We start from the raw sequence: 144,179 nt of genomic DNA, 5'->3' as shown, positions 1-144,179 counted from the left end.
ATACTTATTTCTAAAAAAAAACTATATATATATATATATATTTTATTAATTGACACTGTGCAGAAGCAATACTGTTTGAGAACCACACCTAGGTAATGCTATCATAATGTATATTACGAACTTTATACTAATTAAATAGTGCCAAATGTAAAATATTACCGAGGGCAGTTCCCCGTCATATTTCAATTTTTACTGCTTTTATTTATGAATTACAGGTTGAAAACAGCAAGGAAAATTATCTGTTTTAACGTTTTAATTTTATTTGGTATTAAAATAATGATAAAATAGCCATGAGTGCTAGTTTCTAACATGGGAAAATACTGTTTAGAGATTTTTAACCCAGTTAAGTTACTTTGTTGTGGAAAACAGCAGATAGCCAATTGAATATTTTGTCTCAGTAACATTAAAAAATAGATACTCAGGTGTAGCGGTTGTATAAAAGACTAGTATAGTGTTATAGGCCCAATTAAAACATATCCTAGTATTTAGGGAAAAAGAAAGGAGTTAGATCACCCTAATATTCCTTACGTAATAGAAATTATTAATGTAAAGGTAGTGACGAGATTTGGAACAAAACCTTTAAGATATCTAAGTATATATGAAGTCCTTATATAATTAAACATTAAGTTTTAACTTATTAAAGGATAAATTATGAAGGTACAGCAAAGAAGGCAACATGAAATAGTAAAATAGCGTTTTTTACATAAGTTCAACAAAAATTGCTATAAAATGCAAGGTAATAATGTTACGACTTTATTGAAAAAATACAAAAGTACTAAACTATTAATGGGAGAAGTAGTGGTTAAGCATTAACAGTATTTCGTTATTATATATTAACTTCAAATATATAGTTCAGTTTAAAAAAATTTTAGTTTTCCCTGTAGTAAACCGATTAGGTTTATACGATGTTTTACTACAGTTTATAATGAAAGTTTGTATTCTGAAACGATTTATGAGTTTATATATTTATACTTTAGGATGACAATTCATATAGTTTTTACCGATTTCCGTATTTATTAGCCTTTCAGTCTGTATTTATTTTGGTGGTCAATCTATTCAATGAATACCGGAATATTAGGAATTGCCAATGGTTTCGAGGCTGAAACCTGCATTTTGATACGAAATATTATTGTAACAAACACACACATACACACAGAATTTGTAAGCACTGAATGTATTATATGCCGATTCTAAAATATAAATGTAATCATGTATTCGCCACACCGATAATGGACGAGCTCGGTACCGGCTCGCAGCGTCAATAATTCAGTTATTGTTTATTCATATGTATTTGTTTACGAAACAGAGTAAATATAAATCTAATAATCAAGTACTGCTTTTACAAATGCGCGCAGTTTACAAAATATACTTAGGTAAGCCACATATTTATTTAGTTGAATGGTCTGCTTGTCTGCACATTGTGGCAACGCGTACTATTTTAATAATCAATACAGTAATATATGCAACACTTTTTAAACTCAATACAAGTCTGTATCTACATATCTTACAAATGGGTTACATATCCTTGTATTATTTGCAGGGAGTTAGTTGCACATATTACTTACGTAATAGTTATGATGCTAATTTGCTAATCATTAATCGCGTTTCATATAATTTTACATATGTTTATTTGTTTGGATAATATAATCATCAGAATTTTAAAACGTTTATTTGAAATGAAATGTTTAATGGACGAACCAAATATCTTTTGTATACCCATCTAAATACTAAATAATGATAATAAATTAAGAGATAATATTAAATAAACTTGCTATCTCTTGTGTAATTGAACTTATCCATTCCATAAAATATAAAACATGTAAACAAGTTAACAAGTAAGGTCTCAACATAATTTTAATGGCACATTATTAAACGCAAAACAAGATAAAAGTTTGTACAGTAGCGAAGACACGTTTTGGTTATATGGAATTTCTGTCCTAAATGGCATGGGCGTACTTATAAATGATTTAGTAATTTTAAGCAATTTTCTAATGTCATCTTAACAGAACAAAATATAAGCGCAATATAGTAGCCTTTTTAAATCATCAATGCCTAGCAAATGGTCATAGTAACTACAAAACTCAAGATGCCAAGATGTCTAAAACATTCTTAAAAACGACTTCCTCGGAGATTCAAATCGTGATAAAGAACTACAAAGTGAAAGTTTCAGTTGCCTGGAAGTTTTCACAGGCTTGGAGCTTCCAATCATCTAAATATTTCACAGCCTCTTTGAGTTTACTGACCAATAATCCAATAATCATAACATCTTAATAACTGAAATCTGCTAGATAGTGGGATTCACAAGATATTAGAAGATTTAGTAGTTTAGAATTGTCTAGAGCATTGTGTGCTTCTACAGGCCAGTAGCTTAGAAAAGCACTTTGTAAAATCTTTTCAAATTTTAATTATCAGTGTATAAAAGAATCCTGAAATACCTTTGTAACATAATTTGTAAGTCACTATAATTACATAAAAATAGGGTTTGCTATATATATAATATTATACTGACATTTCAGTAAAGTTGAATGGTTTGAAACTAAAAATAAAACGAAGATTAACACCATGCTTTTAAATTTATTAGACCAATAAATAATTTGAGAGTTAAGAATTTGGTTAGCAAGGCAAAAAATTATGTACGGACTAAATATATTATTTTAACTTAAATAAAAATAAATACTATAACAAATGAAACAGTATTATATGAGATTGGGAATTATTCAGCGAGAGAAAAAGACTAATAGCTAGTTAATAGAGGATTGATGCCACTCACAGAACTCGTCTTTGACTGTCAAACATTCAGCATAGCATTTATAATACTTCTAAAAGACTCCCTCAGTGTCGAAGTACTGCTATAAGCACATTTTAGGTTAATTCAGAGGAGTATAAAACGCATTTGACACCAATAGTTAATGGCATCGAGATGGGACAAGGAGTTATATGACAATCTACATATGATCTGTTCTCAGCAAAAGACTAACTCCAGTTGTAACTATGGAGTCTGGACAAAATCTAAAGCGGGTCAAGGGGGTTCTCAGGAATATACTTACCTTGAGAGACACAGTGTAACAGGAGACTATTAAAAAGGGTTCAAAAGAAATGTACCCGGCACTCACGAGCGGGATATAGATGCAACCCACATAGAATCAGATACAATTACATTTGAAATGACTACTTGGACTTCATGTTTATAAATTTACTGCTAGGAAGCAGTAAATTTATAAACATGATTCTTAATATAATATCTACCTATCTTCGAACTTAAAATAAATGTATATAGCTTAAAATAATGTTGAAATATAAAAATTATTTAATACATTCTGACAGAGTTCTTTAAGTGCGGATCGTAAATGGCGAAGCAGAGCAAATTTTTAGCCACTTTATTGCAATAAATTGAACCAACTTTCTGAACCGTGCAAGTGGGAAGTTGCAAGAAAACTTGCTAATGTGCTTATTCTGTGTTTACTGAAAGTTAACGGCTAAACGCTGTCTGCCAACATCCCTACTAAGGACTTAAAGCTGGTGTTTTAGGAGTTTTAAGATGCTGTGGATTTGTTTCTCTAATTGCATTTGGATTTCTAAGAATATGACAGATATTAAGATCACTAATTTCATAAGTACTTCCAATATAATACTACTCTTATAAAGTATAACAGATATTAAGATCACTAATTTCATAAGTAATTCCAATACAATACTACTCTTATAAATGTATAAACCTTACAAAATTTTCAATATGTTATATTATTAGTAAATAAGGCCCTTTAATCCAGTTGTTATTAAAATCTCAAGAGTGTTCGAAACAAGTTATTACTTAAAAAAATATACATGTATACATGTTTAGGGAATTCGTACTAAAATTCTAATAAATTCGATAAATATTAGAAATTATTGGTTGAACTTTAGTGTGTATTTTTGAGAGGCTGGTAATAAAATTGCACCAGGCCCTTGCAATTTATTTTGTCTGTGGCCTGGTCAGACTGTCAGGCTCTTCGCTCGCTACATTTAAAATGAACTGACCTGTAGACTTGAGATTTTTTGAATGAAGCTTTGCTACATAGGCCACTTAGAGTTCTTGATGGTACATGTTATCGGTGGGGTTCAGCTGAAAGTAAACGGAGAAATTTTACGTTGGTCTAACCGTTTAATGTATAACCTAGTTATAGTAAATCTTTTTTGATCAATAGGACTTTGCGGACATTAAAACATGACATTCAGAAATATTACTATAAAATACTCGACGGAATACATAAAAAAAATTCGGAAATAAATACGTTCAAAATTAACCCTTTATTAGACCCTAGATTAGACCACTAAATACTCTGTGACAGTGACAAATTTCAGATCTTTCAGAAAAGTGCAAAGAAGCTGAACTGTACATTGGTACTAAAGTAATACAAATTGCAGTACAATGTTCATGTTAGTCTTGTCATCAGATTATTAGCATATCGTTCAGTAATTGTAACGTTATATTTGGGCTCAATCATTGAATATGGTCAATTGCTCTCACAGTGTGAAGGTAGTTTATCAAATTCACATATACCTTGATAAAGTTTCTTTTTTGTGTACTGTCGTAAAAACTATTTAAGCTATGTGTTTTGAACTCACTTATTATATAATTAGTTGACAATTTGAGATTGGTATTGGTTTAAATAATAAGTAATCACAGCATGATCCTAGCAAAATATTCTTTCATTACAGGGTATTGTAACAAAATATTATTAAAAGATATTTACATTCTATCTAACTATAATTTACTGATATATTTGTTTGGAAACATAAGGTAGAATGAAATGACAAGCGAACACAATTATACCATTCTTTGTTTGAAGGTTTATTTTTGACGATGGAAGGATTGTGAAGGAAACAGGATTTTTACCGGACATTTGCCATCGTTCAGTGAAACAATAAATCAGTAACACTACGTTTCGAGATCTGCAATCTGATCTCTTCTTCAGGTAAAGAAATAACCTAATACATAATATTACAAACTAGGTTAAATAGACGAATGAAGACGTATTGTGACCTGTATTCCGTAGTTCAGTTTTAATGATTAGTGTTTTGTATAGTTTTTTATTAAGTGCATGTTTATAGAGTTAGTGAAGTTGACAAACAACATGTAGGTCAATTTGTGATTCCTGACTTAGAGGCGTGCCACAACGCTTTGGTAAGATTTGTTTATTTTAACCTAGTTTGTAATATTATGTATTAGGTTAGTTCTGTAACCTGAGGAATAGATCAGATTGCAGATCTCGAAACGTAGTGTTACTGATTTATTGTTTCACAGAACGAAGGCAAATGTCCGGAAAAATCCTGTTTTCCTTCACAATTATACATCTGTGCCAATATATTAATAGAAACCTAAATTAAGTTTTTCAATTTTATCAGCTACACATCTAACATTACGAAGTACATATTATTCTTAACTATCAAATCATGCAAGCGAATATCCGTTCATAAATAATGCATCTCACTTATAGAGCACAAGGGCAAGTAAAAATATTTATTCAATAAATGGCAAAGGGCATTTTCTAAGTAACAGAACTTTTGATAACCATACAGATGATAGTGACATTTCGAATGAATAATATATTTTTCTATCAAGATCATAGTCGCTATAAAAATGAGATTATGTCCTAAGATATATTTCATTAACCAAACACTCTTTAGAAGACCAAATCAAACTATACTTTAGTAGATTTATAAATTTGGATTTATAGAAAATGTTCTTTTCTTCAAAGTGATATACAGAATGCAATTAGATTCATAAAAATAGCTTTAATACTTATGCATTAAGTCTTAACAAAGTATAATGTGTATTAATATAAAAAGCTTTAATTGCAAACATAGACTGCAGGTTAATTTAGAAAGTTAGGCTACTATAATTCCCATTTGGATCCAAGTACAATGGGAAGATAACAGTACTACAAGTTTTTGATCAGTATCAAGCTCCGCGACATGCACAATGGCTTACTTAAGCCTGTGTTACGGGCTTAACTTAAGTAGTTGGGGGGGGGGTGGGGGGGGGGGGGGGTGGGGGGGGGGGGGGGTGGGGGGGGGGGGGGGTGGGGGGGGGGGGGGGTGGGGGGGGGGGGGGGTGGGGGGGGAATATTAAAAACTAAGCTATTATAAATAATTACACTAAACTTTCTACATATTTTTTTCTTTATTGGCATGTTTAAAATAGCCATCCTTGTTACTCAATATTAAAAATCAATATATTACGACTACTAAAAAACCTCATTTAGGATTGAAATTCATAGTTAAGGAAATATCTTTGGTATCATACTTTGATACAACGTGAAATGGCATAGTGGTCACATTAATAGTTAAATAAGTCGTTGGAGCTTCTAGAGAACACAATGTTTCCTTATCCTATATAATGTCAGCATTACAATATAATTATTCACAAATAGATATTGTAGAATAATCTTTTACAAATTGCACATTACATTAAATAATCGTCATCAATATTTGGGTTTATAAGCAGAAGCCACTATTGGACAAGATGAAAATGGATTCTGTCAAACGGCTTCGTGACCTGTCACTCTTACCGCACATCGACCATCCTGTCTGCCCTGAATACCAATGATTCAGACTCGTGTATATTCAAATGGTGATATTAGGTTTATATTTTAATGCAAAAAATATAAACTAAATCCTATACTTTATTTGTTATCATAAATTTGTAATAAAAAACTAACCCTCCTCGTTTATATTTCAGGGAAAATAAAATCAGAACTATACATACAGTAATAGAGTTTTGATTTTATTAGATCTCACTAGTTGACAAATGAAATTAAAACACTTACACATATGTGTATATTTCAAGGTTATTTAAACTAAATTATGTGGTTTAAAAAATATGTTTTCAAATTCTGCATAATGATTAGAATACAAAAATACTCGTACAAGCGAATAATACAACGAACTATGTAGAACTGCAATAAACATCTGTAAGGCAGATTTATATGAAGTTCTGCTTGTACAATGCGAAGATTTATAAAATAATTCTTTATTAAATTATTTATAAAGGAAAAGTTTTTCCCAAGGTAAGGTTAATGCAGTAAGATATCATAGATTCATATGTATACGAGTTGCCTTGAACAAAAAAGCATTGTTATCTAGAAAGCATGAGAGATGTTGGCTGTTTTTGGCTGAATCTCCAAGAACATAAAAAGTTTTTTCCTGCTATTTAACAGAAAATTAAACAAAAGCCTCCTTATATAGGTCATCGTTGTATGGAATAAGGTAATGCCGGTGGATCGACCAAAAGTGTGGATTGTGGAGGAGAAGTTTGGTTATGATTATGAACAGAATATTGATATCTTTGATATCGGAGTGTTCCCATACATAGTTAAAAAACACACAGACAGACAGATTATCTTCGACGCCGATCGTTTTGAATCACTCTATAAATTAAGTGTTAAAAACTATGGAAACTTAGATATTACCTATATGTAATGCTTACATTTTATATGGTCATATACCAAACATAGTTGAAGAATAATTCATCAAAAATAGATTTAGAGAGTTTTGTTAAGACTGACACTTGATTTGATCTGTTAATGAACTGGATTGAGTCAGTATTTTTAATTTCCCAAATGAGAAGTCTTTAAGACATCTCTAAAGTTCAATATATTTTCTGATATAAAACGATAACAATTTCAAGGTAAGAGCCCATAGTAATCAGAGTGTTATACTTATGTTATATATTACTTATAAAGAAACTGAAATTAGGTCATATATTTGTGTGCCAACCAAGGAGGTAAGTGTTAACCTAGTATTGTGTAAGTTAAAAATACAATAAAATCTATATTAAGGAAAGACATATTGGTATTTTACGAGATATTTCCAGCCAGACGAGGACAGACACAATGCCTTTGCTCACAAAGCCGCTATCAAAGCTAAACCTTCATAAGCTCCTTACTCTTTAATTGGAGGTCTAGTAACAATAATGATCCCTAGCTAGTTTGATATTTATTGGTTTTAAATTTATTGTTATACCAGTGTAACAGAGACATTATATAAATAGCGAATATTGTATTTTTGAGTTATAATAATGTAACTATCCGAATTCCTCTTGTGATTTACTTTAAATGGGAACACCACTAGTTATCCTTTTCTCTAAGAATTCGCTGCGGTACATAAAGTTAACTGTGATAAATCCTTACATCTGTAACGTTATCTCACGTCCATGTAAGTATTCCTTTCTCGTAGTTATAAATCTCTAACATGACGTTTAGATATATCTAATAATCTTCAAAAGATTAATAGGGAGAAGTTCTTACTCTCTGACCTAATTTCAGTTCCTTATAGAGTTACAATACACGTACAATAAAAGTTCAGTAAGTTCCGTAATGATCTTACGGAATGTTAATTAATTAAACTCACATAAAATTAATTTGTATACAGCTATAACATATTTTATACAAAATTCGTAATTGTACATTCGTTAAATAAATTGGTAATAATTAAGATTTTGATTTGTTTATTTAATTTAGAAGCATCTGCTAACTCACAGTAAGCTTCAAATTATAAACCATTTATATTTGAAACGTCTACTGTTTTGCTTCCACTAATTTGTTTTTATTGTGCAGACCACTTTTGTTTAATAATGTGTCTTACATAATTATATAGCATGAATGTTAATATCAGATAAATACTCGCACCAAAACGACATGTTCATACATTTCAACTTTTAAACGTTACAAACTAAAATTTGAAATTTATTGATGATTACGTACATTACTGACCTCGATTGACTTTATGTCTTTGTTAATACGCCGTAGGAGCTGTTCATTGTACTTATGAGCAAAAATATAAAATAGCCTAACATATACAATGTGACGACTTTACTAATAAAATGAAGACTTTATTAATACATTGATACATTATTGTATTATTTTGTAGTTGCAGAATATATTCTTATAATGAAGGTTAGATAAAGATTTTATATTACTTAAAGTTGCCAATTTGAGACTGTTTTTGCTTATAACCAAGAGTTTTAAACATGAAAATATCATCTATTGCGTCATGAACAATATTCGTCCCAAGCTTTCAACCGTGCGTTAATTAAAACTTTCTGTCCAGGGGTCCACTGAGTACTAGCATTAACTCATCGAGAACTTTGGAAGTATTTATTATGTTGAGGATCCTGATATTTATATCATCTATCTGTCCTTTAATACTGTTCTCTCCAGGGTTTTTATTTATGTCTTCAAACTTGCAGCATTTTACTATTTAATTCACATACTGGACTTTTCTATATCGTTAAATTGAACTTTATTATACGGCGTGTCAATCAAGTTTAAAAAAGGACTTCACAGTGGTCGAACAAATACAAATTGCCATTTAAAATTTAATTTTATCAATGTTAGTATAAAAATTCCACAGTATAAAGCGACATTATAAGTAGTTTTACTATATAAAAGTTTCTTTATACAGGTTCTTTGCACTATTCTTATTGTATTCATTGCACGGTACATTGCTTACTAAATATGTGAAATATATTTTAATTAATTTCTTTACAGTTAACAAGCAAACCAATAATTGCATCTTCATAACAATATCTCCTATTGAAAGCAAATAACTAGGTATTATAAAATATTATAATTTCAAAAGAACGATAGAATAAACCGTGAAAATTCTCCCTTCAAGACAGAGCCTGTTTGGAGACATAAATTTTATATTAGTAAATGGTAGTAAACAGCAAAATCAAGACAAAAGTAGCAATAAATCAGTTATCTCTCAAATGTATTGCAATAGACTTCAAAGAATAATACAAATTAGGCTGATGTTTTGACTTAAACAGTACTTATGTATACTTTGTGATTTACTGCAAGCAATTCCCCAGCAATTAGCTCCAGGCTCACCAGATGGCAGTTTAATTCTTGGGGTTTAGAGTATCTCTCTGGCATTGCACCTGTTACTCAGAGCCGTCTTTCTTAATGCGAAAATGAAACACTAGAAAACCAATAATTGGTTTAACTGTAATTATTACGGTTTAGTTCTAGTCTTTATATCACCTAATTTACTTGTATGCTATTTTCACATAGAAGTATTAGAAAGTTATATCTATAATTTAATTTTAAAATAAGTTGCCGTATGTGTTAAATAATACATTTTTATTATCATTTAAAATACAAATTATAGTCTAATTTTGAAACGTACAAGGAAACTTTTAGTTTTTATTTTTGAATCGAAGAATTTATTTCGTTTATTAAACATTATGTTGGTTTTAAATATAAGAGGGTAAGTAGTATAATGCGTAAGCATACATTTTTTTGTATTCAGTATTTTGTTACATTTTTTTATAAAACTGTAATGAAAATAAAACTTATTAATTTTAATTTAAAGGATATTATATTCGTTTCTTGAATAAATTTCACACATTTCACTATGTAAATTATCAGATAAATCTACAGATAATGACACAACAATATCAGCCAAATTCTTAAAAAAATCATGTGTACAATATAATAATATTGACAATGGGTATAATTATTGTTTAGTTTTTTTAGATATACAAGGAACGGAGTTTAGTAACAGCGCTTTATTGCATTGTGTATTCTTCAGATTATAAAGTAAGATACTGCATATTTAGTACAATACTTTATCTAAAATACCTCGTTTATATATTAATGTATATTCAAGGAAATTATTTATTTATACATTTAACTGTATTACAACTATTTAAATTTCATATTAAATATGTCATAATATATGCAGTTAGGATATTTGAAGGTCGCGGCATAACTATTAACAGTTACTCGTATTACTAAAACGAAGCATGTATAATTTTATGGTTAATAACACACATAGCTACATAAGTAATATCGGAGTATTTAGTATATTACTGTTTTGCTGTGTTCCATCTCAAAGTCTGTAGTAGTTTATTAATGTTCTATAATTGCTGTTTGCAGAATCCGTCATTGCACTAAAATTGCCGTCGTGGGCCTAGTAGTAACCAGTGTAATGAAACTAACAATATCACATATAATATGATCAAATAATTATAAAATATAATTCTACCATAGCCATGCTTCAACATGTAGTCAAAAATAAATGATTTTATATACACTTTTAAGTACAAATATAAAAGCCGAACTTAGAGATAATTTTTAAGCAATTAATAACCGAGGTAAAAACCCTGCTCTGAGGCCTTGAGTTTACAGACTTCGAAATGTAAGTGGTATTATAGTTTAAAAATGTATACTTAATTATAGTATAAAAAGTTATTAAATTGCAAATAATTTAAATTATTTTTTGTTTTACTCTTGTTTAAGGTGAGATATGACAAATCTTTAACATTCATTTCCTTGTAAAACCCGAAAAGTCACAAAGAGATTACCAAAAACATATGTATGTAATTTTTATGTAGTAACAAAAATAAGAAAAACCGTTGTTTTTAAATAGGATATAATTTATAATGTTAGTTTGTAATAGAATAGTCTATTATAAGATTCTATAACTGCATTTAAATACCTATTGCATACCTTGTAATCAAAGTATGAAAATAATAAATAGGACGTGAACAGTATTAAAATTGGGGAGGATTAACATATATATTTTAATATCACTGGAATTTTGAGGGTGTTTCTTTATCAATCAACTGTGGATATAAAAACTATGTCCAGCCATTTCTTCGTTATTGACATGCCTTTGAGGTGTACATATGAGAAATTCGATCTGCCGGCTGAGACTAGCTACAACACACTGCACTTATCCCGATTAAAGGCAGGCTTCAAAGCTGCCGCAGCCTGCTTCACTTTATCCAAAGCAGTATAAAGACTGCACTTTGTACCGCAAATAGGAGATTGTCATTAAAAGCTAAGGAATGGACTTACTGGCTCTTAATATTAAAGCCCAAGTCTCGATATGCGGTATCTCAAGTATTAATAAGTTTTTTGTCGAGTAGTAGGTTTCGCTAAACCTGAGCCCAATTAAATCTACCAAGTTTATTCTTATAATTCTAGAGAAAAGAATAATACTTAGATCAGAATTACCATTCTAAAAGTGTGGCAATATGAAAACAATAAAAGTCCAAAATTATGATCATATCCGTCACATTAGCGAAGAGCTTGACATCGTCCAAGAGTAACTTATAGCCGCAAATGTATTACAGCATAATTCGGCCACCAAAATTCAGAGGTTGACGGTAATTATTTCCATCTCCAAGTCCTTCAATATCACTTGAAAAAAATTATTTGTCAATTAAACCCCGTTTTTTCACCCCTTTAAACAAATCTTTAGGTTAAACAAAAACCAAATATCAAGATACCAAACCCTCACGTCAACGTAATTATGGAATTGTTAGAGCTATGCGATCTAAGTAACTATTTTGATCTAGAGGATAAAATGTTACATCAAGATGAGGGATTAGCGATAGGATCTCCTATATCTCCCATTTTTGCCATTATCTTTATGGATGAATTTGAGAAAAAAGCCTTGGTATCAATTTAGTTTAAAATTTCGTCTTCCCTAATGGAGACATTGGGAAGACAGCAATTGTCCCTTAATTCGCCTAACCATGGAGTTAGATAGTCCAAAACAAACTGTCTGTTCTAGATGTGTGCGTAGTTAGAGATAATAACGGGAAAACAACCGTTTATCGTAAGAAAACAAACACTGGCCAATATCTAAATTTTTAATCAAACCGTCAAAAATCTGTCAAAGAAGGAATAGCATACACATTGTTTGACAAAGCAAAAAGTTCAGAAAAGGGTGGATTAATAAAAGAAATCGAAATGTTGAATCAGATCTTTTAAAAACGGATATCGTCAGTCTGTAATAAATAAGAGCAATCAAGATAATAGAAAGGTCCAAGAGTCAGAGAATGAAAAGAAAGAAACATTTACGTAAATATCAATTGCTTAAGTACCAGGATTATAAAAGAAATTAGAAGAGGAGGCAGGGAAGATAATAATTTGAACCGCTTTTAGAACACAAAACACTCTTAGACAAATTCTCGTAAAACCAAACCAAAAGATGGCACACAGCACTGAAACAGTTTGTTTACAGTATAAAATGTTCTTGTAATGAGGAATACATTGCCAAGACCAATAAATCTAAAGAACATAAAGACAACAAAAGGGCTAATGAAAAAAATCAATAATTGCTTGTCTGGAAATCATAACATGTAATGGGACACATAATAAACCACGAGAAGAATTTTTTCGAAGGCAAACTTATTGTGGCGTCGTACGTAAAACTAGCAGTCCAACAGATAAGTCAACACCTTGTTGCATACCAATACTAAAAAAGAACTAACTAGGAAACCTTTAAAAAATTATAACAAAGAAACAAACCTCAACCAATAAAATTCGCACACACCCTATGACACTACGGCCTAGTGCCCAAACTTAGCGCTGGAAGCGGCTTGTCATTCTTCCTTACCCCTCTTGACAATCGCCCCCCTGTCACATTGTTTCATTGACTTACACGGTGCCGATAAAATAACCAACATGTACTAGTGTGATGTGCGATTGTGATCCTAGTCCTTGTGATTTGTGCTCGGAACTTGCATCCTGTGCAGTGAAAACGCCTGGACTAGACTCCAAGCAGATCTTGGTTATGTTTGAACCCTTTTATTTCCTATGTTTCTGCACTTCTTTCTGTTCTTTATTTTTGTATGTATTGATACATCCCCCACATGACGAAGAAGATAGATTCCAATCCTAAAAAGTTGCGTTATACCTTTTATAACCTATAACAATGGTAAATGTCTGAAATCCTGTTATTCTTTCAAACCTTCCATCTTCAGTAACAAACTTTAAACAAAAGTTTTGACCTAAATAATGACAGATGTAGGCTAGTTAGTTATAGTACAGCAGAAAGTACAAAAATTATTCTAGTGAAGAAAGTTCCAGTGAATTTATTCGACAGTACAAGATGTTCGCTTTAGTAAACACTTATAAAATGTCAAGCATTGCTGTGATGAATGATGTAAGTGAAAGATGTCACCGTCGCTATTGGTAAATTGTATCAAATCCCAGTGCGTCAGAGCTTCAGAGATAAAACCTTTCTTAATATGAACTTATCAAGTGATATGAATAAATACAAACAAATTTATGGAATTTACTTTATTAAGCAGCGTTTATCTTCACATACCACAATGGCGCAGCTATAAAGTTGAAGGTTATAGCCGTTTCTTAAGGGAGCTATTTGAGATATATAAGTTCCTTTCTAGTATGAGGAAACATTATTCCTTCATAAAATTCCTTTATACTGTATAAAAAATTAATCTTGAAACTGTAAAAAATACAACGACATCAAACCATAATAATTATTTGTCTTGGATATTATTTATTAGTTTTACGTTATGCCAATAGCTCCACGATTCTTCATAATATTATTTACTCAGAAAAAACATTGGTAAAATAAGTTATATATCGCATTTCCATTCTATTGGGGAGGATGAAGTTTAATAGACTTTAAAGTGTAGTATAATTCAGGTCTTAACTACTTTTCCTCTTTTAAATGATAAGCACATCTTTTAGAATCATCACTCTTACTTAGGTGCACGATTCATCACTTGGTTTAAGTGGCATCAGTCTAAGTGACTTCGGCCTCCAATGTCAGCTTAATAGTTCTGAAAACGTCTAATAAACAATTTTGTACGCACTTTCACAATTAAAAGTATGGACATTTTGTTTTCATAGATAGACTGCTACACCCTACTAATATTATTAAAATGGAAGTTTGTTTGGAAGTAGGAATCCATAGGTACCTATTATGAAACAAAATTACTGAACATTTTATGTTTTTAGAATAAACATTAAAAGCTTTAAAACACAAAATATTTACTGGGTAAGCAGTACTTATTTATTTGCTTGAACCTAAGGATATACTCCAAAAATAAAAATAAAAGTTTAGTAAAAATCTTTTAATGGCAAAGAATAACTCTTGTAAACACTTGAATTTTAAAGTACAAATTTAAACAGTTGCATAGGTGACAAAGCACAGTGCTGGAAAATTATAAATAATTTGAGTGGAGCGGCAAATCGTAAATCTGTAGATAAGATCGACTTAGATAACGGGGAAGTAGTGTCTGATGCAAGACAAGTGGCAGAGTCAATCAACTCTTATGTTATCTCAACCCAAGGTCCAACTCATCTGTACACTTCTGCACCTCAAACTTTTCTTTCCTTGCCTAGTCCCTCCTCCATCTTTATCAATCCTACAAACGACTTAGAAATCATACAAATAATAAAAAACCTTAAAAATAAAAATCATGTGGTGTTGATAATTTTCCGTAGACTGTATTAAAAACATTTCAAATGAAATATCCGCTGTCTTAACGTACATTGTTAACTTAAGTTTTAATGAAGGTATTTTTCCCGAAAGACTTAAATTAAGTACTGTTGTTCCCATATTCAAGAAGGATTCATCCTATAAACTTGACAATTTAAGACCAATAAGCTTGCTATCAGTTTTGTCTAAAATAATTGAGAAAATAATTAAATCAAGATTAATAAGCTTTTTGGAAAGAAACAATTTTTGTAGTCCCTGCCAGTTTGGATTTAGAAAAGGAAAATCAACTGAAGAAGCAATACTTGCAATTACAGAACAAATATATTGTAGCTTAAATAAAAAAGAGAAAGTCACAGGTCTATTTATTGACTTTAAAAAAGCTTTTGATTATGTTGACCATAACATCTTATTGGACAAATTGGAACATGCAGGAGTAAGAGGAATCGCTCTTAACTGGTTTAAAAGCTTTTTAAGCAATAGGGTCCAACAGGTTAAGACTAAAGATAGGTTTAGTAACCCTTGCTTTGTCAAGGCTGGAGTACCACAAGGGTCAGTGACCTCTTCAATACTATTTCTAATTTTTATAAATGACCTGTTAAAACTTCCTTTTCATGGGCAAATATGTGCTTTTGCTGACGATATCGCGTTCTTTTATTCATTCACAGACGCCGCTATCGCCTGGCAACTTATTACAGAAGACCTCAACACTTTAAAAAATTGGTGTGTGAAAAACAAAATGCAAGTAAATGTCAGTAAAACTAAGTACGTTAATTTCAGTCATACAAATTTTGATTTTCCCTCTGATATAGTATACAACATAGATAATTGTACTCAAAACCAGAAGTATCAAATCATACAAAAGGTAAAGTATTTTAAATATCTAGGAGTTGTACTGGACGAACAATTAAATTGGGAAAGACACTCAATAACTGTTCACAGTAAAATTAAATCAATGATAAGGACATTTTACTACTTAAGAAACTTTTGTAACGAAACAACCTTAAAAATGCTTTATTTTGCGCTGGTACACTCGAGAATTCAGTATGCTATACATTGTTGGGGGGGGGGGTACTTACAGGACCTATATATTGAGAATAAGAAAATCCCAAAATTACCTTATCAGAATAATTACATGTAAAAAAAGAGAGATAGTTCATTTTCATTATACTGCACATTAAAGATACTTCCTGTTCAACATCTATTTATTTACAAAGTCATAAGAATATTTTATCTTAAAAGTGGAAATACTGGAACAACAATACAAGAAGTAGATCAAATAGAATATTCAAACTTCCAAAAGTTACAAAAAGTATTTTTAAACATTCTTTCCAATATATAGGGCCTAAGTACTTTAAACAATTACCACATGAGGTAATAAGTTGTATAAACTTAAAAATATTTTCTGGAAAATTAAAAGAGTGGTTATTTTTAAAACAAGATGTAGACTTTATGAATGTTTGCTTGGTATAAATTCTGTACATAATGTCGAAACTAATTTAATTTTTTTTTCTCGTCTGTTGTTTTATTTTTCTTCTAAAAATTGTAAATATAAGTACGTATATTATGTGAGAAATTTTAAGTTGAACTGCAGTACCACATATTATAGGAATATAATCTGTACATATATTAGTTATTTTATAAGTAAACCAAGCGCCACAGAGAGTGTCTTTGGATGTATCGAGACTGGACTCATTTATCATTTTTTTTACTATGTATTTATATAATTAGTTTAAGGATGTTGTAAATTTGTTTATATTTAATAATTCTCACTGGCCACACATACTTGTAACTGTGGTCAGTTATTTCCAAGGACATATTATGTTATATTCATGTAAATGAACGAATGGAAAATAAAATTATTATTATTATTAATTATTTATACAAACTTTAAACCAGCAATGTACTGAAAGATGTTAAACTTTTTACACATTTACTTATTTACACAGCCTTTATGAATAAAAAAAATATTAGTTGATTGTTATTATGATAATGTCTACTTTGTATTAATATTACACAAGTATTTTCGCACTGGCATAAGAAATATTACTAAACATTACGAACATTCAATTATCACTTAGGTTTTATTCGTTCAAGGAATGTTAGTAATGCCTATATAAAGGGAATGCGTATGATTACCTTACTGTTTAACAATGAATTTTAATATGTATGTAATACCTTGTACTATATACAGTATAGTAATTATTGGTGATAACTATGTTACAACATAAAAGGGGGTTTCAAGAACCAAATGGGATTTTTACGCAAGTTTGTTTCTTGATAGAAGCAACTTATAAGTATGCATATGAGTTTTCACTATTTATTATTTCGTTTATAAACTACACACAAACACACACACACACACACACACACACACACACACACACACACACACACACACACACATATATATATATATATACACCATATATATGTGGTGTAATGGTAGCACATTCACCCGGCAAGAGAGAGATCCGAGTTCGACTCCCGGCGGAGCAAGTACTTTTTGTGATTCAATGTTCAATATATATATATATATATAAATTTGTTGCTTAATTTAAAAACTCATTATATACTCTTTAATAAGAGAATTTCTTTGTGTATGTTTTAATTTAAAAAATCTATAAATTTTAAAATTAATTATATTGGAGTGGTTTCCTAATGATTGTGAACCAATGAAATGAAGCTAGCAACGTTTTTAATCCATTATTGAGAAAACTTCTGGACGGGTCAAATTTTTCAAATTAAATGAAATGAAATTATAGGAGAGGGATTGGCAGGTCTATGAGTTTCAGTGGAGGTTTAAATCCTGTCTGTGACCGTTATTTTGTCAATAATGTCACCCTTGTCCTGTCCCGAGACTTTTCCTTATTCTATTTGATTCTCAAACAGGCTAAACTCACATGAGGACCGTCATAATAAGTCTTAAAAAAGAATTTCTTAACCAAGTAGGGCTTGAATGTTTTAACGAAAATAAATTTTACATTAAATAATAAGCTAAACATTTAGAGAAAATAAAAAGCTTTCTATTAACGGTAACATCAATAAAATGGACAATACATTTTAAAACTAAGTATACAATTTAAGTGCATATACATAACCTCTTTCATATAACCAATGAAAATTATTTTACCATTTTTATCTTACGTTTGTTACATTCTAAGCAAAATGTAAATACTGTTTAATTGATATAGTATTGTTTTAAATCTAAATGTTCGTCCATCTAATTCCATCAACATGAACTTGACATAATTCAAGAAGCTTTATGTTTTTAAACCTTATTTTCTGAACTTGTAAAACGAACATATATTTCAATTTACAGCGCTGCAGCATAAAAAACGATTGCGCACAGAGATATGGCATACGCTATCAAAATCAAGCCACACGACTACAATTACGAAACAGTTTTGGTAAACAATTGCAACAGAGGACATTTTAAAGGAAGTGCCTCATTAATACATCTCGATACACAAATGAAACACTAATCGTTCTCTTGAATCAAGAAACAATGGTGTTAAACTCCGTTTTGGTTGGAATCTATTAGTTAATATAACAATACATTACAATAATATGAAACAGGAATTTTCTCTGAGAACCATTGGAAACCGATAACTGTTTTTTATAAGGGCCTGAACTTTATTCCTACTACAATAGATGGTAATATGGCTTCAAATGTTTTTGAGAACAATGAGTTACTTTTTGAGTAAAACGATTATATGAAGTCTACATAAAAATTGAACGTTTTCAGTAATCTATGTAAGGTTTAGAAGAGAATTTGAAGACGATAAACATACCTCGGTACGGAAAGGTTGACAGGTGGGACTAACAACAGATAACTGTGGAGCCTAAGAAGGAATGGAGAATTGATAGAATCCAAACTATAATAGAATGATCGAACTTTACAGAAGTAGTGAATAAACTATAATATTCATTAAAACAAACCTGGTAAGTTAAGAAGAGCTTAGTGTTACATAAGACTTTACAGTTAATTGAAGTGCATAAATCTAAATCCTAAATACATAAATGTATAAGATGTGTATATAAATTCTACCTTGGGAAGCAAGTGGGATATTAAATGCTTTCACTTAAAAAAATCACTGAGCACGATAAATAGTTAGTGAATAGAATACAGTGGGAATGGATGTGTCAAGAACCCTTTTTGTGATTTCGATTGTTCCCACACAAATACTCAAACAATATAGGCCGGATATGCGTCGCGGGAAAGGGCCAAACCACCCTGACCACCTCCCTCTATCCAATTGTGTGCTGGACGCTGACCACTTTCACATACCACTCGATATTGTTCATGGCTGTGTTCCAAATCAATGTAAACACATTTTACTGGCTACCATAACATTTTAATTTTAAATCTTTGCTTATATTTTTAAATGTTTGAACAGAAGTATTAAAGAAGTTGGCGGATTTAAAATGTTAATTAATCGGTGCTGTTTTATAAATGACACCGTTTATGTGTGGTTATAATAAGTTATAATACTGTATATCTAAAGTATTATTTTGAACCAAGAAAGTATTTGGTCAAGTCCAAGATTTGTGTATAACTAACCTGTACGAGTCATATTTCTATATATTAATTAATGTTAATACACACAATTCTGTGAATGTTATATGGAATAATAACGATAAAATGTATCATGGATATTTGGAACCAAGAGAGTGGAATTGCTTGGCTAAATCAACTTCCATATAGACTCTACTTTCTCATAAGACATTGCAGTGTATACTCGAATGATGGATGGTTTGAGAAAAGACAGTTATTATACATTATACGCAGCGTAATTAGGCAAAATTACTTCTTAAGCACATACAACGGTCATTTATGACCCTGGATGTCTATTTATTTGTCTAACTGAACGATAAACTTGATATGAAATAAAATACCGAATCAGAGCATTTACTTAAATTGAGACTGCAGCACACACACACACACACACACACACACACACACACACACACACACGTGTGTGTGAAGAAATAATAAAAGTTGTATCAAAGTTGTTATTTACATTCGACGGAACAAATTATACCATGTGATACTAATTGGGTGTCTATAGAGATAAAGGTATCAGTCTTAAGCGATAAATAGTGTTCAAAAATAGTGACACTATTATGGCAGTCCCAATCAGGTTCGTACTGAACCAATTTAATTTATCATGACCCTGGACTTCAGAAGGGCCCTTCGTTTATATAGAAATTATCAGAAGCTATTTAATATTGTACAGACCATTTCCTGCAAGCAAAATTACTAAAAACGTTAAAAGCCTCCTGTATTAGCGGCAATCTTGATTTAACCCCTATAAATAATATTCCTAGTATTTTATTTTACAGATATTTATTGTTTTATAACTGTTCGTATTAAAACAATAAACGTTAAAGTTCTTAGCTTTCTCTGACATTGTTTCGTTAAGACAATATGGAAGTCATCATGTACAAGTGGCTACGATTCTAGTTCCACCCGGCATTACATAGTCATTGATCGGGTTGGATATTTAAAATATTGATAAGGTGAGAAATAACACAATCAAAGAGCATATTTATTACCAGATAATAGATTTCAAAATGTTCAATCAAATTTATAATTAAGAAGAATAGTGTTTAATAAATAAAAGTTTTCATAGAATGTCTTAAGAGAGTGAAGTTAAGCAAAAAGGAGTATTCTAATACTATTTATAAATAAACTTAACTGGTTGTAAGTTTTTAAATTTACTGTAACCTTCTCGTCTGATAGTAGGGCTAGATTTTTTTAGTCAATCTAATAAGTCGACTAAACAGACATCATTGCTGATACTACCACCACCTGGCCGTCTCATAATTAAATGTAAGGTTATTTTAGCAACGTAAAAAACTAGTATGTAATATTGTATGAACATTTCTGTCGATTATTAAGACACGAATATTTCTGTTAAAAGCTTTACAGTACGCATCTGACACATAAAATAATAATAGTACATAAATATGAAAAAAGTACGCCACACCACGTGCCCCCTAACAGGCTTCGTTAACATCAATCTATGCTCCTTTCACTACCGAAATTTTCCCTTAGACAGACAGGCAACCGTACATAATGGAAATTTTTACATTCATCCTTTAGAGAAAAGAAAATTATGTCAGCCGACTGAGCGATAGGCGTTATGACCCTCAGCTATATACCATGGTTTGACCTGCATCATTACAGAACTCATTCATGTCTATGAATAAATGAATTTTACTACAAAATATATCGAGTACAATGTACATATGAAATATTTCTCGAGATATTTTTCCACGCGATACATTTACATTTTTATCGATTTAATTAAATTTCATGTTAGTGTTTAAATAATAGAAGTCTACATATCTACACACCAAAAGATAATATTTTATATACATACAGGGATGGTTAATCTAATGTGACAATATATAGCATGTTAAAAATATTATAAAGTTGTACTCAGTTTGTTTGTTATTGTGATTATTATGCTATTTAATCGTTATCATCATGTTTAACTGTAAGAAAATGTAAAAATATATTTAATAATACTCAGCCAATCCCAAAATACTGACCCGCACTATTATCGAATTCAGCCTATATAGAAATAAACCTTCGTGCAATACATATAATGTCTATATTTTTTATTAGATATACACACAGACAGACAGAAGTTTTCCATCCTCTCTGGAGATAGGGTTCATCAACTCTTAGCCAAAAATGCAATTATTAAAATAAGCAAAGAGTTTTCTCATACACGTAGGCTGTCTCTGCGTCCTCTTGCAATTTCAAGCACAACCTCATCACGATGCAAGGCATGGCGTCGTACGCAGCGCTCCTGTCTGGCCTCATGAATGTTGCTATTCTTTACAGGTTACGTGCGCTGGGCGGGTGACCATGTATCCTGTCATCTGCACACTTAGCATACGGGTGAAATGAGGATCACGGCGCTATAGGGCACACCTGTGATTGCGCATTGCGGACACAAAGGCAACTATCGTTTCATTGAAGGGTAAACATTAAACTGTATTATGGTGCCTTAAGTACATTTTCAAGATGCTGATAGTTATTTTGGTTGTCTGTGTAATGTATCTACAACAATAAACAAGCCAGGCACTGAAATATGAGGCATTAAAAGTTATAATAGACCAAATATTTCTTCAATCTGACAATGGTGTTTTACAAATATTTAAAATATAAAAGTTCCAAAACACATTATTTTACGTCCACCAACTTTGAAAGTAATTAATTGTGGTCCTCACTTGTAAATAATAATCATAATAATAATAATCAATTCCTTTGCTATTGGTGTAATACCGAATTACGATATGATGATTATTGAAAAACACTTTTATAATGTAACTATTGACATTTATTATAGAATCACTTATGATAGAATTAAAGTAACTAGGAATCCATTATGGAAACAACTTGAATGTATGTATGACTTGAAAATTAAATTGAACACTTTTTTGTGTAGTGTTTAGTTACTAAACGCCGCGCCGGCTGTAAGTTAAAAAATCAAAGTTGTTTAACTGTATACAAATATACACATTCATTTAAAAGAATTTTAAGCTTGTACTTTAAATAAAGGACGTTTACATATTTGTAATTAGAATCATTATTAATGGTTCTTCAATTTTTTCACCTCCGACCTTACATGAACATAACCAATAGTATTTCATTCGCGTATTGAATTGGTTTATCGAAAATTCCATGAAATCGGCTTGATCGAAAAATGTATGAGGCTCGTTGTAGCCTATACTTTCCTCTGTTTGCACGAAAGTTTTAAATCTTACTATCGCATGTAAAATGTGAACATTTCATGTTTTAATCAGTAAAAAAAGTAAAAGAGAAGTGTGATTATGTTGTGGTAGGGATATTAGGAACAGCAGCTTAACTCATTCTCAGATTACGGCTGTCTAGCTATGGGCGTGGTATACATTCACTAATGGAATCCATACGCGTGTGTCAGTATGTATAGTATAAGTGATGTTTTATGGTTATGAGACTGAATGTCCTAATTTTTATGTTAAAATTAGTGCAAAATAACTTAAAAAAAATACTGTCTGCACTTTTTCTAAATTTATTTCTTAGACATTTGTTATTGTTGTGTGGGATTTTATTAACTGCTATATTATATTCTATTATGTCCGGAATTGAACCAATTGTAAATTGTTCAAAAGCTTTCCATATTTAACAAAAGTACAACAGATATAAAAATTCACTAATTTTAAGCAGCTCTGTTAACTTTTGGAAGATAAAGCCCGTTTAAAGTGTTAATACCTAAATTAAAACTAAACAAATGATAACTTAAAATTTCATGTGTCGAAAATTATAAAAAGCACTATATTTTGCAAATACACTTTTATGTCCTATTTGGAAAATTATAGTGTGATATGTGTAGAATTTAAAACCATGTTCAAACAACTTTGGGCCTGACCAAAGAAATTTCTCTTGACGTTTTTTTACTATCATATAAGTTTGGGGCTAAAACCTCAGAGAACTGCTGAAACTTATCAGTTATACATGTATTCAAAATAAGGCATGGAACTGCGTTTGCAAAATATTGAGCTTTTAATAACTTTTGACAATATGACATTTTTCGTTCGAATTAATGGCGCACTCAATCTTAACTCCAAGTAATAGTCGCGAAATACTGTAGCATACTATATGACAGTTACTGGAGATAATATGATCAACCAAATGACTCATATCTGTCACGGACCACTCGAAGACTGTCTAACAAGTTTTTTTCATCCCTCCCAAGCTTGTAAACATAGCGAAAGTATTTTGGCAATCTTACATTAACTGCAAAATATTCCCAAACATATCTGAAGACAAATATAGAAGATTTTAGTCGTCCCTTTGCAAGCAATATCTATAAAATTAATCAGGTTAAATTTTGCAAGGCTCTTTAAGGTCAGTGTTGGTTGCTAAAATAAAAAGCATTTCTTTTTTAATTAGTCCAAGTGATCGATATAAATAAATATATTACTGAAATTTTCTGTATTGCAATTGTTTCTATGCAATATTATGTTTACTCAATGCATAATTTTACCTTATTTTATTATTACAAACAGTGAAATGTGTTATTATAAATAAACTAGAATATTTTAATAATTTTGCAGGTGTAGCCAGTGTATAAGAGGTTTTCAGCTGTTACCTGTGACTGAATATATATATATATATATATATATATATATATATATATATATATATATATATATATATTTATATATGGTATAAGGTAGATACACCAATATAAGTCATCTCCTTTAAATATTAATTATCAATAGACCAAAAATCTAATAAATGCTACCACTATTACTTACTATTACTATTAAACTGTTACGTTTTCTTATTATTCGTGTTTTAATGATGGAACTAAATTTAATTTTGAGTTTTTGTATACATCCCTATGGTATTATTACTTCTAAAATAATATAGAATTCTATACACTTGATAAAATTACCCCTCAAACTCCTCCAACAAAAACTGCGATCTTCCATTTCACTTAGGTTCGTACAATGGTAAAACAATATTTTGATATTTTAGTTATATTTACTTTATTCACAACTTAATATTTAATGACTAGCCAACTAATATTGTTGGAAAACAATGGATTAAAATTATTAGTGGATTATTAATTTTTATCATAAAGGACCATCTTAATACGAAGAATTAAAACATTTAAATGGCGTTTCTGATTTATCCAACATTTTTTGTTCCATGAATAAGAAAACATTATCCTGAAATATATTTTTAGATATAAAAAAATATACACATAATTATTACAAATGAAAAGTGTAACAGTAGTTAATTTATTTACAAAAATACACCAAATTAAAAAAATAGCCAGTATGGAGGGATCAAGAGTTTGAAAAGGGTTTAGGCAAAACGATCTCACTGTTCACGGACGTGTATGTGATAAATGATTCACACAATTGGAGACTCATCGAGACGCAGATTTATCTTTTCACGTGCTTTATTCGTTTGAAGGGACACATTAATTAACGACATGGTCTCCGCCCTAGTTTCTATTGGTAAAAATAGGACCTACCGTTTTGAATCAAGAAAATAAACATACAAATAAGTAACACAATTCTATTATGCATAATTTAATAATAATATGAACTCATTAAGGTTGCCTATATGTGAGTACTGCACACTCTTACCTCTACATTGCATGTACATAATCAATCCTCGTGAACACTAGATCTGGAAATCTGTATTAGCATTGCAATATTTATATATGTTTTTGCAAGCGTAATTTTATAATCAAATTTTTCAAGTATTTGCTATTTGATATTGCTGTTCCTATTGTGGTTGTCTTGTTCTAGTCTAAGACCTCGAAGCCGCTGCCTTAGAGAGTTATAGGGGTTATTTTCTTGAACATCGACGACTCGATCCACTGACTCAGTAGCAACTCGTTTATCAAACGTTGCTTTTTAAGATTTGTATAATTGTAACTAGAACAGCGGCTATAAATCTTTCCTGCACATTCAGCTCAATAGTCAGCTGTGGGACAGGAAGCCATCCTGATTTGAGGTATCTATGATGATTATTAAACTTAAAATACGTTTTCCGTGATATTTAAAGCTATGATTAACACGCATTGAAATTAGTTTGCCTATTAATATATATTTGCACGCTGCGTTTGTCGTTACTTTCAATGGTTTTCAATGAACTTGTACTTTATTGTTTTAAATTCAAAAGACAAATAACTTAGAATTATAAATGAACAGCGTATGTATGCGTATTAATCAAGTCTTTACGTATATATTAATCATACCTAGAGATCTCTTACAACACTATGAGCAATAATAAGAACAAGAAAAAGTGTTTTATTTGTAACATTATTTTTATAGATTTTATCTCAGTTCATTAATAAATAAATTTATGGAATAATAATTTGGCAAACAAATAAATAATCATTTTACAACAAGTGAACCGTTTGATTATACAGAATAAATAATTCTCATGATATACAAACCTAAGTATCATTGGTAACAAACTAAAAGTACTAATAGAACTTATCTCATAGTCATAATTAATATCGCTTCTTAATCAGGTAAACATTGCAAATTTGAATGTCATCTACTCAATGATAGGAGGACACACATAAATAAGTAGACGTTTCTTGTACACCGAGACACACTTACTTAAGTCCTAATAAACAGGATAGCTGTATTTATAAGTTCTTAAGTGATTTAGGGTTTACTTACCCTACTCAGACTTTAAAAATAAAATTGTTAAGATATTTTTAAGGGTATTGTGATATATGGGTAATAAGAACACATATTTAACACAATCCTGTTATCAAAGACAGATTCACTTCTATTTTTATTGTAAGCAGCCTAAATATAAAAAGGTCTTACTAATCTCTTAAATTTGGTTTTTATTATAAAAGCGACGCTTGTATAAAATCGTTTAAAATCTATTTTATTTACAATATAAAAATAAAATATATAGTTCTAAAAAGTCTATTGAGATATAATAACTGGTATACGAGAAATAACTTGGTTGAATATTCTGTGGCACTATATAAGCCAACAATATTCTCGTTGAGCGAGTACGAGTTATTGCTTAAGCGGAGAATGGCTTCTGTCAAACATGTCGTGACATGTCAATCTCAAAACACCCACTCAGATGACTCTTGTCTGCTGCACTTGATGCTGCATAGATTCGGGGAATGGCTTAACCAATATCGTTGTGGTTGTTTCGTATACAATAGTTTCAAGAGAATTTAATTATAGTGTGAGTTACAAGCATGGATAAACTCTGTTTAGTTTTTGATGGACAAAGATACAGAGATTGAAATCGGGACATCTTTCTAGGTAATAGAGGTGAAATTTTTAGTCACTGTTACAAATTTGCCCATCGGGGGCGGCTCAAAAGTTTTAATTAAATTAAATTGTATTAATGCATATTGTGTGTTCCAGAGTTGGTAACTGAGAGAACGCTAAAATTAGGGACAAAGTTTAAACAATTATTGTTATTATGACTTGCAAAGTGGAACAATTTAACTATAAAATTATTTAAAGGCCACAACAATTCATTTTTAAAACTTATGTTGTGTTATTTTATAATTATATTGCAGTGAAATTTTAAACTGCACCCAAAGTTTTTATAGGAAAAATTAATTTTTTGTTAGTTAAGAATTTTTTAAGCAAATCATTTGCCATGGTTTGTACTTTAAAATAGATAAAAAGAAATACATTTATTAATTATTTTGCCAAATATGTCATGGTTTATTAGTTTAGTTTATTATCATATCATAATATCGTGTACGCTATAATATTGCTTAAGATTTGTTGGAAGGTGTGATATAATATTCGTATATTTACAAAAATTGAAATATATATTATAAAACCAAGTTTACATGACTCAAGGTATTATTATTACTTTGTACTGTGTAAAGCTCGTTTGCATTCGTATTAGAAAATCATAACAACAGTAATGAATCTCCAATAATATGATTCTCTAATGGTTCTCTGGTAAAATAAATTCGAAACGAATCAATTTGAGAACAATTAAACCTTTTAATTGATTTTATTAGTATACTATCTCATATTTAATGCGCCAATAAATAAATGTATATTCTGCCATTGACGTATTTATCTTAACTGTTTTATCCGCGATTGCATAACTTACGAGCAATTAAACTTACTTGAAGGCCAGTTATGATTTATTGCTGAAACACTTCTGGTTCTTTGAGTGCCAATAAAGTTAAAGTGGGTTACACTTGTAAATAATTTACGGCAGCTAAACTTCACTGGATACTTTGATATCAAGCCAACGTTAGATGTGTGACAGAAATACATGATCGTGCCTTGAGGCACTGTTCTGAGATGGTTCATAGCCTTTATTTTGGACGGTTGAATAACTATTGGGAGAATAATACTAATTGATAGTTTCGGTCGAAATGTTCATACACATCGAGATACATTGTTTTTTATGAATAATTTGTTCAATATCTCGATATTTTGGTTAGTCTTCCTGGAAGTGTTGTAATATAATAAGGCAAATATTTCTCTTAAAAAAATCTAAATTAATAAAAAAGATATTTTTATTATCAAACTTTGTCTACAGTGTAAAATTCCATTACCCATGTAATTTAAAATAGTCTTAATGTATTTTTACTACAGTTGTTTCTTTAGTAATAAACGTTTTATAAAATAAGGCAGCTATTATTTACTTTGCGAAACTGTTCGTATATTTGATAGGTTTGCGTAAATTTTATACGTATGATATTTTTTTACATAATTACCGTCGTTATAAACACTATATACAAATATTTTAATTTTGAAGGTAATAGCTGTTGCACAATTATACTAGAAATTGTTGAAATATTAAAACAAATATATTTAATAGTCGTTATGATAGCAACGTTACATATAAAAATAACAATATTTTTAAATAAGAGAGCCTGCATTATCACTTTTTATGCCATTCAGTATGTATCGATAATAAAAAAGATTTAATAGGTATTTAGGACATAAGGTAATATTAAATACTGGAATTATTCTACAGTAAATTTATAAGCTTTATACATTTAAAGAAAAACTAACTAAACCCATGCAAAAAACATAGTTGAAATTGTATTGGAATAAAGTTTTGTTGCAGCTATATCTGATTGTGTGACACCTTCTACAGAAGTGATTGTCATGGCTGAAATTCGCTATTTGAATTGTCTATTTATCTACCTTCTCCAAAGAGAAATAACTGTTAACGCGGGATAAGTATTGTAAACCGTTTATTCAATTATCTAATTGTAATATTCTCGCTAATTACTGATTACTAGAATTATTTTCACCGTGACCAGCTGATGACCAACAGAAAGTCCTACCTAAAAAAGGACAAAGTGGAATGTTAGAAGTTGTGGTAGCAGCTGAAAATTCTAGGTGAATCTCGAAAAGTGATTAATTCAGAATATAAGGGACACAATGTATTCATCTTTGGTGACATATCGTAAATTATTATAAGATACGAGTAGTACGGAAATAGTGGTTTTATCAACTTCTACCGAGATCATCTAACTTATTTTCTACATACTGCCATGAGAATTCCTGAAAATATTGAAAATTAATATGCCTGTCTGTCTGCACATTATCTCAAAAACGACCTGACCTATACACTTAAAACCTCACCTTTAAGCCGTTGGTCTCCAGGTTAAGTGTTAGAGAGGGGTTCATAGCTCTAGCTAGACCTGATACAATAATACATCTTTACCTTACTTTACTTTTAAACTTTCACCTTAGTCTTTATTTCTATATAAGCAACATTAAGTTAGATTATAGTATTAGTCTTTCATAGGATTTGGTTAGCAAAAGTTTAACATTGGTCATATGGAAAACCCATTAGGAAAAAAGAAAATATTCGCAGGATAAAAATAATTAAACAAACTGAGTACAATAATATTCTTTTTTTTATAGTTTATCAGTAACACATGTGGGCTGTAAGATATCTTGAAGGAGATTTAATTTGTAGACTTTTACATACAAAATTCATAAATACGTGGACAAAAGGTTTTAATGTAAATACCACTATATATACAACCCTCTATGATGTGGCATGAACATTCATACGATTTGGCTAGGGATTATTGAACCTATCACTTAGTAGGGTGTTAAATACTTCTGTTTTCTCTTCGGCGCAATATGAAGTTTTGTCTGTGTCTTTGTCTGCCTGTCTATCCTGAGGATATCTTAAGAATAACACGAATTATATATAATTAAAGGGATAAATTCTGCATGAATCCTCAGTGAAGTGTTTTGTGTGGTACTTATTGTAAGTGCTCCTGAAATTAGTCTTGTTGGGAGACCTATATAAATATTTTTGGCCAGAATGTGTACCATGACTCTCATCACTACTAACACAATACGAGTTTATACTATACATTTTTAAATTCTGAACAGCAAATGATTGGAATATTTGAAAACTAATATACAAAAATACAATGTACAATACGTAACAATATGTATGTATATATGTATTTTTTAAAATTTTTACAGTTACCAACAATTGAACTGCCATAAACCAGCCACTGGATTATTTTATATGATCATCCAATAAAACATTTCACAGCGGTAAATTTATATAATATTCTCCACGCTATACCCGCCATGGCGAAAGGGCAAGATGATGAGCCTGTCAGCTGTCCATATGCCTCCATAATTCATTAGCTGCCCCATTCATCCATAAGTCATGGCTTCAAGTCAAATAGTAACTCAACATCGTAACTCATCTCATTTATTACATTAAATTAGATTAAGTGTTCTGTTACTTATATTATAAGTTTAAGCTAGCTTTCTTTCAATAACTATAATAGCAACTTTTAAAAGTATTTAAACTCCTAATAACATTTTACGGATAAAAATAAATCAAAACCACTTAAATAGGTATTAGATACTCGCTGTAAACACTGTAGTTTCAGGTTCTATGAGATTCATACATAAACTAAGTTGAATATAGTTAATTTTTCAAAGTGATTTATCAGAGTTTAACAGCTAAAGAGTAAATTTACTACATCTACGTGATTTAAATACAGTAGTTAAATAAAGAATTCTATTGTAATCATATGTAAGGATATGATATAGCAAATAAAAGCATTGTAACTTATTAATTATTAGTTAGACAAGTGTCCTGTAAATTTCCTCTGAAATTTTAAATATTTTTTTCTGTATCAAGTTTCAAGTGGGAAAGTTCAAATCCAGAATGTAAAAAAGACGACGTACTTATGCTTGTTATGCTTGTTGATGGTGATTCCTGGAAACTGCAGCAGCTTTCGTTAGTAACTAAGTACAAATGATTTAAAATGTACGTGAGAGAACACATTGTGCATTAATCAATTACATAACTTACATTTTCACGAATAAGAATCAATAATCATAACTCATCAGCGTCTTCAGAAAAGTTGAGTTGAGCAATGAAAATCCGACACGGAATGCTCACCTCGGCCATTTGCTTAAAAGTTTAAAATGGTTTCATACAGTACTAAATGAGCTGTTATCTGGCCTATTTGTTGAAATCACACCACCACAGATCATAATAGTTTTTCAGACTCCAGATTTGATATGCCGTCCTGGTCTTGGGCTAGAACTGCTGTAGTCACGGCTTCTTGTAATGTCGTATGTATATAAAGAGAATCATTAGTGTCATGATATCTTGTCGTAGTAATTCCTTTAGTGGTACTAGGTGTACTACTAGTATGTTATATTTCTTAAACAAAAATGAAACTGGCAATAGATACGATTATTATAATCAACGATTGAATTGCAAGTGTAATATTGTGATAGATATTCTCTTATTATTTAAAAATCTACAAATTTCCTCGGTCTAGTGATGCTACCACATACCATGCTAAATGATCATCCAGGTAGACTTTTAAATCTTTAAAACAGGACAACTGTTTAAACTAAAGAAAGGGTTTGGTGGACATATACGTCAAGACAAGACGAGTACATATCCTTACTAAAATATAACCAGTTCCCAACTCAAACTTTTGCACAGTATCATATATGATAATTGAGATTCTGCATGTTAGATAAGCAATTAAATGTAAAGAAAGTAGGACCAATAAAATTTAAAGTTAGTCCGATACTAAAATTTGGAACTGATTCCAGTGATGAGAAATTATGTCATGGCAGATTCCCTTTGTCAAAATAGATTTACAGGAAAGAAAGCAAAAGCTAATGTTAACAGCAATTAGAATTTGTGTATGTCTGTGTATCTACCTTGCGAATCAAACCATTTATCATATTGAAAACACCAGTTTTTAAAAATTATTTCATAGTAAAATTAACAAAACAAATGTCTATTCTGGTCTAAAAACTTATGTTTAATATAAAAAGTATGTGGTATTAAATACTTACAACGAAATTACGGTAGTTGAAGAAATATAATCCAAAATTATTTAAAAATTGAAATATAAACTAACATTTTGTGTTTGAACATTCAAAATATAAAAGACTAAACTTTATAAAGTAACTTGACTCCCTTCCTACGTAATGATCTCTATTTTCGTAATTAGTTGACCTATGCATAGGTATAGGTATAGTCGAAATATAAAATAATATATAACCATGTTTTAGGTAAAAAAAAATTGAATTAAAACAACCTTGTTGGTACCATACTGTAATACAATGTGAATTGAAATAGGTTTAGAAGTAGAAGTTTAATAAGTGCTTAAAGTAACTAAAAACCACACTTTTTAGTATTATGTAATGTGGAAGATGTGAATTTTGTATGAATTGCATTTGAGAATAAATAATTTATATAAATATTTGGTTTTACTAGCAGGAGCCACTGTTGGAAAAGAAGAAAGTGGATTCTGTAAAAGAACTTCGTGACCCGTCACTCTTCCCGCACATCGACCATCTTGGTCTGCTCTGAATACCAATGATGTAGACTAGTGTATGTTCGATTGTTGATAATATGTTTGTATTGTAATGCTAAAAAATTATATACAAAATCTTATACTTACTAAATTTACTATAATAAATATGAAATATAAAGTAAATCCCTCGTGTGTATTTTGGAAATATATGTAAATAAAATAACCAGAACTGTACAAAATATAATAATAGAAAACATTTGCTTATAAACGTACTCACTTGTTGATAAACGATATTAAATCACTTACAACAAATGGTAAGTAAATAATTATAATTTTAAATCAAGAATCTTAAAATTTAGTGATTTCATAATAGTCTTGAAATTATGTATGATGATACTAGGATACTTTAAGCCTATTATCGTAAAAGAGGCGGTTTAGTACCTTGCTCTTGGAAGGCCTGTGGGTATGACGGTTGGTGCTGCTTGTTGCGGATCGTTGGTAATCGGTGAGTAGAGTGATCGAATGTGTCTGTTTCTTGTTGTTAACTTTGAATTTGTCTTTTATTACTTACTATATAATATATATACATATATATATATGTATATACAATATTTTTTCCTATCTGAATTCATCTTGTGTAAATCAATTAAGGTAAATCCTTAAATGGGAACATCACCGGTTACCCTTTTCTGAATGACGAGATTTTTGTAAGCATTCGTTAGGGAGCGTGAAGGTGGCTGTGATAATCTTTGTATCAGCAGGTTATCTCGCGTACTTAAGTATTCCACTCTCAATATAAATCATAAGTAGGCTTACTGTACCGTTCCGGGAACACGTTCTTACTCCCAGACCTATTAGTCAGTTTTTTTTCCCGATATATCATACAGACATCCCCTCAAGTGAAAGTACAAGCTACAAATATATTAAGAAAAATTAATTATTGTCTCTTTCCTTGACAATACTTACATCTAATGATGTTACAGAATTTTAATAATAATTCGACAACACACGACAAAAAAGTATACAATATTAAATAAGTATACACTTTTTGAATTAATTAGGTACTAATTATAGATTAATATTCGATTATTTCATTTAAAACAATCTTCCAACGCACAATCAATATAACATGGTGAAATAAATGATACCTGACACGTCGATTGTTTTGCTTCTAATAATTAGTTTCTGATTAAACAAAATTCTGTTTTTAATAATGATACATTCGAAATTATAGAGAGTTTATTTTCATAACGGATAAAAACGGATCATATTTTTTATCGATTGTCACTTTTCCTTCATTATAAACTAAAATTAAACATTGTTCGATAACTACATACACCGTCACTATCGGTTAAGTTTACATTATGATTAATTCACTGTTATAGGTGTTCGTTATATTATTTGCAAAAATACGAAATAACCAAACACACAATGTATGCTTACATTACAACTTTATTAATATGATGGTAAAAAGTAATTATTTATTGCTTTATAGTTGAAGTATTTATACTAGTAATGAATGTTAGATCAAAATTTTTTAATACTTAATGTTGTCAATTTGGGACTCTTTTTCTTTTAAGCAAGAGTTTGAAACATGAGAATCTCATCCAACACGTCATTATCAACTTTATTCGTCCCAAGCTTTCAACCGTGCGTTAATTAAAACTTTCTGTCCAGGGGTCCACTGAGTAATCGCTTCAACTCATGGCTCTCATCGGGAATATCCGAAGTATTTGTTATATTGGGAATCCTAAGATTTATATTCTCTGCCCTTCAATACGGTTCTCTCCGGTATTTTTATTTATGTAATCTGCAGTTACATTTCTTTACTATTTCATTCATACACTGGATTTTTCTAGTTGATTCAAATGAACTGTATTACACAGGGTTTTAATTTAGTCTGGAACAGGTCTCACAGCTATCGTAATACTACAAATAGCAATGTATTATTTTAGTAGATCAATATTATACTAAATATGCAAAATATAAGTGACAGTATTGTACTGTATAAGCAGTTTATTTATATTATGCCTATTTTCTAAAGGCATAGTATCTTGTTTTGATATTTGTAAAATTAAGCTGATGTTTTCGGTCAAACAGTGCTTTTATACACTTCGTGACTTACTGCTAGTAATTCCCCAGCAATTAATTATCCTCAGGCTTACCTAAATGCAGTTTACTTCTTGTGGTTTAGAGTATCTATCTGACATTGCATGTGTTACTCAGAGCAGTCTTTCTTAGTGTAAGCATAAAGCATTAGAAAATAAATTACGGTTTAGTCCTATTCCTTATAGTACATGGTTTACTTGTATATTATTTTCACATAAAAGCCATTACTTTCTAATACTTTAATTTAGGAATACATTCCCTTACATGCTACCTAATACATTCTTATTACAATTGAATGTACAATTTTAAAACTTTCAAGGAAACATGTAGTTTTTTATATTATGATAAAAGATAATTTATTCTAGAATATGCATTACCTTTGTAAAACGTTTTGAGTGATTGACAGTATGAATAATTAAGGAGTGTAAAGCATACGCACAACAGTTTTCAGTATACAGTTAGTTATTTTTATATTTTATATTTGTAAATATTTAACCAAAATAAAAAGTTCTTTATATCAAATTAATGGTTGTTTATTGGTTTCTCTAATCTATTGTGAAGCTTTCACTTTGAAGGTATCTGGTAAAGTTCGAGATATATTTACAATATCAGCTAATCTCAATCGAATACTATGGGTACAATTCAATAGTATTTAAAAATGAATGTAATTACTTTTTAATCAACAAAACATGTATAGCTTTCTAGTTACTCAGAAAATGTGGGTAAGGTAAAACATTCCTATTGCAGTATGTACTTCAGTATTGCACGTACTTCAGAATGTAAATTAAAGTACAATTAGTAGCATACTCCACCTGAAAATCATTATTTGGAATATTGTAACAGATTTAATACTAGTTATTAAAATTTGATTCTTTGTAAGTCACAAGATATCCTGTTTTGGTATATGAAAGTCATATTCTAATTAGAAATTAAAATATATTGCTAATAACAGTGCATGGATTTGTATTAATATTAAAAAGGAACATTGCTACAAATCCCATATCAGAATATTTCTTACATTATTGCTCTGTGTATTACATTCTTAGAGATGGTAGTAGTTATTTAACTTTAAATTATCGCTATTGCCTGAATAATATTATTATGTCCTATATTATATTTTTCAAATACAATAGAGTTAGCCTGGTAATAAACAGTGCAATCAAATTCATGATAGCTTTTAAATATTGTCAAATAATAATATAGTAATATTTACATAGATGTGCCTCAACATCGTGTGAAGACATTGAAATAATCGTATTATGACTCAATATAGAAACTTATGTTTAATATATTTCAAAACAAACATATACTTTGAATTGGTAGATTAATTATGGGCAATATATAAGGTAAAATCATCCCGATTTGAGGAATTATTGGCTTAACAGGTAATGGCATGAATATAAAGAACTATTGCGAATTATTGAGAATATAATAATAGTTTTGAGAATATAATAAAAGCTGTGAAAAAGTTAATTTGTATAAAAAATTATAAGACGTTCACAGTAAGGGAAAGGTATTATTCTCGTGTGTTAGTAAATTGTTACTGATGACATATTCAATAAACTAGAAGTTTCGATGGAATAATTATCATATACATATTGTGTCTACTTAAAAATATATTTAAATAATTTATTATAATATCCATTATTTATGACAGTCTAGTTAGAAAATTAACTTATCGAACCACAAATTACAATTTTCATATAACAATTTTCGATACCTTTTATAACAAAATTACATAACGAATCTTGGGGTAGCATTGACTGCTTAGGTCCCTTCTTTAGGTTACTAGTGTTCATGAATAGTTTTACTTACCTACGTCTTAGTGGAATAAACTGTAATATTAAAGTAATAGGTTTATTCTAATATCATACTTTGTAATGATTTTTCAACCATTAGTAAGCCCGCTTTTGTATTTTATTTTATAATAAAGTATTTTGTAACAATTTAGAGCACTCAAATTATTTTCTTGAAGGTGCATTATCATTCTTAGCAATGCAGAAGAAGGAAATATGCAAATAATATTTTCTGCTTTAAGCAAAGATAGTTTCAAATTGAAACTAACCATAATATTGACATAAACAAACAGACGGGTTATATACATTCAAATGTATTCTATTTATTAACTTATATGTTCTGTAATATCTAAACAATTCAATCATCAAGGAAGGTCATCAAGGAACAGCACAGTCACCATTAATCCATTTGAAAAATTCCAAATGAATATTTTCCAATAAGAAGAGCTGCTTTTTTAATGAAATTTTATTCAATGTCCCCATTGGCTTATTTAATTTAATTTAATTTCATATAATGATTTGATTTCGATGTATGTTACCGGAACATAATTATCATAATTATTACTTTGCATAAGGATGACAGTTCAAACCGATAAATTTAATGGTCGACATATGTATGTTAAAACTCCAAAATTAATAAACTGTATAATACGTGAAAAGTTGGAATAAAATTATAATCTAAATCAATATAAAAGAGGGATTGAAATATTTCCACCAAGGATATAATAATAAAATGGTTAATTGCTATTTTCAGGTTAGTAAATTATAAAAAATAAACCTTCTCTTGAGGCCATAGTTTGATTCATAGAAATAAACTAGTTTCATTTTCTTAATAAGCTCTAGTAAAATCTTTTACACACTAAGCGTTTTATATTTGTTTAAACTACAAACAGTAAAATTACAATGAAAACTTCGAAATGTCTTGTATTTAGTTATCAAAAGAAATTAAATTAGAAACTCATAGATATATACCGTCAGTATATAAATACTTGTGTGTAATAATATTTATTGTGAACAATAGTAGTAACTCTGAGTAATCTGAGTAAACAACAAAACACTGAAGTATCTACGTTTTTAACAGGTTAATTATAACTTTATATTTACAAGTACTCCAAAGCAGAAAACTTTAATACTCGCCAACTTAAATGTTTATTTATATAAGTTATTTATAATAATTAACGGAAATTAACATAATTAAACTATATACTTCGTGTTATGTTGAGTAACGAAATACACCCCAATGGCAAATTACTCAAACTTCAGTAAATTACAACTCTAAAACCAACACTAAACAATGAAGTTTCTGTGTTTTTAATAGAGGTTAATTATAACTTTATATTTACAAGCATTCCAAAGCAGCAAAGTTTCAGACTCACCACACTCTCTAACAAGACCAACTGACGGCTCAGCTGTTGATGTAATTATCCTTATAAAATCCACTCTACATTTTGTATTGAAATATACGAGAAAGTAACAGAACTGTATATGATCATAAAACCAAAGCAAACAAGGGATATCATCAATTTCGAGAATCTGTTATGCTTATTCTTTCCACATTTGAAAGCAACAACTGTTATGCAGGTGCAGATAAAAATTATAAGTTTCAATTACAGTGTCAATTTTAATTTCAAGGATTATGTCAGTGCATCTGGATATATAAGTTTCGTTTAAGAAGGGCTTTACGTTAGAACTATTAAAATAAGGAATGATAAAGTTGTATTTATTGTACATGATCATTTAATATAAATATTTACACATACAGTATAGTCATTTAATAAATTATGAGTGATGATAACATATGTTTAAAATAATCACCAGTTGAGGTATTCGTACATTTCGTGCTATAAAACACTTGGTCTTCAGATAGGGTTGGGTTTGACTATGATATCGCAATGTTTATGTATCTAAGAAATTTTGACGTCAGATTGTAACCTAAACCTCTCAATATTGGTAGATATAAGTTGTATTTTATAAATTCAAGCTGTTAGTAATCTATAAAATCAAAAATACTAATCTACTAAACGGAATACATATTATTTACATGTACAAGTGTGTATTAAATAGTATAGGTATAACTTTATTTCAATTAATTTAGAATATTTAAATGAATTTATTGAATCTGCAAGATAAATAACCGTGACAGAATTCTCGGTATAAAAATATTTAAGTTAAAGTATAAAGCACATAAAAAACTAACACAATTTTACATTTTAACGATTATTTAAATATAAGAATGACAAGAATTTCTTTTCTCACCGAATAACCATTGATTATCGAGAGGTATGGGCTTTCAAAAAAAGATACAAAAAACCAAACTCACTATTACTTAAAAGGTTGGCAATTTCAAGTTCCACGTTGACCGCTATTGTGAACGAGGTCACTAATACAATCTCTAAACGAGTACACTAAACTGCATGGATTATATAATATGTTAAGAAAAGTGTGTGCGTTTTCTATAAAATTGTGGTAAGAGTAGTTCAAAAAGTAATTAGCCTTAAATAAAATACCTTATTCTGAGTTAGCAAGTCTAACTATGTTTTTTTTATGTTGTTTCGAGTATGTGGGAAAAAATTAAAGTGCCTTTGATTCTAATAAATGCAGTTTTTTGACTACTATTTTGTTAATCCAATACTTCATATCAGCAGAGAATAAATGCTAATATATAAGTAATTCATTACAAACATTTACGTACATAATGATATATATATATATATATATATATATATATATATATATATAATCATTAATTATATAAACAAATATATAATCATAACCTAATATATATATATCATTATCATTCCTATATATACTTTCTTCATACTACAGAAGAAAGTACAGCAATTATTAAAACAGTCATCAAACGCCATGTACAATAAACTAATCAATCAATAAATTAAGAAATTTATGACGTAGCACTATGACGTAGTTTATATAAAAATATTAAGAACGTAAAACGGTTAAGTTTATATTTTTTGTTATTAATGTATATTTTATGGTTTTACCTGAATTATTTACTCTTAAATTTGGACACGAGGCAATTTCGGTGGCTGAACCACAAAATAGTAAATTATATCTTAGAATAATATTGAGATTGATTGTTGTAACTTGAGATAATTGATGTAGTGATAGCAGATCAACCAATAAACACACTGCCAGTAAAACATTGGAGTTTACGAAGCGATGTTGAAATTAATAATGAATTAACATCGTCGATATTAAAAGTATATTAATGTAATATATATATATATATATATATATATATATATATATATATATATATATATATATATATAGAATAGAATAGAATAGAATTTATTTATTCACCAATCATACATGTATTTGGCCCCGCTAAGTTAGAACTTGTCAGCGGGGTCCAGTAATAACAGTTTTGTGATGTACTGGTGGAAAACAAATAAAATTATAATATAACATACGTGCTAGAAAAGTACAATCTATTGAGTCTACTAGTGGCACAAGTGGGCAAATCCATGACAGCGATCAAAAAGTGGCTACTTATTAATACATATATACCGCTGCCTTCAATCAAATCAATCCAAAGAACAGCAACACATCATTGATAATCATAGCAATGCTATATTACAGTTCTAGACTAATTAATATAGCATACATTTTATTATCTTAAAGTCATTTGATTGTAGAATCACGTGAGGGTATACCGTATGCAGCATTCATTGAAGGGGATGAATTTCCTAACTTATATATATATATATATATATATATATATATATATATATATATATATATTATAAGTGTGTTTTAGCCCTTAGGAACATTTCACTAAGAACATGATAAGGCTAAAATTCATTGAAATAAATTCAGCTTATATTATTTCATAGAAATAGAAAAAGTAAAATCAAAAAATAAAGTATGCATATGTATATTGGAATCATAATTACTCATGATCAAGACGATGTTTTGCACCATGTAATATTTTCGTCTTATACCAAGCATTTCTGGGATAATTAATTTGAATGGAAATTCTGCCACCGTTGGGGCTATTTCCTAATCACAATAATATGCGTACAATAATTGTAGTTCGTCCGAGGCCTCCGAGATAAAACCTCTGGTTATTAAAGCTTAAGAAGTGATATAAATAAATGTAAAACCATATATTGATATTTAGCGTTTCCTTGTATAAGAAGCGTTTATCTTCAAATGATGCAGCTATAAAGTTAAAGGCATAGCCGTTGTTTTTATTTGGAGGAAATTAAGTTCATTTGTAGTATATTACAATGATCTAACTTTATGTTCCTACATTATTTTCCTCAACCGCAACTCTCATTTTAAAGTTCTCTTACAGGGCAAATATTTCAAATATTTGGTATCAAACAATCGAATAACATTTTATTCTGCAGACATATTGGTAGATATAACGTGAATATTGTATTTTATTTCTGATAAGAAGGATAAAGTTTAATAGACATTAAAGCCTGGTATTACTCACGGCTTGATTAATTTTTCTCCTTGAAATGATAAGCACATTTATCAGAGTCATCAGTCTTACTTAGGTCTTGTGCACGATTCATCACCAGGTTTAATTAACATCAGTCTAAGTGACGTTGGTTTCCAATGTCACCTCAATTGTTTCGAACATTCTAATAAATATTTTACTTTTTCTAACTTCCAGAAGTATTTGTAACTTGTGGTTTTGGCAATGTAAGCAATAATGTATAATTTTATACAAAATTGTAGGCGGATAATAATATAGTGCTATGCACAATGAATCCAAGAATACCTATTATCATATTAACTCAAATGCAGAAGGGTATTATTTAAGTGTTAATAAAGGATACAGTTAGCAGGAAAACAGGAATAGGAAATATTTTTTACTTTTAATCAAATACTGATCACGCTAAATGTTTATTGAATATAAAACAATGGAAATCAATCCTTTAAAACATTTTTTCCGATGTCGATTGTTCCCATGCCAATACTCACACAATATGAGCCGGATACGCTTCGGGAGAGAGGGCCAAACCACCCTGACCACCTCCCTCTATCCAATTGTGTGCTGGGCGCTGACCACTTTCACATACCACCCGATATTGTTTATCGCTGTGCTTTCAAAATAAAAGTAGTTAAAGGTTCGTAGCAATTCTATCAATTCTTTATTAAAAATCTCTCCTCATCTTAAATTTATTGTTTTCTCGTGGACATCTCTCCCTACATCTCTGTTAAAAAATATCTATTCTACTAATAAAACTATATCTATCTTGGTTTTTCTGAATTTCGTACTTTGATATATATATATATATATATATATATATATATATATATATATATATATATGTATATATATATGCATATATATATATATATATATTTTTTTTTAAATAATATGTTTGATTTATATATATATGTATATATTTGATTATTTTTATTGGTTTTTATTTAAAACTCTTTTCAGGCTTCCCTTATTTTAGGTACATATTTAATTTAGACCAGAAAGCTTAGATCTAAAAAAAACCCTAATATCTATCCTATATAAACACTATTTGCTTGTAATCAAAATCAGTGTCTATATTAAACCAAACATATACAAACCCAAAATTTCTATTAAACATATACAAACACAAGAGATTTTTGGAAGCGATTAGGTCCAATACATAGTTCAAGGATGAATATTAAAATATATTCACTGTTCAATGTGTATAACATGATTAATTTACATTTAAATAATTAATGACTAATTATTTAATTGTAAATTAATCATGGTATACTCATTGCACAGTTTTTTTATAATGTGCTAATAATTGTGAAATAATAAGTAAAACGCTTAATGAAATTTAAGCTAAAATTGCTAAAATTTATTAAGCAATTTCAAAGCCTAGATAGCAATTTCTCTTGGCAAAACCATTTCATACACAACTAAATTAGCCGTGTCAGGGAATAAGTCAAAACATGAAATATTAATTTGCTTGGAAATTTTATGTTCTAATATAAGTAAGTAAGAACAATCAACCAAAGAAGAATTTGGTCCAGACAACTACCCAGCATGTGTCATAGATCTGTCTGGACATTACACAAAATTTCTAAGAAGTGATGGCAAGAAGAATTATCATGGATAATTGAGGGAAAAGGAATTGAATGGTACAACAATGTTCAAAGCCACTGTGGTGTATGTTTGAGTGATAAATGGATTTGAGGCAAAACAGGCATTCACATTGTATGAAGTGGAATATAACAAAATAATTTTTTGAATCACATATAAACATGTTATATACAGTAATACCTGAGAGATATCTATTTATTCAATAAATTAAGGAATGCACATTACATAAAAAACTAATAATCAATGAGCAATTTATTTCAAAGCCTTTCGAAAGCCAGAGATGGGATGTGCAGCAGAAACGTGTTTTCCACAAATATTCCATACGGGTTATAATTATTGGATATAAATTAATATAGAATGAACAGTACAGATAGGTTGTTACATGATGTTGATAGTTCTATCTATAATGAATATCACCGCTGATATTATTGCCTATGAATGTATATATTTTAATCAAAGTTATTATTATTCGACGGAACAAATATTATCCCTTGACAGTAATTGGATGTCTATGGTGGTAGAGTTTTGAACCTTGAGCAATAACTAGTGGACCATAATAGTAACCTACACGTATAATGACTGTAAAAAAGACAGTATTAAAGTTAACAAGATAATATGGATCAGATTATTCCAAAATATTCTACGAGTGCCTCAAAATCTCAGTGGTTATAGTAAACCGTAGTTATTAAGGCTCTCTAAATTTTTAATGGCCAGAAATAAAATATTTATATTGTTTAGGGCTCCAATAGCAAACCGTTTTACTAATTCTACAACTCCCAAAGTCTGGAATGTTTTACAAAAATCCCTCGAGTCTTGAATTTTTAAAACACAAGATATCATATTGGACTCGAGCTTAAAGCATTCTCGAAATCTAATAAAAATTGTTGTAACAGTTTAAAAAATAAACGGATTGGTGTGAATAAATTAAATACCGTTCTGCAATATTCCACCAATTTGGTTCTTGAATTAGCACTTGTAGTTCGAATAAATTTAGAGGGCATTTTTTAATTTTCCTTGCTACTTTAATCAGGAAATTAAAAACAAAGTTCTGACAATTCGGATTCCAAGAAAGTATATTTCAATCTCTTACGTCTATCCCAAATGGCCTAAGTATTCATTGCTGCGCTAGAATACTAGTTAAATATTTGTCACTGTGCCAGAAAAGCCTATTGCTGTAACATAGCATTTAAGCTCATGCAGTATTTTTAATATTAAAAAACGTAGGAGATGTGTCTAATAAATATTTATATAGTTCTGGAGTCTCCCACAGATCATAGTAAATACAGAACAAGCTAACTTGTTCAAATGGCACTGCTGTTACCCACGATAATGGTGTAATTGGATGTGATGACTCAGATAATCTCAAGATTTATCCGCAGTCTGAGGATTTATTAACTTCCAACTCCACGTACATTCTATTACTACTGGGAGCCAGTTAAGTTCGAACAATTAGTTTACATATTCTACAAGATTTCCTGCAAAATGATTTATAGAGAAACTTTAGTACTACCACGAATTGCAATATCTGCTGACAGTACATAAACACATTAAGTAAAAGTTTTCTTCAAAGTACGAGACATTTAAGAATCATTTAAAAACTAATTTATACTTTATATTCCACGAAATTAAATATCTACAATATATTGGTTTGCCAAGCCTTTATTAATTTACGTATCAATGTGCATAAAAATGTATTGAATTCTTTGTCAACTAGATTTAGGGAATCAGAAATATAACCTTCTATTAAATATGCGGTATTTTACATAACATGCACGAGTTAGCCCGAGACATAATTGACTTTAATAGAAAGGCGTACATATAAACTTTTATAGATTCTCAAAATATTTATAAAAAGTATATTAACATGCCAAACTACAGATTTGCCGTCCCAACCACTTTTGTAGAAATTAAACATCTGAATCAATAATGCAATTTATGTTTCACATATTAAGATAAAAACCCATGAGAAAGCTACTTTAAAGTTGAAGTTTATATGTAATTATTAAGTCTTATATCCTACTATTAGGATTCCGCGGCCAGTGTAGTTATGCATCATTGACGTTTTTCAGTTCTCTCTGTATAGAAGTATTTAAGTGTGTTAACAATGTTTAAATGTTGTGTAAACTGGAAAAATATTTTTCGCAATTTTTTATATATTTTCTTTACTACCACTTTTGAACATTCTTAGTTACTTCTTTTGCCATATCTATCATCTATTCATAAGCTATAATAGAAATCCTATTATGTATCCTAACATGTACATACACATTGAAGAGAACGCCTCATAATAAAAAGGTTAACTCTTAATCTACCAAACAACTGAAATCCCCATGTAGTCGGTGACTTTTAAGGATATTCTCAATTAACTCTCTAAAGTCTACCTAATCCTAATTAGAACCTAATGCTAGATATTCTACGGTTTCCTCTTAAGACTCACGCCAAGAGTTTAACAGGAGGAACTTGTGTAGGCGCCCTACTTTCTCATTCTGAATCCAACGGGGACATATTGGCTATTCACTCCTTTATATGGACAATCTACGCTTCAAGAACAGCGTTGTATAATAAAAGTCCAACTCAGAAATTCCCGCTCATAACTTTGGTCTGCAAATCGTCCTCACATCATTCTGATCCACCGCGGCGCCGTCTCGTTTTCTCAGCAGTGCTTATGCTATGAATGGAACTAATTAGGCTTAATGTTATAACGAGTTATATAAACAACGGTTGACAAGAATATGTTTTACAGCGACTCTAAGAACAAACCTGTAATAAGTGAATGTTGAGTTAAGCTTTAATTTACCTTCCTGTAATAAGACTGGCGCTACTACAAAATTTTCGGTGGAAAATCGTGTCTGGTGTATTTGAATAGTAACAACATTTTCCCATATTTCCAGAGAGAAGTGGTTGCAATTATATATTAATTATTAAAATAGGTACAACGGTAATTGAGTTTTAGTTCTGAAAACCAAATCTAAAACTAATTATAGTTATTACGTAAATTATTGATCTTCAGGTGTTAAATTTTAAACTAATGCAATTTGCGCACTTTAATATATAATGAGTTAGCAGACTCTCGTGTTCCTGTTTTGCGAATAATTATTGACATCCAATGATTAAATAAAAAGTAAAGTTTTTTACAATTACTAACATTCACCTAACTGTTAAAGTAATAATTATATCTATATGATATTCATTCTATTATTAGTTGGAAATACGTGTAATATCTTGCTTAAACCATCTACACACTTAAACCCCAGCTTTTCTTTATTAATCTTTGATTCAGTAATCCTTGTCTGATTAATTTTAATTATAATCTTGCCCGTAAACTCGAATTTTAGTCAGAAATTTAATTTTAAGAAACCCCACTCCCTGTTTATTTAAGTAAAATATTTCCATATAATTTAGAATACCAGAAAATAAGCAAACCGTGATTTGATAAGGTTGATTACCAAGATTACAATACTCTTATAAAATAAACAACAACTTTATACTAACGAACTGCATTGCAGATGAGTTATAAGGTTTAGGAACATATAAGTTTTGTAGTATTTTCAGTATGTGTTTTATTGTATATTATACAGGATGCCGCACTATAATATTTTTATTGTGGTCAATCCAGATTAAATAATTTTATTGCATAGTTTAGTAATATTGAACTTTTGGTTCATGTAAAACTAGTCCTACTTCATATTCACGGAAATAGTTAATTTATTAATACATTTCTTTATTTGAAATTACAACTGTTTTTTAACATATTAAATATGTGAGGGTCATTCGATAATTAAAGAGATACATGGGTCTGGGGAGAAAACTGTTGGTGGGGTAATTTTGGTACTTTTATAGGCTTTAGTTGGCATCACTAGGATAAGCCCTGATCAGCTGGTTGTTGAGAATTGTTGTTTTTATAACCTCATAAATACATTTAATAATTGCAGGTCCGCTTGACAATGATGGGTTCTAAAGGAGTTAACACGGCTACACAAGGAAACAAGGTTGAGTGTTCACAGAGCTAGAGGGACGTTATGAAAGATAAGGTTAGCTCTTCCTCAACACCATTTTAACAAAACTTGACCTTAGTATTATGAGCCAGGATCAAAAAGGCAACGCTCGGCGTAGAAGCTTGTTGAGTTAGCTCACCTGTCAGGAAAAACTCTAAACCCAATCATCAGCAGGGAAGGTCACTTTGCCGGTGTTTTGGGATCCTGAATGTCCTGTTTTTGTGTGATTATCTTGAAGAGTAGCGTACAATTAACAGCCAGAACTACCCGGATATGCTTTTGAACAAAGTGAAGCAAGTCATAAGAGAGAAACGTCGTGGATCTTAGAGGAGATGTTTGATTCTCCAACAAGACAATGTACGTCTTCATACTGCTCAACTAACCCGAGAAACCACTAACAAAATGGGCTGGGCAGTACTACCTCATCTCCCTTATAGTCCCGATTTAGCACCATGTGGTTTCCACTTGTTTGATTCGCTGCAGGAGGCAATGCGTGGAAAGAGGTTCTACGATAACGAGCATGTCGTTAACGAGAAGTTTGTGGGAAATTGGTTCAAACACCAATGAAAATAGTTCTTTGTAGCTGGTATAAAAAAGCTTGAGATCCGTTGGAACAAGTATATAAATATTCAAAGGGGCTATATTTAAAAGTATTAAAAGTGTTGTTTTGTAAAAATAAACGTTTTTCTCTCTAGATGTGTTTATCTCTTTATTTATTGAATGACTATCGTCATTTGGTTTCTTTGTTTTATTTTATTAAGGTTTTCAAAGAGTTATTTATTAGTGTTATTTTATTTAAAAACAAGGAATTATTGTAACTGTATTAGAGCATATATTATTTTACTTTTTATAATATATTAAATAGCAAAATTAGTTACTGAAATATATGTATGGACTAATTAAAGTTTGCTGTCAATCCTGGAAACAACATTTTGGTATGGTAGATTGTTCCTGCATTCTTAATCACAACCCACATTAAACGTAACCTAGGGCATGTTTAGGCAATCCTGCCTTGAATATTTTGTTTTCAACTAATAATTGTTAGAATTTCATTTTACATTTGTAAGTTAAATACATTTAGTCAGCAGGAAAGCGGGTTCATTATAAAACTAAATTAATAAGATAACAGAAGCTTTGGCTTCTCAGTAAGAGTATAATATACTGATATTATCTAAAATAAGAGTATAACCAGGCCCAGTAAGAGTACAAACAAAGGTTTTAATATGTAAATATATCTTGGAAAGCCCTCATTCACAAATATTTAACATTTTTGAAGTTGGAATACAACCAAAATATATCAATTATTGAAATGTTTTGTTATATAGGGGTTGTAATTATATTATGGAATCGATTGATAACAATTCTTCAAAATGCTTTGAAAAACTAAAAGCGAGGAAAAAAGGTTTAACCTTATATTTTTACTGCCACAACAGATTTGCGCAGGTAAGTTGTTAGTGTAGTACAGAGATTTAATGTAAGTAAGATTAGATTTCAAAGTTTACGTACTATATACTCAACGCACTTACTTTATTAAATGTCACCCGAAATATAAAGAATATTATTTATTGATCTGGTTGTTTAATATGGTTACGGAACCTTCCGAAAAATGAGCGTCTATATTAACTCGTCATAATCCTTGCAGTGATATTTTCACAACATTGTTCGATAAATCAGGGTCCTGAGGAGTGTGAGGTACTTCACTCGATTAGTTGAAACCGTATTTACTTAAAACATTCCAGAGTCGGAAACACAAGTTCAGTTTCTAAAATGGCCAAATCGCTTTAAGGTTTCCATAAATCAATGTATCTTATACATAGTTATATGTATACATTTAAAAAAGGCCGTTTGTATATATGATTATAAAAATGTTTGTATTTGTATTTTCCACGGAGTAGGTTTATATGCTGTGCAATTGATCTAACTCGTCACTTGGCGGCACTGCAAAAGGTAAAAGTTTCCAAACCGCCTACACGTTATAAACTGCAATTACAAGATTGTAAATTAAATGGTCAACAATATTTGAAGGCGATAATTTATTATGTATAATTGTTTTTAAAATAAATTTATAGTTGTACTTAAAGCATGAGTTTTAGACCACTTTATGATATAGTACATGCATGTGTACAATGGCTGTAAACATACAATTTTGACAGAGTGTCTTGATCGTGGTTACAAAGCAAACTTTACATCGGCTTTGGAAATATAATACACTTTAACTAGAAGTGCTCATACAACGGCCAAAGCTTACGAAAAGAGTCCGAAACCGCAGGAAACAGATAGTTTTTATAAATTTACAACTCTTGAACTCGTCAAAATTCAAATATTACATCGATCTGTGCATAGAGCATATGAAACTACTTTAGGATTAAATCTTTCAGATTCCTACCTGACTAAGTACACATTTTTTTCTTATATATATTATATCATCTCTGAGGTGCGTATCTTTATATTATACCGGGATTGTGCATGATAGGAATACGAGATTAATAGCTTAATTTATACTTATTAATTACTAAATATGAACATATCCCGTATACTTCCAAATTTGCAGAGCATATATGTATTTCATAACGTAAATTGTATTGTTTGTGCTTTTTTATACAAAAAAGAGATACTTCACTGGCCTCACAATATTCGTATAAACACTCTTTGTTTAAAATAATAGGTAATAGGTGTGATTATTGGTTACTTTTATGAATTTAAATATTCTTTCAGCAAGTAAGTATTAGAATAAATAATGTTTAATAAATACACAAATTGAAATTTCACAATGAATAATGGATTTGTTCTTGAAAGCGTAGCACTGGTTGTAAGTTTCTATTTGAAGTATATATTTTTCATAAACTATTTCCACACACATCAAAAGTTTTTAGAGATGTGCTCAGGTAGTCTTGTACGCACAGGTTGGGTAGTCCTACCAGTTTTGTTCGTTTGTGTCATATGTTATATTAATTATGTAACTCAATAAAACATTTTATTTAGCAATCATCATGTATGTGCTCTGTTTGTATTATATGGTAATGTTATTTTTATACCAAAGTTTTGAAATAATTTAAACAAAAATATTATTAAATTTCTTCTTTGTCCAAATAATTAAATACCCCCAATATTACAATACAGGTAGAAACAAATTATAAATAATTCTTTCGCAAAACAAATATGCATGGTATCTAAAGGCTAGGCAATATTTCCATTAAATAATTCTTAAATTCCTGAATAATTATTATTTCTACAAATACACCTTTGTTAACTTTGTAAATTATTTATAATACAAGTTTTTAATTACAAACTTTCAAAAGTTAGTTTTAGAAACTCCAAACAAGAGGTTTTGGATTTAATATATTTCAGACTTATATAAACAAACTGGATGGGTATAAAACTGAGCCAAACAGGGGCTCAGATCAACGCTATTGGAAATATCAAGTTGGGCCGGCGGCGGCGTCCGTCAAACAAGCGACACAAAGCACAATCTTGTTTTGAAAACCGAAAATATTATCTGGACACGGCGGACTGAATGGGAAATGCCATTTCCAAAAAGCTTCAAACACGAGTGAATCACTTTGTCGAGAGATAAATTGTCCGGGTTTTTAATTCGCTCGACAAAGGGTGGACGGGATTGCTGGGAATTGAATTAACAAGTTCTTGGCGCTGCCGCTCGAGCGCTGGTGTGTCGCGGGAGGCTGGAGTTCTCTCAGTGAGTGGTGCGGTGCGTGCGCGACTCGAGCTTCTGTCCGTACGCCCTAGTACTGTATCTGTGCTACTACCGGCTCGCAGCGACACCCTCCCACCCTCTCCTTATCTCTGAGGACAACCTACTCCTTTACATAGGTACGTATCCTCACTCTCCTTTAAATGTCCTGTTATACATTTCATCTAAATATTTATGTATGTTAAAGGAATTCGTATACCGACATTGTTACGTAGTCCCATCATACTTTACTTCTAATATAATTTTATTTCTTTTTTATTATAAACGAAATATATTTTAATTGCAGAAAAATATATTTATGGTTTGTAAATCCGATGAACATACTTTAAAAAACTATAAAGCAACGGAGCACTATTAAAAATAATATACCACTAAAACATTAGAACAAATAAAAATTTTCCAAAATATGTACATATAGACTGATCAATATAATTACTTACACTGAATACATACAAAAGAATACTCAGTAAGCGAGTTCAAGGTTATTTCAATGTTATTCATTAGGTTAGGGACCTGTAATAACATTTTAGTGTTTGCGATTTAACGAAAAAATTCATAATATTTAAACTGTTTACCATAGATACAATCCAATAGCGTATACATTTTCTGAAAATCCAGCTGTACTAAATGATTTTGTTACAAAATCAAACACGTGTACTAAACGATCTTAATTATAAAGATGTATAACTATGTGAGATTTTATAAAATACTAGCATTTACCAACGGCTTTGCTCTCATTTTTTTGGGTAAAAAATAGTGATTCCAATGGGAAATAACCTTTATAGAATTCTAAAACCACCAGAGATAACTGAAATTAGAAGTCACTGGAAGATATTTTACTCTCGCAATAAATTTTTGCTGCAAGTTTAAAGAATAATATTTTGTAAACTTGAAGTCGGAGATGAAGCGGTTTGTATATTCCAGTTAACGTACTTACGATAACATAAAATATGGGAATCTATGTAGTTTAAAAATGGAAGTAGCAAAATTTAGGTACATATTATGTCAGTGTTGTTCATGGTTAACAGCTTCAGAGCAAAATTACTAACTAAACAAACTACATTATTTTGGTTTTTGCACGTGTAGCCAAAAAACCACTTCTGGTTTAAGTGAATTATATTTCAGACTGCAATGATGAGTTTGCCTTATTTCAGCAATCATGGAAATATAGCAAAATGAGTATATTTATGGAAATTTTACTTTACTACGGTCTTAGTAATTTTATGTGCCATAGTTCATAGATTTTCTTTCTATCCCAGATCAAGGAAATACATATACAAAAACATGTCTAAGAAGCAAACTTCTGTCAAATAGAACTAATATGTGTTTTATAACAGAATTAAAATTTATAGTCAAAGTTAGGCTGTCTTTGATGTTTGTATTATGGTACTGACCAAGCACTGCATACTTAATATTTGTTAAAAAGTACTTTTAAAAGTATATTTTTACTAAAACCCATAGTTTTCTTATCTAGATAAACTTTGTACCTAACAACGATTATAGAAAAAACATTAAGTAAGTTTTATTACTATCAAGCTTATTTTTTGTTTTCAAAACTATAAGTGTAAAGAAAATTGAAAATATTGGTTAGATTCATTAAACATGTTGTGTTGTCATTAAACAATGTTCAAACAGAACAGTTGGTTAAATTTAACAGGTTCTTTGGTTAATAGTGTTTTGTCTGTTACTCATTTCTTATGGGAATTTTTGAAACTTTCAAGACCAGTACCCCGTAGGATTTTGGAAATAAGAATATATCTACATGTTAACCAGTGAACCTTACAATGTCTCTTAAAAATGTCAGTAAAATGTCGAGTAATTGTACGTAATTGATTAACATACAGACACAAACGAAGACAAAGACACCAAATTAGATTTATACAAGATGATATAGGTATTAATAGTTGAAATCACAGTTTGTAAGACATCACAGTGTGGTGTTCTATAATTGAGCCAGAGATAATCTAACCATAGAAATACTATTATATTTTTATAATGTGCACAGTTATAGCATTAAAGGATTAAAGGTCAAAAGTACATTTTCACTTTAACAGTATTTATAAGGACGGTAGTAAAATATAAAGCGGAAATTTAGTGAAAAATAGTTTTTTTATATATTGGTATATATATATATATATATATATATATATATACCAATTTTTGTACATACTGTCCATTGATAACTAAAATAATGCAGACCAACGCATTACTACCGTAAACTAACAGTTACACCACGGTTTCCCTACACAATTTCGAAAGAAAACAGGGGCATCGTGAGCATCTCCCTTTTAAACAAGATAGTATTCCACTTTTCTCAACCGTTTTAGATTTAAGTTTAAAAGAGCTCCAACGTTTGATATTGAAAACTTTCTGTAACAATTCCATAATTTTAGGCCAGCATGGAGGAAAGATAAGGTCAAAGTTCTTAGCTTATCAGTTAAAACGCTCAAGATTTCATTAATAGTTGGGGCTATGTATTGTTTAACAATGAACTGTATTATATGTTAATGCCCCGATTAAGAATATATACACGTACAACGGTCTGAGAAGCTTATTTCGGTTAAAAGTGAAAGTACTGTTGTAAAGTTAAAAGTAATGTGAAAATGACAAGTGAACAATGTGTGCGAACATGGCGGTTTATTCAGGTCTAAGGTATTTCTGGTGCCATATTTGAGTTTTTCTAAAAAGCCTAATTCGGTACAACATTTTATGTGTTTTATAAAAGTGTTTAAATCGACAGGAAAAGCTAGGTTTTAACTTGTCTTAAATATCTGTTATATACTAATGATGAAATAAGTAAGATTTACAGTTAAAGTATGTTTGTACAAAAACTGCCGAATTTATCATCTGGATAACCTCTGTAATTATCAGCGATTACAGAACAGTTGCAAATAGGAAGTGTTGTTATTTTCAAGCCTACTCTATTCTTTCATTAATATAAACGCAAATGCAATTAAAATGGTAATACATTTAATTAAACTTATGATAGTGGTGTCACTAAGATATTTACCAAAAACGTTTGTTTAAAAAAAACATGTAGGCCTACTATTTGCTGATCAAGCTATAAAAGTAAACTCTAAGAGCAGTGGCGCGTAGCCCGAAGCCTTGTATTTTCGTTATATATTCAACATAGAAATAGGCCTATATGTTAACCAGGGACTCAAGTAATGTCTTTTGTAAAATTCCAATATAATTAGTCCAGTTATTTTTACGATTCAGTAAGTCACAAACGAACACACAGAAAGACACCAGTAGATTTTTACTTAATAGTATGGATTAACTATCATATTCTCTAACGTGCCACTGTATTTAAACTGGATTTATCACCACAACATTTGGAACCCAGGAGATTTGATAGTATATATCAGTTTAAATCTGTGCGTAAATCTGTGCATTAAATGATGCCCAGACGAGAAAAGACTGAAATATGAATAACATTGTGCAATAAAGCTAGTAAAATATTACGATATTCAGAAATTTTGTTTTGGTCAACGAATCTTTCAGAGTATATTTGTTTACTTTTGTGTTTGCTACATTGATAATTAAAATTCCTAACTAAAAGTGTATAAAAATCAAACTCTCTATAAATATACTCAATAAGGTTTTCCACCACGCTCAGATTAGAATTTGTATATTGCTTAAAGACGTTTTCTGCACAAGAGCTACATCATGCAAAGTTTGTACAAAATAAAAACTGTATTGTTGCAGAACAACAAAAGTTGATTAAACCATATGAAACGATCTCGTTGGACCAGCTTTTCATTAACGACCAAAACTCATTTGTTATAAAAGATTGAAGGTCTTCTTTCAGGGTTACTCTTTTGTCGTAAACTGATACTGCGAAAGAACGAACATCAATCACAAACTAACGCAATGAACTGAGTTTGACTTTTGCGACGGATTTTACATCGACTGCTGTTGCTTGTTCTTTAAAATAAGATGTTTTTGACTGCATGAAGATTGCTAAAATCAAATGTAAATTGAGAAATTTTAATGAAATTTATGAAACAGTATTTTGAAAGAATTATGCAGCAGAATTAGTCAACGCAAAAAAACTTTGCGATCTGGGTAAAAAACTTTGGCATTTGACATTAGGGGATAATCAATATTGAATGCAAGAGTACTATTCTCAAAGTAGATAAACATCCAGCGATGCTGGAAAAAATAATTTTCATATTATTCTAGGTATAAGATTTAGGAGTAAACTCAATCGTAATTTCATATTTATGTATGTAGGGAAAAACAATACAGACACGAGTATATTCTTTGATAACTCTTGGTTGAATTCAATATTAGCGAATATTTTTAAATAGTTTGTTTTGACATTAATGTTTAATACTATCGTAAAGAATTAATTCGTAATATATTTGCAAATACAATTTTGCTGTTTTATATATTTCAGTAGCAAATTAAATTGAATACTATAATTTAACTTTGTGCCTATATTAAATTATTTAAAGATTATTTAAATTTTAAGTGCGTATATTACGAATTATAAAGCATTAAACGTGTTACAGATTGTTTATATTTCTTAAATATATTAAAATGTTTTTGTTTAAATATTTTTTATAGGAAAAGTACACATGTACTCCAGTTAAATGCATTGAACTTAATTTATTTAATTGTATATGTCATTTGTATATTTTTAACTATATTTTGTAGTAAACATGAGTATATTTATTCCTTTGAATTCCAGTTAATAGAGTAACATAATAAACTCTTATAAAATTATGTTGTTTAATGTCTTGTACAAAGAGGTGTGAATTTTCATCCAATATTCATTCAGATGGTTCATGAAAATTGCAGCGATGGCGGTCTAATTAACGGATGAACATTCATTATTTACAGTGCGTTGTCTGGACTTAACCTCCCCCACAATCCGTCACCTTTGAACTCCTCTTAGATCTGTAATATTATAGAACCAACAATTATTATTATACTAATATTTGCTATTAAGGACAAATACTTATCTACAATTTTTGTCTGATTTGAACATTATATTTTTAAAATATTTTAGTTGTAAATATTTATGATGATATGCATTTGAAATTCTTACAACAACAAAAATTCATAAATTAGGCAAAAATACATATTAGAGGTAATCATAAAAGAATTACTATTATTCAAAATATTTATACACCGTAATATTCGAATAATAATGGTACTGCTCGTAGAAAACAACCCTTATCTGCGTTATTATAAATTTTTAAATTATTTAGAGTTTCTAGGGTAACGTTAACCCTTTTTGAATCATCCCAGGTTTATTATCTCTTCAGGCAGGATATGACGTTCCCTCATTACAGTATAGATGTATATACCCTCATATGTTAGATTGATATGCCTAAATATAATTCAGGTTATCAGTGCTCTTTGGGAGAACCCTCATCACTGTATCCTACAATATTGCTATACCAGGTAAGTAAATAATTATGGCCTTTGAAGTTTGGGAAGACATACACAACCATATGAACGTTAAAACTTATAACTATATGGTATCTAAAGCTGTATGAAACTTTTAGGTGTTACTTTTACCACCATTATCTAATATTGTAACTTGGTTGCTCTAAAGGGATGGTATTTTTATATCTCAATAACATATTTGTTAAGTTGTACTATTTTATACTCTACACTTTAATTTGATTTTGGATCTCAAGGGTTTTGAATGTATCAGAGTAATAAGATATTTCTTATGGACAGTAAAACGTTATCTATCTTGGAGTTTAGTGATAGTATTAAAAAAAAAAGTATAACCATATAAGTATATTTCTTCCAAATCAGTAGCAAGTTAGAGCTCGAAGCTTTTATAACAGCTGCGATTTTCAAATCAGGAAACCTTTCAACAATACGTCAATGTTTTGAGCATTTTTGAGATAGTGTAAAATAAGTTACTACACTATAAACGGATTCTTATGTCATAAAACTCAAAAATAATTATTTTGGTAGTTAAACATATTTTGATGACAAATTTCAATCCTTATTTATAGCTTTTATCAAATACAATACAATTAATGATTTTATTTTCCTAAAACTTGCTTTAGGTATCATGGTTTCAGTGCTAGCTGTGAATGTAGGTTTTTAAATTTTATTTAATAAAAGTGTTTGATGATAATTCAGTAAATTCATGTCTATTATTAATTTTGGACATTCATCTTTACGTCAAGTTTGACAGACCATGAATATTACTGGCAAACTCTAATTTGTATAATATAAATTCAGTTCAAATATCTGGACGCAGAATTCAAGAGAAATCGTCGTCCCTAATTTTCTAGTAAATAACAATTAATTGTCCGTCAAGGAAAATCAGAATAGAAGGTCTAAAACCGAACCAAACTGGAACTTTTATAACAACCAAAATGTACAGTGTCTTTCTGTGTAGTTTCCTTTCCAAAATTTCGTTATTACATAAATATATCTACAAGTAAAAGGGTTGTCCTTAAAATGGATAATGTAAAAGTCATATAAATCTCCAACAGACCGCATTAAATATATACTTCACAAAGGAACAAGGGCAGGATAAAATACAAAAGCTTCCAGTTACCAGGAAAAGATGTGATGAGGGAGATTGTCAAACGCCATTTGGAAGCCAAGATCGATAGTATAAACCTGACCTCCTCTCTCCACCAGATCACTAGAGATCACTAAAAACATTGATGTGCTTGTGGTAATCAAGCAGTTTTATTGCAGAGTAATGTGTTTTTGATGTAGACTGTAACATAGCCAAGATAGAAATAATTTAGTCGATCATGTTTAGTAAGGAAATAATACACAAAAGGTTAGTACTTTTTTTAATTTAGTCGTGGTTTCCACTGTATTATGAAAAGAAACCCCTTTAGACATCACACAGTTATTGTGTGTGAACAATACTTAATTAGAACAATGAATAAGTTGGATATGTGAAACAGTATCAGTATCATTACCAGAAATATAAATATCTTAATACAAGGATAGCCAAATTATTTTATGGATATATATATATATATATATATATATATATATATATATATATATATATATATATATATAGTCTCAGCAGTAAATTAACCCATGATACTGGAGTGTATAGCAACATACATTTAGTTGTGTCATGTAACCTTAACTCCCATTAGAAAGTGAAATATAAATGTTTTATATAAATGTATATTAAAGTTTTATTTTTAAGATAATATCAAAACGTAGAAAAAAAACTTTCCACGTGTTCAGAATAAAGACAGGCTGACGTTTAGTAGTGGATCGACCATTTATATATGTGTTTAGTTATTAGTACAACAATTAAGTTTAGAAAAATTATTATCTTATTATTTATTAGCAACATTTATATACTTGATAAGGATTAATGGTCATTACTTATTTTAATAAAGTAACATGATAACATGTAATTAGCAACAATAAACTTAAAGAATTAAAATGAATATGTAAAGCCTTTCATTCTATTTTAATTTCCATATAGTTGTACCGGAAATATAAGGAAAAACGACTGTTATATTTCAACTATCCATGCATTATATTGTTCCAAATACCTGCAGAGAAAATTTAACATTGTTAACAACACATTTAACGTTAACTTGCACATTAGTCTTTGCTCCTTTGTATTAAGAAGAACACAAGTTGTAACAAAGAACACCGAAGATTCATGTTGTAACTGTGACTTGCTTGCTGTTATTGAATTCTAAGTCAACCCTTATGTAAGGTCACAAGTGGATTTTACTATATTTTTCCTTGAAACGCTTTATGTCCTTGTGTTTCATAGATGTTTTAATAATGACGTACCTTTTCCCATAATGGAATGAATTAACTGATATCGTATATGCCTACTATCCTTTAATTTCAATTTAAACATTGATTAAATAGATGTTAATATTTGTAGAAATGAGACCTTAGGTTGAGACCTCTTTACTCGGAACGGTAATCTTTTTACTCGGTTCTGTAGCTGTCACGCTATAGAGCTGATTGAAAAGTGCTCAGTAAGTACTTAGAAAGATGAAAATCATTATATGTAATATTGAATGGAATGTATGACACTAGCCAACATTTAGAGCGTACACAATTCGCTTCAAGCGGAAAGAGAACTTCAAAGGTAATTAAAGCGTAATGAGAGGCCGAGTAAAATAGTTGGTATCCTATGTTAAAAGCTCAGAATGTTTGAATTATACAGATTAAATATTTTAGTGCATAAGATGTAAAACCTACGAGGTTGACTGGTACAGTATTCCTACATATAATATTTATAATAGCTATCTTCAATGCTATCTTATGAAATTATACCAAAGCTGTTGCACCAAAACTGTAAATTTTCCATCAATGCACGTAGTATATGACTTTTAACGTAAATATTAAGGAAATTGCCAGAACGTCTGTCATCAGGGGTACCAAATGTTTTATAATTTGCGTAATTGGATAAGAAAATACAGTAGAAAATCGAATAATTTGGAACTGGGCTTAGTCGATGTGGCATGTATCATGGCCATGTGTATATCGTATGAATAAACGCTTTAAACGACACAGTAAATTTCTTTGATATCTGGCTATCAATAATATTAAATCGATAACACTGTATTCGTTTTTATGTCATGATGAGTATTAACATGAAAAAATCTCTCATTTAACTTTACAATTTCAAATTTTGAACTTACTTAGAATAGTATTGACTTCTTATGGTATGAAAGTGGTAAGTATGACAGCAGACGAATTAATTATAGAACTGGGTTTAACCCTTCTTCATTGTAATGTTTAAAGTACAAAGTAAGCAATAGTTTTTTAAACGAACTATACATTCTGTATAGCCTACAGTCATATATTACAGAAAATTGTTTATTTATGATATGGATTTTTGTTTGTGGATATAACAGGGAGGAGATTTTAGAGATTACCTTATGCATGTGGCTATTTAAGCCTCTAATTATATTAACCAATATAAGTGTGGTAGCGGTTACTCAAAATTATTCATTCCTTTGAGGGCGTAACTTAACGTTATATGTTATTAGGCCATTTCTCCCAGAAGTATAATTACAGCAGAAAGTTAAAAAAGGCTAGTTAAAAAGGCTTATTACAACTAAATTTGGTTGTAACTGCAAAAATAATCCTAAACTATCAAGAAGAAAGGCTGGCAAATCTTCAACAGAAATGCCATGAAATGGAAAAAAAACAGGAAGGAGTTAGAACGCCGAGTTTTGAACAGAAATTTATGTGGCCTAGGTAAGATTATCTTGTAAAATAAGTGAGTATCCGACATTTCATAAATTACCTAATGATTTATTATGATTACTTTCATCCAAAGGAGCACCTTTACTGTTAGAAATAGTTGTAAAAGTTTAGCCGTTCGCATGAGAGTTCCTCTGTTTATCCGTCCCGTTGGACGAACATACACATATCACACATGAACACATTTATTAAACACAATATAATGTTACTTAACCAGATATGATCATAGTATGTTACAAATGAAAATACTAACTTACCACTATTGCGTGTTGATTGCTTACATCATATAACCAATAACAATATTTATCTGGAAAACCTTACACCATTTATTGCTCGATAACATGTAAGGTCATAAACTTTTTCCTATATAAGAGTTTTTATTCCATTCACAGAATCTTTAAGAGATGTGATATTAAAAGTTTCGGAAGTGGAAAACTGTTGATATATTGTATTATTCTTTTTTCATCTTAATACATCCGCAATGAAATTTGAAACTTATTGCCTTGGTGCGTTTATCTTTCTATACAAACAAATGTTTTTAAGAAATCTAAATTGAAAGATGAATGCACTACTAAGGTAGAGTGCTAGGAGTCAAAAAGTCTATTAAAATTCCATACTATAATCCATATAATCTTATTATAGAGTGTTTAGGGTGCAAAGATTAGTAATAAAATATTTTCGTTTTTATTTCCAGAAATTAAAACAAGTGTTTTGATACCTAATCACTAAGAATTGGTGACTTTAAAGGTGATAATTACTTTCAAGGGTGAAAATGTCCTATTTTTAAATAGATTATTTAAAAGTTATGCTTTGGTACTGAACCCATCTTCTTGCCATATTAATATTAAAAAGTAAAAAAAAAATATAATATCATTTTCAAAATCATCAATAAATCATATTTGTCTTAATAAATCTAATTTGTATCGTGTTTAGCGCCTGGGTCTATAGAACGAATTTTGACAGATTTCTATTACGGAGTTATGACCTAATGTAATTAAGAGTAGAAGGATTGAAATTGTAGAAATGAGCTGTAGCACGATAAAGATTTACAAAAACTATTTTATAATTGTTCCTTAAAAATAAAGTCCTTCCGTTAAAATTAATAATAAAGTATGTAAACAGGTAGTATAAAATTTGTAATGATAGATAGATAGGTATTGGTATGTACTTATACAGGGAGAGAAGTACATCTGTTATACCATGAGGGAAGGAGAGACATTATACTAAACAAAAGAACATACATACGAGGGATATTCAAAGGAAGGGTATAATAAAATAAAATAATAAAAGTAGATTTTGTTTTATATAAATACTGATGTGAAACTCAAGAAAATAAAAAAAATAATTGAATGTAACACATGAAAAAAACTTTTGAGAAGTAGCATATATATCCCTTACACCTCTCCAGCCCTTCCCCATTTCACCTCTTTACCTCTCTCAGTTGGACATTTAATGAGTATTTTTATAAAGAGTAACTGTTGCCTGACACTCAATACGTGGTGTTGTGTACTAATGCTACTTCTCAAAAGTTTTTTTTCATGTGATACATAAATTTTTTTTTATTTTCTTGAGTTTCACATCAGTATTTATATAAAAAAAAATCTACAGAACAAGTCACTTTAAAGTAGTGTTTTAAGCGTTAATGAGGATAGTTAGGCTACATGTGTGATCGTATCACACACATATATATATATATATCCTTTACACCTCTATATATATATATAGAAAGAGTGGTGGGGGAGGGGGGGGGAGAGAGAGAGAGAGAGAGAGAGAGAGAGAGAGAGAGAGAGAGAGAGAGAGAGAGAGAGAGAGAGAGAGAGAGAGAGAGAGAGAGAGAGAGAGACAGAGAGAGAGAGACAGACAGACAGACAGACAGAGTATGTACCATCATTGTAGAACTCAATATTGTTAATTATGTTAAGATAAAAGAAAAACTTATTGTATAAAGATACATGGTTTTGGGTTAAATGTAATACCATGTACAATCTGTATTTTTTGATATCTGTGTGTACTTTATTTGTTTTTTTTTTTTTTTTTTTTTATTCTACGACTTTCTTTTGTCACGATGGTTATACAAAAATACAAAAATGTTGATAGAGTAATAAGTTTCGAAAACGCTCAGCTGACAATGAGAGTCAATTTCTACGAATAAAGTTAAAATTTTCTAGTAGAAGGATTGAAATTGTTGAAATGAGCTGTGCCACGATAAAGATTTACAAAGACTATTTTATAATGGTTCCTTAAAAATAAAGTTTTTTCCGTTGTTAAAATTAATAATTAAGTATGTAAACAGGTGGTATAAAATTTGAAATGATAGATAGATAGGTATTGGTATGTATTTATACAGGGAGAGAAGTACATCTGTTATACCATGAGGGAAGGAAAGACATTATACTAAACACAAGAACATACATATATTCAAAGGAAGGGTATAATAAAATCCACTTGTGTCCGTACAGAGGGTTTGACTTTGAATTCAATAACTACAAGCTGTCCCAGTTACAGCAAGCATTCTCCCTGTTCTATGACACATTTTGAATTTTACTAAGCGCACAAACAATAAAATTTAACATTGTTACAGATTTATTCTAACACATTTAATGTCATTTTAAAAACAATCATATTTTATACACGGTAAAAATAAATTACATGTTACACCATGTTAATAAATGGTGACATCGTGTAATTAACAAATGTAAGGATATGTAATTCATGCTGCTTGATTTTATTACGGTACGCTATTTGCTACTTTCTTTTCCGAAAAACACATCACAGTACTGGCTAAGCTTAGAAGTAGCTTGTGGGATTAGAAATATTTCATTTCTGTCTGTCTGTCCGTACGATATTTCGAAAACTAATTGACCTATACACTTGAAATTTTGCATTTACATGTGAGGAGCGCTAAGATCGATGATGGTGGATGTCACTTAGTGGGATTTGTATGACCGTTAGTGAATATTTTTACATTGGTCGAATGGGAAACCATACTGACAACCAGGAATAATGAATGAATATATTTATAACAGACTCAAACAATGCATAAGATATAAAAAAATGTGGTACGATAACACATGTAGCCTAACTATCCTCATAAACGCTTAAAACACTACTTTAAAGTGACTTGTTCTGTAGATTTTGTTTTATATAAATACTGATATGAAACTCAATAAAATAAAAAAAAATAATTGAATGTATCACATGAAAAAAACTTTTAAGAAGTAGCATATATATCCCTTACACCTCTCCAGTCCTTCCCCATTTCACCTCTTTACCTCTCTCAGTTGGACATTTAATGAGTATTTTTATAAAGAGTAACTGTTGCCTGACACTCAATACGTGGTGTTGTGTACTAATGCTACTTTTCAAAAGTTTTTTTCATGTGATACATTAATTTTTTTTTTATTTTCTTGAGTTTCACATCAGTATTTATATAAAAAAAAATCTACAGAACAAGTCACTTTAAAGTAGTGTTTTAAGCGTTAATGAGGATAGTTAGGCTACATGTGTGATCGTATCACACATATATATATATATATATATCCTTTACACCTCTATATATATATAGAAAGAGTGGTGGGAGAGGGGGGAGAGAGAGAGAGAGAGAGAGAGAGAGAGAGAGAGAGAGAGAGAGAGAGAGAGAGAGAGAGAGAGAGAGAGAGAGAGAGAGAGAGAGAGAGAGAGAGAGAGAGAGAGAGAGAGAGAGAGAGAGAGAGAGAGAGAGAGAGAGTGAGAGAGAAAGAGAGAGAGTATGTACCATCATTGTAGAACTCAATAATGAATATTGTTAATTATGTTAAGATAAAATGAAATACTTATTGTTTAAAGATACATGTTTTTGGGTTACATGTAATACCATGTACAATCTGTATGTTTTAATATCTGTGTGTACTTTGTTTGTTTTTTTATTTTTTTATTCTACGACTTTCTTTTGTCACGATGGTTACACAAAAATTTTGATAGAGTGATAAGTTTCGATAACGCTCAGCTGACAATGAGAGTCAATTTGTACGAATAAAGTTAAAATTTTCTATTTATCCTGATTATTTATTAAGACTGGAAAGAACTATACTACAACTGTTTGATACTTAAAATTATGTATGACTCCTGCTACATTCATACATACATTTCTCAATTATTAACACATATTAAAAAATACACATTCGATAATTATTTTACGTTTTATAACTTTAATCTTATAGATTACTTGCGTTGCTTGCGCTAACTATGACCGTGGCAGTGATATTTTTGGCGCAGACACAATTAATTGAACCACATGGCGCTATTCGATTGCGCTGATGAGAACTGATTAGCCTGACTGGACATTGGCACAAATTGATAGTGAACAGTGGTATAAACCAAGTTACCTCATGTCACACACAAAGGGTTTGTATTGTCCAAATGTTATCAACAAAGTACATTTCTGCCCTTAGATGATATACATTGAATAGCTAACTAATACGATACACCTTGAATGCATTCAATATTTGGAGGTTTCAACACTTATACATATTAGATGTCAGTTGTAAATCAGGATAAACAAAAAAATTATACTCGTGATTTATTCCGGGTGCCCTTACAGACTAATGGAATTTTTCAGCTACCGTTAAATTTTCTCACGAACTATCCAGTTTTAATGACCAAATTATATTCTAATCCAGTCTATTAAATCCCATTTTAAGAGACATAATAATAATAATTCAGGTGTATACACACACACACACACACACACACACACACATATATATATATATATATATATATATATATATATATATATATAATATATTTTTAACTGACAGCATTACACAAAAGAACAAATCAAATGTTTTTAGTTCCAATTTCTGTGTATTACATAAACTATCATATTACTTTAATAAGGATAACATTATCGATTACATAACAGTTACTAAGTAATAAGTTACATTATACCAATATGTAAAAATGCAAGGTGTCAATTCTACATTTCAATCTACAAATCCCTTTAAATCTTTAAGATTTATTGGATACAGATTTTATGGTTTGCGTTTAATATTTCTTATACTTATGTAAGATTTATACCGAGGCCTTACAGAAAAATTCCTATTATTACAGTCTTTTCACCAGTCTCATGCCGATGGAAACATCTAAAATTACTATAATTATGCGTTTAATTTAAGTCAAAACACCTAATAAATCAAATTTTATTTGTGCATGCTAATATGAGCCAATTTGCCTTATATAATTAAATTATTAAGTAACATAAGGTGTTTTTGTAGGTTTGGAAATAACAGCAATACATTTACCAACAAAAGAACATGTATTCATAAACTCAGTAACAATAATAATTGTGGAACGTACAGAAAATGAATGGTAAATATATTTTACGGTTGTTGGTAAAGGTGAACAACAGAAAGTATTGTAAAATCGTTAAATATGAGTGACGAATAATTTAAAGTAACAATTCAGCAGTATGTAATTTATATTTATTTATACTTGTAAAAACACTGCAGCTGTTCGAAGCTCTCTCTTTTTTTCTCTTCCAATTATTAACATGACATCCATTTCAAATATAGTTTAAAATACAATACTTTTATACTAAATATGTTGTAATATTGTCCTCGTATCGTATTATTTCAAGTATTTTCCTTGATAAGTAAATAACTTTGAAATCTATCTCGTATTTTTCATAACACTGGGGTTGAAAGTTATTGTTAAAAAAAATCTCGTTGACAATTTACAATTTTATAAGCCACCTGAACTTCTGTGTAAAATTAAAACTGAATATAATCAGCAACTTTAAAACTTACAAAACTTAAACATCCTCTTTTTAAGCACTTAAAATGAACCTAACAGATTCCCCTGTCTGGTACGATTAATAACAACAACTATGTTCCTTCTTCAAATAGTTCATACTGTAGTCTCACACTATAAATTCTACTTTTAATCTGATGTCATTAAATAATATTAAAAGCAAGGATTATCTATCTGGAGCGGTTATAGGTTAAAATTTAAAAACACAGTACAAACACAACGAATGAATTAAACAGTACGAGAAACAGAATATTTAGATAGTCCTATCACACACGAATATTAAACATGACATAACATCACGGCCAGCAGAAGGCAGGACAACTGAGGAATTGTCTAAGAATTTTAATTTTGTATATAAAGTGAATTAAATGTTAAATTCTCTTATTCGTAGACAAATAAACCGTTCACAATCATGTGGAAGACGTAACATGTCTTCTTTTACAAAGATATTCAATTTAAACTTTTATTTAAATGAATGAAAACTGAGATAACTTCTTATTTTTAATCTTTAGAAATCTAGCAGTATTTACATTTTATAGAACACGTTTAATTGTGCTCTTCTTAAAAATGTTCTATCAGAATTGATAACAATTTATTTATATTTACTAAAATGAATGAAAAGGAAAATAAAGAGATACGGCATTTGTCCATAAGTATTACCATTTCCCCCCTTTTTTGCCTCATAGTGTATTTTGTTACTTCAATGAGTATATCATAGAGTTTGAAATAGACATAAATTATTATTAGTAGTACTATACACTGTATGCAAATCCACTGGTTCACAGTAGTTTCGCGCAAAATATAATTATTCAGATCCTAACATATCAGACTTTGAGAATAACTTGATTTAAACCAACATGTGCAACTTCATTTGAGTTGCTTTGAGGAACGTTATATGTGATTACCACAACACAAATGTAATGTTCGTAGCATAAATGCATTATTAATCTAATAAAGTGCCCAGTACATATAGCATAGACTAAAATAAATACCCTTCTGGCTCAATCTAAAGAAAGTTATATTTTATTTGTGGCTTTCATCTCTCAATATCATGTTGAAATCATTAATAATTTGACGATAAATCTAGTCTAATAGTTTGCATATAAATAAAATCGTAACATTTTAAATGGCTCATAGATTATTAAATAGACAATACAAATACAAACCAATTTAATTTAAACAATGAACCTACATTTAATACTAATGAGACCTATTTTTAAATATTAAAAATTTATATTGACCTTAAACTTCAGCTCACAATAAAGTTTCATATTTTAAACTCCCCTGTACAAATAGTACATCTGTTGACTTAAGATAAGGCTCTACATTGTGTAATAATGTTTGCACCAGAAAACATCACAGATGTCTATCTGTATTCCCCACAATACATGCCAATACGCCAATGGCATGGTTTAGCTAGCTAGTACAACGGTCATCGCAAGATAACCAGATCAAGCAACGTCGAGCGTGGCTGCTGCTTTGATGGGTAACCGCTGAGCGATGCTGTCCTTTCAAGCAATCCGCCTGCCCGGCCATTGGTGGTGGTTCGGAAGTCATCTTTAAGCCGTTAGTACCCAGGTTAAGTGTTAGAGAGGTATTCTTAGCCGTAACTTCGCCTGATAAAATAAGATCTTTACTTTTACAACTGCGTTTATGTTTCGTCCAAAAGCGTCAGCTGCAAAATATTTTTAGGATATCTAAAGTCTTCCATAGTATAGTACCATTCTAAATTCCAGTCTTTTAACTCCATCGTAACTTTGATTTTTCCACATAGGGGTATACGCGTATTCTATAAGTGGGCATCAAATTGAATACTTATATTATATTTTCCGAACATTGAATATTTTGTAATGCGTAAATATCACCTGATATTTGAAGTTTCAAGTGCTCTTAATTTAAAAGTTATGCGTTAATATAAAAAAAATATATAGAGGATTCCTCATCTTTCCTTTACTTTGACGATTAGAATAAATTATTGAACATAGTTTCAAATTATTGAACACATTTGTCTGTTATAATGGGCTACAAAATATTACACACATCCCACTCTTTCAGTACACCTAATATTTTTCCACTGCAGTGTAATATTTATAGGGATCTCCTTACTCTCTGGAGTATCTTGTATTTTTAATAAGTAATGGATTTATTTTTGTTTTCAATGTAAATTTTTATTTCTTATAAAATTTTTACAATATATAAATACACTAAAGCATAATTTTTTCATGCAATTTCGTAATATTCGGTTTACACAGCAGAGTAGAACACAAGAACATTGAATTATATTCTCGTCTCCCGAAATTAACGTGCTATACAATTTTCATAGCATCATGTAAATTAGCAGCATCAGCAGCTCACGAAATACAGTCATGGTCTGTACATCCAATTGTGGGTCCATAATGTGAAGGGAGTGCAGGGAAAATGTATCCGATTAATGCATCAGAGACCAGCATATTATCTACTCAAACCACTGCGACCACACGTTGGTTTCTGTTTACGGTTTCTGCGGTTGCCTTTAATGTCTCCTATTATCCTAATAGGATTAATACATAGTGCGGATTAATAGTAACCTGTCCTACAAAATACATGGGATGACGTCCGAATCACATAAAATCACCTGTAGCCTAATTTAGTATCGATAAAAGGAAACTACAACCATATTTCGAATTCTAAACACATATTTCTTGTTACCCACGTCAATAATATTACGTTTACAAAGATGAGTGTAAAGTGTAATTTTATTGAAGTTCTTGATTACGTCATTAGAAATATAGAAAATTCGTTGAAATAAAAGATAATGTATACAGGCAAATATAATTTAAAACTAAAAAATAAGCCTTCCATCTTAAACAAAAGCCCATTTCGAGTAAATTAACATTACGGATACGCTGAGTCCTTACTCAACTTTTCATATTAACTGTACATAAAAATATCAAAAATAAAAATTGTCAAAAAGTTGTTTTATTTTTTATCATATTTAAAAATATTTCAATAAAATTCTGCAAGTAAAGCCCAAATTCGCATCATATTGACGTTAATTGAATTTTTTTGTCAATCTGTCAGTTTGTATTTACCAATCCTTATTTTTATTTTCTTCGAGGAGACTACTGATAACCTTTAAATCAGACTATTACTTCCAGGATCCTAATGAATTGTTATTTAGCACTTCATGTAAAATATTTGCTATAACACTTTACAGGTATACACGTTGACATTATTTAAAACTAGATTGTCAAAATGATCAAAGCCACAGTAGTCAACATCACATTCATAATCTATTCATAGCATAAAAGTGTATTAAATGAGATTAAAGAATGTTTTCCAACAAAAATATAATAAAAATGCAACTCCTTAAGTGAATTCCTTTATACGAGTACTTAGCCTCATAAAACGGTAAAATATTATAAGAAAAGTTAAAATTTGCTTTTATGCTAATACGATTTCTAGTTTTTGAATCGTCTTCAGTCTTCAATTTTTAACTGGCAGCGTTTCAAACAGCCACCGAACTCTATATAAATGTATACATTTACTACATTGGTACACTAGATTAATCTTAATTATCCGGAAATCAAGGATAAGATTGACCTAATAGACCCGCTGGCTCCTCAAATATTTCTAACTTTCAATTATGCCGTAAAATATATTTTAGGGGAATTCCTGTCAATAATACTGCAGTCACTAACTCTGGCTTAGTAACACTGAAAGTAACTGGGAACTTTCCGAAACTTTTTTATTTGGTCTCTAAAGGAAAACAATATAAAGTGGATCCACTAGGCGCTACAAACAAAAGGGTCTGTTATGTCTTACTTAATTTAATCGATTCAGTAGCAAGGAAGGAATCTCTTCTAATAAGTCTTAATGCCATTTTTATCTATTTCAGGGAAACGTCCCTGTTTCGCTTACTGGTCCAAACTATAGACATTAATCCATTCGTTCCTACCTTGGTGCTTGCTCTATGAAAATAATCGCAATTCATGATTTAAAATAATTCTACGAGGTTAAATTCTCTTAGCAAAAACATTGTTTTTTTCCTATTCATTTTTTTAGTTTAATATGGTGCATTTTCAGAGTAAATTCCCTACTGTACTAGTCGGAAAATTTGGCGATTTGTACTAATGAACAGCTATTTCATTATTTTAGTGTAATTCTGGTGTAATTCCGATGTCAATTTCTTACTGTAATATTCAGTATATTCGGTGCTTTGTACTAATCAATACATGTTAAATTATTTTAGTTTCATCTGTTGTAACTCCGGTGCCAATTTCCTATTGTAATATGCAGTAAATTCGGGAATTGGTTATTTTGTATGGTCTATTACAATCATGTGTAATACCAACAATATTTCATTGTTAATTTTAATTAAACTTCTTAAAATGGTTAGATTAGGAATGTAATGAATATGCAACATTTTTTACTTGTCATTTCAAGTATTTTCCTGTGAAGAAGAAAATAAATGTGCATATATTCATACTTTATACAATATGTTTTGATTTATTCCATTGGTAACTACTTTAAGAGTGTTAAATTTATTAAACGTCTCAACATTTATTGTTTCATATGTCAAGTTTAGCAAATAAGTGAAAATTTCTAGTGATAGAGAACAATGCACCATCTCAACATTTATATTTGTTTTCACTATTTTTAAAGTGGATGGAATAAAGTTTAAGAGGAAAAGTATTGGAAAGAGTCGAGATAAAGGCCAGTGATACATTGCATCCTCAGACAGAACGAAAGGTCTTTGTGAGCAAGATTTATTTGTTTTAACAGAACTTCTGTGAAAATATTTTCGAAGTATTTCACAGAAACAAATAAGTATTCTTTAATAATTAATTATTTCTTTTAAAACAACATACGCTTGGCTTAACTTTCTTAAAACTGAAGAATTATTTTTATTAAATCAAAAAAGAAGTATGGCGATGTACCAAAACTGGTAGTATGAATTTAATATTATAAAGTGAATGAAGCCAATGTTTGGTTGATACTGACGGTATAAACTTGGGTATTATGTTTGAAATAAGAGAAGTCTGGAGGAAGTAGAGGGATATTATGACCTCGATCGAGGTAGATAATGGCAACCCATGATATTGAATATCTTTAAACTTTTCCAACCCATCTCACGACATTATCTCCGATATTTAAATGTAGATCAACACTATTTATAAAATAAGTATACAGTGAATCGGTAATATTGCTGCATAGTACAATATAGTTGTATCCTTTTAGTTTCCTTCCCCACGTCTTAATTAAAAATCTCTTTGAAAAATAACGATCCCAGTTAAATTTAATATAGGATTCGCTCGGTTCGTGATAGATTCACTATTGATCTTGAACGCATTATAAAAATTAGGAAGCAATTTGCGGTTTATTCTGTCTGGCTTTCCGGTTATACCTTAACGAACCGGAAATGTCTACTCAGCTTTAAATCCTCAATACATACCTTAGCACGCGTTTTTCGGATTTCCCTATCATGATTGTAGTTAATTGAAATATTAAACCTGCACAAATCTCTTACTGTATAATCAAATTATTGTAGATCATTGATATCTCACAAAACTCATTACTGTATCATCAAATTATTGTAGATCATTGATATCAATTATTTAAAAGCAATTATAGTAAAATTTTCACAAAATGTTTTTGATTATTACAAATTTATTTGTAGCACTAAACTCATTACTAGTACACACTTTATTGTCATGAGTGTGTGTTACGATAATGAAAGCCGCGGTTTTTAGCCGAATGTCAGTCGTTCGTTATCTCAGTATCTGACATTTATTAAACATCTATCTACAGCGTCACCGTGTTGGTTGTAAGCGTCTCTAGCTATAAACATGTGATATATATATATATATATATATATTATTATATTTTATATATATATATATATATATATATATTATTATATTTATATTATATATATATATATATATATATATATATATTAAGGTAAATAATTAAGTTTACATCAAATTTTTATGGTCTAATTTACCATTTCAAACCTGAGAGAACTAGCACGGTTAACAATAAATTTACTTCTTAGAGGACATCCGATTAATATTTAAATTTATAAATTTTACTATTGTCGTCTATTAACTTTCAAAGATATGTTGTGTCACGCCTCCTGCTCAGCTGGGGCGAAGGGGGGTGTACTCAGGAACCAAACGCAGCTCAGATTACAGCAACTTTATTCAAACGACAACACTTCCGAACCATGGACACCACGCGTCACGACCATCACTAGGCTAAGCCCTACACTAGATCGGCCCTCAGGGAGCTCGGACGTCCGCTCGCGCCGGAGTCCTCTCACGTACAACACCGCCTCGGGCGCTCACCTTGCTGACCTCCCCCTCCAGTACTTCCAGACGGCGGGGAACATGGGCCCCGACGTCACACACCCCCAGTCAAAATTAAGGGTGGTTGTTGGGGTGGATGGCCCTCTAGGAGGAGTTCGTCTTCTTCATTCTTCCAGGCCCTGGCAGCTGGGTCCCTTGGTTGTGTTCAGCTGGGCGGCTGGGTCACGTGCACAAGTTACCATGGCGTCTACCCTCACGTTTTCGCCGCGTATCGCTAACAGTGTGGTTAGCGGTCGGGGTTCTCCAACAGTCAATATTTGTCTTTAGATGTGGAGGAAACACATGGGGAACAAAACGACACTGCGGCAGCCACTTCTCAGGGACAGTCATTTACACTGGCACATAAAGTCTCTGCCGTTGGGACGGCCCGATCACACATAAAGTCTCTGAAGTTGGGACGGCCGATCACGAGCCCTCAGTCGTTCGCTCCCATTGGTACCGCTTCACTAATACATTTCCAGGGAAAGTTTATTAATTTTAATGTTATTCCCAGCAACAGGCAATGAATCGTTCCTCACAAAGGTTTGCCTTCTACAAAAACATGTTGTCCTACGAGAGCCTATCTACCTACTCTAGTTAGCAATGTTTTGCTATTTGGTGTAATCGCATTTATTTGACAGAAACATTAGTTCCTAAAAACTTACTCTTAAATACCGCGGTGGTGTCCATTCCCTTATATTATACATATATCCTTACGTGTAGGTATATTCGACATTTTATATTAAAAATACATTAATCAACTTTACATGTCTTTATAATTACTTGAAGCTAGAAATTATAATTGTATATGAATAAATGAGTTCATGACACATTCCGGAACCATTCAGCTGTTCTGTGCGAGTCATACAAAACAAAATATATTAATCCCTCTATATTGCCCTTTCTTATGATCTAGTACAATGACGATTATTCCAATTCAAACATGATAATATTATTATTAGAACTATTTACCAAATTACTAAACTAGTACATTAATCCTTATTATCTACCCATACTATCACTTACTATTGCAAAAACACCTTTTTTTATAGATAATAACCTTACAAAGTGGATGTTATTATAGGGACCCAAACTAAAATAATTGTAACTAAAAGTCCACGACAAGGTTATTCTAGATATTTGACATCTTCCTACTCATTAACATAGACAAGTGAAACAAACTACAGTAGGGACATTATAAGCGTAACCATGTACTACAAGGATACAGATATTTACAGTGCAAGAGGTGGTACAAAAGTTTTGTAACTGAAGTGGTTGCTCAGCGGCAGCGCAGTGTCTACGTGACAAAAGTAGCTGTGGTCAGCAGTAGCCGTCCGGCCTCTCTGGTCACTCTGGTCACCTGACCTCTCGGGTCACCGGCCTGGCTCTGAGCTACTGGACTTCCCACCGGTGCTCTAAGACTTAGCATGAAATGACTTCGTTTTTCAACAAAGCTCTTATCTCTTAAATTTTATTCTTTACATACATCTAAACTACCTTTTAACATAACTACCTCAATACCACACAAGAATATGTTAATAGCTAACTATACCCGAACAACGTATAAGTTACTTTGTATGCATTGACAAGTTAAATACTTGATTATTTTTTATTCCCCAAAATTACAAACAAATTACAAAAGTAATTACTTAGTTCTTAACATTGGTTAGCATAACCAATATACAACATTTGGTTTCGTATACGGTGTTACAATCTTAGAAACTAACTTGTCAACGGTTAATTCATAATTACGTTAATGACAACTGGAAGAACAACATAAATTATTATTAAATGTTATAATACAATAGGCAATTATATTTTACTAACAAAATTATTTATGTCATTGCGACGTACCAATCCTCTTAAACATTAAGTCTTAACCTAATCTAGGAATTCTAAAACTATTTCAAGGGTCCCCCTGTATTTACAGAATAATTACGAGTTTACAATTTAATTATTATTAGTCAAAATCAACTTCCACGCTGATATTGGCGTATGTATACGTACCCGCTGAAAACAGAACATGTATTTCACCTAGTCAATCATAATAAACAGTTTTGGGAATATAAACTCTTATATTAGCTAATACTCACATTCACTCACATTCACTCTGAGTGGCCACTCGGTTTTTTTCAAACTTTCACACTCCCCACATTTTCATTCACACACTGGACTTACATGTTTTACGAATTAATGATAACAATAATCTCCTCTGAAATAATATATTTTATACATTTTATTAATCATACACTATAACGTTCACAGTTATACAGTTTACCTCGAAGTTTACCTATGGTTACAACGATTACCTGGTATCCTTTATACCTGATCACGAACTTGGTCCCACCAATTAAGAGTGATTCTCAGCTCCTTTCCATCGACCTCCGTGATAGGTAAGTTCTTTGGCAAGCCATCGTCTCTGACGTCACGTTTTGGCGGTCATCGCTATGTCGTCGCCTTTTCGTCTCGATACCTTGGATCTCCAGTTTACCCCATAATCCCACGACGTACCGACAACCAATTCAGAACCAATATTATTATAATGCCACAAAATAAATCCACAATAAATTGTTCCTGATTCGGGGAGAATATTTCATTTTCTGCTCTCACAAATGCTCCTATACCTAAGCCTACTAGATGGGGATTTCTCACAACAATTATGGTTAGTAAACAAAAATAAATGGAGTGCAGCACGGCTGACAGTGATGTATACATGTCCCTCTCCATGACAAAACCTTAAGCGTCGGGCTCTCTAACTTTCTATGTTCTGAAAAAGATAAATTCCAGTGCGGCAGCTTGACTAGTCCATTCGTTGTCTAAGCATTTCGTCTAGTGTCTCGAAAGTGCTGGAAACATGATTAATTTTAGAGGTGATTTTCAAAGTTTTTAATTTTGACCACGAATCTGGAAGTATGTGTGCCACAGCTAACTTATCCGCTTCCTGTCTACACGGATAGCTTTCTGAAACCAAAATGTGGGAGTCAGCGACTAAGCTACAATCACACGGCACTCTCACGTGTAGTGCACCCAGGCTCTTAAGCTCTGTTATCTTAACTGTAGTGTTCGAAGTGTATCTGCACACAAACTCTAAATGCTCAACAATATGGGTTAGTACATAGGTGAAGTCGTCTATCCTGGGTGATAAGTGGCACGTCACCTGACACACATGAAAAATACACATAGTGAGCTCAGCTCTTGTATGGTCGCCACCCATAAATGTTTTTTCTAGGGCAACGTGATCCGGACACAGCATCACCGGCGTATCTAGGGACATAGCATAGTGGATTAATATTCGGCTGACAAGTGCTGCAAGGCTGCTCCCTGTATCACTACCATACTGTCTTCACTGTTGACCAAAAATGACGTTTCCTGCTTAATGGTACAAGTCTGGTTATTCCACGCAAAAGGTATTATTAAAGGGGGTATACAATCTCCATTGGGACGTAAGTTTCTTGATTGGAATCTGCAAATTTATTAAGATTGAGTTACCAGAAAATTACACAATTCAGCTATTTCTAACTTAAGGTATTTTAGACACTTCCTCCACTGGTATCGCTAGGTCATAGCTGTCCGCTTTTAATGCAACTGTTAATTTTGTTAAATCCTCTCTTAGCTTATCTACAGTTATTATAGAATTCGGGATCTTCCCCTCTCGACATTGACTCAATATCTCTAGGCGTGTAACAAGTTGTAACAATTGTAACTGACGTACTGTATGGTGCGCGCTCACCTGTAAACAAACTAAAAACTCTTGTGATCATTTCTCTGTTCGTTTGTGAATTCCTGCTTCTGAAATCGATCGATTAACTTGGTTATGTTAACGCCAACATCCACGACACGTGCGAAGGTCCTCTCTACTTCTGCACTGTAATTCTTCATACCTAAATTGACATTTCTCTATTTCTGAAAAGGCTTCAGTTACTTGCTCACTTAAGCTATTTTCAAAATTTTGACATTAAATATTGATTAGTGAATAAAGGTTTTAACTGTCGTTTAGGTCGTTACTCCACCAGCACCAATGGGCGAAATCTCCTATCACACTTAAAACTCCTCTGGACTCTAGCAGACATACTATTAGACTTTACATATACATCGTCAGTGAGTGGAATGGCCAGTTCACACACGTTTGTTTTCGTCCTATTTGAGATTTATTTTCCAGGCAAAGCGGTCTCTAAACTCTGTCAGCAGTTTAAGTAGGGCTTTTCTTTTCTCTGGGGATAATTGCGGATTAATATCTATGTTTGCCTCCTCAAGCTCGCTCTTTTCTTGTCTTGCTCCCTTGACTTCGCTGGTCGGTTTCTTCTCGCAGTTCACAATATTTCATATACCTCCGCTAACACTTCGCCTCTTTGTAGGCACTTTTTATCATCTGCCAGATTCATCACCAATATTTGGTTAGGTGGCTCGGCGTGAGTCAATCCGTAGGGCACTAGAACAGATTTTTCTCTAAATATTCCTTCCTTTGGTTCCATAACTCCTAAAGTGGGCAGCAAAACCTTCGTACTTAATTTTCAGGAGTCTCTGACTTCTTGGAGGGAGTTCATAGAATTCATCACATATTACTCTCGCCTGTATCTGTTGTCTTTCTTCAAACTGTATGTGCTTCAACCACGAGGGGTCTGGAGGTGGACGCAAATACTTGGCGTCTTTTTCCGCGCTGAGGAAATCTACTGAGATATTTTTCTTCCGTTGGGCGATTATAAATTGGGCTCTTCTCCTCGAGAAATCTATTGTTTTGTACCAAACTTCAGGTGGAAATCGTTACCCAGGATACAACAGTCACCCACTCTTTGGCCACAAACACTGGGAACAATATCACACAGTGGCTGATTTCTAAGATAATTTTCTATTCTACCCAAAATCTGTACCGGCTCATCGGTGGCTGTCTTAACATTCATTCCTTGTACTGCTTTAATCCTGTCTCTCACGTTGGCTACCAGATTCTCATCAACACAACTCACACAGGCCCCAGTATCTAATATTATTGGCATTGTCCTCTGATTTAATTTTCCTTTTATTTCCAATACTCCCACGGTCCTAACAGTATCTGGCCTCGGGGGACGAGGGAATTCCTTGAGTATAGCGTTGGTAAAATCCCACGGCGATACTCATGGCGTGGATTACGGTTGTATCTCCTCCATGTGTCATTGCCATTCTCGGCGCTCATGTTCTTGGCACAAGACCTCATCCTCTGTTGTTGGGAGCTCATTTCTAGCGGAACCACTCGCTCCCTGATTTAGTGGTTCCCTCTGTCGTTTTCCCTGATTTTCCTGAGCGACAGGCAACAGCATAATGACCGGGTCTATTGCACTGGTAGCATATCACTCGACCGTTCCACTAGTTCTTCCACGATTCGAGGTGGAGTAGGCTCCTCTTGCTCTCCCTCGGTTCCACCTTCCATACTGTTCACCATCTTGTGCTCTTCTTTCCCTCGGAACTTCGATCTGAAACCCTTGGCTGTTGCTTATTGTTCTCAGTCATGCGGCCTCGTGTATCTCGATTCTTCTCCTGCTGTTCTAGAAGACGCATGCTTAACTTGGCAAATTCAGATGTTAAGTTTTCTAGTTTGCTTTCTAGCTCCTGTGTTCTTTCAGTCTTTGATGGCTGACTGGCGTTCCCTGTAGTTGTCGCCTTTGATGAGACTTCCGCCAGTAGGTGGTCTACCCGCTGTCCAGCCATGAAACGTGCGGTCTGGATCTTCCTTACGTTAGCCAGTAGGCTTTCTAGATTGTCATTGGGTCATCACCATCACTTTCTCCAATAGAGATGGCCTTAATCCTCTTAAAAACATGTTTGATCTTAGTTTCTCTCGTTCATTCCGGGGTCCACTTTTGAACACAAATTTAACACATCTTGTACATACGATTCTACGGGCTCCTCCTCCCCTTGCATCCGCATCCGCAGTCGGAACTCCCATCTGTTCATCCCAAGCGATTGCTTGAAAAGTATCCTTCATTCCATTCTTTACCCGCTCCCAGGTGATATTGGCTCCTAAAGATTGCTCTAGGTTCTCGTACCATTTCAGAGCTGCCCCTTCCGGTAACAGGGGAGAATAACCAACATCTTATCCTCGTTCCAGCCATTGGCCTTTGCCACTCTCCCAAATTGGGCTAGATACTCCTCCACGTTGTCCTCCATTCCGCCCTGAACTTTCCTGGAGTAATAACAGGCCCCCTGGCTTCAGCCATAGCTTCTACTTCCTCTTCACCGTCAGGACCACTACCAGGTAGGGGAATTAAATCGACTTCAGCTACGGTTCTTACTTCCTCAAGATGTTCTTTGGGGTTGTCCTGGGTCTTCGGGAACCTCACTAACTGATGTCAGCCTTGACTGACTTCTTGTTTTTACACTAAACTTGATGTTTGGGGACGACATACGATTGCTCCACCCTATCACGAATTAAGATTTAAATAAAAACCAAATCAGAACAAAATTAAATCAAAACAAAATCAAAATCACAATCACAATCCAAATCAAATCAACAATTTAAATATACATATTCCCCTGAAAAAAGGGTTATTCAAAAACACCAACAACATTTCAATTGCCGCGACAGTCGTCGTACCAATTGGGTTTGACCTGGCCTACCCATGGACAGGTTTTTGTTTTTTTTTTGTTTTTTTTTGTTTTTTTACCACTTTATAAAAACACAAACTATTTCTCAAAATTATTCTATTCACCAATAAAAAGAAAACAGCTTTGTTTACATCACGGGTAGGTTGCCTCCCTTACCGGTACCTTGGTTCGACGCACTGTGGCTGCTAAGTAGGCTACTCTTACAACAACTACAAAATTATGTTCGGCTTACAAGCTACGAGAAAACAAATAAAATTATTTACTCCAAATTACACTTTGCTTTCAAAAGGTAACTACAATTATTTGGATCAAAAACTAACTTTCTCTCTTGTTCTTTCAATCTACATTTTTTTTCAACTTTATCAATTTACTTAAAAAAAACAATCCGAATTTTAAAAAGAAATATTCACTATTATATTATATTACTATTAAATATTATATTACTAACCTGGGATCGTTTAATCCGTCTTTGGTTCTGGATCACCTCAGGATACCCGGCTGCCTCCACCAATTTGTCACGCCTCCTGCTCAGCTGGGGCGAAGGGGGTGTACTCAGGAACCAAACGCAGCTCAGATTACAGCAACTTTATTCAAACGACAACACTTCCGAACCATGGACACCACGCGTTCACGACCATCACTAGGCTAAGCCCTACACTAGATCGGCCCTCAGGGAGCTCGGACGTCCGCTCGCGCCGGAGTCCTCTCACGTACACACCGCCTCGGGCGCTCACCTTGCTGACCTCCCCCTCCAGTACTTCCAGACGGCGGGAACATGGGCCCCGACGTCACAGTTGGTTTAGAGCGTGTTTCGAGCGCTTAAAACCCATCATTCTCTTCCTGAAAAGGTTGCGTAACTTTAATGAATCTTGCACCGTTGTAGCTTTGTTTTTATCATTAAAATTATTTCTAACATAAAATTTACTGTAAGAAATACTGTTCAAATATTTAAGGTTTATCAAGCATTTTAATACATTGTAGTGTATATTTTTAGTGCTATTCAAACTATAAATATAAGTGTTTCCTATAGATAAGCAGAAGAAGAGATAGTTGTAAGTCACTAAAACTTAGAAAAAATGATTAAGCATTCAACTTACTCAAGGTTTATAAGATTCTAGTTGGTTCTGAGTATAAAAGAGACCGAAAAGGCAATCAGAAATATATGTCAAAATGTTCGAGTTGACAAAAGGACAAATGTAACACACATACATTTATACTTCTTGTAGGGAAAATAAATGTTTTATGACACATGAAAAATGTTTTGAATAAGTACATATTATTCATGGTATTCAGATTGATTATTTACAATATGAAAGTACACTGTGCAGTTGCTGATAAAATAAATGTAATTAAATAGATTTTTCGGTCCCTAGTTTCATACTACTAACCGTTGTTAGGTATTAGGAAACAGACCCCCTCGAACGACCTTGATTGTTAGTTTTTTAAGATGAGTTTTGAAAGTTAGAAATTCTCTAATAAGATTGAGTTTCAAGTAAAACCGATACACATTTTATGACTCGAAGTTAAAAAATATAGAGGGCGGCAAACATTGGACAGATACAAGATTCTGCTACGTAGATTGTCTACATTACAAAGACATAGAATTTGTAGGTGGTATCTATGGAATTTTAGTAGTTATCATCACCAAATCATATGAGATCACTCTTCTTACTTTCGCTATAAATCTTAAGCAAACAGTTACTCAACATCTGCGCAGTCAAATGAGGCCTGCTTTGGGGTATTTATTTTTGTAATTATTTTAGGTACTTAAATCGCTAATGACAAAAACTATTTGCCTTTAAAAGTAACAGAATTTTTAATCGGATTTTAGAAACTTTATCCAATAAAATGTAGGAATAAGCCATCTGGATCAGGATCTTACAGATGTTATCGCTGTGGTAAACAGTGACATTAGTTTAAATAACAATGACATTGTTTCTTTTGGACTTATAAACTCTCTACATCCATGTATTTTATTAACCAATTAGGGTGTTATAGGAAACATTTGTATCTGAATGGTACTTCTTTTATTGTAAAGTTAAATATTTTTCCTTTCAGATAAAAAGTGGTCAATTATAATTCCAATGCTTTGAAATGTATTAGTTTACTAAAAACAGAAAAACTAATCAGTGTTGAAAATTAATAAGGTGATCATTAATATTGATCTGATCTTTTCGTTCTGTTCCAGGTTTGGCGAAGTGGCCGGAAGACCGAACGGACATTACAACCCCATTAGTCCGGTCCGGAAAGGATAACAGTGCCATGGTTTAACGGCAGGATGGAGTTAAGCGGTTTTGCGGCTCTTATCACCCTGACCGCCCTCTGTACCGGTAAGTTATCACCGACCCCCTCCTCATCAGTTTAGTCTAACGTCGCGTTATGAATAAATGAGTTTGCTCAAATATTAATTTACTTACTCACCAAGTTGGTTACTGGCTTAATGAGGTTTTCCGTTCATTAAGAATACATTCAAGTAGAAAATTAACTTTCACTGAAAGTTCAGAAAAGTTATAACATTTATTATGTTTATTTGCACAGTTTTTATTGATTGCGACACGTTAAACGACACGAGTTTTCAGTAATAGCATAGTATATTAGTAAGACAGATGTATAAGGAACATTGTTGGAAACATGACCCCACTTGACATTTCCTCGCGAGAGCTGCCAACAATGGTTGAACGCTGAAGTAAATGATATGTCAGAAGCGAGTTGGAAGTTGGAATCTATTCAAAATATTATTTTTCAGTGATTGTGTACACCAAAACCTTGCTATTTCATTCGTGTGAATACCATTTGCTAGGAAATGAAATAACATCACCTTGAGACTGTTTTGTTTACGACACCAACACTTATCCTCAAAGTTAATGAAATTCTCAACGTAATACTCTAAAATGTTTTCGGTCATTCCAACGTCAGTGATAGGTATATCATATTATATTTCACAGCAAGTGTTCTGGTTTTGTAGCTCCAGCTTTTATCCTTAAAAAGCTGCCATTATTAATTCGTCTTGTGAGCACAAGATGTAAAAGAACATACTTGGGAATCAGTGATCCTTGAAACCATTAATAATCACAAAGCAAAAGCCAGTATTTAGATGATGGAGAATTTCAGGAAATCAGATTAGGCCTTATTAAGAAAAACCGTCTGTTTACCTGAGTTTCATGTTTAATCACGTGCTTTCATTAGGTCTGCTAAACTACGTATTTATGTAGTCTGCTACGTACGTATTTACAGGGAAATTTTGCTAGGTGAATAATGATCTTAAACTGAGACTCAGTTTTAAAGCTTAGATGGTAACTTACCATGCCACACCCAAATCGCACTTTACTAGTCGGCAATGTTACTGATAACAATTTTGATGAGCTCTCTCTTTCTGACGGTCTTGCTATACCGGAGATGGGACCTTGTAAGAATCACAAATCTTTGCAATAAGCTATATTAATGTTACAATAGACTATGTTAGTGTGACCTATAATTAATTATCATTTGAACCTTCATATCATTTCATTACATTAACATCAATGAATATGACATTATATAACTTTTAACAAATATACCATTATTGTGAATTTAATTAACATTAACATATATCCTATCAATTAGGCTGTGATTCGTTCGTTAGCAAGACGAATATTTACTTGAAAGAAATTTCACACTATTGTGTAGTGTTTATGTTACAGTACTCAAGATGAGAAATACTAATTGGGAGGGTAATAATTATATAAACATATGGAAGGTTAAAGTTTTTATATGGGTAGAATATATTCAAAATTGTTTGCCCATCAAATACTGTAAGAGCCATTGTAGGACCCGATGTATGTTATGCAGCTGTGCCCACCACGAGTGCCCTATTTGCTATAAACATTTATTTTACTTATAATATATTAATTTTTCCATATTTGATTAAAGTTTGAATTTTCCAACTAGACATTTATCACCCCTGATTTATCTTAGGTATAGTACAAACTCTCTCATTTAACCTGAATTATATATATATATATATATATATATATATTTATTTATTTAAGAAATATTCTACGGTAAGTTTCTGATATTCACTCCTCATCATAGATTCCGGACCTAAAAACTTGATAAGTTGGACATTCGAAAATTATGATTTGAAATGAATAAACTACATTTATTGTGCATATCAAACATAAAGTATAGGTTTTACATTAACAGCCAATTTGATATAGTATATAACTTATACCACATTCTAACCTACAATCTATTTATTGTGGGCGTTATCTTGCGTTGGTAACTCTACATTATAAAATAATGGTATTGTGCAGAGCTCAGGCCGGATCAAACGATGCCACTTGGCTGGAGACTTTGCTCCCAAAGCAAATTATAATTCCTAGACCATTTTCTTCTTTTCCTTGTATCCGATCCTGTTTAACCCCCTGGAGTTCTTTTTATAAGAGTTATTGTCTCTCTATAAGGCAGAAAAATATATGAATGAGATAATGAGATAATTATCTCTTGGATGATCTACATAAGTATGGTTCAGGAAGAGTGTAGTGTCATAACGAGGGTAGTTGTTCTATTTATATAACAGTATCTCATAGAGATCAATCACTACCACCAAAAATCTCTTCACCTTGGTAGCAGCTCAGTACCTAGAAAAATGACCTAAAGTTACCTAGAGATGACTCGTTTTCATAATCGCCCTATCGATTTTGGAATCTTCTCTTTGTAACATCTGGAGTACATCAGAATCATACTTAATACATCACTTAAGTAAAGTACCCTCGTTCTACTATCAGTTTTTTATTGCCGTGAGTCTAAGCAATCCGTAGTTGACACCAATCGTCTAATACGAGGAAACCTTTTAGCCTCTCATAACTTGGTGTTGAAAAATAGGGAATAGATATTGAATAAAATAAAACGGATTTGGTTTTTCTCATTTTTATGAATTAAAACAAACACAAATAAATACGAGGTAATGATTTTAATTGTCCTAAATTGTAAAAAGTTTAACCGTTAATAAAATTTACTTATTCTTTTCATGTATAAATTAATACACTTTCCGGTTCATAATTTCAGATTTACGATCGAAATTAACCCTTTAAAATATACAGATTACCTTTTTGTTTTTCCTTGTTTGCTAAGGATTACTTAAATTCTAATATTCATTAAAAATTAACAAACATTTAGACAATAATATATTTGACTAGTTAGCATAACAAATAAATATATAATTTATTATATAATATTATTCACAGTGTGTAAACACGTCAAACTTTGCTTCACAGAATCAAAAATATGTGTGTATATAAATAATATTATATACATACATTTTTAGGCTGTAAGACTAAAAATGTGTAGTCACTATTTCAACAATACTTTCATATCTCAAACTTTTAATTAATTTAGGTAAAAAGTTTCGGTCTAGTTTCTCTCATCCCGAATGATTTATTTAAAGCAATTTCACAGTAATTAGTCACCAGTCCGCCAGATGGCAGTTCAACTTTCTCCGTCAGCTGATTACATTTTTTATGATCTGGACGTTGCAAGTTTTATCATTTGGAACCACAGTGTCTACGCAATGACAAAGACTTCTTAACAATCTGTTAACATTTATATGTATCATTGTTATTTCTCTATAGCCTTATATAAATATATGCTAAAAATAGTAAAATTTTTTACTAACATTTTAGAGGCCCGACTTTTATATGCTACCTCTACACAGACTCCATTAGAATATTCACATACACAATTATCCGTTTTAATCCTATAAAAATCATTTTAAATCTTCGTATAATTTAAAAACATTTAGGAATTACGGTTGCAGCAGCAGATGCTGTTTTGTTTCATGCGGAATAATAGAGAAATGTTTGAAATAATTATCGGTTGATATAACCGTTACAATATAAAATACGTCCCATTATGTCTAGATATTTGTTGTCACAATGTATCCATTATTCAATAAGTTCATAGTACGATATTAAGTTTAAAAAAACTTAATACTTCAAACTATTTAAATATTTTCATACTTAATACTCAACATCATTTGAAATTTCCATAAGCAATCGTTGATAATTGTGCTGACAGTTTTTACTTCCATAACCTACAAAAAAACAAATGGGCTAAACGGAACTCAAAATTAAATTATTCCTTAAAGGTTCTTGGCATGAATATTTTTAGATATTCCGCACTAAAAAGTATTCAAAACGTAGTTAGTCTGTTTGCTATTTAGGCTGAACAAAAGATCTGATTCGTATGCTTATCAAACAAATAGTTAAACATTCGTCTGTTTAAGAGTATAACTTCTCTTCTACCATAATATACCTATGGCAGAGACGTTATAACAATACCTTAGTAATATTTATTTCTTTATTTAGTTACATATAACCTTTATTGGTTATATATTTCCTTATCCGATTAGTGGAATATAAAATTTCACAATAATACACTTTTTTGGTTAACATGCCGCTTCCAGTGGTATTTAAAATACGCTCTCTCTTCTTCTAGCATGAATAGAGAACACTTTTAACACCGTATTGAATTTTAATGTGCATTAAACATATGTTCATGTCATCATTACTTTAAAATATAAACTTTAATTTCAAAACCCATATGGTGAACGCTCTTGTCGAATACTATATAAATTAACATCCAAGATATAAATTAAAATCACATGTTATTTTACTACTGGCTCTCCTTTATAGACTATTATAAAAAATCTGCGTTAATAAGACTAATGTTAGGTTATCCTTTTATTCTATCTATTCCACATGAGCCACTGGCCTGTGCGAGAGTCCTAATAAAAAGAACATGGGAGAGAGTTGATACGTACAACATCGAAGATGCTGATGAAAAGTGTAACAGTCACGTATATAATTTAAAACAGGACTATCACTAACTCTGATCTAAAATCCGAAAGATTATATTATAAAGAAACTGGCTTTAAAAACCTGGCCTGAGAATTGCAACTACTAAATCCAAAATATAAGTTCCAAAAAGCATATCTATGAGCTTTTTTTCCTATTTTGATTCATATTTTGACTGAAAAACTAACTCTTTATGTCCATACAAAATTTCAAGCAATTTATTTTCACTAAGTATTCGATAACTATATGCAATTATTGCAGTAAAAAGGTACGATTTCATCTAAAACATCTCATGTAGTCGGGCCAAATCATAAAATAAATGTCATTTAACAGAGAATACTAACTAAAGATAGTAAAAAGTTTAAAGACAAGTTTTCTTCCTTTTATAACACAGGCATATTTAGTTAATAAAATGTTATCTCCTTGCTTTTGCATCATACTTAGTGTCTAAAATGAGAGATTCATCGTCAATAATGTATCGTATATATTGACGATGACATCTTTATCATCTTGTTTATCTACGTATTACGAGTAGTTGCTTGCAAACAATTCGTAGTACTATGCTCTGTAACATCTTTTATCAAACAGTAATATGTAAGACTACTACTAATAATACTACTGCATTGAAACTTAGACGCTTGTTGTAAAATATTCCAAGAATACAAAAGACTTCCTGTAGCAATATTTAAAGTTATAACCTTAAAAGTATTTGCCTTTCGTAAAATTTAGTAAGAAATGTAAATCCGTTTTAACAGCCTTCCAAATGCTTTGATACCGTGTTTTTGTGTTCAAACGAACATGCATTCAGCCAATTAGCATCGGCACAGTAATTAGTATCAACATTGGGAAATTGACTCCGTTCCAAAGCCTGCGAGTAAGGCTATGATTGGCTCTCTAACTGAAAGGCAACAATTTCCATTACAGAGGAGGTCAATATAAATTTGTTTATGACGTTTGAAACGTTTTCAGTTAAAAGCGTTTAACTGACATTCTTAAATTTTTGCTTTCGAAATCGAGATGGTATTTTTAATATAGTATAACTATTTTAACGATACACCTATCATTAGGATCTTAAAGACAATTGGGTTCAACACTTGTAGAGGCTAAAGTTTTTCATAAACATGTAATTTAGATTTCTTTTACTTCAAATAATTATTTTTAAGTTATGTATTCCCGCTTATATTAATGTTATGGGTTGTTTGTATGGACATATGTGGTGATATTTATATCGTAGAAAAAATTATTGAAGCTTTGCTGTTACTATACTTGAGTAATACAGTTAGTAAGGCAACACCCCCTTTTTAATACAACTAATGATAATTGCTAGTAACATTATAATGTTAGTCATTAATTACATTTAAATTTTTGACAGTACCAACATTTATACATGAATTATCTGACAAAATAGCTTAAATTTAAATAGACAGTGACATAGTTTTAAACCTAGAAAATTTACTTCATAATGAGTGTTGATTACCCACTAATATTCATTGTGAAAAGACTTGTCTTTGATGACAGGAAAGAACAAACACTGCATAATTTATTAAGATAGACTTAAATTAACAACTTAGAAACTGCTGTGGTTGAAAGTTTACTGTTTAAAGAACCTGAATGCTGGTAAAGACGGAAATATATTTCTTTGAGAGTTCCTGAAGAAATTTCTTAAAAATCCAAACAACCTGGGTGGATGAGCAAACTTGAACCTCAACAACTTGGCGAGACTTTCTTTGCAGGGTGGCAGATAATCAACTGAGTTGAAACAGCTGCAGACACGTCCGAAGTTGACTCAACTTGTTGAGGGATTTCGTTAGCACACGGTCCTTAAAAGTATGTTCGTGTTAAACCAAGAATCAGATTTATTTATGTATTCAAACTAAGAAAAACTTAATTATTATTTTATTAGCTGATCGTCAAAGAAACCTCTTTCCCATCTGTATATCTGTCCTCACGATGTCTTGAAAACGAATTGAATATAGATTTGAAATTTTGCATAAGTTGCTCACAAGGAAAAACTGGATGAATGATAGTGCAAGCCACGCTATGGAATTTGGTTGAGCGAGAAAAGTGCAGTGTAAAGAAATTGGCAAGCAAGCTAAATACAATCATGCGAGATTTTAACATATGACACAATACCAAATTTGGAATATTCATACAGTGAATAGAAAAATAATAGAGTTATTTATAAAAGTCAGTGACAGGATCTGACTAAAGCGCACTCTTGCATTACAGTACCCTTCCTTCCTCAAGTGAACTTTTATTACTCTTAAACACTGCTATGATACCCAACTCAATGAAAAAAATAATATATCATATATATCATACATATCATAATATATCATTTCGATAAATATCATCTGCAGGCTTAAAATCATATATGAAACCTAATTTATACATTGACAAGAACGAGCTCTATAATAGTTCATGTTCAACGAGTTGTATCTGACTAAATGTCATTGGACTCAATAGGCTGACACAATTTCTACTTTTTTATGCCTAGGGGATGTAAATTTGATTTATATAATAGCTGTCCATCTGACCGCAAGATACGAGAGGGTACCCAAAAAAAACCGGAATTATTTTATAAAAATTATATATTATCAAATTTTTTACAATACGACATTATCTCCTTCAAAATAATCTCCATTACAACTAATACACTTGTAAAAAACGGTTATTTCCATTGATTAAAACATTTTTTGTAGTCATCTTTAGAAATGGCTGCAAGCTCGAGCTTCGTTTTTTTCTTAACCTCTTCAACGCTGTCTAATCGTTGACCTTTCAAGCCTCTTTTCATGTGTGGAAATAAAAAAAAGTCACATGGAGCGAGGTCAGGCGAGTAAGGTGCGTGGGGCAGCGGAACCATGCCGTTTTTGGCTAAAAACTGCCTAACTGAGATGGCTGTGTGTGCCGGTGCGTTGTCGTGGTGGAAGAACCAGTCTCCAGTCTGCCACAAATTGGGTCTTTTCTGGCGAACACTGTTGTGCAATCTTCTTAAAATCTCCAAATAAAATGTTTGGTTGACAGTCTGACCTGGAGGAACAAACTCAGAATGAACAATGCCTTTCAATGCCTTTAGCATCAAAAAAGCAAATCAACATGGTTATGATGTTTGATTTGACTTGCCGACATTTTTTTGGACGAGGTGAAGATGGCGACTTCCATTGGCTTGACTGTTGCTTCGTTTCTGGGTCATAACCATAGCACTATGACTCATCACCAGTAATTACCTTTTCCAGAAAATCGGGATCATTTTCGAGATGTTCTTTCAGAAGGCGGCAAGTTTCAACTCGATGTGTCTTTTGATGGTCAGTCAGAAGTTGAGGAGCAAATTTGGCAGCAACCCTTTTCAGTCCTAAATCTCCTGTTAAAATTCGCTGAACCGAGCTCCAAGTTAACCCACTACTCTCTGATAGTTCCTCAATTGTCTGTCGACGGTCGGTGAGCACAAGTTCACGAATTTTCTCAACATTTTCGTCCGTTCGAGAGGTTGATGGACGTCCAGAACGAGGTTTGTCTTCAATCGACGTGTCGCCATTTTTAAATCGAGCGAACCACTCGTAGACCTGAGTTTTCCCCATAGCATCATGTTTTAAGCTGTATTCAACATTAAAATAGTTTCTGCAGCATTTTTACCAAGTAAAAAACAAAATTTCACAGCTGCACGTTGTTCACTTAAACTTGCCATGACAAAAAACGAAACAAGAACAAAACAGGGTTAGCGAAAACAGTCACTACGAACGAACAGAATGCACTAGGACAACGGAACTGGGGTCACTGAGCTCGCAATGGGTTGCGCGACACACGCTTAGCGGCAGGAATGTGTACTACACGCTGCCGGCTGCCAGCAATACAATTCCGGTTACTTTTGGGTACCCCTCGTATCTCAAACATCAAATAAGCTTAAAATGTTGCAAGTAACCTTAACTTAGTCCATTACAAGTCACATGGTGTAGCGCACTCCTAATTTGTATTATTTTAGTACACATTATTTAGCCCAACAACAAACTGTAATTATTTGTTGTTATTGTTGTTATTTTAGCAGATTGGCGCAGTGGAAGCGTGCTGGGCCCATAACCCAGAGGTCCACGCAACCACGCTCTGCTACCAATTGTAACGAGTTGTATGGGTTTTTGGAAGCAAAGTGTCACCGTGCAGGACTAGGCTTGTAGCCGCCTGCACGATGAAGGCCGTGGAGCGACCATAATCCTAATTACACAATAACCTCCTGCCAGCTTTGATAAGTATTTAAAGTTATAATTTAAGGACAAATCAGTAAAAGAAAATCGTAAAAAAATTTATTAACCGCCAAGATAATTAACACATATCAACACCAACCCCACGCCGACCTCCCATCACGACAAAACCCGCCCCAACATACTAACAATTTAGAATTTACAATCACCCCCTATAATTTTCCGGCACCTAACCCCCCCCCCCTTGATTATTAAATCAATCCATAGTGTAACACACAATACCACAAACAAATAATTTAACTAAGACTTGCGACAGGTAAGTAAAATCTCCGTCACAGCCACTCGCCGGTCAGACGTCTTCGCTCTTCCGTCACTCAATCTAGACTCCCTTATCAGACCACCGGTCCTCCATCAGCACGCGGCTTATCAGAAAGACCGGTTCTAACCGTTGATTCGGCGGTCTGATATATGTGGTGGGCAGTCACCACATTTGTATTATTTTTGTTTAGAAAGAATATATATTAAGTGGTAGAAGTATATGTCAATACACATTCTTCAGAATGAGATTCCTTTTAAGGCAACGTAACAAATATATATTGCTGAAAATTGGCTGTCGTACAAAAATAGAACACTACGTTGCTGGATTTGAATATATCCTAATCTTCAGTTGTAAAATACTTAATGCTATAGGTTAAGCACACACAAAAAATATGGGGCAACAACTCGCCTAAAATTAGTCACAACATCAAACCTATGTTGATGTTTGTTACTCTATTCTAAAGAGAAATAACAAAGTAACCTAAAGGAATTTTAACATTTAAAACACTCTAGTAACTACAACTAAAACACAAACTATGGCTTGAACATAAAAAAAGAATATACCTTTCTCCTTCTCAAGCATAGGCCTAGTCATTATGTCCCCTTTTTTGTATGGAGGGTTACGCTACCTCAGGAAGTCTACAGATTTGTTTAATGTATCGTTCATAGTCTTAGGTGGGTTGCGGTGGCATGGTTACGACGTTCATTTGAGTTCTTTGACAAAAAGATTGGTCTTTTTGGTAATCGCTACAGTGTAATAGTAGTAGTTTTGCTTTAAGCATATTGGCACCCAAAAAAAGAGAAAACATCGCTCTTATAAAATATGGCTATGTCTATATTCCTCAAAACCTACTGTTATGTTTTGTAAAATTAACGATGCCCAACATAAAAAAATGTATCCTTTCAAATCATCCATCATCAACAATAATGTTCAAACAATGAAAATAAGTTAAATTAAAGTTATACTCTTTATAATTGTCTGTGCTGTGATATTTTATATGTTATTGGTTATGCAACAAAAGCCTAAAATATTGCACTATGCTTGTGTTGCAAATGTTTCACTATGCATGAGGAAACTTTAAAAAAAAAGGAAATTAAAATACTGTAAAATAGTGAAATGTAACTATGTAGGCTGTCGTATGGGGGGGGCAGTAGTTCCAAAATGTAATAAAATGTAATTTGGAAAACGCGATAAAAAGAAAAAGTTAACAATGCCGTGGTGAACTGAAGGGTTCTCAATTAATGCACTGCCACGTGCCAAGTACTGTTGGAACTAGCAATAGCAGACAGAGTGCGGGGCAAAACTAAAACTCCTCCCTATTTGCCTCACTCCAGTCGGTAAAACTTGTAGGATGAGTGAGTTTCCTAATGGATAGGTAAACTCAGCTGTACCGCGAGCCGACCTGGACTGGCAGCACTTTGTTAACGAGTTGGTATCCAACAGCAGCGAACTGCACTCCTGGGTGAATGTAGGTCGAGTTCCTGGATATACTAGTACTAGTACCACAAGCATTTGTAAATTTACGTAGTGTGTCTGTATAAGAGCTTCTACCCTTTTGTATTCTATCCAATAATCGAGTAGATTGTTAAGAGACTTTTTATAACATTTTGCAACATCGTAACAGATTAATTGGGTGATGATGTAATATTATTTTGTACACACTGTTTAAGTAAATGTCAAGCCTATAAGTATATGTCCCATCTAAACTAGATATCACGAATTAAATTCTATGGGAGCAATAATAACGTAAGCATGTCCATGGGTTTAAGCTGCCCAAGTTTTAAACAGTTCGGTTAATGAATTTCAATGCTACAGTATTAAATAAACGACACAATAAAAGTGTATCAAATTTATCTTTAAGCCAAAGTATTAAACGAACATTTATTTTATCAATAGCCCAGTATGATTATTAAAATCCATCCAACAACATATGTAGTAGTTAAAATAACATTTGGGTCTTCTAACTGATGGGTTACAATTGCAAGAATGCCACTGTCATTTACGTGTAAAATGTTAATTATAAAACTTTAATAACGGTCCTATAAGTATTTTCCATTTATTTGGGATGGATGAATATATTCATTTATTCCACAAACACAGTTTAAATATTAAGTTATTAGAAATCTACTTCGTACATATTAATACGAACTAGTGAGTTCAGTTTTAGAGAACTATAGCGTTCCAAAATTGCATATATATATATATATATATATATGTATATATATATATATATATATATATATATATATATATATATATATATCAATATGATGGAGACACAATTAGATATGAAAACAGTGTAAGTTGTCTTTTAGTTAAAATAAGAGGCTGATTCCCCTATACCGTTCTTATGGGCCACTGACCTTAGCGAGGATCTTGTCAAAGAGAACAAGGTGGAGGACAGGAACAGTACATAATCGACAATACTGATATAAAGTGCTACGGTCACATATAGAATTTGAATCCATGCTATCTGAAACTCCAATGTCCGACATCCTTGTTCACTAAGAAACACCCTACTTTTTTATACAGTTGTATACCAATCCTTCTCAAATTTTAACAGCCCAGAAAAGAACTTCAGAGTTAGAAAGTTTTCATTAATATTATTTTTTTTTTGGATAAAAAATAATTATTCTCTTATCAAACAAATAAAAAATATAGAATGTAACATGACTATATCTAGGCGTGTGCACTGCACAAATTATTAAAATATATCACCATAGTGGTCTATAAGATAAAAGTTTAAATGATTGCAAATGTTATCCACTGCATAGTTTTTTAGGCTAAACTGACTTTGCTGTTGTAACGTGTAAGTGGTGTGTAACTCAATAACAACCGTGATTGGTTTGAATAATTATTGAAACCATTAACGGTTTTCAAAGAGTCTCTTGCTACTTAATCCCGAAACGCGTCATTAGAAGCAACAAATTATTTCCAAGAACAACAGCTTAGCCATATCTTTGATTTTTATAAAGTTAAAAAAGGTCGAGTTTAAATGTTAAGTTAGTTAAAAAAGTTTTTAAAATTTACTTCTATTTTAAAGTGTTTGTTTCTTTAACCATCACCTAACTTAAATAGTCAGATAACTCACATTCATGTTCTAATTCATTATATATGAGAGCAATATTAATTCATTGTGAAATATTCAGTACTGAAGACGTTTTGTACAGTTATTACAATTGATTCCATTCAATTAACGTTAAGTACAATTTTGGGTAAATAAGATGCAGAATTCCCTTAGATACAGTTACATCAAATAATTAAATTACTAATAATCTACACATTTATAACAAAATATTGCTAGTTTTTTATGGCAATCCAATGTGGAGTCATATGTTTTACTGCACATGGTTTTACACTTAAATCTCTATACAGAGGACTAGAAAGTGTTGTAACAGAAGGCAACTACTAAATACTTTACAATATGATACAGAAAGTAAAATACATTGTTATGGACTCTTTTAGTTGTGGTTTTATATTTATTCTGCAGGTATTTGAAGTAAATCGAAAGATTTTTATCAAACCAATTTCATTTAGTAGAATGTAAAACAAAACGACTGTTCTGATAACTGTGATTAAAATGGTGTCCAGTGAAAAGCGTGGAGACTGGATCAACCAGCCGCTGTGGTAATGGTATTGTTTGATGTAATTGGAACTGCCACCAAAGTATTTTTAGATTTTCACATTGTTTGATGTGAAAATGTTGTGAACTTGATATATAACCTAATATCCTTCAAAGCATAAATATTTATCATTCGTTTGTTAAGTTCGTGCATTTCATAACAATATCCAATGAAATTTTATAACCGGAAGTTTGGCTCTATTGTCGTATGTCCTATAATAATAACGATTTGTAAAACAAACGCAATTATTTTTAAAAAGTATTGAGTTCCAATCACAAAATGTAGTAATTAGCTTTTTTAGAATATAGCTAACAGTTTACTATTCAATTAAATTTGATCCTTGCAATGAATTCACTTGTGTTTGAATAGACTGGACAACATGCTAGAATTATTTTTATACAAGATAGGAGTATGCCATTCCACAGTGCCGTGTCGCAGGATTTGCTAAGATTGAATCCCAAACATTAAGTCAACTCTAGCTCAGTTAATTACGCAACATGTGTTACAATACCAAATGTTATAATATAAATGACATAACTAGTTTGTTTACACATTTTTCTAAGATTATACGATTGTCTCTTTGCTGTCATGATTATATACAACCTATAAATGATTGCTAATCCTCAGACAGATCGCATGGAATGACATGAACGTACATGTAACGAAGAATTATTTTGTCATCTATGACGGTACCGTTATCTTTGAGTAGGCTGACACAATATGTAATTTGTCTACCAGAGGAAGTAAAATTTGTTTCTGTATGATTGTCGGTCTGACTAATTGTCCTCAGGATATCCCGAAATTGAAAATAGATATATATATTTGATATTTGAAAGTAACCTCAGCGAAGCCTGTTACGGATACATGGTGTAACGCTCTCCTATATAAAATATTAAGTTTTATTAACTACCGAGGCGTGTAATCCATTTAATTTGTTTGATATTCTCATTTCATAAAAAGTTTGAACAATATACGCCGTCTCCATAGCAATCTTAACGTAAATGTAAGCGCTAGTTTTACTGTTTATTGACTGATAAAGTATACTTATGGAACACTAATGGGATTGTTCGACCATGGATACCATGCGTGGTAGTTGAAAATTCAAACCATTTATTGACTCGCTTTTACGTCTATGTGGTAAGTATAACCTTTGAAATCTTTTTGAACTAAATAAATACACAACTATCAGTTCTGAAATAATATAGAGAATAACTTCAGCCACTTGAAAGTGAATAAATGTTTGCAACTGGCTAGTCCTCATTAGTTTCTTCACACACACACACACACACACACACACACACACACACACACACACACACACACACACACACACACACACACACACACACACACACACACACACACACACACACACACACACACAAGTGACATTGTTTTGTAGCTTTTTCATGCATTTGTGTTTAGAAGATGTCAAGGAAATGTTTATTTTATCGATCTAGGCTTGCACGTTATAATCTATTCATGTATTTTGATACTCAAAAACAATCATATAAATATTAGCTATAGGTTTTAGTTTGATATGGAAATATTAATTATATATTGTATCTAGACATATAAAAATCTGTCTAGTCTTTAAAAATAATCCAGCACTAAGTTACATATAAATCTACATTATTTGGTTACACGTTTATTTAAACGAATTATTATTACTCAGATAGATATTTTATCATAGATTCAACCACAATCATTATTTCTTTCAGATTGTACTTGCCCTGATTCTAACGGTGATATTTTACAGATATCAGATATAATACATAATATATATTTACTTCTAAATCTATAAAACCAAATATGTTTTTCTAATTTAGTTTACTAATTTTAGTTAAGTATTCTAGTTATCTAAATATGTCCATTACTTATGAATCAAAATTGACTTGGTTATGTTAACCTATTAATATAAAGTCTGAGTGTTAGTGAAACCCATCACTCGATGTGCTAGAAATATAACATTTATGTCTGTCCGTTTAATATAACGAGTACAAATTAAAATTTGCAGACTTGAAATTACCCATAATATATGTATATCTAACATCAATTTTGATTTTTCATATAATTTTGTGGCGAAATGTTATTTGCTACGTACACTGAATTTGGAATGACTGGGCCCTAATTAATTAAATGAGGTCGTGGAACGTTGATTGGAAGGCAGGCCACGATATTAAACACCAAAACACCGTGCCGGTTCGTCGAGGGAGCGGGCAGCCAGCTTTGATTTTTAACTCCGACCACTGAAACTCATAGAACGTCCTCGCCCTACGGAAGCCTAAAGAGAAGAGAGCGAGAAAACCTAATTCTAGAAATCTAGAAGCCTGTACACTAGAACAAACCATAACAGGCAGAATTCCAAAGAAACATCTAGAAGAAGAGGTTAACCATCTGGAAAAGCAGACGACTCGACCAGCTGTAGGGAAACTGCTGCCGGCCCGTCCATCGGCCAACAAAAATGAAGTGACAAACGCCACAATTTCAAGGGGTTAGGCTGAAAATTAACCAACACTTTTATATTAGTCTTACGGGAAACTATGTCAGTAACGAGAAAATCGCAGAATAAATCGATATTTAGCTTAATTATGTATTTTTATGAGCACTAAACTTGAATATTACTTGGAACACCAAAGAAGCCTATTAGAAGACAAAGATGGTGTGGTTTGGCTCAAGAAAACTTCTATTCGATTTATTGTTATTATTATGCATCAAGGTTGCAATGAATGTACGAGAACAATAGCACATATAACGGAGGTTAACTCTAACGTTCGCGCTCAAATTGTATGCTGGTGAGTAAGTAAGTATGAGTGTACTCGCATGTTAAGCAAAGTAGTGGGTAGACAAGTACGGAACATCCTGCTCTAGTGGGCGGGCCGACAAGACTGTCCGGGCTTCACAGTGCCGCCACCGGCCCTCTCGTAATTACAGTCCTCCTCACTACTCACCCAATTTACTAATCAGAATGGTGACGTCATCTCACTAATGACACACCTACTAACAGTGCTTGAGGCAGATGAGAACCATTAGAGGCGGTTGGTGTGTTTATTCATTAGCTAAGTTTTTACTTCATGTATAAAAAAATAATACTAGCTAAAAATGACAACAAACCACCTCCATAAGTTTAAAACATTCAAATATAAACTGGGCAGGCCTTAAGTTATAAATGTATTAAAATTTTTATTTAACATTTTCGAAACCTCATTACATATTACTTATACTGAATCGTAGTGATAAAAAAATGACGGTAAAAAATCAACTCAAATGTATTGTGTTTGAATTCATGTACTGTACAGTTGGTATGATACTTTTCTCCAAGGAAGCGGTATGACATTTGCGGTATGGATAAAATAAGGTGAAAATCAAAGAGCTACGGGGGCTATGAGGGTATAGTATCTGTCGTGTAATAGTTACGTGATTACATATTGGCTGAGCGTTAGAATAGCCTATTCCTCGTGGGCTTGAAAAAAATATGTATATATCTCTGTTTTTCCACACGACATTTAAAAAATATTAACTTTTATACGTGAAATTGTAAATTTTATTTATGAAGGACACTGAGTGCGATGATGGTTTATGATTCTTCTTGGGATTTACCAGAGAGTCAGTGAATATATTTACATTGTTCGTATGTGTTACCATGATGGCAATGAGATAATATCAGAATAAATCTATTCTTAAACAAGCTCAGCACAATCTTAACAGATTTTAACATGTGCGATATTAACACATGTAACTTACCAGTCCTAACCCAAACAACATAATTTTATGATGTATTTTTTCCTATTTCTTAAAAACTGAAATAGAACGCAACTGACCAATAAAACATTTTGCAAGATATCTCGAGAAACGTATTATCTGTAGTTTTGAATTTTTGAAACAAACCCCATTTCTGCAATAAAGCAGAATGAGTTCCAAGGGGTTGCATGTCTAACAGTGGAATTTGGGTAAGCGTCGTTGAAACCTACCACTGAGTAGGCTGACGCAATGTATCTTTTGTTTGCCAAGGGATATAAAAGTTTCTTTTCTACATGATTGTCTGTCGTTCTATCTGTCAATAATGAAATTAGCTATAGACTTCAAATTTCGTATTCAACCTAAGTGAGGTCTGTCACGACATGTGATGTGGCCTAATCTTGCCTTGTGGTTGTATAATTTGCTTACTACTTATTGGTATCAACGGATTACTTGCACATGGAGGTTCAAACACAACACATTGGAAGTCCATAAACTTTGTAACTTTGTGAAACGAGACAGATGAGCCGCTACTCTGTATTATCACACTGACTGTATTGACTTCCTGGAGGATGTTGTTAAAGAGTTTTACAAAATTAGCTATAAAAGAAAATTTATGAAAATGAGTATAGCTGTCTAATGATTATTCGATATGATTGTTTATAATTATAATTACCATAATTTAAAACCATCATAACAAGTTATTATTGTGTGTTTATTTATTTACTTGCAGTTAAATCCATAAAACTATATTTCTCCAAACAAATCACAAATATTCGGATTAGTTGTCAAAATAGATAGTAAATTTGTGATTGTTATTGACATGAACATGTTAAAACATAATACGTATGAATAAAACGAAAATGTAACTACTCTGTTAAAACATTCTACCAAAGGTTATTTTCTAATTATACCATGGAGTTTACGATATCAAAATTGTCTAAAAATTACAGATATGTTTACACGGGAGACTTCAACTACATTTTGGCGTTAAAATTTAGTATCGTTTTTAGACGTATTTTTTCAGTACGAACTGCCTTTTTCAAAATGTATATTGTCTTTTTTTACTACAAAAGCACTTTTAATTTTAACAATTTGTATTATAACTTACATTTTTAAGCTACAGCATACTAAAGACTTGTTACATATCCTTTGACATAGTATTAGTGTAGGTAGTTTTAAAAACTATAAAAATGAATGACATTAATAGAGTGTGAACAAATAATATCAGTCCTATAATCAATAATAAAAACTTCCTGTGATTAATAAACTGCCTTCATTAGGATAAAAACGGAATGATTAAAAATATTCCTCAAAGAAGTCTTTAAAGATAATGTACGGTTACAATTAATAAAAATACATGATATCGGATGTATGTACATAAAAAATAACCATACAAATAAAATATTCTGAAATCATATAATATTCATGATTAATTTTGCAGAATAGCTAAACACTGGTTAGATTTGGTATTCCAATATCAACATCATCTCTACTCACAGTATACAGCATATGGCCTAGTAGTTACATGATATCAGGGTGGACTCTATTCATTCGCAGCTGATCGGTCGATGTCTGTGTTTCGCCCTGATTGGAACCATTTAATCACGGTTTATCAATACCTCGTTATAACTGCACGCGGAGTAATCGTGATTTCATTCCATTCGTGTTTTGTTCATCTATTACAAAATTTGCGATATGAGCTCACAAACGCGATGCTTATCGAATTACGCCTTTCATACAGTTTTAATGAGTATTGTTTGTTTACTATCCAAACACCGGCTTTGTTTCGTCAAATCAGTTCCATTGTATTATATAATTATAATTATGTAACTGATTTGATTAATTCAATTAAAGCCACAGTTCTAAGCAATGTAAAATGTCCACGTTTAAGGTAGTTTAAAATGTTATTTTGTTTTAAATGGATAATTTGGTACGTCGTGTCTTCTTAGTTAATTATTCTGAATAAAAAATTAAGTTGAGTGAAAAATTTAAATTCTTCATAATTGGCTTATTAAAATTTTAGTAAATATGCATTGAGTATAATACAGAGACGTAACTTAAATATTAAATAATTGTATTTTTGTGACTGTTATGATATGTATTACTGGCAGAGCATTAACGAAATTAATCTTAATTTTTGTTTTTCTGACTGTGTGTCCGTACCATCATTTGATAAAGATCAGACCTAGGAATTTTAATGAAGTTTCCTTTTAAAGGTACAAATTGAAAAATAAATACACTTAAAAGCATGTAGCTATAGACTTAAAATGTTGCATACTATAACTGCAGCGTATCTTGAAACACGACATGTCTAATAGCGTCCTTTTACAGTGTGAATTTGACACTATATGAATGTACATAAAACATCTGTAAATCCTGTTTAAATTAAATATTTCTATCCCGTTTCGTAATGAGTGTATATATCTGAAGGAGGTTTCTGAAAAAACGCTGCTTATACTATATTTAATTTTACTGTAGCCTACAATAGAATAAAAGTCATGAAACTAATTGGTATTAGAAAAGTTTTATCCGTATCTTGTAAATTTAATCTCTTTCAGTCAATTTGAAGAAGAAAAAACACCCTGTTGAGACTAACATCATAACAGGAAGACCTATAAATATGTTGCTATTATAAGACTTGATAGAATGGATGGAAATAACGATATTGAATACACGACTTACATTCTTCTTCGGGTATTTTAAATTATTCTTGCAACGTAGTAAAGACATACGATCCTGTATGGTTTAGTAATACTTTCATGAATATATTTTTTATTAGTTTTAATGTCTATTATGATAGCAATTATTTAATCGTACAGAACGTATAAAAATTACATCTGAGTTATGCAATTTTACTTTAAAACAATTCTTCCACACAGGGTTGAAAATTCCATTGCATATATTGCAATCGTGTATGGAATACAATAACCAAAGCTAGATAGCCAATCTAGATTACTTCAATGAACGCATTGATGAACTTTAATTAAAATGGCCAACATGAATACAATCAGATTAGTACAGCAGGGATGGACAATAATTGTCTATATCTTACATCAATGTTTCCTATATCCTTCAATAGAAAGTTATTAGCTGTAATAAAATTGTATTTACTCCATAACATTGATAGTGACGTTAACGTGACATAGTGTTTAAAAATTTTAAAGTTTTGATATTTGTTATATTAATATTTATGTATTTTATATTCGGATTTGTACTTATATATATACATTATAATAATGTATATATATAATATATATATATATATATATATACATATCATGCCTGCAATTTTTTATAGCCTTTGGTAAGCCCAGTGCAGTAGTGCGTGAGTCACGAGCCAGTTTGACCTGTATTATCATATTTACATAAAAAAAAAGAAATCAATCCTAAGTCACTCTATTTTTGGTGAAGTTGAAAAAAGATTTTTAAATGGTAAATAATTAAAACATTATTGTTTTTCATATAATTATTTTTACCCTCATTAATCTAAAACAGTAGTTCCCAAACTTATTTTTCTCGTGGACCACTTTCAAAATTTTACTGGTTTTGGTGGACCCTCTGCTGTTACATTTTTACCACATTCTTAAAGTCGCCAAAAAATAAAAATTGTCTCGCTTCTGAGTTCTGTCCCTATCAAATTCAAATTCAAAACATCCTTTATTCATTAATAATGTACATATGATTACATTGAACAGTGTCAGAAGTTTTATAATTGAAATACAATTATTAAATGGTCACAAAAACAAATTACAATATGGACCATCTGGGAAGGTAAATATAGTAGTTTTGTCCCTATGAACGTGTTTTTTTTTTTTTTTTTTTTTTTTTTTTTTTTTGTCGAACTAAATTATATGCCGTTCCACTTGCCTGTGTACTACTCGAGTATCATGATCATGTCTACTGGGAATTTGAGAGGGATTTGCAAAATTTTTTTGATAGCTAACAGTTTCCAATATATAAAGCCCAATGACTGTTTTTGGTATCGCTGTTTCTACAAAAAGATGCTTGACTGATTCATATCTTTTTAAGTTATATATTATCCTAATGCCCTTTTTTGTTGAAGAAGTAACCTGTCTAGATTACTCTTTGTTGTAGAACCATACACACTTATACCGTAATCCAAAGTGTGAATGAACCATAGCATAATATATTGTTTTTAAAGTGTTTTAAGTTGCATATTTTAGACATTTGTCTTAATGCATATAACCCAGAAGAGGTTTTGTTTATTACATGGTCTATGTGTTTAATCCCAACTAAGGTTTTGGTCAATTTTGAGGCCTATAAATGTGGTATGCTCTATTTGTTTTAGTGGCATTTCACTTAATAAAATAGTTGGCTCTATATTACTTCGATTTTGCTTAGCACAGAATGAGATGAAGTTTGTTTTATTTTGAGTTTAATAAAAGACTTTTTGCTGTCAAAAATTCTGTTGACTATTGAGAGTGAAATAAAAGATGATTCCTCTAATCTTTCCTTTGATTTTCCCGACACTGTTACATTAGAATCGTCTGCATACAAGCAAATAGTACTGTTCTTAGGGATCAATCGTGGTAAGCCTCGTATGTAGCCCAAAAATAATAATGGGCCCAGAATAGATCCCTGAGGGACACTCCATGTGGGATAATTAACTTTTCTGAGCAAAATTTTTCTGATGTAAACATATTGATCATGTATATTGGACACTGAATTTTCAATTTCAACGTATTTGTTGTCGATTTTTCAAGTATGACTCAAACCAATTTAACTTTTTACCATGAATACCTAACGTTGATAAGGTTTTTAACAATTCTTCGTGTGACACGCTGTCAAAAAGCCCTACTAAGATCTAGAGAGATTCCTACAATTTTCTCATACCTTTATCTACTGAGTCTATTAGAATTAATAAATTCAATCCCAGCTGTTATTGTAGATTTCCCTGCCTGAAACCCATTTTGCTCTTTGTCAAATAATTCACACTCAACCAAAATAACTAACTAGTTGAGTATAAACCACCCTTTCGTACACTTTAGAGAATACTGGAAGCAGTGAAATCGGGCGGTAGCATGAGGGATCATTAACTTCACCCTTTTTTAAAAGATTGGGATTACTTTTGCTATCTTCAATTTATCAGGAAAATTACCAGAGATTAAAGATGAGTTTTATTAAATGAGTTAAAGGTTTTTATTATTGTAGGCAAAATTTGTTTAATAATATTGATTGAAATATCATCATGACCTGTTGATAGTTCATTTTCAAAAGAATTTATTAATTTTACTAGTTCTTTTTCACTTACTGAGCTAAACTTGAAATCTGTTTTTTTACAGGATCATAAAAATTACACTTTTTATTATCCTTATCGATTTTAAGGTAGTACTAAATGATCAACTACTGAAAAAAAAAACTATTAAACGTATTACTTATTTTACGATAGGATTCAGCTATTGTTTTACCATTATAGTCAATTTTAATGTTTGAAATTTTGATTTGATGTTTTTTTACTTGTAATTTTATTAAGTCCCATACAATTTTAGCGCTATTTCCAAAATTTTTAATTTTAATGTCAAAGAATTTTTTTTTTTGTCCCTCTCTATGCATGATTTTTAAAATCCTTTTTCTGGTTTTTAATAACTATCTTTAATTTTTCACCTTTATTTTGTCTAAACCTTTTTTCTAACTGAAAGATGTTTTTCCTTTTTTAATCTTATCTCATCTTGTCATCCATTGGTTTGTATCACACCTTCCCTCAACGAAGTAATAATTTGGGAAAACAGTTGTTAAAATGGTAAAAAAGGTGTGTCAAAAAATTGATTATACTTAGAATCTACTGGTGCCTGATAAACATTCAACCAAGAAGACTTTTCCATACAGATTATTCAAGAAAAGGTCTATATTATATCTGTGTAAATTTCCTACAGTATTTCTTTAAGATTTTCCTACTATTGTTTACTAAACCAAATATTTCAAAGAGTTGAGCATCATGGTCTGAGATATGTGTTATTAGCCCTGTTACCTTACATTCTTTATCTTTAATGTTACTTACAATATTGTCAATAGCACTCTCTGCCCCCATATATACTCGAGTTGGAAAGTTAACTCTGTAGGTTAAGTTATATTTTCAAAATACTAATAAATGTGTTATATAGTCTATCCCTTTTTAAAATATTAATGTTATAATCTCCTACTAAAATTATATTTCGATAGGTAAAATAAAAACGAAAAATGGTACATTTTATAACACTTTATTTATTAAATGAATAGAATTACAAGAAAAAATTAATAAGGTAATATAGGTTCAGGTCATAATTTTAATTAATGTGAAGGATTTGATGAGGTGTCAGCAAACGATCAATGTTTGGCTTTATTTTTGTGAGCAATAATCGCAAATCCCGCTCTGTGATATTTAATTTGCTCCTTGTTTTTGTTAAGAGGTTTGTAACGGCACTAAAACTCTTTTCGACAAGGTATGACGTGCGAAAAGCTATTACAAATTTCGTTGCGATTTCCCACAGTCCAGGATATTGTTCGGGTATTTCTGCTTGCAGCCAAAATGTTTGGTAGCCTTTTCTAAATTTCACCTTCAGCTCCTCATTGGTGCTTAGCTCGAGCAGCTCCTCTTGTAATACAACATTGGCCACTTCCGTTTCGTCAAATTCAAATGGATTTATGATCCATGGTGGTATATCCATCGTCAGCATATCTTCAAACCTGGTTTTGAAGTCATCATGCAGGGCACTTAAATGTTGACTGTAGGTATGGATATCCTCATCGATACATTCTACCTGCGACAAGTTTGGAAATTGAGACAATTCGCGCCGAATAATGTTTTGCTTCATAAATTTCATTTTCCCAAGAAAAGCCGAAATTATCCCCTTTGTTTTTATTAAATTCAGGCTGTCCCCTTATAATTGCAAGTTGATATCATTAAATTTTTTAAACAAATCTGTGAAATACGCAATGTCTGCTTTAAATTTTATCAAGTTTTCTTTTAAATCTGGATCTCTACTTTCTTGGAACTCTAATACGAAATCGAAAACAGAGTAAAATCTCGTTAAGCATGCACCTTTCGACAACAAGCGTACTTCAGTATGTAAGAGCAGTCGTTGGAAGTCTTCATCATTTTCATCGCACAATTGAGCAAATAAACGCGTATTCAATGCATTGCTTCTTATTTTGTTGACAACTTTTATTACAAAATGAAGAGATTGGTTCAACCTGTCACTTAAATGTTTTGCCACAAGATGTTGTCGGCGGATTACGCAATGAATAGCTGTAAGTCCTTGTATAATTCTTTTAAGACGACTTATAAACACACGATATCGCCCGACCATTGCAGGAGCTCCGTAAAACCGTTTTTCCGTAAAAGAATTACTCATAACATTAAATATTGATTCGCTTTTAGTGTCAGTCTCCAAAGTTCTGGCAAATAGCAATTCTTCGTGAATTTCTTCCTCCATAATAAATCGGACATATGCCAATAATAATGCTTCATTACCGGGTAACGTTGACTCGTCCAGTTGTATAGAAAAATGAGTTTTTTGCAGATGATCGCAGATGATCGCTCATTTCATCAATGCGACTTTGAACAGTATTGTTACTTAATGGAATTCTTTTTAGTACGTCAAACCTCTTCAACAGCGGGTAAAATTAATTGTCCTCCGATAGTGTGCGGTTTTCCAGATTTTCCTATAAGTAATGAGATATTGTAAGATGCCCGCAAGCCATCATCGTTACCTTGAGATGTTGAAGCGAACATACTGTGCATAGTGGGTCTCTTTTCATATTTTTCCTTCAATGTTTGAAAATATTTTAAACCTTTACCTATTTGATCAGTATGACACATGTTTAGATGATCTTCGAGCTTTGATGGTTTCATAGAGTCATTGCTCAAATGTTTTTTGCATAAAAGGCACATGGGAAATTGTTTGTCTGCCTCTGAGGGAACAAAACCATATTTCTAATAATCGACACTATATTGTCGAAATTTTTTCTTTGCTGTAGCCATGTTTCGTGTCAGTTACCTTACCTGTAAAAAAATGTTTTAGTAACCACGTTTTCGTCTGAATATAGGTATTACACCGCAGCCTTTGTCAGCACGCGGCTTGTAAAGGAGCCAACTAATAAACCGCTAAGACAAGTACAGACGTTTTCACAAAACGGTATCAATTTTAAAGTACCTAATTTACCACTAATTTTTAATATTACAAATAAATATTGGTGTACTCAGTATCGAATACTGATCATATTTGTGTAGGAAAAAATAAAAGTCGAAATCCCAAACATTTTATCAAATTAATGAGTTCACGCGCTTCGTGTATTTGCGTATTTTTTGTCTGCGGCTTTATTGTTAAAACGTGACAAGCTGGCATCGCAGATCTAGTCCCGCCCTTTTCCCGTCGCCCGCGCACCGTTCGCTCTTTCCGAAAAGGAATAGTTTTGATAAAATAGTTTCTTCAAAATTATTGTGAAATTATTGTTTTATAAAATTAGTAGTTATTTTCAAGAACAATTACAAAATTGATTGTTATTGCTTATTCGGCCTTTTTAGAGAGGCAGTGCTTCTCTCGCGAAAAAACAATTGAATAAAACGTGCTGTGTTTGTCTTCAAATCGAAAGAGGACCATGAAAATATCTGACAGTTCCTAAGTTACCTATCTATACAAGCAGTTGTGATATACCGACTAGTACATGTAAACAAAATACTTAAGTACTATAACAAAAAAAGGTATGTACTTACTCTTCTCCGGCACTAGCAAACACTGATATAAATTTTCTCACACCCTTTTTTCGAAATTCCGGAAACAAATAAATGAGTTTGCCTTTGGCATCAAGTATTTATAGTGGTGATCATGTTCATGTCTGAACAAGAATTAAGCATTGTCGGGCGCATAGCGCTTTGCAAGTCTGTACATGTACACAAAATTTTACATAATGTCGAATACGCAAGTTTGGACAAGTAACAGTCGCTTGCCTTATTATCTGCTTAGTTAGGTACTTAAAACAATGTAGGTAAGCCCTATAAAAACTATGCTTACATTTTTGCTCTTTACTATCAAAAGCAGATAATTTTTCGTGGACCCCCATTAACATCTTATGGACCCCCATTTTTTGTTCACGCCTACGTAGACCAACAGCAAGTCTCCCGTGGACCCCTGGGGGTCCACCTGGACCACTTTGGGAATAACAGATCTGAAACCATCATTAGTAACGCTATTTTTGGTGTAGTTTTAAAATGCAAGATATGACAAGGGTACACAATTTTAAAATAATTGTTTTTTCTAATTATTTTTCAGCCTCATAAATCTAAAAACAACAGTCAGACGCTTAAGTAAGTAAAATTGGGGTCATTTAACCACATACAGGCTTTTCGTATTCTTATTTAGTGGTCAGAATTTGATATAACAATGATTTATGTCCTGGATAGTCAATTTTAGTTATATTAAAAAAAGAAAAATTAACTAAGAAACATTTTATTTCATATTTTCAATCCTAAAGTAACGTAGGTGAATCTTTATTTGTTTTTATATTCTCTATTAAGATGTAGAATTTCCAGATTGTACCCTTATACAGTGCAGATTGACTGTCCGCTCCTAGATGCTGGCTCATATAGTAGTTATATGACGTTTTATTCAGAATTAGACTTAAAATATGATAAACCTGCAGTTGATAATATTTTAAGCTGCTTAGCGACAGTAAAATTGGGATTTTTTATATGCTGTTCATGGAGAGGGTATTAAAAAAAACGTTGGATCACGAATAACATAGAGGAATTAAAAACACCATCAACAAATCTTCGATCAGAACCTTCAGTGTATATTGAAAGTTAATTTAGTTTGCATTGATCAGCACGTAATAAAGAAATAAATACATTATAAATTTATCTATTTCTAGACTCTCAACTCAGCTTGCTGGATAACCAAGTTCTTGTCTTATGTTTTATTTATTCAAATCACAAGCTTCACGTACCAGAATATTCTGCAGCTAGAAATATTCGTAACGTATTTTGGCTAACCAGATGCCATCGTTGGATTCCTAAGGGAGGACTTCTCAGCAGTTGTAAAAGCTAAGGATACGCCTCCTAATCAATTAATCATTACGTTGTCTTAGCTTTAAGATTGTATGGGTTTTATTCTTATTATCTACCTTCAAATCCTTGTTTCAGTGCGGCTAAATTGGTGGACATTGCAATATCTTCTAAATATTAACACGCTCTCTAGAGATATTTTTCCACCTTATATAGACTGTATACGTGTATAAGGGACATATCATATGAAACTGTAAAAATACCTGTGCAGATAGTTTCAAAATTAGTGGTCAGACGTACTCGATCCTTGTTAATACAAAGAGTACGCTACACCACGTGTTGCATAACAGGCTTTGTTGAGGCTGCATAAAACATTCAAGGCTACAGCTCATTTCATTACGGTACATGTGTTAGCATATCTCACGTTAAAATCTCATATGAATTTACTTGATTTCTTTACAAATATGTTTATACAGTAGTTCCTAGTTTAATATTGGTCACCGCATAAGATCAACGTAAAAATGATTTTTAACGCTTATTACAGTCCCATAGTGTGACATGCACAATCATATAGCCATGAAACTTCAATTAATATTCAGACTATAGATAATTTTTGTCTCAAGATATCGTATGGACTGACAGAAAGTAGGACAGACAGACAAGCAGAAATAAAACGTTTCCAACACCTCAAGTAATAGGCTTCGCTAACGCTCAGTCGGCTGCAATACCTTATATTAGAGTTGGGTTATACAGGTAGAGATTGGTTGATCATCCGTGGAATGAGGGAATTTTATATTCTTTCAAATTTAGATGATCAGGTGAAGCACGTAATGAATATATTTTTGTCACTAATAACTTCAAAACGATATTCTAAGTTTGACGGTGGTGTTACAGGCACGGGGGGACTACGACAGGTAGAACTTCATGTTCCAGCGGCTGTCACCACCGGCAGCACGGCTACATTGTTATGTCACTATGACCTTGAGAACGACCCTCTCTATGTTGTCAAGTGGTATAAAGGTCGTCAGGAATTCTTCCGTTACATGCCCAAAGAGAAGCCTCGCACCAGCGTCTTTCCTTTGGCTGGAGTCAACATAGATGTAAGTAGATGGTTGTCTTTGGATTTATATTTGTTTTAATCTAAATACATAAGGACATATCCTGACTGACTAATACTCCAAAGCTATGTGAAACTATGAAAGAGAGACGTAAATTCTGTTACATACGTTTATATTGTGCCGTAGAGGCGTACATAGGAGGGATATTTCTGTACGGCATCTGGGCTCCGCCTCCCATAAATACCACAACATGTTATTTATAAAAAGCCTGTTGTAATGTAATCAAATATAAGCATTATTATATATGTTAGAACACAGCCGTATGCCTAATTAATTAAAGTAAATTTTAAAATGTCCACAATTATAGCTTTAAAGCATATAGTGTATGCTTTCTGCAGAATCATTCATTGACTGTGCTATTAATCAAATGCCATTAACTAGGAAATGTTTACTCTAGAGATTGGACAAACGGTGAAACTTAGACCTATTTTACACACTATTACAATCTAGAACCTTGTTTGTTGCAGCAAAGTATGTCGGACGAGCGTAAGGTGGTGTTGCGAGAGGTGACCAAGGAGTTGACTGGACGCTACCGCTGCGAGGTATCCACGGACGCCCCCGACTTTCACACCACCATCGTATCTGCTTTTATGAATGTAGTTGGTTAGTACTTAGTAGATCATCCGATGTTTAGTATTTGTCTACAAAAAAGGTTTTAAAGTGAAATTGTTCGCAATGATTTATCAAATTACGTTTCCCAGAAAGGTTAATTGCGAGTAAACACGGATTTATGACCAAATAAAATAAATTTAACACTTTGTGTGTAGTGACTTCAGAAACAATGTACACATAAATGTAGTCTCATTAAACATGGAGAAAGATAGAAAGGCACCTAACACCCTCAAATGTTAAAGCAAGTTATATGTGAGTTGCGATTTAAAGAATTCAAGAACATGTTATAGAAATCATAATTCATCATAATTGTAAAGTGGATTTTCAAATAAATTAATGACCAATGTACAGTTGGAGGAATTTAGCTGTGCTCGTGCAGCCCTAGTACTACCCTTTCAAAAAAAACGAACGCTATCTGTGTGGCGGGTTGCGTTTACGTGCTAGCCGCTGAGATGAAGGCGCAAGAATCTCTTAACGACTTTAAACTCACGATTTCGATTTGCCGATTATTATTCACACATACGTTATTTTCAAAAACACGTTAAACAACAATATAACAACTGAAAAACAAGGATAAGTCCTATTATTGTTATTATTTGGTATTCTCTTATTATTTAATTTACAATCACTTCAATAATATTTAATTAATTTAAATGCTAGAATATAATTTTCTAATAACAAATGTTACTTACAATGATTGTTTTTTTCAATGGAGTTCTTCAATTCCACTCATGTTGTCCTCTTATTCTGGGTCACTGTCACTGCTGTCTGTATCCGAAACCAACTGATATAATAAGGGATTCTATAATATTGTCAATCTGGGGTTCTGCGGCTGCATAGTCCCTTTCGATTTTCTCTACGTGCTTGCACTTTACCGACCACTCTTCTGCGCCCATACTTGATATCTTGTCTTCGCATAGAGCTTTAGCTTGATACATAGTGAAAGATGTATTTCTCATAACCACATGATGTTGACTTCGGCCCAAATTAACTCAATGGGATTGAGGTCCTGGGTGGTTGGGCGGAAGTCGTAAAGATGTCATGACCCTGTAGTTGAACAGTTTCGTCCAAGGCGTACCGGACATGCCTTGGTTTATATAGCTGCAACAAGTTTGTAGAGTTCAGGATAAAAGGATATCGTCGCAGAATGGTATTCCGTTTTTTGAAAGCCACACCTTCATATCTTGCTTCCTACTTTTTGAAGTAGGAGCTTTATCAATTTGTACGGTATGGTAGGGCGCGTTATCGACTACAAGTACTTGAATTTGGTTCTAAATTCAGTAACACTTTTTCCTTACCCACTTCATAAAAATGTCCCCCATTCACATTGTCATGGTAGTCTCCACTATGGTTGCTTGCTTTCTAGCATGTAAAATCATTGGGCAAGAACCCTTTCTCTCCATCCGCATGGATAATTATTAGTCTCTCGCCCTTGGAAAAACCTTCATTTGAGCCATTTGACCAAGTTTGGTTACATACGTGAGACGATAGCATATAAGATTCGTCTAAATAAATTATGGGGCGTCCTTGCTCCCTGTAATTTTTCAAACGCTCTCAAGTATGTTATCCTCTTCTCTCGTATTTTCTGGCTTTTCAATTAATAATTTCCTATTGTTTGCCGTCCTTCTCCAAGTAAATTCCAGGTCCTTTAATACCAACCTAAAAGTTTTCTCACAACCCTGGAAATATATTTTGTTTCTTAGCGCCTCCCTCAAAAGTTTTGCAGTCGGTATTCGATGTTCTTCAACATGGAAATTGTCAACTATTCTACGTCGTTGACGGTTTTTGTTTGGTGTAGTAAAACTTGCCTCACACATGTTACTAACCTTCAACTTGTTAAGTTAACTGTTTATTTTAGTAACAACTCGCTCTGACACTCCAGTTGCTGCAGCAGTTCTTTGGCGAGCCTTTGACAACGGAATTTTAAACAGTTTGATGGTCTGCCTCTTCCTTCTTAAATGTATAAACATTACTCACAATTTCGCGAGCCTGACTATGAATAGGCTTTTGACTTTTGACTTAACTCAACAGACATTATCGGTAAAAGCGAAAGCACAAGCTACACTCAGCACTGTCACAAAACAGACTGATTGTGGCGAGTGCGATGAGTTATTTGGGCCAATACGATTCCTGAAAGGAGGGTTTTAACCATGAGTCAAAGGAAATGTTTTCGGGACGCTGCGCATAATGCTAACCCCGCCACCCCTCCCGCCCATCACCACACACTCCAGGTCACGCGCACAGCTAAAGTCCTCGAACTGTATAATGACTAAGTTAGAAATATGTCACTGAGAATACAAGAAATCTTGTAGATATTCTGTAGTACAATGTAATCTAACTGTTTCAAAGCTTATAATGTACTCAATTTTACAACATACTTTTAATATGGGCGGTTTGACTTTGGTGTATGTTCTAGATTTGTAAAGCTAAATCACATTGGTACATGGACCTGTATGTGTGGTCCGGATGGTTTGTGGATTAGCCTTTACCATCCAAGGATGGTGAGAGGGTTTCGTAGCCGGCTTTGATTACAAGTCAAAGACATTAGTCCATTCATAGGTTATTGATCACTGCAGAGTTATCTAAATGAATATCATAGAAACCAAAAATAGATCCATGAGAACACATGGCTTAACCCACAAACAGAAAACTGGGTCGGTACTCCTACTGGCTTAACCAACGGCTAACAAAATAAAACTAACAAACCCCAAATGTTTATGGCAATTAAATCAGATTTAATATCAGAGAGTAAATAATAATCCAGCAAAATATTTACATCATCCATGATTTTCATTATAAGTTTTAAGTAGACGTTATTTATTCAGAACCTTACATCAGCACGATAAACCAGCCTTAACAATAATGGGAATTTGAATTAGTTTTAGTTTAAAACCACGACTTATGCAAATTTACTTACTTTTGAAAATGTGAATTAAATAGATCGTTTCTGTCAAATACATAAAAAATATTTAGATCTTTACTATAGCCTACGTAAATACAAAACAATTACACAGACATCTTTAAAACAAAATAAGATATATGTAATTATAATTTCTTTAACTTCTAAATTATTGATTGTAGAATAATTAGTGCAGTATAACTTGTAATTTACATTTATAATTTCAACACATATTGATGTTGTATATTTTATTAACAACATGAAACATAGAAATTTAAGGTCCAAAATTATTTAAATTTTACTAGCTTAGTGTTTGTATCATCTAATAAACTAAATCAAACATATTTCGAAACTTTTATACATGTCAGATTTAGAAAGTTTAGACCTGGACAATTCTAAAATAACCCCATTTCTTGTACTCATTCTGCAATTTTAAACATCAATATACAGTTGTTTCTTTGTAAAATTTACTTGGTTTTTTAGTATAAATCCATTTACATACTCTTTAGTAAATCGTGACCGCTCGATTTCATAATTTTTCTGTTCTCTATGTAATACTTTCAGTAGGCTATTAGTTTTTTAGGTTTTCAGTTATTGCATTTTTTAATTATATATGTATACATAACAGATCTATCAAGGGTTATGATATGAGGTGGGGATTGACTGCAAGTCGTTTTAATAATTTAAATAAATATACGTAAATTAAAATAAGCTCTTAAAAGGTTCCAAAAGTATCGAATGAAATAAACGTTTGTACCTATTTTAATAATCACGTATAAAAATCCTTTTAGTAATAAAATCTGCAAATTAAAACTTGAAATATTAATAATGTTGTATAACTCGCAAAGTAAAGCTTTTGTTGGCATTTTATTTTTTTATATCGATAAGTAGTTCTTTCGGGTTATATACAAAACGAATAGATATAGAGAGATATGTTTTAACAGAACAAAACGAGGAATTAATCTTCTTTAACTCTGAAACTTTCCAAAAGTGAACGCAGCATGCCCATTCCTTATTTCTTATTGACAGAGCGGAAATTATATTTCCCCTGTAAACTTAGGGGTGTTCATACTTTCTACATTGCAGGTTCACGCTTATTCATAACCGGTTTTATTAAACGTGTAATTGAGTTACAACAGAGTACAGTGTAACACATCATTACTAAACTCAGACTTGAGACAGAGTAACACCCTGATAGTGTAGCATACCATACAGGAGAGACTAACATTGTTACTTGCGTTATTAAAGTAATAACTCCCGCTTACAAAGCGAGAAACTGGGATAATTCCCGCGGCGAGAAAACACCCTTTGTGCCAACACGCTTTTATTTCCACTTTTGGATTTAAAGCCAAACACGCGTCGCAACGGCTGCAAGAGAAATAATTTTCCGCTTTTCACAAATGAATACATTTTAGTATGTTTTATATTTTGCAGAAGAAAAACTTTTTAAATTTTCATACGTGTTGCACAGTCCTAATGTACCTGAGGCAGCTTGTGTACATGAAATATGAATTCTCTTTTATATTCCTCAGCATTCTAAGACACATATGCTGTTGAATAAGACCAATATAATAAAAGTCATCCTTAAATAAATTAAAAAGACGTCTGGCTATTCAAATTAAATTTACTCATATTTTAACTAATGATACCTAGATCCCTAACCTGTATAAGTTTCAATGACCAACATACAACAATAGTTGAACCAGTCTAGTTTATTTTACAGTTACAATATGACGATTGGTTACAGATGAAGGTTAATTTATTTCGATATACATGATTTTATTCAAACAAAACCCATTGAGAACCATAATTAAATTATAAAATATATAGACATTTCCAACCAAACTTAAGGCTTTAAGTAAAGTAAAGTAAGAGAGTGAATAAGGTAGTATGCATTTATATGAGTTTTATGTAACATTCTGGTAAGTATTGATCTAAAAAATTAATTAGGCGGTAAGATTAAAACAAACATGCAAATCATGTCACCTTACAACTCACACTTTTTGTCATTAATTGATGTTTATATTTAAATACTCCTTATGCACACATATACGCTAAGTATTGTTTTTATTTTTGAGCCATTTACCCTCATAACTGGAAACAGTGACTGATATAATTGGAGTCATAAAATTGCGTGCTACGGGTTGCGAATATCTCCGCACAGGCTGTAGTGAAAAGTACTTATGTCTTAATGTACGACTTAAACTGCGTACTTATTATTGGCCGTATTATTATGGCCTCTGGAAAATTTAGATATGCATTCTAACGATTTAAATTTGTATCGTAAGATTTATACTTTTTGAGTATTCAAACGATACATTTTTAAAAAGATTAGGACTTTTTATTAAAAAACCAATACAAATGTTGAAAAAGATTTAAAGTGTTTGAATGCGTATTACTTAAACATTTGGAATTAGATATCATTGGTTATTCTCTGATTAGAAGTAAGATCGTAAAAGTGTTTTAAGTTTGATATTAGTTTATGGGCTTAAAATAAAGATACTCGTGAAAAAATGGAAGTGAGAAATCATTGTAAAAAATTCTTATATTCAAAATGAATATTATATATATATATATATATATATATAATATATATATATATATAGCTACTTTCTCTAGTATAATATTTACAAAGAACAAACAATTCAGGCCAAACAAACAAGGCGGGAGCTAAACACACACTGGTATATCTGACGTATACGACTATTATTTATAGCAACCAACACCACTGTTATTACTGTAATATCTTCTCTTAACGCAAAGGGACAGTGGGAATTGCCGTTGAATGAAAATGCCCTTTGTGTTTAATTACTTTTGTTTTCAATTTCAAAGCAAGCCACTAAATGCTTAAATCGTTACCATTTAATATGACATTACGACTTTTTATGCACTCACTACCATTACCTTCAACTGTATATTTTGTGTGTTTTTTTTACATCCCTAGCGTTTTATGCGATTAACTTGTCTATATTAGCAATGCATGTTTTGAAACTTTGATAGTCGATTTTAAAATACATTTGCACTTGCACTGTAATATACCCTGAAAAAATCTCTTAAGATTTGCAACTAACACGTTTAAATAACAGTAAGTTACAAAATATTCATAATTTTTGTAAACAGGTTTAGTTGATTTGTTTATATTAAAGTTGCGCGCTATTAGAAAACTAATTCAAAATCGCAAAATGTTACCCTTTCGATCTTTATCAACACTTTTCATTGCAAAATATTGTAATTATTTATCTGTCAGTATTTACGTTAACTCTGTTATGCTATGTATAATCAAAGTGTGTAATATATTATTTAATAATGATTTTGTGATATTATATTATATTACAAAAAAACATGTAAGTAGTTTAATATTTACCTTTATTTGAGTCAGGTCATTTATATCAATAGGGTTCAAAGGTAACAATTACTCAAACAAACAACAATATGATTTCAAATATTTTGGCTTGTTTTTGAATTTGAGAAATTCATTCGTTTTGTGAATAACAAAGAGTAGCAACATTCAGCTAAAGAAAATTCGATTTGATTTATCTGATTAATTTTATTATCTGAACCCCTGAAAGAGCCTAGCCATTCTTGAGTGTTAAAGAATAGCATCATTCATTAAATGAAGCAAGGATATTTATTTTCTTTCTGTTTGACTCACAGATCCTCTAAAGAAAGAGCCGGTTTTGATGATGGAGAAACAGAGCTACTCGGTGGGTGACACGCTGAGGGGGAACTGCACCACCCCTCCCTCCAGCCCTGCTGCCAACATCACCTGGCTCATCAACGGCCATAAGGTAACATGGCGATAGCGATATACAGCTTTTACTTAAACGCCTTCACTACGTTACCTGCTCTATACAGCATAGTGAAGACGTTCCCACTATATATTAGTATACATTACTAACTCCTTACTATAGGGTTATCGTTATAATTAATATCAAAAATAGGAAACGAAAACCATTTAAAACGTTTTTTAGACACTTGTTTCAGCACCAAACAATCCTACAATTTTTCTTCGTTACATCTTCAATGTACACTTGGATAACCTTTAAAATAGATAAATAAACAAGTAATATACATATATGAAATAGTTGTAATTAAAGTTAATGTTTTCTATTCAATATATATATACATATAGTGTTTCACTTATTAAAAAAAGGATATAAAACTTCTATATTTCGTGGGATTTGATACCCACAACTTCAGGAAGCAAAATAAAAATATCAAAAGAACAAAAAACACAACAAATAAGAATAAAATAACCAAAATAATAAATATGCAACTAAAACATTCAAAGACCCAGCTATGATATCATTAATGGCACAGAGGGAAATTTGGAAAAGTTAATTCTATCTTAAATTTAAAGCTTTTGGTTACGTAGATTTTATAAGTAACTGAAGGGCTTGTTCAAGATTTTTAAATATTTACTTATTTAAATTTTCCTCAGGACAAGGGAAGACCTTATTAGTTCATTTAAGATAATAACACTCTTCAATTTTGTCTTTTATGTGCTCAGCAGCACATTTGGCCAATGGCTTCTTCTTGTTTTTATGAAAAATATAAAAAATTTGCCCTATTATTCGGACTCAAAGTTGGTTAGATGTTTGCCCATTGTACTAATTGTTAGAAAATTTACAATTATTTGATAAATCCCATTATTAGAATCACAGATTAGTTTGCCAATGATGGGATATATTATTAAACCAGTTACGCTACTTTTTAATTAACTAGTCTTTCATAATCTTGTAAGAACCGTAACGTGGTTTGTTGCACAGTTCACATCCATTATTAACAGGTTGGTGTAATTTAGGTAGTTTAGGTTGGACAAGTTTGTTTTTCAAATTTGGAGGTTTTCGAAATATTACTCTAGGTGTTATAGCCATACAAGTTTGGGTATCTGTAGATGAAGGTAGGACATTATGGGAAATTTTCATAATCCTGTTAATTTTGTGTAATCCAGGAAAACATTGTGTAATAAAATTTGTTTATGTTTTATATTTGAAGCCACTTGATGGATGTTTTGGTTTGTTTATTTGATTTTTTTAAATGTTCTGAATCATTTTTTAATGTTGCTCAATTTTTCAATGTTATTTAAAAAGTCTATATCATTGCTGGATAGCTTCTTAGCTCGTATAGATAATCTTTTTGAAATAGGCTTTTATATATACATTAGATGGCAACTTGAAAACTTTAGAAAGTTCATATTTTGAATATTTAGAACATCCATGTGATAGTTTAAATAAATAAAAATAGATCATAAATATGTTTTAAATATCAATCTGAAAAGAAGGAAACATCAATAAAAAAAAGATAAAAATATTAAATGGAGAATATTGATTAAAATTGCAACTGTCACTAACCATGTAAATTTCGTTAAATTTTCAAAATTTTAATATTAAATTAGTTGTTTATAAATTGGTTTCAAAGGTTTTGCAAATATATAGTAAAGATGGCTAAGGAAAAAAACACGTATCTGTTAAATAAAATTTTGGAAAATTGTTGTAGCGTAAACTATTTTATTATATGAATTTAATAAATATAACACAAATCAGTCTACAGGAAACTTGCAAATTGTAACACGATATTAAAATTGACACTTCTACATAATAATTATGTTCATTGTAAAATTATTGTCACGCTAAGTTAAACGTTTTGGGATCTATATGTGTTTAAATACATAAATTTATACATTGGGATAGTATATTGTAATTTTATAAAGCGTTTTGTTTAGGAGTAAGGAAATACATTCGTTCTACTTTAAAAAACGGAACATTTCAAAAGGTCTTGTATAAGTAAAATGAAATAAAGAAAACTATTTTGTTACTGACATTGTATCATTTTACAGACTCAAGGGAACTGAGTTTATTTTAACACGAGTCTCCTTTTAAATACAGGGATGTGTTAGGATTAAATAAACCCACTCTATTCGTTGTATTCATTAGTGTTGAAAATGACTTTGTCGTAACAGATTAAAATTATCCTGACAAACATTCATTATCTATTTAGAACTATGTAAACCTTTACAGTAAGCTGTGCCACATACGCCTTTACACAAATATATTATTGAACTTTGAATACTGCTAATAAAACTTCTAAAGGCTTTCTTATTAAATTTTTTTTTAATTTTGCGATTCCTATCGTAGTACTCTCGTATACATTTAATAAATATTTTCATAAAATAGCTGTTTCAATCGAAGCTTGATTAACGTGTCACCAGTACGATATATTTTTAATTATTTAATACATTTTAATAATGAGAAAGGAGATTTGCTTTAAAATTTAAGACTGTCTTACTTTCTTATGTTGAAAAGTAAAGCAGAATATAAATTACAAATTTACAGTTTATTAGCACTATTACCTATCTGCTCCAAGGTATTAGACCTCAATTAAAAGTAATTGAAATAAAAGTCGCCTAGATACATATATGCTCTAAGAAATCTAGCAAATCCACAATGAAAGTACACTTTAAAAATACTTTTGTGTCAAATTGACATGCTCTTTTTTGAATACTAAAGAACTTTTAACTCTTATAGACTCAATATATCTACAGAAAAAAATATTTATTTTACTTTCGTGCAGTAAGTAACAGATACATATTTTCCCCTCACATATCACATTGTTTGTAAGATTTTTGAGCTATTTATGAACCTAGAATACGATTTTATAAGAATAGTAATTTGGACTACATAGGCATAACAATTTAATAGGATATTCTGTACTTGCACGAAAAAAATATTGTTTATGTCATTATACAGTTTATTGTAAATTTATTACTTTATCGAGATGTCTCAAACATTTCAGAGATTTTATTTTAAATGTGTTAAATGAACGATGATTTAAATAAAGGCTACTAACAGTATGTGAGAAAAACAGTAATTCATTTGTATAGTAATTGAATTGAAACCCATACTTATTGGTAAGAAGGTTAATCAAGAGCTTAAATACTTGTGTTACTGTGTCCTTCAGTCTAGAGTTGGTTGATTCATACCGAGCTGGACGTGGCTATGAGAGTTGCCACAGTGGTTAATTTCCTTATGGATATTTTCATATATTAAAACAAAACAAAAATGTTAGGCATAGCTACGAGTAAAATCAAAGATTCAAAGTATTACAGTTAAAATAACCAGGAAACGAAAGCAATGAGTAATAAACAATTACGTTCTGAACCACAGAAATGTAACATTACACAAAACCCATTACTCCAATGAGGTGTCATAAACCTAGTTCCACAACCTTTAACGACCCGATTAATCTGTAATGTACTCTAATGTCTGTTCTTTAACATTTAAAACGTACAATAGCCATTTTATATTCCTTGATTGTTTTTATAAATTAATTTACTTATTTTAAAGGAAGTATTGACCTTTGATTTTTTTCATTGATTTGAAATTGGGTTTAATTGCCCATAAAAATATTTAAGCAGACATTCTGAATAAAATCATAATAAATGTAGTACTAATCTTTTATAATTGCTTCGATAAAAGAAATATAACACAAACAGTTGGTTTTCCTTCTTTTTATCTTTATAGTCAACCACATTTACTTATACAAGTTGTGCAGAAACAACACAACACGAGAAAGCGTTCTGTCTCACACAGCATCGATTTTGTGCTTGAAGCCAAGAGTTAGTTGACATGCACTGTGATGTCAAGAAAATGGCTCGAATCGAATGTATTTTAAGACCGAAATCTATGTTAAGTCGGTTTATTTTTCCTCATTTGAACAAATAATGAAGCTTTGTCATCTGAAGTACTACTGAAACACTATTTTATTAAACCTATTTCAGGGGTATTTCATATTTAAAGTCTATTTGTTCTTCATAGTTTTATTTATCAGCAGAACAAGAATTTCTATTCATTAATATTAGGCTTATAAAGGTTTCATAACTATCATCAATGTCTTGTGCGACAAAACATTGCTTACACAACTAACTTTTTAAGATACTTCTGCCTCGCTATAGATGCAATGTGTAGTCAACGTATATTCAACCGAAACATGTTACAGGTTTCAATTACTATTTTATTTTCGTCCTCTAGGGACAAGAACCAGAGAAATTGTACTTATAGCTCCAAGTCGAGATTCATGAGGAATGAGTTTGAGCCTTAATCTTAGCTATGTATCTTTGGATGAAGGGGAAGCCAGCTATATACCACTCTCTCTAATCATAGCAGGCAGGGGTGGCACATCCATTTGTGTAGTCTAGCAGCAACATTTAACACATAGGGAGGCTCATCAACTCCAACGGTCATCTCCCGCAGTAGACTAGACCTATCGATCTACCTTAGTACCCTATATAATGAAATCGGCGATTATTGATATGTACCCGTTCACCGGAAAGGTACATGCCAGGCAGAAAAAAGCTGGACAGATTTTGATCTCGGTAATTCCTAGTCAGAATTAAATTATGTTTATATTTCAGGTAAATGCATCATACATAGTGCAGAGTGTTGTGGAGGGCCAGGATCCAGTCACCATAGCTGGTCTCAACCTGGCTGTGAACACGTTTCTGGGCGGGAAGTTGACGATCGTGTGTGTGGCAGACCTGTTCCAAGTGTACTCCAGCAGGGCGGAGATTACTCTAGACGAGGAGAAACCCCGCCTTGCATCTGTCTTGGGCAATCATCATCAAGCCCAAGGTGATTCATTGTTTTAATTAAATTTTGTGATAAGTTTTTAACAATATTAACTCTTACTGTAAAACAATATTGAACATCTAACGACAGATTTTACACAGCCATAAGCATTTCTTGACATAGTTTATGAATAGCACTTAATCGACTTCCAAAACATTTCATAATTAGTTTTAAAATTAAACATTGCTTCTAAATCTCAAATATTGGTAAATGTAAAGTTAATTTCCTTGTTTGGTTAAAAGCAAGTGTTTCCAAATTTATGTGATTCCTGAAAAATTTTATTAAGTAACTAGTATACACCATTAAAACCGTAATACACTGAATACATCGAATACATTTCAGGTACAAATGTTGGCAATGGAATGTATATTAGTTTTGGACGTTATTTATTGTGTAAAGTTTTAAAATTACGAAACGAAATATTTTAAATCTGGCACACAGGCCTACCATTTACTGTAACCTTCATTGCTTAGAAATTAAGTACCTCCATTTGTTTACTTAAAAATATAGATTTTTAGATTTGTATGGTTACTAAATGTAAGTTGTTTTAAAATCAAAAGCTTATAGTAAATTATTCACGTGATAAATTATCCGTGCAAAGTGATCACTAACGAAGCAAAATTTCAAAATAATATTATTGGATTTTTTAAAACTATAGTTAGTTAATTTATAAGCCACGAAATTACTATCGAAACATCTATCGTTACGTTTGACTTGGAGTGACAGAATTAAAATGTAATATTTATTTAGATATTATAATAATAGTTTTCTAAATTATTTTAGTTATACATTATAATAACTAAGTTGATTAACCGAATAAATACCTTTCAAGGAACTTGAATTTGGACAATGAAATATTTAATTACAACTAACTTTGCACTCATTACAAACAAGTTTTACCATATCCAGTAAAATTACTACTTTTAAGTTGTCAGGACATTTTTATGAAACAAAATCACAGATTACCGTAGTACTCGTTATTTAGTAGAAAATGTTAGCTTATAACAATGTAGTATATTTATCAGTAATATGATTTTCTAACCAGAAATGTTACGTTACTTTAACATAAAATTTTTAATCCACTTGAATAACTAACATTAAATAATATCATTAGAACTAAACTATTATTAATCGGTAATCCTATTCAATAAAAAACTAAATACATGAATTTGTCATAACTCCATAACGAAGTGAATTATTACTAAATGCAATTATCAATCTGAGTAAAAGGCACTATTATTTGGCTTTGTAAGTGAATAAGTGTAAGTAAATAATAGTTAAATTTGCCATGTTTATAATGTACCATGTTTGAACTTACTTGTAATTTGTTGGCCAGGAAGTGCAAGCAGTTTTCTCGCGTGTGCTCTTCTCTCCTCCACAGTATTAGCTCTTCTCTCCTTCCTCAGATAGCATCAGCTGACCTCCTTCGTGTGAACTATTATCACCACCCCTATGTACATAGTGAGCCCCATATACATTTTTAAACAGGGTAGAACATAAGCCAGATAGGCATAGAACATATACATGTTAAACCTTTGTACTACATGGTAGAGTAAGTAATTGTTGGCATTGTAGTTGTATTTGTATTTTTAAATTAAATCATTTTCTTGTTTATGAATGATGTTATGTAAATAGTTTTCTATGACGAACGTGTACAAATTGGTACAATTTATAAACTGTTTAAATTACTATTTTAGATTATGTTTACAATCGGTTATTTTATTTAACTAGTAATATAATTTTATGAATACTTAATAAATTACTTGATAAAGTTACTTTCTGTGTATATAGTGAAGGTTTTATTTGTGTTCGGGTTTTGGACCTAAATAACACATTAATTTCTAGCTATTTTATTATATGTAAAAATTGACTTACAAATCATTAGAATAATTTGAAAACAATACAGACCCCTTTCGTTATGCTTGTAAATAGTATGCAGATATTGCTTGGAAATATAATATTATCACAGAATAATATTATTTTTAGTCATTTTAAACAAACGTATGTAAACTACTACGATGTTATCAATAGAACACTACAAATCACAACATTATTAAATGTACAATTTAAAAACTGTATTTATTATTCCATATATCGATTAACTGGTCCTTCGCTTCGTTTTAACCTAATTTTAAATAAAGGTTGTAAATAATATGCAAAGACCTATGGAATTGTTGATGGTGTTTCTGTAGGGAATGGCAGTGCTCACTTTATATGCGATTTTAGTGTGTCTAATATCAAATAAGTGTTAGAAATTAAGTACATCAACTGCTCATATTGGTTTAAATTTAGTGAAGAGCTGTTTTGTATTAAATAATAAATTTTATTATAATTTATATCACACAATAAATATATCGGGGAATATTAGATCCAAATTGCTAGACAAAAAGTGGTTATTTATATCTGTGAAAATATTCACCCTGTTTTCCAATAGTTAAAAGAAAAAATCGTCTCACGTAATTATAAAAATACTTTAAAATAGTTTAAAGGGGTAGTTTATTATATATTTTTAAATATTCCTTTAGAGTATTAGGGTTGTTTTCTCCGTATAGGCCATAAAACTCAGGAAATGGGTTTTTGAACATTAAAGACTCAGAATAGAAATAAGGAAGGTTCAGCTTTCATTAATATCATTCTTTATATTAATTTGTTTTATTTAATTATTAATAATTATTCATATAATTATAATCATTATATAGTTTAATAATATTTAACGCATTCGTTCGTCTTCGAGAAATAATATAAAACATATTTCCCAACAAATATTCTCGGTCAAAATATAAAGTTGTGATCTAAGATTTTCAAAAGCTGTCGTATATTATTTTTCATTTTAATATTTTGAAGATCCTGGCTTAGTTAATAAAAATAGGTTACTGGGCACCTCATTATGGGTGTTTTGAAGATTTTCTGTTGTATTCTCGGGAAGTTGCCATATTAGTATAGAATTATTTAGTTTTATTTACATCGGTCGTACGATAAAAATACGTCAATATTGAATGCATTTACATGCAATAAATACCAGTATTTGGAACATGTCAGTAAAGTATAAAAATATACATGAACTTCATATACACAAACACAATCGAATGGAAAATATGAAAGTGTCAAAAAGCATATTTCAGTATTAAAATTATAACCTGTGGATGAATGTAATTTATCACGTTGATGTCGTAAATGAAATCCATTTTAAATAGCTGAATATTTTTCACGAAATGAAAACCTTAAGACATATATATATATACTGCATTTTTTCAAACATTGCTATAACATGGAGCTATCTAAAATTGTTATTTATGGTTAATCGATTGTATATACTATCGACTTAGATAAGTAATGTAAAAGTTTACCTATCCTTAGCTGTAAAAAGGTCTTTCATGTAATTGTTACCTAAAGTTACGAGTATCCTTTACCAAATAAATTTTATGATAACGGACTGTAATAATATGTTAATGTTAGTTGTGTTAATAAAGAGGATTTTTGTATAAGTTTCTTTTTTTGAACCAGTTGTGTTGCAGTTAATATGTTCATTAGATTGACGTGATTTGCGTTGAAATATGTGTCAAGATATTTGTTAATTGTTATAGGATATATAATTAACAACATATTCCCACATCTTTAGTTTTAATGGTCTATGGTTAGCGAAGCTTGTATTTCGAGGCGATTTTTCATTTCTTTTCTGTACTGTAATATGATATTTTAACATGTAGCCTGACAATAAAATGAGCTATATACTTCAAATTTTGCATTCAATCTCAAAAATTCGAGATTGTCCAAACGTTTTCCTTTACAAAGTTTTTGTTTTGCAAATTGAACTTGGATGATGGATTGTTGCATGATGGCTTTTTAGTTGATTATTGTTATACTTGCATGTTATGCTTTGTTATTGTGCAATCTTACCGGATAAATATTGTTGATTTGGGTGGAATGATAGTTTAAAATGTATTATGTGTTATGCTTTTGATATAGCGTCATGTTGATTGGATCTTAAAATTGTTATGTCTGTTTATGGTTCATAGTAAATTATGAGATACTTATCTGACTAATAACTATTGTAAAGTTGTTGCATGTTTTTTATGTTTGTTGCTGTAATACTCTTCTATAAATATTATTAAATATTAATAAAAACACTACTTTTCCAAATTGTTTATTATTTCGGGCGAGGCCTTTCAAAACCAAAGGTTTCATCTTCAGCAACATGCGGCTTCTAGCCGCACGAGACTGAGCAATAACAGGTCTGTGATGCCCTTAGATGTCCTGGGCCGCACGCGCGCTACACTGAAGGAATCAGCGTGTCTTCCCTGGCCGAAAGGCCCGGGTAACCCGTTGAACCTCCCTTCGTGCTAGGGATTGGGGCTTGCAATTGTTCCCCATGAACGAGGAATTCCCAGTAAGCGCGAGTCATAAGCTCGCGTTGATTACGTCCCTGCCCTTTGTACACACCGCCCGTCGCTACTACCGATTGAATGATTTAGTGAGGTCTTCGGACTGGTGCGCGGCGATCGCCTCGTGCGGTCGCCGATGTTGCCGGAAAGATGACCAAACTTGATCATTTAGAGGAAGTAAAAGTCGTAACAAGGTTTTACTGTGTTAGTTTTTCCCCATTCATTCATCCCTTAGAATGGCAGATCCCAACCCCGCAGGAGGAGCCATGGAAGTCCAAGTGGAGGAGCGGCCTGGAAGGATCCTGGTCAACATAGAAAACCCTGGTGTGGCCGTCCCTGAAACACGTAGGAATCAGTACCAGCCCAATAAGGCCCAGAAGATCGCAGTGGTGACGGCAATCATCCATGCTCACACTCGACTGTGCGCTCTATTTGGTCTGACTGAGGGCGGAGATATACAATCTTTCCTTGTCCATGCAGGTAACTAGTGTTTTGAACACCATTCACCAGATACTCAGGCAGACTGCGAATCCTGCTGCGACTGGCCGGATCAACGATAAAGTGGTCAACTACCAAATACATGTAGGGGATGCAGCTAGAACAGTTGAGAAGGAAGTAGCTCACAAGGCAGTTAGGGAGATCTTCCTGGTTTATTATGGACTGAACTACAACCAGCCTCCATTTCCACCTCCATGGATTGGTGCAGCGGGCCCTTTTCTAACTTTCATGTCCTGCTTTAAGCACAGGATGGATGAGGTCAGAACTGGAGTAGGGAAGTTTCCAATAGGCAAGAACACTCAGGGAAACCAATTGTGTGCAGATTTGCAAACAATTTGGACTCAATCCGACTCACCACATCCACTGTGAAGGGATCACGTACCCACCCAGTGAAGAGGTCAGCAATGGCTCAGTCTGTAGGCCCCCTTACTCAGCTGATAATGCTGAATCAATCTCGTAAGAATCCGAATTTTTCCGATAAATGGAAGAAGGCATGCGCTAGATCTCTATCTCACATTCCCAATCATACTGAAATCATCCAATATATTTTCAGTCACGATGCAGCCACAGTCTCTCCTTATCTGGCAACCATAGGAGACCTTCTGACGATAACAGGGGCAAGAGCTGCAGTGAAAGCCTTCTTCCCATTTGCCTTTTACTTTCAATTCTACGGATATACACCCACTTCAGTACTCCCAGCCCCGCTCACTCCGCTCCTCATTATAGTCAATAATTTTGATAAATTATTGATCATTCTGGGGGACGTGAAAAGCATACATGGATTCCCCTTCACTTCCAGAAAAATTCTTTTCAGCTAATATAACGCTCCAGGCACCACAAGAACCAACCAACCTCTGAGCCCTTCAACGCCAGGAAGACCGAACATCACGTGTCGTGCAATGACTGAAACCTTTGTAGGTACTCTTAGGAATACTGGATACACTAGGATTGAAGAAGATAAAAGGAAGATGTATTCCGTCCGCCAACCCCTACGCAAATCTCAACCAGGATCATTTTCGTTACCCTGTAGTTGCCTGAAGATGAAACCTTTGGTTTTGAAAGGCCTCGCCCGAAATAATAAACAATTTGGAAAAGTAGTGTTTTTATTAATATTTAATAATATTTAAAGAATTTCCAATTGCTCCAAGAGTCTACAATACTCTTCTATGTTTATTATTTATATTTCTTATTCTTTTTAATGCTTTTTATATAATTGATCAGTCCATAATTTATCTTAGTGACCTGTTAGCTATAGTTTGTTAAAGGTTTATTACGTATGGTTTACATGGTTTACTGTGGAAAGCTGAAAAATTTATTATTACTTATTATCATTCTTTTATATTGCTCGAGAATATTGCCAATACTTTTAATATACCATTTATATGAGCAGTAAATAATGTCATTGAATATTAATTTTACATAACATCAAATTAATAACATCATATATATATATATATATATATATATATATATATATATATATATATATATATATATATATATTTATATATAAAACGATGTTGCTTGAATAAATAAATAAATTGCAGCAGACAGGTATCAAATAATTATAGAGGATAACGGTTGGTTTCCACTAAAAGAGCTTTATCCCGAGTAATTGGTTAAACTTAACCCAAGTTTGTTACATGTTATGAGTTGATTGGTGTATTGTTGGCTCAACGTATTAGTTGTCTAATAATGCTACAATGTGGTAATGGGTATTTCCGCAATATGTGGGTTAATTTGAGATTTTAAAATACTTCTTATTTTAATAAATTAAGAGTAATATCTGGGATACACGTAATAAATAATTCATAATATAGTCAACCATGCAGCTATTTAGATCAATTAAATTAGTCTTTTCCCGAGTTACCATTGCTACAAAGAGTTTTGTTGGTAAGGTCGCTGAGTCCTAAACAGAAGAATAAATAAATGCACGTAAACTAACACACACATAATATAATTATAAAAATAATGTATATAACACAAATACAGAGAACAAGTATTCCTTCTACAGCACCTTTTATGTGACTTGATATGTTCCTAATTGCTAACTTAATTGCGTTAGCCTTATATTAGGACCTGAGGCTTTTAGTTAGTTTTAGCCAGTACTGACCAAGCAAAGCCAACTATTAGCCTGAGTTAATTAATTTTGTATGGTTCATAATGTCACTGTACAAAAATACGCATTCAGTTTAAACTTCTCTCACGTGCCATTCAGCTAACTCGCTACACGATGTCAGCTTAAAACAATACGATAAAGTTATTGCCTATTAATAGTGTTTAACGGAACTACAACAAATCCACAGTAGTCCTGTTTAATTTATACACAGTCTGACAGTTAACTAAGGAACTGTCATACAAGCATATGGTGGAGTTAAGCGTGGAATTTAAAAACGTTGATTTGTATTTTTTTCAATTGCATTGTTGACTTTATTACCTTCAGTTCTATAAGAAATATTTTATAATGATGAACTTTTTCAATTGTAAACGTACATATGCATTGTTTTGAGTTAAACATTAAGTAGTATTAGGTTTTATTTTATTTACGTTTTGGAAGGTCGAGAGACTCAATATATTATCCACGTAATAAAGTGACAAATAACCAGATTATGGCGGCAGTTAAATAGATGAAAATATATGCTGACTGTGGAGCAGCTCTGTGTGCGGTAAATAAACCGGGGTAATACTGTGTTAAAACTTAGCATTCGAAGAGTTAAACCGAAACGAAAGGTGCAAAGAAAACCCAACAGGTACACATTTTGAGGGATTTGTTTCTAATATGCAATCTCATTGTGTGAATCCCAAATTTGGATCTACTGAGGCCAGAAACATAAGGAATTCTATACCAATTGCTATTATTTAATTATGTATTTTTCTCAGTTCTGAAAAAACAAAAGAAACATCTAACAAATTTGACCGTTTTACCCGGCACGGATCACTTCTTCCTGGTTTATACCTTCCAGTTAAAACTACTACTGGGCACAGCAAAAACCGATGTGCCACTTAAAACTGGGTTACCTTATGTATGTCGAGGAGCGAGACACCACTAACCGCAAATTTCGAGATTCTAGTGTGGAAGAGTAATTACATAGGTCTAGTCTACTACGGGAGATTACTGTTGGAGTTGGTGGGGTTCGTTCCCTAACCTGAACAGAAGGGTCTAATACCCATAGCCTACTTTGACTGGGCATTTCCCATTTGGTATGTTCCAAGTTGGTTGTGGGTGGTAGTCATGGTTAGGAACGTTTGTAGAGAAGGACTATGACGTCTTTTCCATTTAAAGCTTAGATTTATTTTTCATACTGATAAGGCAGTATATTCGTAAGTAACAACGAAATTAGTTAAATTGAGTAATAATAATGCTATAAAATGGCATATAAAGGACTCGATGACTGAACATAACGCAGTAAAACTCTTATAACAAAATATCGGCGAAACCTAAAAACAAGACTCATTGTATCATACTCCTACACTTTTTAATATTGAACAGATTTCGTACAGATTGTAAATTCATATGTATACATCCTTAATTATTACCCAAAATCTGATATATTTTATGGAATAATGAATTGGCACAAACATTATTTTAGGGTGTAAAAAGTGAAAATTTGCCGAAATGACAATAATTTCAATAAATTTTATAAGTTTATAATAATATATATGATTTCATCCACGATGTAGAATATATTACTCTCTCTCTCACTCTCATGATTTTCATTCATTCAAGAACTGTATATTATCCAGAAGATAAAGGTATTGAGCGTGCAAAGAGGAGAAACCCACCCTTCTCAAGTGAAGAAAACCAATGTTGTCATCTGCCAAGCTAGGCCAAGGTAGGGGGAGTGGAGAACTTCGTGAGTCCCATTAAGTATTTTCTTTATAAAACAAGAAGTACTGAAATATAAATAGGACCCTTGAGACATCTTTATATTTGACACGTTTACTGCAGCACATACATATCCTGTCTTTAAGTCAGTTCAACGTTATGCAACGAATGGGTCAAACGCTTACCTTACCGTACCTTTATTTCATGTACAAAGATTTATACGCCTTTTTAGATCTTCTATGGGACATTTATTTCGTACACAGGGGTAAATTATAAAATAAAAGTAAACAATTCTTAGACGTAGATTTACAAAATTATGTACGAGATTTGGTATATCGTATTAAGTATATAATGTAATCGTAGAAAAATGGTTTTAAAAACTAAATGCCTCCTTTATTTTTAAGAATCAGGTAATTTTACTTAATGAAACTAATTAAATTTAGTTTAAATTAAACTAAATTATTTTAAATTATTAAATTAAAATGGGAATGATAAAAAATGCTAAACGAAATTTTAATGTATTATATCCATCACGTGTCAGGCCTATAAATACTCTAAAACTTAAAAAACACCCAATTACTAAAAAATATTATTTGCTTATATTTATGAGTAACTTTGTTGAGTATGATAAAGAGTATTTAGATTATTTAACCCTTTATTTACAACTTTTTTGGAATGAGCGCGATATTATTTTCCTACAATATTAATATTAGTTACGAATTTATTAAGAATTTTAGATGAGAAAGTTATCTAAAATATTTTTTTAACCAAATATATCTTATGAAATTGTTTGAAATAATTATTAAAACAAATACGTATAAAATCTCTCATATGTTTGTTTAATATATGTTTATTTGTCTGCCAGCAATTTAATGTTCTTTACAACACAATTATTGTTTTAAAAACATAGCTTGGTTATTTTAGTAATTTCTACTAGTCAAAATTCAAGTAAACAAACTTTAGAAATTTTTACATAGCAGACGTCAATACTTTTCAAACTTTAATAACTAAAAAAATACAATGTGAAATATTTGTAAACTTTTATATTTTCAAGGTTCTTTAATAACATATAACAAGTTTTTCAAAAAATATTTACTCGTGTAAAATAATACATTGCGTGATTGTGTTTGTACATATCACCGATTATAAAGTTCGACAATCATTGCTTACTTTAAGGTAAAGCGGTAACAATAAAGTTGTGATAAACCATTTATGGAAGGTAATTTATTTAAATTAGTATAACTGTAAAAAATTACACATTCTACATTTTATTTAACACTAACAGTTACCCATGGCATCGCCCCTAATTTTGTGTTGTAATATAAAGACACCATGAGCACATTCTTTTTATATGCCATTTCAAACACTTAATAAATAACCAGTAGTCACTGGAAAATATTCAAATCTCCTCATAAAATTTAGATTAAGTTTAAATAGTTTTTTTTCTGAAGTCTCCTACTAATTGGATAGTTTTTATATACTCGAGAAATAACTCGAATTTCTTTCTTCACCCCTTGATATTTTATTTAATAGATCCTGCGATGCCATTAATATTTGAAACATTATTGGCCACTTTACACGAGTCTTAAAGTTGAATTTCTTAGCTTTTCAGTTAATGAACGCACGATGTAATAAGTAATGAGAATCAATGTGGTTTAGAAACAAGACTAAGAACATTGCAAGTAAATACGTCAGTGTTCATGGTTAACATGTGACGACATGTTAAGCGAAATTGGTAGTGGTTATTATGTTATGCTTTGCACATTTATAACACTTTTTGTTTTGTAACCATAAACATTTACTTCGATATTAGTATTTTTGGGAAATAGTTGATTGATTTATTCTTGTTTCCCCAATTAATAAAATTATGCACAGCTCTGAGACGCCTGTTTCTGTCAAGAGACAACTAAAATGGGGTTTATAAAAGCCTTTAAATTTATAGTAAAAGTTAGATAGCCACTTTCCTTTTGATACCTGTATTACTTTACTAAACAAGCACTGCATATTTAATATCTGCCAAAAGGTACATATAAAAGTATAATTCACCAATCTAGAAGAACTCTGTGCTCAACAGAGATATACGAAATATAATTTAAGAAGACATTTTGTTTCTTTAAAGATTACGCTTTTCTTTTTAAACAATTAATTTTAATCTATTTATATTTTAATATAATTAAACACGGTTGTGATATAATTAAAAACGTCCACACAGAACGGTTACATATAACTGGCTCTTTCAATAAATAATATATTTGAGTTGTAATTCAAATTTACAGACCAGTGCGGTGTAGCTCTGAGATATTTTCGAAATAGGAATAAGCCTATATGTTAAACACGGACCCTAACAATGTCCATGTATAATTTCAGTAAAAGCCTCAGTTATTTGTATTACATTATTGCGTAACACACACGAACAAACATACAGGCACTACCAGATTTTTATATTATATTTTAGGCTGTTTTTAACTAAATTAATGTGTGTATTAATAACAAATGTTATCCTATATTATGTAACTCATATACATACTATAAAACTTTTTATCTTCAGCTGTTTCTATTTCAACGTAAGCTTCTACTTTAAATAAATACCAGTATAATCGAACTTTTACGTATTGGGGGGAAGTTATAAACTGTTTACAGTGCAGTATACAGAATGTGGCAATAGAACATCGACACATTTAGTATGCGTATATTTGTCAGATCTGTAATATTTATCTCATCACTTTTCTACTAATTTCAATCGAATAATAAGTGAGCCACAATTATTTGAAAATAATGAGTATCGTTTGATCTTTGCAATACATTGAAAAAGATTAAATAGTCATGCATAGTTAGGTAAAAAAAAATATGGTTGCCTGTTAAGTCGGTTTTACGGGCGAAGATTTTACGTGACAACGTCTTTTTCTCGGTAGAATATTTATTGATATGAATATTATTAAATTGCACAATAGGAACAAGGAATTGAATGAAAATAAGAATTGCACATTTTTTAGCTATAGAAATATATTTTGTTTACTAAAACATTGTACATAATTTGAAATTAATTAAATTTTGTTATTGTAAATGATAAAGTTGAATAAAACATTTACTAAAATTGGAATTTGAAATTCTTGCTAAACACAGTTAAATTCTAACTCCGCGCGTGTTTGACTAGCAATACGCGCTGTTTTCTTCTCAATCGACTGAATTACGATTGATTGCAGAGTGATTTAAACTAATAATTTACTTAACACTATCAACATTTGTCAATAGTATGACATAACCTATAAACTCAGTTTCTCAACTTTTGTGTCAATCTAACAATTAATCAATCAATCATAGTTTACGATAATGAAATATCAGTGTACAATTATTTACCTTTATTGTTGTAGTTGTTGTAAATGACGAATCTAAGCACTCCATATTTTCACGAATAAACATAGTTATCTGCTTTATCCCGTGCGGCGGACCCACAGTTATCTGCTTTATCCCGTGCGGATCCCGTGCGGCGGACCCACTGGACGGGCATCGTAACGTTACCGGGCGTTACACTTTTTCATGAGTGACTCCGAGCCGCAACCTAATTTAAGACGTTGTCACGTCAAAATCAAATGATTTTTTGCAGTATCTTATTTGAGTATTAGTATGAAATATTCATTTAAACAATCGGACTTAATTCTATGCTTCCGTCATACAGTTAACTCAAATTGTGATTTAATATTTATTATATAGGCAAATTTTCACATTTTACTGGTGACACTTAAAAAATTCTTACAGATATGTATATTTTACGCACAATTAAATAATCATTTAGTAATTTTAAAATGTCAGCTAACTCACGTGGGGTTATTGTACTCAAAGTTTATGTAACACAGAGTCAATTCCCTGATATGCAACGAAAAATATTTAGTTGCCAAATGCAAGACAATTTTATAAATTTAAATTCTTTATATCAAACCCACTAAATTATTTATAACGAAGTATTACTCTTCAATAACTCAGGATTATAGATAATATTTCCATACTTAATCTATTTTTATGTATCTCGATTTCTGGTTGTATTTATGATTGTTACAATTAACGCAAAGTTTTCTCAGAACTTCTACCAGTTCTCTTTGCCTCTAGTGTATCAGACCTGAGTGATCGCTACCTTCATTTCCAATAGCCAAATCTTCCGTCGCAGTACTTTATTATATTATGTTTTGTTGAGTTTAAAAGATGAAATAACTTTGTAACTATTATAGCCAACCTCACATAGTAAGGCTGAAGGATTATTATTTCTAGTACCGAAGTGCCGTTAAAATCACATCGTACTGAATTAGGTATGTTTATGTAGTATTCAAATGTTTGTCGAACCATACATGAACCATAATCATTAACTGTAAGAGTATATTTTGTGTAGAGAATACATTTTCAATAAGCAGTTATTAGTTACCTATAACAATAAATAGTTTATTAAAATAATTTCCAAATAGTTTTTGCGTAATTAGCACGTATTAGAATTTTTCATATTTGTTACAAGATGAATTTATCTTTATAATTTTAATACTTTAAATCAAAATAATTCGAAACTAAGTCATATGATGAAAAATATAATACAATATGAGTTATGTATTAGTAAAATATCTCTTAGATGTTAAATTATATTACTCTTAATGAAGTACGCAAAATACTGGACGATGTAAAATGTACAGAAAGTGAAATCGGAAGACTGTTCTTGGGAAGATTAACAAAGCGCGACGTGGCACGGTTCGTTACCCAAACCAGGCTTGACGCAAGAAACGAGTTGTCCTGGGCTTCTAAAAGACAGCATTTGAGACAACAACATGGTGTAGTACATTTAAGTGTGTCAATATATAAATAATTTATAGTATTTAAGCCTGAAAACTATTACTTGTGAATTGTACAACATTAAGAGAAAATTAAGTCCATTATTAAAGTACTCATGCTATCTTCTAGATTTATCGCAGTTCGTAATAATTTGTAAAATTAGTATTTATTCTTCCTCCATTTATGATGTAAATTTTGTAATAAGTTAATTTATTTGTAACAAAACGTTTTCACTGCTCAAAGTTCATCTGGATGATCGATCAACCAACGTAGAGAAGACTATAAAACTTTAGATGCTTGAGGCCATAACATTGACAATCGGTGATGGGTTTGTACCATTTATCGATATCTACTGGTAACGTTTACACTGACATCGACAATAAAATTTTTACTATTGCAAACGCAGTAATATTTTTAATGCATATTTTATAACCAATTAATGGGTAATAAGTTGCTTAGTAGATAGAGAATACTACCTGAGCATGTATATTATAGTAAACAACTGATAACTAAGCAAATATACTCTCGTAAAACTAACATTGGAACATTGAAAGCCCGTGGACATGAGCCCCATACTTGGATGTATTTAAACTCTAAACAAGACTTTACATACCTGTAGTGTGCTTTCGATTGATTACATATACGCATACAACATTATAGTGTTTAAAATCTATACATTTTAGTTTTGTTGTAAGTGTGGCTACACTAGATTCTTCGTTTCGAGTTTGTTTTGGAAAATGGATGGAGGAGGAAACATAATTTGATGCGCATAATAAATAAACACCCATATAGGCCCAATAACATCTAATAAGTTGGCAATACTGTTTCTTCTTATTAGTGTACTATTTTTAGTCAGCTGTAGCAGCTGATTTTGTGTGTCCCCACGTTGTGCTATAAGTGTGTAATTCTTTAATTTTGAACATGTTTAGATGCATTTTGTATTAGAGAATAAAACTGGGGTTTTTTTCAATAGTCACTCGGCGATATTACCTAGGAGATAATAGCTAATCATATCATTTCTCCTGAAACGATTCAATTCAATTTTTTGTTGACCTTGCGTCTAAAGAGTTGCCAAGAGTTAGAGACAGAATAAACGAAGAAACACAGTGGAGTGCCTCCCCTTTTTTGAGGCAATAAATCACCTAATATGCACTACAACTTTGGTGTCACTGATGTCGTCAAGATGAAAAAAGTCCGTTAGAGCTTCTTCCTTCTTTGTCGTCGACTATTGTTTTTTTCTCTTTAGGCGAACATTACTCCATATGTCAGGAGTCAAGTAAGCGAGTATGCCACAGCATCAGATTTCAGATGCTGGTCGTAAGATGAAGATGAACTGGAGCTAAATTCAACATTCGATTTAAAACAAAACTTCTGTAATTTTACGCCGAGTAAGTTTCAGACGCTGAGTACCAAACATGTTAGATAATCACCTAACATGGAGTTACAAACATCATAGATAATGCTTCCTTGCTCTCATTTGATTTTTCTGTACTGAATTGGCTGTTTCATAATTAGTACACTAGGTTGATATAAATAAAAAGGAAACAATCTGTATGATTGGTATTGATTACCTGAAAATTTCACACCTTATCAACTGACAAAGGTTGACGGTCAAATTCCTAAAAAACTAAACGTATAAAAACACGAAGATAAGGTAAATTGCCTTGTATCCTTATGTACAGACATTGAAAATGGGCTAGTGGACTTCATATTAGAGGGGGTGATAAAAGTTCGACATTGTTTATAGAGTGTTAGTTGTTTTGATCAAACTGTTTAAAAGCAAATTGGAATAAAGGTATTGAAACTGTCATTTTTGCCTAAAAACTTAAAACCCCTTGAGGTAAAGCCAAGGTTTGAATAAAATATTTTATTTTAATAACTTTAATTGTGTTTAATTCAAACTATATGGTCATTAAATACAAAATGTTTTTAGTTATAAACATTTTTTAATTATTTACATTTCGTTATTTGGTAACTAAAATTTCTTAATTATTTTGTACAATGTAAGGTTCTAAAATAGTTTTGGTAACATTTGGAGTTTTATAAGTTATTCATAGTTATTATATTTTATAATTATGCAACAATAAAAAACCTGTTAAGGCTTTTATTTTAGGTTTTTTAACACAGCAAGATAAAATTACAGTAAGATAAATTGAAAACTAGTTTAACTTTATTTAACTATTAAGGGACCTTAAGAATCATCATCTAAGTGTTATACAAGTTAATAAAATATTTAAAAGCATTATGCTGTTGTTTTGTCCTACTTTAGTACAATCATATGGTGTAAAGAATGATTTTTTGAGGAATTTAACTGAGGTATGAGTGGCGCGTTACACCCTGTGGGAATAGAGTGCAGTTCTCACTTTGCAGAAATGTGTTATTACAACTAAAATGTTACAGCTCTGTTCTCTTTTTCTGTCATAACATTGTGTTTAAATATTCTTTGTTGTGTGTAATAAAATACAATATCCCGTAATATTCAGATATAGCTTCACATGGTCAGTGAGACAAAAACTTCCACTAGTGTATTTTAATTTAATATAAGTTATCTTTTTGTATCTGAATTCTACCAAAGTAGATTCTGTTTTGGCTTTATTTTGCATGAATCCTCATAAAGGATTTCTAAAATCGTAACTGTTTCTTACGGTTTGTAGTGAGGTTTAGTGAATTGGGTCACTTTTATGTTGGTGGTAAAATTATATTATTGCATTTAAATTCTTTATAATACGTACTTTGTAAACCAAAGATGCTTAACAGGCATTGCTGAGGTTGCATGTAAATGTTCTATTTTATAGACAATTTAATTAAACTATATGTGTATCCATAGTGTATGTTAAATTGTTATATGATTGCACTCAGCATACAAATGTATTCAGTATGCAACCGGTATGTATACGGTTTTATCGTTTCCATCATGTTTACCTATAAGATAAATATAAAAATAATTGTTAATGCTCATTCAAAATACATGAGTGGCATTCACCATCACCGATCTCGATGTTACTTATGTACAAATGAAGTTTCATGCAAACGTTCAAGTATAGATGTTAGTTCATTCTTGAATATCCTGCACGCAAACAGAAGAACAGGTATACAGAGAGACAGTAAATAATTTTATTTCAGCCACTCAAGTTATAAGTATATTTTACTAAAGCTTATCCAACAAATTTCTCTTATTGTAAATTACGTCTCAAATTTTATAAATAATGAGGAATTTAAAAACATATTTTTACTTGTCATTACGTAATTATATACACTTTTCAATATTCATCTATCAACTTTCAACATGATGAATTATTAGAAGTATGCACTACATTTTATTCATCACCAGTCTTAAGGCGAAAATATTTAAAAAAAGTTTGTCTACCAGTATCACTGAAGATGTCCATCACGTACAAACATTACTAAGTCTAATTGTGTTGAAATCAGTTAGTTTAAAAATTATTATATTCTTGACTTATAATACATCATATTTCTTGCATTGACCCCACTGTTTTAGATAATTTAGCATTAATTATAAGACCTACGTATCACATAGACCATATGTGAGAAGTTTGCTTATAAATTTGTGTTTTTTCATTAGTGTTTAAAAAAAAATGTTTCGCTTACGGTATTATTGAATGCGCTACAGAATTAAACAGATAAATTAATATTTTTCTTCATGCTTCAAAAATGTAGCTTCATGCAAAATTTCAGTCAGTTCGTTTTCGAGATGTACGGACAAACAGACAGACATAGAGACAGATACATTTTCCAGCTCATCGAGTGACAGGCTTCACTGACACTCAGCCAATAACAGTAGAAATAGTCACACTAATGCAGATTCCTGTATTTCTATAAATACATTCTCTGAGTTATCAGGATCATTAGTCTGGTATTGCAGTTAATCTGCATAGTGCAGTGTCTAATACCAAACTAACAAGGCAAACGTGTTTACAGTACTCGAAATTAAACAAGATAATGTAAAAATTAAGATAATTAAGATTTATGACTGTAAAAGCCCCATTATTATCCTATTTATTTAGTCTTTTCTTCAATCAATATGATATAGCAGTTCGGTTAGTCGAAGGTGGGGTAAGGATAGTTCATCGCACAGAGTAGTAACTAAGAATATTAATTTAAACCCCTACTCCCCATTAAGTTCATTTTGAATCTTATTGTTGTACTTTCACGTTAAGGTTAATTTGACGTTTTAATTCAATCATTCATTCATCGTTTCACAAAATTACAAAATATTGTTTATCTTATTTCACGATATCGGTATTCGGCAATATAAAGGTACACAATACTGAAAAATAAATTAAATTTTATTAACCAAGTGAAGCGATGAAAAATGTTGAAATGAACAAAATAAAATACAAAGTCATCAGCAGTTAATCAAACGTTATCTGTGTTTAGTCACCACACCGACTCTGTTGTGAAGCTTACATTTGTAACTCTGGGGGATGCCTACCGCTGACTGAGACAGATGTTTGTAGGTCAAACAGCGTTCTTTAGTTCAGTAAATTACTTTACATACAGCACTGTGTTACTAATTCTCGACTAACTAATTAATCTTATTCATCTGAAACTTTAATTTAAACTAAATTAAATGAACTATATGACAGCTTAAGCGTAAAAAACATCTATATTAGACGTACTACATTAAAGGCAGCTGTATTAAAACCGAACAATTGTTTGGTTTGTATTATTTCGATATTTATTTCGGCTAAGCCTGTTACCATACGTCATAAATGAACTTTCAATTTCCCTGAAAAATTGTCATGGTTATTTCCCGTATGCAACACAAATTATTGGGTATGAAATATAAATATAGGATCACTTAAGGATACACTAAAGAACACCAACAGTTTGAATTACGTTAAAAAAATCTAAGAAAAATCTGAGGAGCTGTAATTCTTTTAGTCATCAAGAACCAAAACTCTTGAACAGACAAAATGTAGTTCAACCTATCATAACACTGTATGTATTAAAACATTTCTAAACTCGTTTTTACAATATTTCATATTGTACCATATGAAATACAGAGAAGCAGTAATGTGAAAGCGAGTCTTCGCTGTTTATAAGTAGACGTCTGCTCGTGTAACAAAGAGGAGATGTCGCGTGTTTTGTCAGCACAGATTGTGACACGACCCAGAACACTAACGACTGCTCTAATGGCCGCATGTTGGCAGTAATGACGACAGAGGAAGTCACCTTGGCCTCAGGACTGTGTGTCATAGTGGCATTACTGCGTAGTCTGGATGACGTGTATTGTTGCTATTATTACCTTCGTTACGTTAATGGTGTATCATATGTGAATGGAACAACGGAGGTGTAAAAGGGATTTTCTAATATTGTTTACAGATATATAAGGCGTAAAAAGGTATGTAAATGTATGTGCGGATACTATATTCACACAAGATGCCTAAATAAAGATACGTACTCTCTGTTATATATCTCTTATTATTATACCAGTTAAAGATTCAGTTTTACTGAATGCAGTTTACTTATGAGATTTACATCTTGAACATACCTTATACAAATAACTAACATTGTCTAAACCCGTTATTCACACAAGATGCCTAAATAAAGATTCGTACTCTCTGTTATATATCTCATATTATTATACTAATTAAAGGTTCAGTTTTACTGAATGCAGTTTACTTATGAGATTTACATCTTGAACATACCTTATACAAATAACTAACATTGTCTAAACCCGTTATTCACACAAGATGCCTAAATAAAAATTCGTACTCTCTGTTATATATCTCATATTATTATACCAGTTAAAGATTCAGTTTTACTGAATGCAGTTTACTTATGAGATTTACATCTTGAACATAACATATACAAATAACTAGCATTGTCTGAACCCGATACACTGAGGTTTCCGATAGTAAAAAAATAATTAAACGCATTCGTACTAAATAAGTGTATATCATACATTTCACTAAATTTGTTAAAATTTTTCTGAATATTGATTCATAACTTAGCTTTAGCAGGAAGGGTTGAGTTAATTATAATGTTGAATTTAGCTCAAGTTCGCATTCCTTTTATTGCAGCGTCAGGTATCTGACGCTGTCTCAGACTTGACTCCTGGAATCTGGAGACATGTTCGTCTGAAGAGATCTAAATAAAAGTCGGCTTCGAAATAGCTGATATCGAAGCTTTACATCGTTTCGACATCAGAGATACCCATACTACAAGATACAATAAAATAGTTGAATACAGGTATAGTGGAAGTCTCGATGTCTCATCAGGCGCCCAGTTGTGTGGATATAACAAGAGGAATATGTCTCCGGATTCTAGGCCTCAAGGCTAAGACAGCGTCAGATACCTGACGCTGCAACAAAGGAGGGGAAATTGGAGCTAAATTAAAAATTCAAATATTTTATTATTTTGCGTTGTTTGTGGCATTTTTCCGTTAGCAAAATTGAAATATATGGAATATATGTGCTTCTTCCCTGCTACAGTTATATTAACATACCTCGTTACACACTATGAGATAAAGTTACAATGTTATTGCAACAGTTAAATATCCACAACGATAAGTTTTTACCGATAAGCATTATTTCAACTGCAAAGTTCATAATTGTTACTTCGACCTTGTAAATTTAGTAATAACCTGGTACATCGTCTACCAAGATCAGATAATAATATTTATTTATTGTATTGTATTTATTAATAGTTATTGTTTTAAAAATATGGTTCTTTAAATTTGTTCAAAAATTTTGAAGGGATTTCTTTAATTTTTTCTGCAAAATACTAAAATACACTTCCTATAGCAGGTAATAGTGCTGCATTGACATGAAATTTATAAACTGAAACATTATCAATATAACACAAATTATCAAAGTATTTCACATTTTATACGAAATTTTATATTACGATCGTTATAAAAAATGTTTTATGTTATATGAATAGGGTTATTTAGTAACACCAGCCAGTTTCGACCAACTTTTTAACATTTACGGGCGAAGAATATATGTATTACTAATACTGTAAGCTTAAAAAAAATAAAAATAACATAGTGTTTCTTTGTTAATTTGAATATCTATTTAAACCACTATACGACTAACTATTCCACAAACTGATTTATAAGGTCATAAATCCCTTTAGTCCAAGAATAAAGTCCACTGAGTAATATCAGTGAGTTGACATGGAAATATAATATATTCAGTATTTTAACTGACAAGGTGCAAGTATTGCACGAATTTGGCGATGTCGACAAATGACAGTTTCCAGCTATAGACTCCGTGTGTTGCCTTCCCCATCCTACTCTGTCAGTTACAGTGACGGGTGTTAATAACAGGTACTGTTGTCACGTCGCCGTTACAAGGCGATCCACGTCACTTTGACTTTTTGCGTTTTATCACCGTACAATATCCGATGTAAATTTAGTACTAGAACACATAGTCATCAAACAGGCATACTATGTAACTGTTTTTATTAATTTTTTATGAAAAAAGTTTACCTTTGTGTAATTTTTAAACTCTATTATGAAGACCATTAATCTAAAAATGTGCATATTTTGGTTGAACGCACGGAATAGGAATATAGGATAATTATTTTGTTACTATCAATAAAGACGTAAAATAATGAAAAAACTACATTTTCAGCTGTAACGATTACCATAGTTTACTACAAATTGGTCACATCTAATATAACGCATTAATGTTTTTGTTTTGTACATTAAGACTGAAAATCACTTTCCTCTTGTTTAGCGTCTAATAACTGACACTGTCACAGAATTCACTCTTAACATATGAAGTCAGCATCTGTGTCAAGAGATTCAGTAAGGTCGAAACAGTAGCACAACTTGCACTTTCTCCTTGCCTAGACATTCCAATATCTCTTAACACATGATAAGGGCGGAACTCATTTAGGCCGAAGTTTATAATACACTTAAGGTATACGGGGTCTTACCCAACAAGGTCTGTTGATAGTCAGTAGGCGAAAAATCGTAAATAAATTGTAACGTTTGCAACACGACTGTTATCGGCATCTGACCCGTGTTATTTCCACACTACTGGTTTATTGCAGTATAGTGTATGAACTATAATTGTCAAAGACAGTGCTGTATGTTGGGTCTTCCTTATTGTAAAGTAATTTGTTCAGAACAATTCATTGTTTTCCTCATGCGGCTGCTAAATTAGCAGAGCCATCTATCTATCTATCTATCTTATATTCTAAATTAGTAGAAAACAAAAGACTTGTTGCTAACCTCTCCAAACAATGCTTGTGCTTTGCTTAACATATAGTTAAGATTTTTGCAAGAATGTCTTTTTCATTTTATTAAATCGTCCTTGAAAAAATAGAACCTTGCAATTTTTATTGTTGTGACTGTGGCTATTTGGTTGAACTTAAGATATTTGTAAGGCATGGAAGAGTCCTAGTTAATATCCAGATAAATGTATTACATGAACATGTGTTGCAATATTGTGGAGCGTTATTTCTATTTCTCTCACATAAAGGTATTAAAATGTAAAAGATATAGAATTTTTACTTAAGGTCTCTCACATTGCAAGAGACAACGTGAGTATTTTACAAAAGATACCACAATCTTTCTTAGACATATTTTCAATACTGAAGTTGTATTATTGTAGTGAGTCTTCTAAAGTCAAATTATTTTATTTAAAATGATATGACACTGCAAAATATAATAAGAAGAGTTATATTTACAATTTCAAAAGGACATATTAAAGTGTTCTTCCTTAAAATATTCTACATTTAGTAAGTGTTGTACAGTTATACCAGTATTTTTCATTTCAATTTAAAGGATTTGGTCTGGATAAAAATTCTTACTATATTGACTACACGCAATAATCTCACAATCATTATAAATAACATTATTTTACAATGTATGATATTGGCATAATTATCTAAGAATGTATTTGTTTATAATACCTAATAATACCGCCAAAATATATATGTGTGCATGTAATTTGCTCCTCATATTTCATTAGGGGTTCGTGTTGCAAACGATGCACATGAGAAAACTAACGAAAATAGAAACAATACAAGTGCAATTTTAAACTATTGTATAGCAATAATGAACTGAACTGAACCTTTAAAAACACTATTAAACCATTGTTAATTATCCGTGACCATTATGTCTCTTAGTTCGTATATTAAAGTAAACATTCTAAAACACTTGACCTCAATCAGAGATGTGTTTTATTAGTTGAGAATTGATCATAGAGCTGTCTAATTAGTTGAAGTAGACGAGCATACATCTACGTTAATCAATATCACTCAGACAGGCATAACCTTTGCGCAAATATCCTTGACTGCTGACTCAGGCTCAAAGGATGTGTTACATCTTCAAAGACCACTCGAGGCCGCCTCGTAACATGTAGATTGCCATGAAACTTTTCCGAGAATATTTTTTAATTAAATTCTGTCTCAGCTAGTATATATGTAATAATTTAATGTATTATCTGCAAAAGTGCTGCAGTAAACATAAATAGATATGTCTATATCACTGGAGATAATAATACCCAATGATTTTCCACTCATTTTACCATTAGATATGAATAAAATTGGATTTAAAATAAATTATGTAAGAATGACGAGAATTTTCAGTATTTAAATAAACTATGTAATTGCTTTATTAAAAGTAACTATACATGTACGTTTTAAAAGTTAACCATAAGATGGCATGCAAAAGGTTTTAACATTGACAAATAGCTAATTATGTATGTACAAATGTATGTGTGTGCATCTAAAACTGGTGTCATTTACATCTGGTAAATCCCATGTCGGGAGCAAATACCCAACAGGAAATAACGAATTATGTGTGTTAAAGGGTTGATATATAGGTCTAGTTGACTGTGGATGAGTAATGTTGAGACTAGTGAAAAGTGTTACTAGGTTTCCATGAGGGTGTATTGTAGAGAAGTTATAACATGACCGGTGACTTCGAGATGCGCCGTAGGCAAAGACGGAACTAAAGTGGTGGGGGGTGGAGCGGCTCAGTCTGTTGCCGTATTTAGCCTTGTGAACTTCGGTCACCAGTCTTCTATACGTGCCGCCCAAAAAACATTCGCTTGTGCCAATTCACGAGTTGTAATATAATTTGTGAATTAATTGCGTTGTGCTCATTACGTTTTAAGTAAAGAGTTTGTGATAGATCGTAATGTAAAAAGTAGAATTGGAGGTAGAAAGGTTATACACGGCCAAGCAAGAGAAGTGATTGCAAATGTTTACCATTTTATGAAACGGGAAGCAGAAACCAACACACTTATAAATTTGAAGAAAGTTCAACAGCGTGTCGTAGAGGCAACTGGAATTTCTGAAAGTACGCTGAGACGAATTTTGAAGGAGGAAAAATAATAAGTCCAATTGGCAATTCTTTTAGTACGCCCAACAAAGTAAGAAAACGCAAACATACTAAAAGTGATCTGGACAATTTTAATTTGGGTGTAGTTCAAAGAACATATTTATAATTTTCATCGACAACGGGGTTTTGTTATGTTAACTATTGCGTGAGGATCGTTGGCGTTATTGTTATTTTAAGTATACATCATTAAATTAACTTGATACAAGTTGGTAGATAAAACT

General features: G+C 31.6%; 1 protein-coding gene across 1 annotated transcript; it reads left to right on the top strand.

The window, feature by feature from the left end:
- Positions 1 to 50,235: 50,235 nt before the first annotated feature.
- Positions 50,236 to 123,598, top strand: LOC124357707. The gene is made up of 7 exons (XM_046809716.1): positions 50,236 to 50,377; positions 80,340 to 80,481; positions 107,755 to 107,960; positions 108,446 to 108,581; positions 115,144 to 115,277; positions 119,903 to 120,119; positions 121,453 to 123,598. Exons 2-7 carry the CDS (start codon positions 80,430 to 80,432, stop codon positions 121,524 to 121,526), a joined length of 819 nt encoding a protein of 272 aa, XP_046665672.1. The 5' UTR covers positions 50,236 to 50,377; positions 80,340 to 80,429; the 3' UTR covers positions 121,527 to 123,598.
- Positions 123,599 to 144,179: the final 20,581 nt, after the last annotated feature.

Source organism: Homalodisca vitripennis, chromosome 3 (genome assembly GCF_021130785.1).
Source record: "Homalodisca vitripennis isolate AUS2020 chromosome 3, UT_GWSS_2.1, whole genome shotgun sequence".
Taxonomy (NCBI): domain Eukaryota; kingdom Metazoa; phylum Arthropoda; class Insecta; order Hemiptera; family Cicadellidae; genus Homalodisca; species Homalodisca vitripennis.
The sequence above is the reverse complement of the archived record's forward strand: the minus strand, read 5'-3'. Positions and strand labels throughout refer to the sequence as shown.

Bases quoted from the DNA above. Each gene is read 5' to 3' on its own strand.
- LOC124357707 (XM_046809716.1), top strand. From the start codon at position 80,430: ATGGAGTTAAGCGGTTTTGCGGCTCTTATCACCCTGACCGCCCTCTGT. The intron at 80,482-107,754 runs GTAAGTTATCAC...GTGGTGTTACAG, and splicing joins CCTGACCGCCCTCTGTACCG to GCACGGGGGGACTACGACAG. The intron at 120,120-121,452 runs GTGATTCATTGT...TTTGTTGGCCAG, and splicing joins CAATCATCATCAAGCCCAAG to GAAGTGCAAGCAGTTTTCTC.